General features: G+C 43.8%; 3 protein-coding genes across 3 annotated transcripts; 2 read left to right on the top strand and 1 right to left on the bottom strand.

The window, feature by feature from the left end:
• Positions 1-10,027: 10,027 nt before the first annotated feature.
• Positions 10,028-62,463, top strand: LOC130129007 (death-inducer obliterator 1-like). The gene is made up of 20 exons (XM_056298802.1): positions 10,028-10,082; positions 10,177-11,344; positions 11,475-11,739; positions 13,827-14,060; positions 14,365-14,539; positions 43,630-43,816; positions 43,901-44,173; positions 47,271-47,430; positions 47,642-47,758; positions 47,902-48,009; positions 48,306-48,459; positions 48,586-49,237; positions 49,409-49,562; positions 49,672-49,761; positions 49,863-50,058; positions 53,389-54,180; positions 54,328-54,565; positions 54,933-55,152; positions 55,650-55,767; positions 58,495-62,463. The coding sequence occupies exons 1-20, from the start codon at positions 10,037-10,039 to the stop codon at positions 61,872-61,874; spliced, it is 8,727 nt and encodes a 2,908-aa protein (XP_056154777.1). The 5' UTR covers positions 10,028-10,036; the 3' UTR covers positions 61,875-62,463.
• A 16,988-nt stretch (positions 62,464-79,451) lies between these two features.
• LOC130128997 (transcription factor-like 5 protein) lies at positions 79,452-83,004 on the top strand. The gene is made up of 6 exons (XM_056298792.1): positions 79,452-80,134; positions 80,237-80,399; positions 80,491-80,656; positions 80,783-80,945; positions 81,541-81,682; positions 82,882-83,004. The coding sequence occupies exons 1-6, from the start codon at positions 79,452-79,454 to the stop codon at positions 83,002-83,004; spliced, it is 1,440 nt and encodes a 479-aa protein (XP_056154767.1).
• A 1,472-nt stretch (positions 83,005-84,476) lies between these two features.
• col9a3 (collagen, type IX, alpha 3) lies at positions 84,477-109,046 on the bottom strand. Its single transcript, XM_056298780.1, has 33 exons — positions 108,920-109,046; positions 107,718-107,786; positions 106,262-106,297; positions 106,063-106,134; positions 105,742-105,795; positions 100,857-100,892; positions 100,499-100,506; positions 100,241-100,264; positions 100,020-100,073; positions 97,343-97,396; positions 97,071-97,112; positions 96,871-96,961; positions 95,537-95,590; positions 95,273-95,326; positions 94,998-95,051; positions 94,807-94,860; positions 94,632-94,685; positions 94,458-94,511; positions 94,314-94,367; positions 94,147-94,200; positions 93,922-93,966; positions 93,764-93,817; positions 93,571-93,624; positions 91,556-91,609; positions 91,393-91,464; positions 90,676-90,711; positions 90,431-90,475; positions 89,469-89,501; positions 88,252-88,398; positions 88,029-88,083; positions 87,735-87,917; positions 87,545-87,622; positions 84,477-85,333 (listed from the first exon to the last, which is right to left on the bottom strand). Exons 1-33 carry the CDS (start codon positions 108,983-108,985, stop codon positions 85,149-85,151), a joined length of 2,079 nt encoding a protein of 692 aa, XP_056154755.1. The 5' UTR covers positions 108,986-109,046; the 3' UTR covers positions 84,477-85,148.
• Positions 109,047-121,931: the final 12,885 nt, after the last annotated feature.

The following is a 121,931-nucleotide window of genomic DNA, read 5'->3' as shown; positions in this document are numbered from 1 at the left end:
AGGTCTGGATTCAGAATCATACTCAAAATCAAAGTGGAAAATGAGAACATAGGCTGATCCAACTTCTGTGGAAATTCTTCAAGACGATTCAGAATGAGGCTCAGTAGTGTGTGTGGCCTCCACGTGCCTGTATGCACTCCCTACAACGTCTGGGCATGCTCCTGATGAGACGACGGATGGTCTCCTGAGGGATCTCCTCCCAGACCTGGATCAGGGCATCGGTCAACTCCCGGACAGTCTGTGGTGCGACATCGCGTTGGCGGATGGTACGAGACATGATGTCCCAGAGGTGCTCGATTGGATTCAGGTCTGGGGAACGTGCAGGCCAGTCCATAGCATCAATGCCCTCGACATACAGGAACTGCTGACACACTCTGGCCACATGAGGACGAGCATTGTCATGCATGAGCATGAACCCAGGGCCCACTGCACCAGCATATGGTCTGACAATGGGTCTGAGGATCTCATCCCTGTACCTAATGGCAGTCATGGTACCTCTGGCTAGCACGTAGAGGTCTGTGCGGCCCTCCAAGGATATGCCTCCCCAGACCATCACTGACCCACCGCCAAACCGGTCATGCTGGAGGATGTTGCAGGCAGCAGAACGTTCTCCACAGCGTCTCCAGACTCTCTCACATTTGTCACATGTGTTCAGTGTGAACCTGCTCTCATCTGTGAAGAGCACAGGGCGCCAATGGCGAATCTGCCAACCAAGATGTTCTCTGGCAAAGGTCAATCGGGCTGCACGGTGTTGGGCTGTGAGCACAGGCCCCAATTGTGGACGTCGGGCCCTCATACCATCCTCATGCATTCTGTTTCTCACTGTTTGAGCAGAAACCTGCACATTAGTGGCCTGTTGAAGGTCGTTTCGTAGGGCTCCGGCAGTGCTCCTCCTGTTCCTCCTTGCACAAAGGACCAGATAGCGGTCCTGCTGCGGGGTTGTTGTCCTCCTGCGGCCCCATCCACGTCTCCTGGTGTACTGGCCTGTCTCCTGGTACCTCCTCCATGCTCTGGACACTGTGCTGGGAGACACATCAAATCTTCTTGCCACAGCACGCATTGATGTGCCATCCTGGATGAGCTGCACTACCTGAGCAACTTCTGTAGGTTGCAGATACCGCCTCATGCCACCTCTAGTGGTGAGGGCACTAGCAAAATGAAAAACTAACCAAAGATCGGCCAGAAAAGATGAGGACAGGCAAATGGTCTGTGGCCACCACCAACAAATCCATTCCTTTTATCGGGGTTGTCTTGCAAATTGTCTAATTTCCACCAGGTGGAAATTAGACAATTTACCAACAGGTGAAATTGATTCACAAATCAGTGTTGCTTCCTAACTGGACAGGTTGATATCTCAAAAGTGTGATTGACTTGGAGCTACATTGCATTGCTTATGTGTTCCCTTTATTTTTTTGAGCAGTGTATTAATTAGTTACATTGTACACCCAAAGTGACCCCATTCACAACATTGTCCTTTTTTTTTGACCCCCCCCCCCCATTTTCTCCCCAATTGTACCCGTCCAATTACCCCACTCTTCCGAGCCATCCCGGTTGCTGTTCCAACCCCTCTACCGATCTGGGGAGGGCTGCAGACTACCACATGCCTCCTCCGATACATGTGGAGTTGCCAGCCACTTCTTCTCACCTGACAGTGAGGAGTTTTGCCGGGGGGACGTAGCGCGTGGGAGGATCACGCTATTCCCCCCAGTTCCCCCTCGCCCCTGAACAGGCGGCCCGACCGACTAGAGGAGGTGCTAGTGCAGTGACCAGGACACATACCCACATCCAGTTTCCCACCCGCAGACATGGCCAATTGTGTCTGTAGGGACACCTGACCAAGCCAGAGGTAACATGGGAATTCGAACCAGGATGCCCGTGTTGGTAGGCAATGGAAGAGACCACTACGCTACCTGGACGCTCCGCATTGCTCATTCTTAACCCAGACCCAGTCTTGAGTTGATGCAAATCTTTCCTGCAGTGTAACATCTAGATCTTCTCCAGATATGTCAAAAACATTCAGATATCTTTCTGACTTCCCCTATATTTCAGCAGCGCAATTTATGACCATGGAAATGAATGCCAAAAATCTTTTTTCTTGTCCATGCAGTATTCTGGTCAGCTCTATTCCTTTTATGCTCCGGTTCTTTTTGTACTTCCACCATCTTATCATTTCTCTCCATTCTCTTTTCAGCTTCGGCGCATGACAGTCCCATTTCTGCTCTCATCTTATTCACTTTCTCTTCTATAATTATATTTGAACACTATGCTGACCCTGTGCAGGCACTTGTTTGCGCTTTCTCAACTTTACAGTCTTCCACATTGCAATTTTCCTCCCCACATCTTCTGACTCCCATTACATACTGCAGCAACATGTCTATATTCTTGACAACACATCTGAGAGGAGCTCTCATACGGCCTCACCCTGTAATTCACATAATAAAGTCAAAGAAGGTTGAATGAGTTTATCTGGATACAACGTTTTTACAACATTTCTGTCAATAGATGTTGTATCCAGATGAACTGATTCAACCTTCTTCGATTATCTTACCTGGATTATTGATCATGCATCAAGTCATATAATAAAGGTACACTGTTACTGGCAATTCCCCTTCAAAAGTCAAACACACAGACTTACTGTCCTCCTCTTCTAGGAAGCTAGTAATTTTTCTTGCCTCTCACACACACCTGCAACATCCCGACTTGACTCAGGCTCTACTGACAGTGGCACGCCATTTACCACTTCCTTCTTCTTTGCTTTTGATCTGAGTGGGAAGCAAGTCACATAGATAACTTCCAAATACCTTGATCTAAAGGGCTCTTATTTCTCTGATGCTTTTGAGATACAGTCAGTCGTAATCATCCCACTTCTAGTTATCCTGATCGATTGTACATCTCCAAGTTTTCTCCCTACAAACTTTACAGCCTCATGTGGGTCCTTGAAAATCCTGTCTTTTGTCATGGCTATCAAACCCAACAAGATGTGTCTCCTCTGTTCTCAATAACTGACTAGAATCACTTGAGTAAGTTAATGTATTTTTCTTCCTTTTATTTTCAAACCTCATGTACTCATCATTTCCAGTTTCCCTCTCCAACTCCGAAGCCATTTCCTTCTCCATACTGGATTATGTTGAAGCCATCATTTTTTTCCCCCCAAGAATGAGCTGTCGCAAATTCATGTTTCTGTCGCAAATTCTTATTGCTATCGGTTTGAACAGTTTTGATCCAAAATATTTGCAGGTGAGTAATTCGCATATTCATGTTGCTTGTTTGTCACGTCCCCGGTGTGTTAAGGACATGGTCCACACTTGCGGGTTGTTGTGATTGACAGGGTCAAACAAACCTAACCTCTTAATTTATTCCACTGCTTCTAGCAGTCATTAAGCTGCAGATATGCCTAAACCCCTGTAAAATCAACCCCACACACCTGCGTCATGTCAGCAAAGTTTGATTAAATTTCACAAGGGAGCAATTTAGTTACTGTATTTTGATGACAGTGGTGATTGTTTCTTCAGTTGTTACAAACTGTAAAATGAAATAATCTCTGCCAGTTGATCAGGAGTTAACAAGATACATTGTGATAAACTGAAATTAATATCAGATAGATTTCCTCTTACATTCACTGAACACATCAAGACATGTAGAGGACTGCATTTCAAAAATAATTTGGTAGGGAATTATTTGTCAAAGTTGTCATTCTAATATGGTCTGCAACAAGCCTTATTAAAAAGAATTTGCATATTTGCACTCTTTGGATGTTGTCAAATCCAGACCCCACTATCACATAACTCAATTACTGTTTAAAAAATCACAGTAAGAATCCCTGTAAGAATTTTCTTTTCACTGGCTCTCACTTGAGCACTACCAACAAATTTTGTCGTGATGTCATTGAGAGTGTGGGTTTTATTTCTGTTATTAGCTTTTGGAGAGGGTTGTGGCTTTAGTTGAATAAATGCTTGACCGTTAAGGAAAAATTAAGGTGACAGGCATGGGCACAGGTCCATGAATACTGGGATGGCATCCAGTATTAAGATATTCGTTTGTTGGGTTGATATTCGGTTCCAATTTTGGGATTCGGGTATTTGTGTGTGTGTGTGTGTGTGTGTGTGTGTGTGTGTGTGTGTGTGTGTGTGTGTGTGTGTGTGTGTTTTCCCCCTAAATGTAGCATATCAATAAAGGCGAACTGCAAAATACATTTATCAGCCTATTGTACTATATTTATAGTTCTTAATTGCCCTGATAAAATGTGGAAATATGTACTGTCTCAGCTGTGGCGCCTGTCATCCCTCTTACAGCAGTGACGTCATGCTTCAGTTCACCTTGGCCGTTAAAGGGAAGACAAAATACCAAAGACCTCAGCTGTGTGGTGACACTTTAAATTGAGCAATGACAAGGCAGCATGCCAAATATGCAATTTGAAACTAGCCTACCATGTTGGCACAACAAGCATCATAAATCATCTGAATGCTGTAAGTAGTAGGCTATTCTTATATGGTGTAAAAAAAAACCGAGACTATGCTAGCAAGCAAACTTAGCTCATGTCTGTTTTCCAGTCGCCATTATCAAGCTGCTTTTATCCGCCATTTAAATAGTAACATTACGCATTAATATGTGCACTTGGAAAATATTTGCAACTGATTCGAATAGTTAAACTGAAACGTAAGGAGTAATGTTTTGGGCTAATACAATTATTGGCATAAAAAATAATAATAATTATAATAATTTGTTCATAGGTAAATCCCCAGGCATTGCTGCCATCAACATCCTCAACCACAGCCAAAACTACACAGCAGACCCTACATTCCAAAAACTAATAATGGAGAAAAGAAATCGAGACATAACAGATGCCATAGTAGAGTTAAATCACTATGGATACGAGACCCATTAACGTAGTCGAAGGCGAAGGCTTCCGAAAATTAATGAAAAAGATGGGAGCCAGGCTACACTGAACCCAAATGCTCCAGTATTTCACACGCCCTGTCTCTGCTAAGGACAAGGGCAGACTGCAGCATATCATTTGCTCTGCTTTAAGGGTGATTAGCTACAACCCGCCAACCCACCAGGACCTGTATGCCTCAAGGACACGGAGGCGACAGGAGAGCTCATGGTCATCTACTTTTCCCACCCCGGCTATGGTCTCTTCAACACACTGCTCTGGCAAGATTTTAAGGCAGACACAAGACACAGTTGATATGCTAATATCCCTGTAATGTCAGTTTATCCTTAGTTTTAAGTATCATAAATGATAATAATAACACAACGAAAACATTACAGAGACAGGTCATTTTATCTTTTTAAGGCTGTTGTTGGCCATTGGCTAGCGGGGTTGAAGAGAAAATGGCTCTTTCAAGACAGATCTTTGTCAATGGAGGAACAACAGCATAAAAAATTCCTCGTCAGCCTCCCAAAGAAATGCCTGAGAAGGCCCTTCTTGCACTTGACCTTATGTCCTCCCTTGGCTTCTGTCTCCTCTTCATCAGGCAAGGATGTTTCAATAGGGCATTGTTTCTTCCATCTACCACTAGATACACAGTGATCATACCTGTCTCTGTTGTCTGCACTGCTGTCCATGGAGCTCTCCTCATTCTCCAGGAGGACACAAGACTTATGGTACTGATGGAAGTGTCTCTTTAATACCTTCTCTGCTTGGAGGAGGGCAGCTGCTATCTTCTGTTTTCTCGGCTTCCCACAGTAAAGCTCCTCAGAGAGGCATTTCACCAGGTCAAAGTTCCTATGAATCACCATATTAGCAGTTCAAAGTATTTCTGCAGGTCCTCCACCTGCTGCGGGAGCATGTCTTTGTGTAGTGGGATCTACTCCTGTCACTCCATGGCCTCCTTGTCAAAATGAGCAACCTGTAGCTCTTTGGATTTGAGGAGACACTCGCTCTGGAGGATCTCATTCAGACAGAGGAGTTCCTCTTGATAGATAAGGAGATTCTTCTCTTCCTGCCACTGCTGGAGGTGTCTATTTAACCCCTCTGCTGCCTGGAGGAGAGCAGCAGCCATCTTTTCTTTGCTCTGCTCCCAAAGCTCGACATCGTCAGTGAGGTGTTCCACCCATTCAACCAGAGCCTTTGTTTTTTCCATGGCAGCAGTTTCTGACTCCTCTGCCTTCAGGGTGGCAGCTCTCTGCAGGACAAGGTCTCTGCAGGACCTCCACCTGCTGCGGGAGCATGTCTTTGTTCAGGAGGATCGACTCCTTTTCTCACTCCATGGCCTCCTTGGCAGAACGAGCGGTCTGTGCCTTTTCGGGTTTTGAGGAGACACTCAGTCTAGAGGGACTCGTTCTGACAGAGGATATGGATCTCTTCTGGAGAGATCTCTGGAGGTGTGCAATCCTGTCCAGGATGGCTAGCAAGAAATCTTCCACCTCTGTCATCTACCTCCTCTCTTCTTGCAATACAGTCGACTTCTTTTCTTGCTCCATGGCCTCCTTGGCAGAAAGAGCGGCCTTTGCCTCATTGGATTTGAGGAGACAATTGCTCTTAAGGATCTTATTCTGACAGAAGAGTTCCTCTTCATAAATAGAGCTCTCCTGGAGACATCTCTGGAGGTATGCAGTTTCGCCCAGGCATGCTTGTGAGAGATCCACCTCTCTCGTCCTCTTTGTCTCCTCTTGCAATGCAGAGTGTGTGTATGTGGGGTGGGGTGGGGGGGGGGGTATTTCCTTACTCTGAAGCCCCTGCTCTCTCCATTTCCTCACTTCCTGTGTTACATGTCTGTGAATGTTCTCATTCATCCAGGTCATGGTTATCCAAAGGAGTTGAATCAAGTGCAACTGGACTTGGTATATATCAGTGAATATATATCACTGATATATACCAAGTCCAGTTGTACTTGATTCAACTCCTTTGGATTCCTGTGTTACAGTTGGGGCTCTCTCCATCCTGTTGTCACCCTCTTCTGTTATTGGACACTGTAATACAGAAAAGGATCAGTTAAATTACAACTTTTGTCAAAACTGATTTCCTTTTATTTTTGTTACATACTGAGGACAGTGATGTTCACTATATTTGCTATACAACAAATGGAAAATATCAATGAATATCTGCATAGGCGGCGCTAAGGCATCAGGCATGGGGAAGCTAAATTTCCTAGGATTTTCATGAAAAAAAAATAGCTTAATCCAACATTAGACTGGCACTTATAAATGAGAAAGTCCTCATCTTGTTCAAATATGATTCAGTGAACCTTATTCAACTGTGAGCATTTGACTCAAAATTTACAATCAAATTTCCTATTAGGCCTATACATTAATTAATAGGGGATAATACAATCCCCTAGCCTCTTAATGTTACAATGTTACAATTTCATTTAGCAGACATTTTTATCCAAAGCGATGTACATCTGAGAGTTAATACAACACAAGGATCTAGTCAGGAGGCTCAAGTCCGATAGGACATAGGGTGCATAGAAGCAAATGTATTATTATTGTTTGTTTTTTTTATATATATTAATACCATCAGCTGTGGAGGTGTTCGAGAAAGAGCTGGGTCTTAAGCTTCTTCTTAAAGATGGAGAGGTACTCAGCGGATCGAGTTTGTTAACTTGTTCCACCACTGGAGAACCACAGAAGAGAAGAGTCTGGCCTAGTTACTTAGGGCCCCGTTGTGGCGGAAGTGCCAGGCGCCTTTCATTGGCAGAGTGTAGTGAGCGGGACTGAGTGTAGACCTGAATGAGGTCTACAATGTTAAAATTTCATTTTGCAGACGCTTTTATCCGAAGCGATGTACTGGGTCTTAAGCTTCTTCTTAAAGATGGAGAGGTACTCAGCGGATCGAGTTTGGTAACTTGTTCCACCACTGGGGAACCACAGAAGAGAAGAGTCTGGCCTAGTTACTTAGGGCCTCGTTGTGGCGGAAGTGCCAGGCGCCTTTCATTGGCAGAGTGTAGTGAGTGGGACTGAGTGTAGACCTGAATGAGGTCTACAGTGTTACAATTTCATTTTGCAGACACTTTTATCCAAAGCGATGTACATCTGTTGCATGCGTACTAAAACATAATAATATAGTCAAGCTTCAGCAATATCTGTCTTGTAAATCCCAAGTCATTGCCTGCATTTTAGTTTCTGTTCCTGGCATTCACAAATGATCACTTCAAACTGGCTGATCAGTAGATGTTTCATAAGTATGACCTTTAGATGCGTTTTTAAAATGGAAGTGATGTGCATCACAGCCATTACCTAATGTCAGCCAGTATTGGTGGTTGACTTTATGAGCTCACTGTAAACCTTGTGTGCGAGAAAGTGGAATTAAGCTTTTTTTTTTAAGCTGGAGTGGCTTGCGGGCCAGCCATACACCATACAAACACGAATGTCCCTGACTGATGAGCCAGTCAGTCAGTCAGTCAGTCATATGCAAATGAGCCTCATTAGAAAAAAAAAATCCAATTCACAAACACCAGTGCTAATAGCCACATGCAGTAGAGTGAAAATTATTAGCATCTTCAGAGAGTTGGTGGTAACTGACGCCCAGACTTTCATGACAGGGCCATGACAGTGATCATGGCAGTGATCGTAGCCAGGGGAAGGCATGGTCATGTTAGGTGTGCTCTTAAGTGGATATTTTGAAGGAGAATATCACTTTTTGATTCAGTTAGATAGGGCTGGGCGATATGAACAAAATCAAATATGATATTTTTGACCAAATACCTCCGTTGATATTTTGATGATATTGTAGAGATGACTATTGGTGTGCTTACAAAATAATGTTGCGAGCCAGTGTGGAAGAATGAGTCGAGAGGCAGAGATCTCTTTTTAATTGCCACTCCCATGCCCCATACATCGCATGACCCCAGGAGTGCTCTTTTATTTAAACACCGGCCTGAACTGACAACAACACAACAACCCCCAAAAAAGCAGTGCTGCTGCGGCTGTCTGCCTTGCGAATTCTTGTGAGAGCCTAGGCCGCTGCACTGAATACGCTGCATGACAGACAGGAAATGAAATTTAGGTCAAGCTGAAATGAGCAAATAATTCAACAGCCATGTGGTAAAGATGTCAGAGAGTTCACAACCCAACTCGGCTGCAGAGAGTGATTTTCACTCCGAACAATCTAAAAAGCCCCGTTTGGAAATAGTTAGGATTTTGTTCAGAAAATGGAAAAATTGTGGAACCTCGAGATAAAGTCGTATGCAAGCTATGTGAGTTACAGTTAGCTTATCATCCCTCCACTGGTAACCTGATACCTGACTATCCCTCTTAACAAACTGGCCACAATTTTGAAAATTGACCATACACAGTCCAGCCATATCCTAGGTTTTGACCGAAGTTTTTTTTTTTACCCTCCATCATTGGACCCTGGTGCAGAAAGTAGAATTTTATTTGGTCAGAGGTGAGAACAAAGCTTTAGGAGACATTCATTTTACATCTGCAGAGGAACAGTTTATAAGATATGATATACTTTATTGTCCCCCGTGGGAAAATTTTTTTGGACTCAGTGTCACTGCATTTAACATATCCACTAAAAAATACATAGGCATACAACACAACCAACCACATTTTATACATACTTACTCTCAAAGTGCCGTATTAGAAACAACATATTGCAAAGCTTGTCCAAAAAATGTAAACACATAAAAAAAATATCACACATTCCCTTTCAGAGATGTACTGCACACTTAGACATGTTTTTTGACTTGTAAACTAAATGATATGGCTGTACTGTGATGAAACATAGTATCAATGCCGGTGTTGATATTGACATTTCTTACCAAATTTATAAAAATCAGCATTTCATGGGTTGAAAATGGCTCAATACGCCATTGTCTATTGTTTTAAATCAGCCCTGAACCTTGCAAGGCCAATGCTGACTTTGAGTCGACCAGTTAGGACTTATCTACGTCATGAAATTATATACGTCATGAAAATGTAAAAATGTAGAAACATTACCTAATCCTTCCCCTTGAAAACAACTACATATTGCAGAGTCCCTGTATTATGTGTTACCCTAAAATGCATGACTGAATATATAACACTGCTCTAAACTGTTATATTAAAATTTTTTTTTTTTTTTTGGACAGCTCCCACGGACATCAGTATGGACACAACACAAAACGATAGTATTACAGAGAACAGTAATCCAGGTAAAACTATTCACTTAACAAGTATGATTTATCATTGCTGTTGGTGATGAAATTAATTTCTATTTTGTTAATCCTGTCTGTTTTTTTGATGCAGAGGTGCAGCAAGGTGATCTGGAACAGCAGCAGATACTGTTGGAGGGAACAGATAAGAGCACTAGACCGACACTCTCAGAGTTCAAAAAGTCCTGGGGCTTCAGGCGGACAACCATTGCAAGGAGAGAGTTCATGGAAGAGATGACAGACATAGACACCAGTCCTTCACCTGTGCGCAGAAGCAGAGGTCGCCGAGCCAAGCAGACTCCCCAGACCGCCCCAGACACCCAGACCACCCAGAGAACTACTCGTTCAAGTAAGAGTGTTATAGATGACCTAGAATGGTCTGCGCCTTCGTCGCCTGTGTTAATGGACACCGAAACAACCCCAGAAACCAGCACAGGAGGTACCCTTGACCCCAGCCTATGGCAGGATTTCGGGTCTGCTTTCCATACTGCCTTTTCGCTGCTTGGTGCGAAGGAATGTGCGTCCACAGACATGCCTGATGCGCTGGCAGCCTCTGACAGTTTGGAGGCCAATGATGACACAGAGGCCCCTGCAAATGAAGACAAAACTGACGGAATGGAAGCTCCTGACCGTTTGGAAGCTCCTGCTGAAGTGGACATCGCAGAACCTATTGACATTCCCATTACTGATATCGACATAGAAGAAAGTGACAATATCCTGGTCATCTCTAGCAGAGATGAGGATACTGAGGAGTTGACAGTGATGGAGATTAAGGAGACACAGGCGTCCAAAAGAAGACAGACGGACACTAGAAGTCGTGGGGTCAAAGGGGGAAGAGGAAAGGCCAAGCGGAAGGGCAGAGGGAGAGGAAGGGCTAGGGGAAGAGGTAGAGGAAAGGGGCGTGGGAGGGGCAGGGCTACAGAGCCGGAGTCCAGCACTGCAGATGATGAAGAGGATGATGATGAGGTGGTGTTTGTTAGTCAGACAGCGCAGCCACAGTTGCCAGAGACAGAAAAGGAGAGTAGTCCAGAAAGGGGAGCAGCAATGGAGATGTCTCGGAGTCAATCTCCACTTCCAATAACCAAATGCATTATCCTAGATAATGACTTAGAACAGACTGCTGAAGGAGCACCAGGTCAGTATGATGACGCACCACAGGAAAAGGAGGAGGATAAGAATACAGCGTATTCAAGCATATCAGATAGTGAAGGCTATGACCCCGACGCTCTATACTGCATCTGTCGACAAAAACACAATAAAAGGTATGTGGCCATTCTTTGCAGCAAGTCAACTCAAGCTTAAACAGACACTTAAACAAGTTTATTGAGTTTTTACCTCATGCTTATATTTGCCCTTCTCTAATCGTTCCCCCATCACATTCATCACCTCCAGGTTCATGATCTCCTGTGACAGTTGCCAGGAGTGGTTCCATGGGGATTGTGTTGGCGTCACTGAGGTGCAGGGCCGTAAGATGGAGAAGATGGGGCAAGAGTACATCTGTCCCTGCTGTGTCACTAAGAAACACAACCAGCTCCAACCCAACCCTCAACCACAGCCAGAGCCTGATCTGAGAACGTCTGACACCATCCAAGAACGTCTGACACCATCCCCTCCTGGTAAAGAGGAGGAGGAAACCGAAAAGCAGCAGGCTAGCAAGGTGAGAGTCACAGGCTGGTCGAAGTCAGGCACCTTCTTCAGTAAGCTGATTATGCCATATAATAGTTTACACAGTTATAGTGTAGTATTGTGTAGTTACAGGGTAGAATACTCATAAATTAGGTGATAATCAAAAATTAATCAAATAATAAATCATAAATAATAAAATATATATCTTTATGCATGCTCAATAATCCAGGTAAGGAAATCACAGAAAGTTGAATCGGTTCATCTGGGCACAGCGTTTGAGAGAAATGTTTCATCACCGTCAAAGTGACCTCTTCAGTCTCAACTGACTGCAGTTCTACCCACGCTTATAAACAATACAGTGGCATAATGACCGAGAACAACAATTGGTTTCATATGTAAATTACCGTGGCCATTAACTAGAGTTACAATGGCAATATGTACTATGTGTACAATGTGTTTTGGGGTTGATGTTTACCATAAATCAACACATACTGGTCAGTACTTAAAGGTGTGACTCTCATCATCCACTGGAGCACAAATTAGGAGTCATCAGGACACTGTACCTCTGAGCTGACAACGTCCCCACTGATACAGTGGCCAGGGAAGGGGAGAAATCCCACATTAAACATGCCCTGGTTAAGTTTGGTTATCCTAACTGGGCGTTTGTCAAAGCCAGGAAGACGCCCAAACAGTGCATTAGCTGATCGAAAAGAGGAGAAGGACAACAGCTGCCTGAGCATAAACCAGTGGTGATTTTGTATGTGGCAGGAGTGTTGGAAAAGTTGAGACGCATATTTTCCAAACACCACATCTCAGTTGCTTTGAAACCCCAAAACACGCTGCACCAGAAATACACCCCAAGGTGTATGTAAGTCCACCCCAAGGATCAGGTCCCCTGGCACAAACAGAGCAATACAGTACGCTGTTAAGTGCCGGTAGGATTGCCATGGCTGTCGTCCTCTGGTGAAGAGGATGGCACCACACAGAAGAGCTAACGCATCAGGCCAGGACTCCACAGTCTACACCCATCTATCTACAGGCCAGTGGTCACTCTTTCAAGGATGAAGATGTGCACATCCTTGATAGGGAAGAATGCTGGTTTGGAGTCAAAAAGGCCATCTATGTGAAGAGGGAATGATCATCCCTGAACTGAGGGGGCGGGGCTAAGAGTACATCTGTCACCATTTTACAATGCTGTGATTGCAACTATTCCCCAATTTTCTGAATAGTACACATTACCATTCTAACTCTAGGTGACGGTCACGGTAATTTGCATATAAAGCAGATCGTTGTTTTCAGTCGTTAAGGCACGGTACTGTTTACAAGGTTGGTGATACCTCCAGTCAGTTTAGACTGAAGAGGTCACTTAGATGAGTGATGAAATGTTTTTCTCAATAAATGTGTCCAGATGAACTGATTCAGCTTCCTGTGGTCTACTACTACTTCTGCTACATTCGGCTGCTCCCGTTAGATAGATAGATAGATTGATAGATTGATTGTTTTATTAGCCACACGACCAAGGCCAGTGGAATTTGTTTTTGGTGTACTTTAAACTGCAGCACACTACATACAACAACAGACACTCCACATATTATCACGAACAGTACAATTAGGGGTCGCCACAGCGGATCATCCATTTCCATCTCTTCCTGTCCTCTGCATCTTCCTCTGTCACATCAGCCACCTGCATGTTGTCTCTCACCACATCCATAAACCTCCTCTTTGGCCTTCCTCTTTTCCTCTCCCCTGGCAGCTCCATATTCAGCATCCTTCTCCCAGATTCAACTTCCCCTGATCAAAGCATATAACTATAGGGTAGCATAGAATGATGTAGTTACAGTGTAGTGTCTTCACAGTGTGGTTTAGAATTGTATAGTTAAAGTAATATGCCTTGCCTTATATTGTCAGTCGTGTAGAATAGTGTCGTTGTTGTGTAGTATTCTTGTAGAGTATTCTGGAACTGTGTAGTTGTAGTGTAGCTCAGTCAGAGTAGTTTAGAAAAATTTAGTATAGTCATATAGTATAGTAGTTGTCTCGTAGTTCGACTAAGAGAATGTACCCTTTACGGAGTACCATGTAAGATGTCACATGTGGTCTGAGATATGAGTTTGGTTTCAGGAGGCTGTGGTGGAAGAAAAGGAGGCGGAATCCAAGATGCAGACAGACGGTTCCCTTCCCCTTTGTATTGGTCCTGGGTGCCCCAAACACGCATTACCAGACTCTGTTTACTGTGGCACTGACTGCATCCTCCAGCATGCAGCCCTCACAATGAAGTCACTTTCTACTCCCAAGGAGCCCAAGTCCAGAGGACGACAGCAGAGGAAAACTGCCACCTCCAAACTCACCACAAAGGTAATTAGGCCATATCAATAAGCCTCCTCACAGTAAATGTGAAAGATTGAATGGCAGATGTCTTTTTCACTGTGACCCCTCCACATGTTTTGCTATTGATTTAGCTGTTACGTAGTGTTTAAGTCTGCACTTGTCTGTGGTATGCACGTTGTCTGTTACTGCACTATACTGCATGTATTTTTATGTGGCAGTCTTTATGTCCAAGAGAAATTTCCCTATGGAAAATAAACTAATCTTGAATCTTGAAGAATGTAAGGTCCTGACTGGGCCTTGTTGAGGAACTGTGTGAATGTTTTGTCAATAGGTTCAGAGGTCGGTTAAGGTGTCTGAGAGGTCAGCGGACCAACCTGAGGAAGAGTGTGAAGAGCAGAGGAAAGGTTATGGAAGGGAGGAGGAGGCGACGTCTCCCTCAGCCTGCGACCCCTGTCTCACGGCAGCTCAGGCACCTTCCAAACCATCATCTAACTTAAGCACAGCGTGTATGTACAGGTCACTGCACATATACATCACAGTCACACAAACACTTCAGAATCATACACACATTCTCTCTGTCGGGATTAGTGGTTCTGTGTTCCTTTCATTATTACACTGCACGCACAAACACACATCACACATGGATACACACTCTGGGGAAGACTGATTTTTAGCAGGGGTCAGCAATGGGTAAGTATGTTCATTTTTTATAGTTGTTCATGGAATATAAATTCGAATAGAAAATGTTTTGACTGGCCAGGATTTGACTGTCTGAAAACACAGTCATTTCATTTGCTTTTCATACGACTAGAAAACATTGCAATTCATCCAAACACAGCAATTGTGTGTAGGGAAGTACTAGATAGGCAGGTTAGTTTACTGTGTTTGTTCCGAACGTACGGTGACACTGTGCCCATGTTTGAGGTCGTCTGAGTTTGTCTCACAACTCAAGGTTCTCACTAAAACATACTGCAGAACAACTAAATAGTTCATGAAACACTTGAATAATAGATGTGGGTCAAATCCTTTGGCTTGAAAAGGGAAAGGCTTTGTGTAATTAAGCTTTTCGCAACAGAATTAATTCTTGACGTATATTTTGTGCAAGCAATAATGTGAGTTTTGCTGAACTCCAAGAATGTGCTGAAGATTTCAGAGGTGCTGACCACAAAGTTTAGGGTTCTTATGTGGGTAACTCTTCCCCGCAAATCAAGTTATAGATACATTTTGTTGATGAAAACAACTTGCAGTGCAGAATTCTAAATGGCCAGCGGCAGCCTCAGAATCCCACATTTCCATTGCACTGCCCATCAGTTAAGTAGATTATAAATCTAGTGTAGATTTAATTAACCTCCATAGTTAGGCTTAAAACATGTTTAGCCATAAAATATTGAAATAAATTATATATCTGAAAACCCTTTCCGTTTTATTTCTCAGTCCTTTCCAAGGACTTTGGAAATAAAGCATTGCTTGTAAATGCTTGTATATTTGAGCTGTAGTCTACAGTGCTATTTTGGCAGTGTAATTCATCACAACAGATAAGAATTATGATTGTAGATTGATTTAAGATCTTTAAAAGTAATCCTACTGATTCTGTGACAAGAGATCATACATATGGCAGCATTTAGGGAACTAACACCAGAAGGCCTGCGGGTATAAACACACAGGAAATTATATTTAAAGGGCAATGGTTAGATGGTTAAATTCACACCAAAAATCCAACACCACTGATTAAGATGTAACTGCCCCTAACTGCCTCAGTGCCTTACATTGAAAAAGGAAAGATAAATAGCTAGGAAGAATACATTTTACCAGTTTGAACAAGTGGTGATGCTGGATTATTCAAGAAATGTGTGCTCAGGGTGATACAAAGTACAAGGCTGATATTGTCCATTGAACGTTTTCCAATTCTTCCTTGTTGACCAGTTAAAGGAAATGTTAGGCATCTACAAACAAGATATTGAAATAATAGGTAATTGTCATAACACCACGACCTTCATCACTATTTGGCATGTGTGACGCCAACATCAAGCCTTTCACAGTTGTTTGGCACTACCGAATATATTACAAAAGATGCTTGAAGATGTGGCAGTGCCACAGTGCTGATTGGACATGGATATCACCTCAACTCCTCAAAGAGGGTCAAATACCTTATGTTTAGGATGCAAGGGTTTTGAAAATAGCTGGTGTCCCCTGACAGGTTATTTCTACACACAACAGTATAATCGGTTATCTTATATAGTTATTCCTTTTTTATTATTTTTTTAATTTGTCAGTTTTCCTAACACTCACGTAAATCTGTATCATTGCAACACTTAGCCTAGTTATCATTGAATACACACTGATACATATGCATACCACATTGAGCTACGACATCTGCAATTTTTCCATCCGTCTATATTTGCATTTTTTCCCTATATTTTTCAAATATTTTTCAAATTTTCTTGCCCCTACTACTTTCCTTGAGACTCAGTTTACATTTCATCTCTGAAACCTCTGAATGCTACAACTTACAGCACCATGCCCACATGCAATTATACACACTCACACCCAAACACTCAGACATACACAGGCCTGGACCAGCCATTGCAAAGAGTAACGCCCAGATAATTTGGGGATAGGATCTGGAGGGGTCATAGATAGACTGGTGTAACTGGTACATGGGGCCAAAGTTGACCTCTTGGCACTGCACTGACGCCTGAAGGGAGTATGAGGATTCACCGGTGCGGACGCCAGAGAGAGGCCTCAACAGGTTCCCATCAAACAGTGAACTGGAGGTTCATTGTTGCATTTCCATGAAGATGACTGAAGTTTCAACTACCAGCCAGCTGAGACGATAACATGCTCTCCATTCCTCAACTCTTTTGGAAAACAGCCCATTTTAATGTGCATGAAGAGACTAATTACCCTAAAGCTGAGCTTACTCGTATGCATACACCCCCTCCACATTCAAGATTAAGTTTGTGGGACTCTGTGAACAGGGATACTCATTAGCAGTTAAGGTATCCAGACCTTGTTTTTCAGCACAAGCAACATGAGTACACCTGCATTACATAAGCTCCTGACCCGCTACTTGTCACATATTCCATGTACTGGCAAACAACATTTCTATGTTGTATCATCAACAAGTTCTGGGGGAAACCTTACCTTGAGCTTTGTTTCCCTTTTCCCCTAACGTTAACCATTAGTGTTGAAATTTCAGTGCCGTCAAAGTCCACTTTCACCCCACATCAACAAATACACTGAGGTGATGCAGAACACTGCAGTGCCAGCCGGTTTTCCGGGAGACAACCGGTGTTTATGTAATCGTAATTTAGTTCTAGTGTATTTATTCTCGGTGCAAACATAAGGGTTGGGTGTGGTGATATACTGCTAATGCTGAAGTATCCCCTGAAAGTGGAATTGGGATCATTCATTAGCATTTATTTTCCCATTTAACCTACCCTTGAAGCAGGTGCAGAATTTACTGCCATGACATGTTGAAGAGAAATTTCACCTTACACTAACATATCTATCTATCTATCTATCTATCTATCTATCTATCTATCTATCTATCTATCTATCTATCTATCTATCTATCTATCTATCTATATCATCTATCCATCTATATCTATCTATCTATCTATCTATCTATCTATCTATCTATCTATCTATCTATATACACACTCTGAACTTACAAAAGCTGTCATTTAGGGTTTCATACAACAAGGAGTGAAATTGTGTTTTCTTGCAATATAGAGTTAGGAGGATGTAGCAAGCTACTACATATTTAACGTACTAACCAACTGATATCATAAAGCATCAAAATAACTACTAGATGGCACTTCTCCCTCCCTATTGCTTCCTCTTCATAGTTATGTTTTATTTAAGAGCAGGGTGCATATGCCACCATTTTTGTTTTCAGTGTCTCCTGCAGTCATGGAAGATTTGGGAAGCAGGGTGGTGTAGTGAGTAGGGTGGCTGACCTAGAAATCCTGGGTTCCAGCCTCCGTGAAAAACATTAAGCAGATATCAAATATCTTCCCTGGCAAAGTGTCCATGAGCAAGGCACCAAATCCACATCTGCTCCCAGGGGTTCTGTTCAGTTGCTGACCTTGCACTCTGACCTCCCATTTAAGGGGGACAAGTGAGAGGAGAACCAAAACAAAATGGCAGTATAAAAAGTCCTCAACATAAATTCAGGAAAATAGATATATGTCCAGAATGGATTCATAAATATAAAAATTTGCTTGGAATCTTTTTTTGAATGTCCAGTGTCAAGTTTGACTGCAGGGAGATGAATTTTGAAGCAGTATTGCCCCAAATGACATTTTCCACTAATGACAGAGGTCCAACATTGAATGTCAGGGCTCGCCAAAACAAGGCCGCTGACATTCAAATCAGCAGTTCAACAAAAGTGTGATACTCAGAGCTTAGACAGACATATTGGTCCTGGACTTTGTGCATTTTGTGATGGTTCAGTCATGGAACAGTCATTGAATTTGTTGAGCATCAATCATAGCAATCTTGGTTGTCCAACAAAAAACAATGTCGGGGGTTAACTTTCCTTCAGATGCTGACCGGTGATGACCTTCCTGCCTCTCCCCCTAACTCTGGCCAGCCAGCTGCAAAACTGGCCACAGATCTGCTTAAAGAACAACTTCACCTTACACAAGAAAATACAGTAAACTTCTTTAGGTCTTTATACAATCGGAATACAACTGATCTTTCTCCTTATTGTATTTAAGTGGTGGAGTTTTAGGCAGGATATAGGAGATGTACCGCCTGTTTACTGCACAAAGTCACAGACATTACAATCTTTCAAAACAACTACATGTCATTGATACTTGTGGCCATCATTAAAAGCACAGGCAGAACACAAGTTTTTACTGTCGAGGATTCCTACAGTCGTGGAGAATCTTGACTGCCCAAGTTCAAGCATTTTCCTTGGCAGTGTGTCTTTGAGCAAGACACTAAATCCCTACCAGCTTCACAGGTGTTGTTTCTCTAGCTCACCTTGCGCTCTGGTCAGCCTGTTAAAGATGGCAAGTGAGCAGGCTATTCCCCATTTATTCAACAGAGTATCGCAGGGTTGTCAAGCTGTGCAAGTTGACATAGATTCAAAACTGTTTTATCTTTGGTTTTCAGGTTTGGCTACTAGTCGATCAGTTTTAAATGTATTATGCTAAATAGCTTGACTGGTTGCAGGAATCAGGAACACTTTATTTGTCATTTCCCCCAGCCCAAAGCAGTGCAACACAAAGACAAAAACACATATCCAAAAACTACAAGAACACACATCCAAACTAACACATATATCCAAACTAAACAAAAAAAGTAAAAAATTAAATCACTGTCCAGGAGAACAAACACCAGCCATGATGACTGTCGGAACTGCCAGTCTGCATGGGCTAGCAGTTAGCTTAGCCTGCCCTGCATCCGTTTCCTGTCAGACTGCCCACGGTGTTTCCTTTTCGGGCACAGTAAAGATTTTGTCCATTCAAAAAAAGACATGTTAGATAAATATTGGTAGTGAAAGTTGAGCCGCATGTGGCCTTGAATTCAGAAACGGGATCTATCTAATCCTATATTTTTCCTCAACTTGAACTATCAGAAAAGTAATTCCAAAACAGATTACAAAAAAACAGTTTCATCATGTCACAAAATACAAATATAAAGCCACAATCTGTAATCCAAATGTATTCAAAAAGATAACCCCAATACCAAAACTCAAAACGCGTGGTTGGAACCTGCTGTCATTTCCAAACTGACCGTCAGGACCGACAATACAGTCGCCAAATTTGAGTTTTTAATGTTTTCTGAAGCTATAAGATGTTTGCTGACATCAGTAATATGTGTAAACATTGGTGTAAAACAGGCTCATATTTTCAATTACAACTGGTTGAAAAAGGAACAAAATCTTTACTTTCTATCTGTAAGAAAAACCTTTCAGTTGTGCATGTGAATATACCTCACATATCTATGCCCCCCCCCCCCCCAAAATAACAGATTGGGAATTTTAAGAAATTAACCACTGCATTTCAAATCTCAAATAACAAATAGACTTTTTGTGAATTATTGCTTATTTTTGGACGATGTAGGGGGCTAGTAGGCCATTATTGTAAATAAGAGTTTGCTCTTAATTAACTTGCCAATTAAAATAAAGGTTGATGATGCTAGTGTCCATTCACTGCACCAACCCGTGCACACGCTACATCAAAACGGCCAGATGCCTTTATTAGCTGTAGCTTGCTGTTTGGAAGAATTGGCTTATAACAACATGGTGTTTATATCCATTCAAATGCTTTGGCAGTCTGATAAAATCTGCAAAAATTTGATGTACATTTAAGATGTTTCAGAAATGCCATGGATTTTGTTCATAGTTTTGATGTCATTCGTATAATGGAAAGGTTGGATTCTTTCAGATCTAGTTAACTTTGAAGAAATGGTATTGTACCTAAATTTCAGGTTGATATCTAAAATTACAAAGTAACAGTTACATCATGCATCATACATCATCAGAGTCCATTCTGAATGGCAATATTCTTAAAGATAACACTGGACAATGAAGATTTTGCTTCCTGAACACTTTTGGGTTTATTTTATGGATTTTGGGCTGCTGATCACAAAAATCACCTTAAAAATGTCCTAATTACATACCGTTTTGTAGATATAACCTATTTTTGTGATTTCCTGTCATATTTTAAGTCTACTAGTATATTGCCCACAAAGCATGCTGTTTTGGTCAGTCCAAGCATGCCTGGGCATGCACTCAGTGTAGGTGCTATGCAAATGTTGTCTTAGGCATGCCTGGGCATGGTCAGGTTAGATGCTGGCAGACAGGCTATAAAAGCTGCTCACATTTACAGATGCTGTTTGGACGCATGTTGATGCACATGTTCTTCAGGCAATTGCATGGTGAATATACGCTTCAGGAAGATTTAATGCAGCAGAAATGTCTCGTCAATGTTGCAACAGCTGCGATGCATTCTGTTACATATGTGGCGAGTATACGCTTAATGCTCAAAGACGCACCATGACTGCACTTATTAAGAAAACCTATGAGCTCTACTTCGGATGTAAAATTGGTGACCAAGAGAAACACTGGGCTCTTCACATTTGTTGTTCAGCATGTGCAGTCAACCTGAGTGCTTGGCTCATAGGTACTCGGAAGTCAATGCCATTTGCAGTCCCAATGATATGGCAAGAACAGAAGGAACATGTGATGGACTGTTACTTCTATCTGATCAATGTATCTGGCTTCTCTACGAAAAATAAGAAATCTATTGAATACCCCAATCTGACTTCAGTCATGAGACCAGTGCCACATGATGACAGTTTGCCAGTACTGAAGCCACCAGAAACATGGAGTCTGGATGAAGCAGATGAAGATGCCACAATGCATGAACCAGATGTGGAAAACGACATTGATCCAGATGTTGAACCCTGTATGCCTGGTTATCCTCATCTAATAACACAGCCAGAATTAAATGACCTGTTCAGGGACTTAGATTTGTCAAAAGCTAAAGCAGAATTATTTGTTTCAAGATTACAAGGATGGGGTTTGCTGTCACCAGGTACAAAAATTTCTATCTTTCGGAACCATCAAGAACATTTGACAAACTTCTTTACTCAGGTTGACAACCACTGTTTCTGCACTGACATTGATGGATTTTTCATGGCTTTGGGTTGTGTGCATGACCCACAACAATGGCGTCTTTTTATAAATTCATCAGTTAAGCCTGAAAGCTGCCTTGTCACAATGGCAGTGTCCACCCTTCAGTACCCATTGGCTTTGCAGTACACATGAAAGAAACCTACAATAACATGGAACTGTTGCTGAAACACATACAGTACAACAATTACCACTGGAACATCTGTGGTGACCTAAAAGTATTGGCACAGCTACTAAGAATGCAGCTCGGAGGGTGTCTGGGTAGCATAGCAGTTTATACCATTGCCTACCAACATGGGGATCGCCGGTGTGAATCCCCGTGTTACCTCCGGCTTGGTCGGGCATCCCTACAAATACAATTGGCCTTGTTTGCGGGTGGGAAGCTGGATGTGGGTATGTGTCTTGGTCGCTGCACTAGTGCCTCCTCTGGTCAGTCGGGGCACCTGTTCGGGGGGGAGGGGGAACCGGGGGGAATAGTGTGATCCTCCCACGCACTACGTTCCCCTGGCAAAACTCCTCACTGTCAGGTGAGAAGAAGTGGCTGGCAACTCCACATGTATCGGAGGAAGCATGTGGTAGTCTGCAGCCCTCCCAGGATCAGCAGAGGGGGTGGAGCAGCGACTGGGATGGCTCGGAAGAGTGGGGTAATTGGCCGGATACAATAGGGGCGAAAAAGGGGGAAGATTCCAACAACAACAACAAAAAGGAATGCAGTTCGGATATACAAAGTACTATTGTTCCCTTTGTGAATGGGACAGCCGTGCTAAAGAGTCACATTACATTAAAAAGAACTGGCCACTCCCTAAGCATTTCCTTCCAGGGCAGAAAAGTGTGGCGCATAAACCACTTGTCGACCCAGCAAAGATATTTCTGCCTCCTCTTCACATAAAACTCGGATTAATGAAACATTTTGTGAAAGCAGTGAACAAAGAAAGTGATGGATTTCGCTATTTGAGACCGATGTGTCCAAGAATAACTGATGTCAAGGTTAAGGAAGGCTTTTTTGTTGGTCCACAAATCAGACAGACAGGTCATCTATGACAGGAAGTTAGAAAATCTGCTAGTGGGGCCAGAGAAATTGTATGGAAGGATGCTGTTGAGAATTTTCTTGGCGACTACGGAGCACCAAATTACAATGAGCTGCTTGACAACATGCTTAAAGCATACAAAACCATGAAGTGCAACATGTCATTGAAAATTCATTTTCTGCATTCACACGTGGACTTCTTCCCTGCTGATCTTGGTGCAGTCAGTGACGAACATGGTGAAAGGTTTCACCAGCACATTGCGACCACAGAAAAGAGGTATCAGGGCAACTGGAATCCATCAGTGCTGGCCGATTATTGTTGGACACTGACACGAGAGGGACCAGATGCTGAGTACAAATGAAAACCAGCTGCAAAACATTTTAAGCTCAGTTGAACTAACAATGTGTCAGCATCATTATGCGATTAAACATGTTAAATTCAATAAAAAACTATTTTAATGTTTCTCCAAATTCCTACGTCCTACAGCAAATCTGAAATTATTTTTGTGTTCAGCTTGACATTGTCTATCATAATCTCAAATTTTTTTTCAGGAAGCAAAATGTTTGAAAAATGTTGTTGTCCAGTGTAATTGACTTGTTTGTGACTATGGTCATAAAGATTGTGGAGTTTTAGATGCAAAAAGCCTTCAGAAACTTGGCTGTCAAACACCAACAAACAAGCTGTGGGATGAAGTTTCCATTGACTGCCATCCTGGAATCTTGCTTTTTTTTCTGAACTTAAAACTTTTCAGTTACATCAAAATGACTCCAGATCAGCATCAAACAGCAGTTTCACCCTACACTAACAAAAGATTTTGGTTCAGTGCTAATTGCACCACGAAAAGCACAAACTAGTTGTATAATCTGTATATTTATCCAAAATCTATTACATGCCCCTTACTTTTACAAGAGTATTTAAGTGAGCCCATTATTTATACCCCCTCATATTATTTAATATATTACTTAGTCTTTAATATAAAGGCATATTGTTTTTTCAAACTTTTTTTATAACTTTGATGCTATGAACTAGTTCCTTGAAACTACATTACATCAACCACCCTTATAACTTTGTTCTGCTAAAACCTTCACATTTGGACACATGATATTGTAAGGCAAACATGACACAGTTCAGATTCAATACTCTGAGTTTTCATCCCAGAAGGAGAACTCATTTCTCCATGATAATATTAATAATCATAATGCACGGTGGTCCAGTGGTTAGCGCTGTTGCCTCACAGCAAGAAGGTCCTGGGTTCGATACCCAGGCCATCCCAGGTCCTTTGTGTGGAGTTTGCTTGTTCTCTCCGTGTCTCCGTGGGTTTCCTCCGGGTGCTCCGGTTTCCTCCCACCATCAAAAAGACATGCATGTTAGGGTTAATGCTCCTGCCTGTGCCCCTGACCAAGGCAATGGAAAGAAGAACTGGTGTTGGTCCCCGGGTGCTGCAGCTGCCCACTGCTCCTATACAATAGGATGAGTTAAATGCAGAGAACACATTTCATTGTAAGAATACAATGAAACATAAGGTGGCTTTCTTTCATTTTCTATTGTGTGTTTAAAACGCACAGACACACACAATAGTGAATGGTATGAAGGTATGAGGTACAGCTATGTTGAGATGCTCTGGAACAGTGCTGACATAGAGATCAAAACTGGGGGCCTGAGCACAACAAACGCAGCTGTCGTCTCAGACCGTGTTGTCAGTGTCCTTTTTGGTCAAAGTTTTTTCATGGGTTTTCCAAAGTAGACCTCTGCCATCTCAAATCTTGAGCACACTGCCGCAAGTGAGCTCCAGCAGAGTGTACTTCCCCAGTGTTTCAGATCTGGGGGGGAGGGGGCGCTTCACCTCTGGGTTCATTGCCACTTCAGTGACCTACAGCCATTAATGTCTTTGAAGTCTAGTTTTTTTTTTTCATAACGGCCTTTTTTTGGTATAGCACAAGCATCATCTAGTGGCCAAATGAGCAATGTACAAGTTATTGCACACGGCTGACATCCTCAGGATTCAACATGTAATTGGAAACTAGGTCCCCTAGGTCCCTTCGTTGCTTGTAATATTTATGGATTCAACCACCCACTAGATCCGAAAGTGCAGTTTTGAATAAGCTTGTAATTTTTTATTTTAGTTTTTTTCAACCAATTTGCCCTTTAATGTTATGCTACATTTTGGGGAAAATTGAAAAAACAAACTTGCTTTGGGTATGTTTGGCAATCCAACACACTGCAATGACTGATAAATGCAAGTAATTGCGAAATCTAAAAAACTAGAATAAAGCAATTTTATGCAGTTAAGTACGGCAGTTCCATTTAGTCAGAATGATATTTGAAGTCAGCATTTTTAATGTGTTCCAAATTCAGGAAAACATGGTATGAACTTAACACCGTCTTACAGGGGCCTTGATGGACAAACAGTTTTACCAACACCATCAAAACCCAATGCAATATGGCGTCCACATAACAGTTGTTTTAAAGATAAAATACCCTCCTGAAGAAAAGGCACATTATTATCTAGGACATAGTTCATCTAGATGTGTGAAAATGAAAGCAACAAACGTGATATTTTTCTTTTCAAGAGACTAGTTATAAAGCTGTCTTTTTAACCGTGAACAGGAGACTAGGGGGTTATGACGTGGTTCTTAACTTTCACCACTGCAATGAATGAAAGCTCATCAGAAAGGAAAAGCTCACATGCTTTAGGCACACAGCCAGTCTTTAATTCATTGTCAACAGAGGAGATGGAGATCTATCACATGACTTTACAGAGAAAAGCTTTGGTTTTGCCAAAGTTGTCTGTCTTCAATTATTGACCTGTTTAAGATAAAAGGAATATAAAGAATTGACTTTTGGGTAGGCGGCACGGTGGTGCAGTGATTAGCACGGTCGCCTCACAGCAAGAAGGTGCTGGGTTCAAACCCCATGGTAGTCCAACCTTGGGGGTTGTCCCAAGTCATCCTCTGTGGAGTTTGCATGTTCTCCCCGTATCTGCGTGGGTTTCCTCCCACGGTCCAAAGACATGTAGGTCAGGTGAATCGGCTGTACTAAATTGTCCCTAGGTGTTAATTGTGTGTGTGTGTGTGTGTGTGTGTGTGTGTGTGTGTGTGTGTGTGTGTGTGTGTGTGTGTGTGTGTGTGTGTGTGTGTGTGTGTGTCAGCCCTGTGATGGACTGGTGGCCTACCCAGGGTGTCTCCCGCCTGCCACCCAATGACTGCTGGGATAGGCTCCAGCATCCCTGAGAGCAGGATAAACGGCTTGGATAATGGATGGATGGATGGATGGATGGACGGACTTTTGTGTAAAGTACATGTGTGGAAGGAAGGTTAAACATTAGTAAAAGTAATAATAATTGAAACCTTAAAGTGACAGTCCTGAAGATGTTTGTGTAACTCTTAGGACTAAGTGATTTGTGATAAGAGTGATAGATTGTAATTGCTGTGGTGTTTTAGTCACACAAATCCCACAGATCCATTTGAAATAAAAGTCAGTAGTGCTGTGGTGTTTCTACAGAAGACAGGGTTGAATCTCCATGTTAGCTACTAACAGGGTCTACATGTCTGTGATGGCCTCTATGGAGCTTGGCTGCTATAACAGCCACAAGAAGTTCAGTTTTTTTCTTTTTTGGACCCCCCCCCCTTTTCTTTTTTTTCCCTCCATAATTTATCTGGCCGATTACCCCACTCTTCCCGAGCCATCCCGGTCGCTGCTCCACCCCCTCTGCCAATCCGGGGAGGGCTGCAGATTACCACATGCCTCCTCTGGTACATGTGGAGTTGCCAGCCACTTCTTTTCACCTGAGAGTGAGGAGTTTCACCCGGGGGACGTAGTGCGTGGGAGGATCACGCTATTCCCCCCGGTTCCCCCTCCCCCCTGAACAGGCGCCCTGACCGACCAGAGGATGCGCTAGTGCAGCAACCAGGACACATACCCACATCCAGCTTCCCTCCAGCAGACACAGCCAATTGTGTCTGTAGGGACGCCCGACCAAGCCGGTGGTCTCTCTCTTCTTTTTTTTTTAACTTGCTTCCTCCCATCCACTACAGTAAAGTTGTCCCATGTCATTTTTTGTAATAAATCCACATCCAACAACTGACGCTAAAATGATCAAGTACAAAAAAGTTAAAAAATTGGACATTTGGCGATCAGCTGTTCCCTTAAAACACTGCAGCAGTATTTATTAGCATGTCGATCTTCAGGACTGTAACTTCAAGGCTAGTGAAAATGGCAGCTTTAACAACAATGAATTTTTAACAAGATGTACACCACATGCTTCATCTAGGAAACCAACACCATCTGTCACTTCGTCAGAATGACATCCGAATCCAAGTTGAACACATGACTCTAGGTTCATTCATTATAAACCGAATGGCTTCGGATTAAAGATTCATGAGACCTCTCCTTTTTTTTAAATTTATGATGCATTTATTTATCTAGACACACCCTTAAGATTCACCCAGTTGTGTAGAATAACCAGCATGTTTGTTGAAAGCAAAGTAAAAAGTAAACATCATTTGAGAAGTTCATTAGTGACTAGATGTCTTTATGCATGCTCAATAATCCAGGTAAGAAAATCACGGAACGTTGAATCAGTTCATCTGGACACAACGTTTATTGATAGAAATATTTCATCACTCATCTAAGTGACCTCTTCAGTCTAAACTGACTGCAGGTATCCCCACCCTTTCAAACAATACAGTTGCATAATGTGCAAAACCAATGATCAGTTTCATATGCAAATTGGTGTGACCATTACTAGAGTCGTCATCTTACAGTGCTGTGGTGGCAACTATTTCCCAGTCCTCTGTGAATAGTACACATGGCCATTGTAACTCTAGTTAATGGTCACTGTAATTTGCATATGAAACTGATTGTTGTTTTTGGTTATTATGCCATTGTATTGCTTATAAGGGTGGGGATCCTGGCACTCAGTTTAGACCGAAGAGGTCACTTATGCCCCTTTTCCACTACATGGTACCGGCTCAACTCGACTCGACTTTTTTGTTTTCCATTACTGGAAAGCACTGGCATTTTGGTAACTGTTACCACTTTTCTGCCTTTGTCGAGGTTCCAAAAAAACTGGAGTGGGTACCAAAAATCAATGCAGACCAGCTACACCGAGGGCGTTACGGTAATGGAAAACGACACTCTGCGAGTCGAGTCGAGTTGAGCCGATACCATGTTGTGGAAAAGGGGCATTAGATGAGTAATGAAACATTTCTCTAAATAAACGTTGTGTCCAGATGAACTGATTCAACTTTCTGTGATTAGTGACTAGATGTTCACTTAATTTATTTTGCGCTACATGCATATACATATATGGCTGTATTGTGGCACGGTGGCACAGTGGTTAGAGTTGTCGCCTCACAGCAAGAAGGTCCTGGGTTCAAACCCCGGGGTTGTCCAACCTTAGGGGTCATCCCAGGTCGTGCTCTGTGTGGAGTTTGCATGTTCTCCTCGTGTCTGTAATGGGTTTCTCTGGGTGCTCTGGTTTCCCCCACCATCAAAAAGACATGCGTGTTAGGATTAATACTCCTGTCTGTACCCCTGACCAAGGCATGGCAAGACAAACTGGAGCTGGTCCCTGGGCGCTGTACGACGGCTGCCCACTGCTCCTAGTTACACAGCTAGGATGAGTTAAATGCAGAGAAGAATTTCCCACAGCGATTAATAAAGTATATCAAAATCAAAAAAAGGTGGGTCCTTATGTTGAGTAGATGTAAAGAACCATATCTGCAACAGCACTCAGGTCAGTTTATATTAGGGAAGTGTTTCACGAAACCTGCAGCACATACTCAAGGGGCAGCCTTATACAACAACCTGAAGTTTGTTTTTGAGTGGCGTTTTTGAGTGTGGCTCGTGAAATAATGGGTTTTAAATCAAGTTGAAACCACAAACCTAAAACAAGTGTAATATTCACTGATCACTTTTTCACCTCTTGGTTTTTGAGATCGTGTCAGCAAGAAGTTCTCTTACCATGCAGTGTGACATCATATAGTGTTGCAAACCATTCAGTCATTGTAGACATTCAGATATTTGTGTTTACCACTGGAAACGGAAAGGGGCTTGTTCTCTGAATTGTTCTCTCCATGCAACTTGGACGGCTGATAATCAAAACACACACACACACACACACACACACACACAATTCACAGGACCTAATCATTATATACAAATAGGATAATTTTCTGAGTCTTTTTTCTTTCTTCCTGCCTCACTGTGGAAGGAATATCAACAGTGTGATTTCTACACAGCTACACAGTATTTGTCTCGGTCCTTTTGGTGTGCTGTTAATTCCTCTTCCACCTTCCCTCTTCTTCACTGTCTTCTTATATTATTATTATTATTGTTATTATTATATAGTGTAACCCCAAACAGTTGGATCTGGTAAAACCTTCTTGTCAAGTCTTGGAAACATTGATGTGAGCACATCCATCCATCCATTATCCAAACCGCTTATCCTGCTCTCAGGGTTGCAGGATGTGGGAGCCTATCCCAGCAGTCATTGGGCGGCAGGCGGGGAGACACCCTGGACAGGCCGCCAGGCCATCACAGGGTCTGTGATGTGAGCACATACATGCAGAAACCTGGTTTGATGTAAAAAGGAAGGGGAGCTGGGTGAGAGGGAGTATGTCATTGGGTTAATTATGTGGGATACTTCATACAGATGTTTCATATATTTCATACCTGTAGCACCTCCTGAAATTAGTTCTGGCAAGAGATGTGCGCTTCTACATGCTGTCTTTGCACTTACTAGACTTATATTCACCCACTCTAAGGGTGTTTTCACATAGGGTCTGTTTTAAATTAACCAAATTCTGTCATCTTGAAGCGGACCAAAATGTTGACTGACTGAAAAGGAACTCAGTTCTCTGTGTTCACATTATCAGCTCACTTGGAGGAGGACTCGGTTCTCGTTCTAGTTCATTTCAGCTCTCGTGGGGCCTCAGTCCACTTTGTGTTCACACAATAGTTTCTTTACAAGTCAGACCTTGACGGATTGAAATGATGGGCAGTTCATCCCCACCAGCCTTGACTTTTGATCATCACTGAATCAACGCTGCACAAAGCGTAATGGCCCAGTATCTGTCCGCAGTGTCATACTCCTTTGTAATAACCCCAAGGCAGGAGGATAAAGGGAAAAATGGAGCTAAAATCAGAAAATGACAGACTGTCTGGGTCATCTATCAATCCGTTTCAGGTCATCAATTCCAGAAGTCTTTTGGCATTTCGTTTTGTATTGCCATTATGCAAACTGAGGAACGTTTGCGCAGCAGTGAATTTTTAAACTTGTGTGGTGTTCCTGTTATCAATGTTTTATCCTCGGACAAGAACCAAACACCTGAGTAGATTGTGTTGATTCTTTCCTGTTTATTTTCTTCAATACCATGAAGTACTGAGATCACTCTCTTAGATCTGAGACGCCACTTGTAAAGGAAAGACTAAGTTCCAGTATCAACAACAGAGTAATAAAAAATCATGCCCCCTGCTTTACGTAAGTGCACCAAGCATCACATTTCCCATAAAATGCCAGTTAAACTAAATACCAGTCAGACATCGCTGTGTTTTTACTCCTCCATGAATTCATGTGATATCTCTGGAGAGCCTTGAGGACCAAGACAAGTGTAGCAAAAGGTGAAAGGAACCGAGCCCACTTTGTGTTCACAATGCGCAAAAATGGTCAAACCACAAAATGCCACAAACAAACGGCTCTCAGACCACCTGAGGGTCTATGTTTGGTTCATTTTAGAGCGGTCTGAGTTCGTTTTGGCATGGTCACATGTGCCCAAAAAGTTGCGGTGTCATGGTCTGAATCCACTTGAGTGGCTGAAACGAATCAAGTGTGAAACAACCCTTAATTCATACTAAATTGACATTGTACGTAGACGTAGGAAAACTTTTACACTTTTTGCACAACATACCACCCAGTAATTTTTGACTTTACCATCAATCTTAAATCAATCTCAACCACAATATATTTATGGGCGGCGCGGTGGCCCAGTGGTTAGCGCTGTCGCCTCGCAGCAAGAAGGTCCTGGGTTTGAATCCCGGAGTTGTTCAACCTTTGGGTCATCCCAGGTCATCTTCTGTGTGGAGTTTGCATGTTCTCCCCATGTCTGTGGTGGGTTTTCTCCGGGTGCTCCGGTTTCCCCCAATGTCAAAAAGACATACATGTTAGGGTTAATACTCCTGTCTGTGTCCTTGACCGAGGCATGGCAAGAAGAACTGGAGTTGGTCCCCGGGTGCTGCACGGTAGCTGCCCACTGCTCCTAGCCACATAGCTAGGATGAGTTAAATGCATAGCGTAATTTCTCCACAGGGATCAATAAAGTATCTCAAAAATAAATAAATGAATAAGCTAACGCAATATCTACCACCAGCAGTGTGAAATGCCCACAAAGCAGTTCATGACACCCTTTTTGCTAATATTCACAACTATTAAATGATTGATCCTATTGCAAAATGACTTGACCAGGAGTCCAGAAACCATATCACACCAAGGGTCATAGGCTAAAGAGTTGTTCTATTCATGCTGCGCCAGGTATCCTCCCTCTGCAACCAGAGCCATATACTGCTCTTAGACATCTGATTTTAGTCCTGAGTATAAAAATCCATCACTCTTGCAGTGAAGTTTTTCATTTCGCTAAGCTGTTCTGCTATCTCCTCTCACATGCTTCATTTTGTAGAATACTTAGCTTTAGATCACAAAACCACATCATGTCAGAGGCTGCTGCTGCTGCTTTTCTCTGGTGGGGCTGCTGTTTACATTTTTGTTCTGCAAAAATGAAACATTCCAGCAAGTTATTCATCTACCTTATCTAGCCCTAAGTTAAAAGCTCTCTGTCTGTTGGTTGGATAATGCTATTTGTTACAAATCCAGTTTCACTTTTTACAGGACATGTTTGAAAACAGAACTGTGACCCTGTCGCTGTGTTAAAACAGCATTGAATTTGGTCCGTCAGTCTACTAATATCAAGAAAATTATACTGGATTAGGAAAAAATTCTTTAAACATGGTGTTTTGCATTGGAAATGGGTGAAATGATCTCTCCACTCTGGTATTTTGCAACTTTTTAATAAGAAACAGGAAAAATTGAAGAAAGACTTAATACACCTGATACTAAATCAAGTGATTTACTAAGTAGGAAACACACAAGTATGTTTAAAAGCTGACTTAGGACATGCAAGCAGTGCCTGGATGACGTATACTTACATTAGTAAGAATTCATGCAGCCAATCTTACCAAATAGACACAGATACCCCATAATGCATTGCAGCTGTTCATGTGAATATTCATGTGAAAATGTATGATCCTGTAATAGTCGTAGGATTAACCTTATATCACAATTGTTTTTATTCACCTTTTGTTTTAAACACTTAAGCTTTTATTTGCTACTTTTTTTAGGCCTTAACAATTTATTTATTTATTATTATTTAAGTATTCCAAAATTTCCTCCTAGATGTTAAATGTCCGGCTCACAGTATTATCTTTGACATGAATGAGCTGTTTAAAAATTTTGGGGGTCAATAATATGGGCAGTGCTTGTTGTGTGTTAGTAAGGTATAATACAGAAAACTGCACAAACACTACTAAACCCATAATGCTGTGGGTCATCCATCCAGTTTCTGTTATTTCTATTTCTATTATTGCTATTGGCAGCACAGTGGTGCAGTGGTCAGCGCTGTCACCGCACAGCAAGAGGGTCCTGGGTTCAAACCTCGGGGTTGTCCAACCTTGGAGGACATCCCAGGTTGTCCTCTGTGTGGAGCTTGCATGTTCTCCCCGGGTGCTCCGGTTTCCCCCACCATCAAAAAGACATGCATGTTGGGGGTAGTGCTCCTGTCTGTGCCCTTGACTGAGGCATGGCAAGAAGAACTGCAGTTGGTCCCCGGGTGCTGCACGGCAGCTGCCCACTGCTCCTACCTACACAGCTAGGATGGGTTAAATGCAGAGAGTGATTTCCTTACGGGATCAATAAAGTATATCAAAATCAAATAAAAAAAAATTATTACTCACTTAATCCAATATCCAGTGGGTGAGTCACAGTAAATCCAAATTTAAAAGGCAATAGATACTTATGCAAAATAAAGCAGCCCTGTGTGGTCTGATGAGAGTTCTAGTTTGGGGGTGAATGTGCTGGTGTGAAGAATAGTAGTGAGAGGGTCATTGTTGGACCTGGCCATTGTGTTGGTCAGTCATTTTTAAAAAATCAATGCTGAAAAAAAAGTACCACAAGCCAGGTTCCATTCCTTAAGCAACAATACAGTGAGACACAAGAGTCTGAAATAAGGGCTCCTCAGAGAAAGAAGGTATTAAAAGTCTGGTGATATCGATGGGTCTTAAACTATGCCAAATGATACATAAGGGGTATCTGACCACATATTTGAGATTACTTTGTTCATTTCATCTCAGTGCTAGCTACTGTTTAAATGAGGGTTAGGTAGAGCGGGGTAGCATGGCTCACAAGGCATAGTGGGTCATCTAGTAATCAGAAGGTTCCTGGTTCGATCCTCGGCCACTCCAGAGAGCACGCTGAAGTGTTCTTGAGCAAGACACTAAACCCATAACTGTTCCTGATGAGCAGGTTGACGCCTTGCATGGCAGCCTCCTGAGGCGTACATTGTAAAGCACTTTGAGTGGTCAGCAGACTAGAAATGTGCTATCTCAATATAGTCCATTTACCATTTATTTTATCACTGGGACAGCTATTTTCCAGCATTTTTACAGATTGGCAAAAAACACAAGAATTAGTCTCTAAAGCCCTCTCAAGACAGCAAATACATTGCCAGGGAAGGTCTTCATGCATGCTGAGTAATCCAGGTAAGGAAATCACAGAAAGTTGAATCAGTTCATCTGGACACAACGTTTATTGACAGAAACGTTTTATCACTCATCTAAGTGACCTCTTCAGTCTCAACTGACTGCAGGTATCCCCACCCTTATAAACAATACAGTGGCATAACGACCAAAACCATCGATCGCAATAACAGCATTGCAAGATGGCGACAAATGTACTCTTAGCCCCATCGGTTCAGGGATGGTTGCCTGGCACAAACAGAGCAATATAGTGTACACTGTTAGGTGCCAAGATTGCTGTGACTTGTACATCAGGGAAACCAAACAGACGCTGGCCAAAAGGATGGCACAACACAGAAGAGCTAACACGTCAGGCCAGGACTCCACAGTCTACACCCATCTATAGGTCAGTGTCCACTCTTTCAAGGATGAGGATGTGCACATTCATGATAGGGAGGAACGCTGGTTTGAATGGGGAGTCAAAGAGGCCATCTGTGTGAAGAGGGAAGGTCCACCCCTGAACCGAGAACTGAGGGGGGGCTAAGAGTACATGTCACCACCTTACACTGCTGTGATTGCAACCATTCCCCAATCTTCTGTGGATAGCACACATCACCCTTGTAACTCTAGTTAATGGTCACGGCAATTTGCATATGAAACTGATCGTTGTTTTCGGTTGTTATGCCACTGTAGTGTTTATAAGGGTGGGGGTACCTGCAGTCAGTTTAGACTGAAGAGGTCACTTAGATGAGTGATGAAACATACGTCTCTCAATAAAGGTTATGTCCAGATGAACTGATTCAACTTTTTGTGATTGCCAGGGAAAGTCGATGAATTCAATTTTGCCTGTAGATGTTAGTTATTTCAGGCAGCCTTACAGATAGCATAGTGAGAAAAAAAAGAAAAGATGGCTATGGACAGCAATCACATGCTTCAATATGTTAGAAAATGGTCAAAATTTAGTAGCTTTCTTCCCCCCAGTTGATATTTTAACTGGGGATGGCAGGGGAGATTTTCTGACATGTTTGTTCTGGACAGCATAACATTTCTATGGTCCTGCTCCCTAACTTTCCCTGGCGATGTATTCGCTGTCCGGAGAAGGTTAATGAGTGTGCTTTTGCTGTATTCATCTTTTGATCATAGATGAGAATGTCAGGGTAGAGAAGCCAGGTTTAGACCACTGTCCCAGTGCCCTAATGCCACTGTCATTTTATCACTGACTCCTGTTTTCCCTTAGGCCTGGGACAGCCAGTCAGCATTTGGTTGTTATGAATATATAAATTTCATTTTGATGTGAGATACTACAGAATCTTGCGGTCTATGACAATGATTCATTGCTGGTAGCTGCTCCAAACAATGAATTGTGTTCTGAAGTTGTGAATTTGTGGAATATTTGAATTTTGTGTGAGGCTTACATAGTGGCGGTACTTTTACAGTCAAGCCACCAGGTGGGTGGCTCGACTGTAAAAGGAGAGGTCCTGAAAGGTCCTGAACTATATCTTTACATTGGTGTGGTAAACATTAAATGATGCTGGCGTTATAGTGTCGTGATGTAGGAATATTGGCAGCATGGTGGCCCAGTGGTTAGCGCTGTTGCCTCACAGCAAGAAGATTCTGGGTTCAAACCCCGGGGTTGTCTAATTTTGGGGGTCATCCCAGGTCGTCCTCTGTGTGGAGTTTGCATCTTCTCCCCGTGTCTGCGGTGAGTTTTCTCCGGGTGCTCTGGTTTCCTCCCACCATCAAAAAGACATGCATGTTAGGGTTAATACTCCTGTCTGTGCCCCTGACCGAGGCATGGCAAGACGAACTGGAGTTGGTTCCCGGGTGCTGCACGGTGGCTGCCCAGCTAGGAGGGGTTAAATCCAGAGCATGAATTTCAAAATCAATATCTTAAACATTATTTACCAACTATGTTATAACAAGGGCCGACTGACATTTTATAACAACTATTATTGCAAACATACTGTAGCCTTCAAACACAAGCATTTAATAACTTGTTATACCGAGGGCCAGCTGAAATTACACAGCCCTTATTGCACATCTTTATCCTTGAAACACAAACTATCTCATGCTTAGGGCCAACTGATATAACATAATTTTTGTAACTTTTTTTTTTTAAACCCAATTGTACTTGGCCAATTACACCACTCTTCCGAGCCGTTCCGGTCTCTGCTCCACCCCCTCTGCCGATCTGGGGAGGGCTGCAGACTGCCACATGCCTTCTCCGATACATGTAGAGTCGCCAGCTGCTTGTTTTCACCTTACAGTGAGGAGTTTCGCCAGGGGGACGTAGCACGTGGGAGGATCATGCTATTTCCCCCCAGTTCCCCCTCCCCCTTGAACAGGCGCCCCGACCGGCCAGAGGAGGTGCTAGTGCAGCGACCAAGACACATACCCACATCTGGCTTCCCATCTGCAGACACGGCCAATTGTGTCTGTAGGGATGGCCGACCAAGCCAGAAGTAACACGAGGATTTGAACCGGTGATCCCCGTGTTGGTAGGCAACGGAATAGACCACCACACCACCCAGACGCTGAGATTACATAACTTTATTGCAAACTTCTACTGTAGCTTTCAAACACTGTCAACTCATTACAGCCATGTTACACAAATGACCAGATGCTTGGCATACTGTTTGTGAAAAATCACAACATAGCAGCGATCAGCTATGAACTAGCGTGGACTACCGAACTGTTTATGAGCAAATTCATGTGTTAAAATTTCAGCTGCACATTCATTTTGACAGAGGTCCACACATATGTGTTACATGGGTGTAGCCAAGAAGGGCTATACCCAGAAAAAGAGGGATAGTTCGTTCAACCTACCCCCCCCCAAAAAAAGAATACAAAAGTAAAAGTTGAGTAAAATGTATTCAGTGAAACCAAGCAGCATTTACCTTAGGAATAAAACAAGCACACAGTCACTAATGATGTTTAGAAGACTGAAACAGCCATTATTTTGCAATCCTCCCACTAAATTACAAATTTTACTATAATAGAAATTGTACTGTATTCGTAGCCATAGTAGGTCAAATGCCAGCTTGTATGAGGTGTCCCATGCTTTGAATAAAAGGTCCACTTTTTGAGAAAAAGATCCACCCCTTTGACTACAGCCCTGCTACGTAATTATGCTTTGGCCCCATGCTAACTATTGATAAGATACCAGTCTCATCGTACAGCCTCATAATGGGACATGCCAGTTACGGTGCACATGCACTGCACGTGTAGGTGGAGTGCGTCCTACTAAACGTCCCTCTCTGGTCGTCCATGAGTGAGTGAGCGAGTGACCATAATTTGCGACGCATAGCCCACAGTGGCAGTTGCGTGTGCGCTGCGGGAAAAACTGAGCATTTGGCTTTTTCCTGGAATATAACAGAATACCAAAATGAAGTGTTCTTGCCACAGCATGTGTTGGATATTAGCGAAAAGGTGCCAGAACGCAGATGGTTCAAAACAAATTAAGCAGTGGGTGGTAGTATGATGGATGAACTTTCAAATTACCCTTACCCTCAGAAGAAAAAACAATAATTTTTAGCACTCATTTCACATCATCTCATTCTTTTATACAGTGTACATCACACATTTTGAGACAAGATTCAGGTACTATTTAGCTGAATCAACCAAGGTTACTAGCAGTTTTTCTGTGCTCAGAGACGGGACACCAGATACATGTTTCACTATAGTTCCCAATTACTTGTTACGAGTGTCAGCAATAAATACACAGATCATTCAGGGAAGCCTTACTTGTAGACCACTAGAAGTACGCAAAGTCGCACATTTTTAAAATAAACAATACAAGCAGCTGAAATGAGTTTCCTCCATAGGGTGTCTGGGCTCAGCCTTAGAGATGGGGTGAGGTGCTCGGACATCCGGAGGGAGCTCAGAGTTGAGCCGCTGCTCCTTCGCATTGAAAGAGCCAGTTGAGGTGGTTCAGGCATCTAATTAGGATGCCTCCTGGGTGCCTTCCATTGGAGGTTTTCCGGGCGTGTCCAACTGGGAGGAGACCCCGGGGTAGACCCAGAACTCGCTGGAGGGACTACATGTCCAATCTGGCCTGGGAATGCCTTGGGATCCCCCAGGAGGAGCTGGAGGGTGTTGTTGGGGAGAGGGACATCTGGTGTGCCCCATTTAGCTTGCTGCCACCGCGACCCGACACCGGAGAAGTGGCTGATGATGAGACGAGAGATGAGATGATCAATACACAAAAAACAAATAGTGATTTTGGTTTATAGTGTCCAGGATCTGCAATGAAACTTGGAGGTTCTGGTCCGTTTTGCCCAAATCCCTTTTCTGGATGAACATAATAACAGAAATTTGAATTGGCCAGTGAGAGGAGTCGGTGATCAACCTTAGAGCTTTAACTGGCACATGGATGGAGAGTATAGAGGAGTCAGAGGAAGGGTTGCAGATGGCTCTGGAAATGTAGTTTCCTGACTGAAACTAAGTGTCTTCAGCTGTCAAAATGACATTTTACCTGCTTGTGCTACATTATTATTTTCTTCTCACTGAAGGGCACGGGAGATAAACCTTCCATCAAATGTGGCTAGGGACGAAATAAACAAACACTGACCAAACTTTCCACTGGTTTATGAATAGTGTGTTTGAATGCTAAAATTAGTGGTATTCCCCTTTAACTGAAATTTCACACATTGTGACTGAGGAAGACCTGAGTGGTGTCATCCTTTGGGCCTTTTTATGCTTTCTAAATACAAACCATTACAAACATATTATTGGAATTACCCTCTATATCACACTGTCTCTGTCTTTTTTTCTCTGTCTCAGCCTCTTGTCTGTCTTACAGATAATCTCTGATTTTGTTATCATTGTTACTGCCTTACAGAAGTAATACACATTCATTACGCACACGACATTTGCAAAGAAACGTCATTGTCATTTGACAGTGTTTCCATATGGTTATGGGCAGCACTAAAGCTGCAAGTCACACATTTATATGGTTACTAATTAAATTGATCTCACTTTCACTTTTACTTCCTATGTCTCTAAGCATGTCAACTTCTTTCAAGCAGTGTGCACTGATATAACTTCCAGTTTTAAGAGCAATGCTGCTGTCCAGTTAGAATCTCAGGGAATACAGAAAATATAATAATTTATAACATGCATGATTCTAGTGGGTTTTCTTTTCCGTTTCATGTTGAGCTTTTTAAAGGTGTCGAGACATGCTCTAAAAAGTGAACATTTTAAGCCATAGCATGATACGCCATGTGTTCATCTCTAATAAAGGGCACTGTAGTAAACTGTAGTGTGCCATATGAATGCAGAGTGATATTTTTATGCAATGTACCACATTTACCGTGGTTAAATTCCCAGTGGAATTCGCTTAGTAGATCTGCAGAGGAATATATTATGCTTAACTTTATGCTCATTAGAGATAGGGCCACAGATTTTGATCGCTGGACATGTGAAAAAGTTGGAATTATAATTAATCTTTATGTACCGCAGTACAGTGGGGTGGGAAATCTTAGAATATGCTCAAGGCTCAAATACTCAGTGGTAAATCAGGCTAATGAATTGCTCATTACTAATTACTAGTGACTCATTTTGGTTAGTCAATAAAGTGGCAGTGCATGCAACAGAAATTCTCTGAAATAACATAGAATCTCACCCCACACCATCAATGCTGTCTGGTTTGTAGAACATTTTCAAGTAAAGGAGATAAAGTTTTTGAATCAACATAATATTTTTACACTAGTAATATTAACAATATTCTGGTGAGAATTGTCAGTTAAACTAATAAAACTCTAAAGACCATACTATTTAAAATAATTCAAACAAGTAGTAAATTATCAAAAACAAATTGAAGGAGTGTCAATAATGATGACAAAAACTTTTTGAGCAGGGGCAGTGTGCACCTAAAGATTTGACGGAGTACACATTAATGTGAACGAATCAAAGTGGAATTGTCACCTTGGAGACATCATTGTCAACAATAACAATGAATAAGCAGTTGTATAAACTATGCAATTGTTCTGGCATCTTAATCCAGTGAGTTAGCAGTGTCTCCATTATGTAATGCTAATAGCCACCTCTGCAAAAAGCTAATTCATCAGGAAATGAGAATGAGCTCGATACCTAATGACGGCGTGCTGGTTACATCACCCATCAACCCACACACACTGACGAAAGTATAGAAAAAGAGATATGAAGGGAGAAAGAACTGGGGAGAGGTGGATAGGGAAAATAGCACAAGGGTTGAGGGTGTTCAAATAATGCTCACATTGTCTTTCTATGTCCAGAAGGCCTCTGCCACACTCTGTGGGTCTACCGACTGGCTCCTGTGTGTCTTAACCGCAATGACCATTAGTCACATGTTTTGGCTGAATACACTGATAAGCCAAAACATTAAAACCACCTGCCTAATATTATGTAGGTCCCCCTCATGCCGCCAAAACACCTCTGACCCGTCGAGATATGGGCTCCACAAAACCTCTGAAGGTGTCCTCTGGTATGTTGACACCAAGACGTTAGCAGCAGATCCTTAAGTCCAGTAAGTTGCGAGGTGGGGCCTCGATGGATCGGACTTTTTTTTCCACCACATCCCACAGATGCTAGATCAAGGCAACACCTTGAACTCTTTGTCATGTTCCTCAAACCATTCCTTTTTCCCCCTCCTTTTTCTCCCAATTGTACTTGACCAATTACCCAACTCTTCTGAGCCGTCCCAGTCACTGTTCCACCCTCTCAGCCAATCTGGGGAGGGCTCCTCTGATACATGTGGAGTCACCAGCTGCTTCTTTTCACCTGACAGTGAAGAATTTCACCAGGGAGATGTAGCGTGTGGAAAGATCACGCTATTCCCCCAGTTTCCCCTCCTCCCCGACCTGGCGCCCCGGCTGACCAGAGGAGGTGCTAGTGTAGTGACCAGGACACATACCCACATCCGGCTTCCCACCCACAGACATGGCCAATTGTGTCTGTAGGGACAGCTGACCAAGCTGGAGGTAACACGGGGATTTGAACCGGCGATCCCCGTGTTGGTAGGGAACGGAATAGATTGCCATGCCACCTGGACACCCCTCTCAAACCATTCTTGAGCAATTTTTTCAGTGTCACAGGGCGCATTATCCTGCTGAAAGAGGCCACTGCCATCAAGGAATATATGTCTTGATGCATGCTCAATAATCCAGGTAAGACAATAAAGAAGGTTAAATCAGTTCATCTGGACACAGCGTTTATTGTCTGATACATTTAATTACTCAACTAAGTGACATCTTGTCTAAACTGATTGCAGGTATCCCTGCCCTTATAAACAATACAGTACAATACAGTCGCATAGCAACCAAAACCATCGACCAGTTTCATATGCAAATATGGGGGTGACCATTAACTACAGTTTAAATGGCCATGTGTATGATTCACAGAGGATTTGGGAATGTTTACAATCACAACATTGTAAGATGGTGATAGATTGATAGATCTGCTCTTAGACCCCCCCCCCCAGTTCAGGGATGGTCATTCCCTCTTAACATAGATGGCCTCTTTGACTCCCCATTCAAACCAGCGTTCCTCCCTTCACATGTGTTCACAGTTCATATTCACATGAAACTGGTCATTGGTTTGGATCGTTATGCATCTGTTGCCATCTTACAGTGGTGTGATTACAACATTCCCTAATCCTCTGTGAATAGCACACATGGCCGTTGAAACTCTAGTTAATGGCCACACCCATATTTGCATTTGAAACTGGTCATTGTTTTCGGTCGTTATGCAACTGTATTGTTTATAAGGGGTGAGGACACCTGCAGTCAGTTAAGACTGAAGATGTCACTTAGTTGAGTGATGAAAAGTATCTGTCAATAAACATTGTATCCAGATGAACGGATTCAACCTTCTTTGATCAGGGAATACAGTTGCCTTGAAGCGGTGTATTTGGTCTGTAACGATTTTTAGGTAGGTGGTACGTGTCAAAGTAGCATCCACATGAATGCCAGGACCCAGGGTTTCCCAGCAGAACATTGCCAGGCGCATCACACTGCCTCTGCCGGCTTGCCTTCTTCCCATAGTGCATCCTGGTGCCATCTCTTCTTCAGGTAAATGATGCACACGCACTTGGCCGTCCACACGATGTAAAAGAAAACGTCATCAGACCAGGCCACCTTCTTCCACTGCTCCATGGTCCAGTTCTGATGCTCACTTACCAATTGTAGGTGCTTTTTTGGTGGTGGACAGGGGTCATCATGGGCACCCTGATTGGTCTGCAGCTACGCAGCCCCATACACAGCAAGCTGTGATGCACTGTGTGTTCTGACACCTGTCTATCATAGCCAGCATTAACTTTTTCAGCAATTTGAGCTACAGTAGCTCTTCTGTGGGATCGGACCAGATTGGCGAGCCTTCGCTCCCCAGGCGCATCAATGGGCCTTTGGCACCCATGACCCTGTCGCCTGTTCACCAGCTACATACCAGGAATACCCAACAAGACCTGCCATTTTGGAGATGTTCTGACCCAGTCGGCCCTTGTCAAAGACGCTCAGATGCTTACGCTTGCCCATTTTTTCTGCTTCCAACACATCAACACATCACTTGCTGCCTAATATATCCCACCCCTTGACAGGTGCCATTGTAATGAGATAATCAATGCTATTCACTTCACCTGTCAGTAGTTTTAATGTTTTGGCTGAACGGTATATCTAGCTAAGCCTACGTAATCTTGCCTCACTGCAGCCTTTCTCTTGCATTGCAATATCCAGTCTGTGATGTTTCATGCTGTGGTCAGTATGTCTTTTTTATTTTACTTAAGAAAAAACAAATCCTTCTCTGCATTGTGATCAATAAATGAAATTAAATATAGCCTTTTACCATCAGGAAGCAGGGATGTTGGTCAGTTAATATCAAATGCATTGCAATAAAAGCTTCATGCTATAATAGTCTAACCCAAGTGGCTCACTGGGGTATTTAGGTTGGTAAAACAGCATCTTTGAGGAGCAGTTGTCTCATGCTGTTAGCCTACCATCTACACAGAGATACACAAGGACCCTTCCCTTACCATATGCACAACTCAATTACGGACCACATTAACTTAATAATATTTACTAAATAAGCTATGATCAACTACAGTACTCACTTGTTCTAAGTAATTAGATTAAATAAAAATGGAGATTGTTTGTACATATGCAAAATGAAAATGATTGATTTATAAATTATGCCTAATGAGATGTAAATTGCCAATTTTACGGTTTATGGAGGAGGGTAAGTTTATCACTGAGTGTGCTCCCAGAGTAAACATGTAAAGCAAAAGTAGGTTGGTTTAAAGTTTAGGATGCAATTGTCATAATAATCTTCATGTGATATCATAGATAATAATGTATAATAAACAATAACAATAATAACTAATTTTGATATTTAGATAGAAAAATTAAGGGGTATACGGCTCCTCAGATTAATTTAGGGAAAGTCCAAAGTAGAATCAGATTAAATCATTATCATAGAATTAAAGAATCCATTACATCTCACTAAGGCTGTTTACACTTAACTCCAACCCAGTTGTCAGATCTGTTTAGAGCAGCGTGAACACAACAAACCATATCACATGACAGATTTTCAGATTGAATTTGGGCCATTTTCATACTATGTGGTCCTAAATCAGATACAAATCTGAAAGGCAACAGAATAATAGTAAAGTGCCAGTCTTTTTGTACTGATATCAGATAAGGGTCACTTTCAAAACTGAATTTGAACAGTGAAAACAAAAAATACTGGAGCAAAAAAGTTGGAATTGAGAATTGAGGCTTTAAAAGTGTGAATGTGTTGCACCGTAACGACTCTCCCTTAAACTGCTGTAAAGAGTTACCGACACGTTTGTTTATCACCCTTCCAGAATTCAGGTTGGGCATCAGCAATTGAAAATAACCAAGGGAATAAATACAGTACCCTTTAAACTTCAGTAAATTAATTTCATTGTACTGTTACACATCATCTTGCTCAAACACTTGCTTTTTCTTGTCTCCTCAAGTTCCATTCTTAATTTTACAGTAACTTATTTTTTACAATAATGCACCTTTTTGTTAATTTAAATAAATTTGTAGGAGTCTAAAGAAAAAAAAAATCTAATAAATATTTATTTATAAAAATACAAAATGCTTACAAAATGCCTTACTGTTCTGTTTTCTAACAGTGGATAAAGACAGTGAAGAGGTGAAGGATAAGCCCGAGCCTGTAGCTCCTCTAAACCAGTCTCCTGAGGAGCCTTCGACAGAAACTTCTCCCTCATCTGAGCCTGTCACTGAGCTGTCCCCACTTGTGGGAAGTACTCAAAACAAAGCAAAGAAGTCATCTAAAAGTGATGGTGCCTTAAAGAAACAGTCTGTGGACTCTGCACAAGAGCCTAGTCCATCTGCTGCTGCTGCTGCTGCTGCTGCTGCTGCTGCTGCTGCTGAGACCCCAAGCACCTCCCCCTCCTCTAAACATCATGAAACAGGGGCTCTTATGGTCACCAAAACCTCATTTGTCATACCCAAGAAACAGCTTGGACCTCCGCCCAACACCGCGTCAGCCTGTCCCTCAGGCTCTCAACCCTCTTCAACCCCTACGCTGCTGAATGAACCAAGGAACCTGCCTGTGTCTCCAGCACCCATTGCTCCTTCCTCACGACCCTCTCAGCCCAATAACCAGGTCAGGCAGAGCATCCAGCGCTCTCTCACCAGCATCCTGTACAAAAGGTGAGAATTGATTTACAGTCTTTCAGGAAATCCACATTTCAGATTTTTCTGACCATAGATGAATTTGTCATATTCATATACATTCTGGAAGAATTGACATGTAAATTAAAACCAACTACTTTTTTTTGTAACTGTATTAAACAAAGGGATGGGAACATTAATTGTGATTGGGAGCAAAAAAAAAGGGGTTATGTAAATTTGTGTAAAGAACTTAAAATGCGAGAAGTTAGCATGTGTATCACGCAGCAAGCCAGTCAAAGTGCAAATTAAACCTAAGTCAGGTGCAATAATAATAATAAACGGTTTATTTTAGTACCCTTCATATCTGAAATACAGCTCGAAGTGCTTTACACTAGAAATGAGCAAAGTAAAACAATCAAAAGTACAAAAAGACGATAAACTTAAAAGTACTCTATAATCAGCAGCAGAGAATGAAAAAAAGAATTATAAATAAATCATGTAAACCAAAAATCAATTATCTCCATGTCAACTCCGGTTGGTAAAGCAAATACTTGCAGGAATTTCGTGGACATCTCCTCAATCTCAAGGGGGAGGAAAGGGTTTAAGATAAATGCAACAACCTCCCCTATGTCATTTAACTCCTGAAAATGGCCATTGAATTCGGATGCCAGTTTCTCCGGGTGGGTACAGAATTTTTGCGGGAGAAAAGCATCTTTGTTTCTGATGTTTTGTGACATTTTCTCTAGGTTTGGGAAGTGCACCAGCCTTCCATCCCTCAGCTGAGAGGCCCACACACCCACCTTGGCCTTAAAGGCATTGACAGCACTGATAATTTGTGCCACGTCTTTGTCTTTTCCCTGCAGCTCATAGTTGAGCTCATTCAGTTTTGCTGTTATGTTGGTGAGGAAACCTAAGTCTAGCAGCCATGCGTCATCAGACAGTTCTGCATGCTCCTCATTTCGTGACTCCAGAAATGATTTGATCTCGGGCAGCAAGTCAGCAAATCGCTGCAGTACTTTCCTGCAACTCAACCACCTTACACCAGCATGGAGAATCAAGTCACCATATGCGGCATCAAGCTCATCTAATAAAGATTTACACAAGCGGTGCTGAAGTCCTTTTGCATGAATCAAATTAACAATCATAATGACAACTGTCGTGACATGAGACAAGTCCACTACTTAACTAGCCAGTGCTTACTGATGGCTCATACAGTGATAGTTCACAAACTTGGGGAAATTGGAATCATGACGGCACAGTGCAACAAAGCCTGAATGCACCCAAAGCGTTGCCGGGGTCCATCTGTAGTGATCGCTACCATTTTATGAATGGGAATGCTGTTATCATGACCATAACGTTTAAACTCGTTGTAAATTTCCTCACCTATTGTCCTCCCTTTTAATGGTAAAAGGGTGAGGAACGCCTCCTTAGTAGTTGAATCCTTAAAAGCCATGCAAACAAACACCAACAGTTGTTAGTGTCTGTCATATCCTGGGATTTGTCAAATTGCATCGAAAAGCATTGACAAAGTGATAAATCCTTGACCACTTGTTGATTCACATCCTCTGGTAACAACTCCACCCTTCTTGTCACAGTGGCTGGACCAAGTGGCACACTTCCGATAGCGTTTTTAATGTCCTCTTTGTTTTTGAATTCTTTGAATAACGTCTCGGCGGCAGTGGCCATTGCCTCCATGTATAGCTCTCCATCGGTGAGCAGTTTCTTATGTTTAGCCAAAAGTTGCTGATACGGAAGGATGCCTCCATTGCAGACTTGTAAAGGGCATTTACCAGTAGATATTACAGGATCAATAGTTAAAACCCAGGTTAAGCCATGTTTTTTTTTTGTATAGTGTTGGGGAAGTAGCTAATACAACCATGCCTGTGGCTCTGCTTCACTTTGAAATTGACCTGTGGGAGTTGGCCAGGTCTAACAACAACACAGTTATCAGTGTCATCATAGGTGTTAGTAAGTTAAACAACAATGACAATCTTCGGGTTTGTAACCATAGATTACAAATGGTATGGTTACGTATTTTGTGATAGCTGTAGCTTAATAGAAAACTAAAATTGTTTTAAGACTCATATTTTCCAACTACACATGAAAAACATGCATTTTTAAGACTCACTAGAATCTTAAAATAATGATTTGTTAAGCTGCTGGCACATATTATGAATCTAAGATGAGAAACAGATTAGGGGACTGGATCACAAGAGTTGCATATTCTAGAGATATCCTGTGGGCCTCAAGTTGTCACTTATCTGGTTAAACCGTCTTTGCCCCAAAATAGGAATTTATTTTTACACCAGTGTTTGCAAACTGTACAAACACAAGCTAACCTTGTACACGCTCCGCACATACAATACAAATGGTAAACACTTTGAAACGCATTACATGGAAGTCAACTCGCAGTGTTTGAAGTGCTGTGTTTATAATTCTTGGCCTTGGTCACACTTGTCATTTCAGTGTGCCTTCTGTCATCAAAATGCACTAATCAATACAGTTTGGTGTGGCCACACTTAAAAGTAAAATGTGATCTCTGGTCAGGTCAGAATTTGGATTTCCTATTCCTATATATTATTAGAATAAGTAACCTTTTAAATGGCACTGAGTATGTTGGAAATTATGTCACTTTTCCTCATACATAAAGTTAGTTGATGTTGCGGTAGAGCCCGCACAAGGCTTACATTAGGCCAACTGAGACCACAGCGGTGGCATGAAAGGTACCTGTGTTGCCTGTCATGCTCCTCCCTATAACTGCAGTGTCTGTGGAGACCAGGATGTGGGTCTGACAATGTAGCTAGCAATGGTGGGAGTATGTAGTCCCGCAAGATGTCACCAATGCAGACTGAGTACATAACTTTTGTGTGAATGTTTTGAATTTGGTTTGATGAGGTGTTTCCACTGTGTTCATTTTCAGTTTGCACCTTGACATGCAAGCTCGTCCACCTGAAATGGCTTGGCTGATTTGATCACAATATGACTTTTGAGCATGCAGACTTGCCAGTTAATGCAGTCTGGTGTGACTGGACGTCCGAGGTTGCATTAAATTGACAAGTGTAATCAAGGCCTTGTATACTACTGTACATTTCAACCAAAATGTGATAGGTCACTAACTCGGTTTTCATTTTTCAAGGGTGTGTGACTGTGACGATTTGGACGTGTCTGAAAGTGACGTTGGAAAGCTTGTCACAAGCATTGAGATGGAGATGTTTGACATATTTCGCAACACAGACAGCAAATACATGAACAAGTACAGAACTATTATGTTCAATTTGAAAGACCCCAGAAACAAGGTTTGTTCCCATGAGACAAATAACCCTTTCATTCTGTTGAGTTTCTCTTTTCTTTACTGCGTTTGGCTTTAAACATTTAAATCAGGCAAATGTTTATAAATACTATTTGGAGCTGTACAGTATCATTAGAATGTATTACAGTAAAAGTAAATGCTTCGCCCACTTTGTAATCCCTGATAAAATCTGTTTACTAATTATGGCTCTCCTGTAGGGCTTGTTGTATCGGGTCATGCGTGGAGAAATCAGTCCTTTCAGGCTGGCCCGGATGAGCCAAAAGGACATGCAGGCCACCAAAGTGCCTGAACCAAGTCCAAAGCAAACAGCTGAGGTACAGTATAGCAATCAAAGCACAAAACGGAAAAGTCAAAATCAGATATCATGCATCACCTCCCTATCTGTCCCCCACAAGTTTAAGTGGTAAACATGTCAGATATCGTGCTTTACTTTTTCTTTCATATGTATGTGATTTAGGCTAAAGACACAGCTGCCAAAGCTCCGTGTTTACTGCAGAAGCCTGAAGCAGTGAAGGTTGACCTGCCCAGTTTGAGCTTGAATCCCACTAGATCTGACAGAAACACGGTGTGTAACTCTATCTCCCACATGTGGTTTAAATAGTTGGAACTGTAATCATCTTTTGGTAAAGCAGTCTCCTCACCTCCAAGTGTGTCCTATTAACAGTGTGATAGAGAATATTGATTTAGAATATGCTAAATGGGAACAAGTCCTGTGTGTGAGCAGGTGTGTATGTGTTAGCATGTATGGTGTGTGCTTGCCGCCATTCATGCATGCAAGCGTGTGTGTGTTTGTGCATGCACGGATGAGCGGATATTCATGCTTGTGTGTATGTTCATGTATTCGTGCTGGTTATCTTTCAGGAACAGAAGAGAAATCTTCTTCCTGTTTTTAAGACCAGGCCACACCAGCCAAGCCAGAGCAGCTCCATGCCAGATATTCTCAGCTGTGTGCTGAAAGACACAACATCCGAGCACAAAGCTCATCTCTTTGACCTGAAATGCAAGATATGCACAGGTAAATAAAAAGGGATAACACTTCATGATAGTTACCTGGTTGTAACAGCATCTGGTGAACACTGTACAATCATTATTTCTTATTGGTGGGAGCTCTTGCAAATTATATGTACATTTTAACCTCAAGGTCAAATACCAGCTGCGGAGGAGGAGGAACCAGTACAGAAGAAAGCCAAGGTTTCTGAATCAAGAGATAAGCGTGACTATGGCCAGTCCTGTTATACTAATACTTCAGAATGCTCATGGAGAGGATCTGCTGGAGATGAATCCCCTCTGCGTGCACCCCCTGACTCGCCTGCCATGGATTCTTCTACTTCTTCCCTAATGGAGTCCTCATCCTGCCTCATCATTGATGCTCCAGCTTTGACCATAGTGGAATCTCCTGCGTCCCCAGTACAAGATTCTCCAGCCTCCCCTATTTTAGAGTCCCCTGCTTCTCCTGTGATGGAGTCTCCTGCATCCCCAACATCAGACTCCCTTACAGCTAAGACGCAAATAAGATCTTATACACCAGTAATGATTCCTGCAGTCTCCACAGTCACCATCACAAGGCGTGATCCCCGAACCGCAGCAAACAGATCCTCTGCACTGTCTACTGACACTTCTGGCCCCAGTAACACAATTCAGAACCAGCCAGCCAATTACATACCTGTCCAGGAGACTAGTTCATCGCTGCCACTGCCACAACCAACTTCACTACCACCGCCATCAGTGTTACCTAAATCTATCTTAATGAAGCCATCTTCGGTAGATCCCAGACTCTATGGTGCATCTTCAAGGTATTTAAAGAAATATAAATATAAATTGTAATAACTATTTTTTTCCATGTTGAAATTGTATAACGTTTTAAAATTGTTATTTGCATATTGTATATCAACAACACTTTGAAAATTACTGTGTGTGTAACTTACTTACTACTTAACCTGCTGTAACTGTTATGTTTTTTTTAGGACCATAAATTCCCATTCTCCAACTGATGGAGAGACTGTCCAGTTTCTGGCCAAGCAAGACATACTGTGGAAAGGCTTCTTAAACATGATGAGTGTAGCCAAGTTTGTCACCAAGGCATATCTTGTCTCAGGATCTCCAGAAAACCTCAAAGCGGTATTGCACATCACCGATTTTTCTTATAATATTGTCAAAAATGTGCCACTTGTTATGTTGTGGAACTGATTTAGTAAATGCTCAAATAATGTTTTTCACTTGTGCTTAGGACCTACCTGATACCATACAAATTGGTGGAAGAATCATGCCTCAAACAGTGTGGGACTATGTTGCAAGACTAAAGACCTCTGTTACAAAGGCAAGCAGCATATCTTGTCAGTTGGCTCTTCAGGGGACATTTAAAATAAGATAAACAGATTTTACATATATTTCAACTTATTTTATTTTATTTCTTCCTAGGAGCTGTGTGTGATACGGTTCCACCCTGCAACAGAGGAGGAGGAGGTGGCCTATGTCTCCCTGTTTTCCTACTTCAGCAGCCGAGGGCGTTTTGGTGTGGTAGCCAATAATAACCGCAGCATCAAGGACGTATACCTTGTTCCACTCAGTGCAAAGGAGGCTATTCCATCGAAATTGCTACCTCTAGACGGACCAGGTGTGGGAATGATTTGTGCCTGAGTTTATCAATACTAATTATATTTGATGTAGCAATCCATTTAGTTGTTTCAACTAGTAAGTACTTGTGTTTTAACACTATCTATCTATCTATCTATCTATCTATCTATCTATCTATCTATCTATCTATCTATCTATCTATCTATCTATCTATCTATCTATCTATCTATCTATCTATCTACAGTTAAGGTCAAAATTATTAGCCCCCTTTATGAAATCAAACAAAACCCTTAACTTTTCCATGGAAATGACCATAACCAAAAGTGTTTATAGTTTAATTGCTTCCAAAAAGAACAAAGACAAAATCTCCACTAAGCTTGATTAAGATATTTTACTGATGTGCTGAATTGAAACAAGAAAAAACAAAAATGACAAGGCCAACATTATTAGCCCTCTGACAATAAATAGTCAATAGAGTAACCTTTCTGACTCCCAACTGACAACAACCTCTTATGGTAGTTCCTAACTAGGTTGGCACATGTCTCTTGAGGGGTCTTAGCCCATTCTTCCATGGCAAATTGTTCCAGCTCATCCAAATTGTGTGGTTTTCAAGCATGGACATTAACCTTGAGCTCCCGCCACAGATTCTCAATAGGATTGAGATCTGGGCTCCGTGAGGGCCACTCCAGGACCTTGATTTTGGTGTCCTTCAAAACGTTTTGGACCAACTTGGATGTATGCTTCGGGTCACTGTCTTGCTGGAAGACCCAGCAGTGACCTAAAGCTAGACTGGCAGCAGATTTCTTTACATTATCCTTCAAAATGTCAACATAATCTTCTTTCTTCATGATCCGATGCACCCGAACAAGGTTCCCTGTGCCTGAAGCAGCAAAACAGCCCCACAGCATTATGCTCCCACCACCATGTTTAACTGTGGCAACTGTGTTTTTAGGGTTGAAGGCCTCTCCTTTCCTTTGCCAAACAAAAGCAACATCCATGTGCCCAAACAGCTCAAGTTTAGTCTCATCAGACCAAAGGACAGACTTCCAAAACTCATGCCCATGTTTCAAATGTTCATGGGCAAACTTCTGTCTGGCTGTGATGTGCCACTGTGTGAGCAATGGAGTTTTTCTTGGACAATGACGTCGAAGCCCACCACGATAAAGAGCCCTCACAACAGTCTTCCTTGAAACATCAAGTCCAGAAGAGGCCAGTTCAGCAACAGTCATCTTGGCAGAGATCCGGGGATTGTTGTTGACATCTCTGACTATTTTCTTCTCCAAAGTTATTGAAATCTTGCACTTTCGACCACGCCCGGATTTGTTTCCAACAGAATTTGTCTCCTTGTGCTTCGCAAAGATGCAACGTACAGCTGTTCTAGACACTGTGAAACGCTTGGAAATGGCAGTATAGCCTTCCCCCTTAAGATGAGCATCCACAATCTCCTTTCTGAGTTCCAGACTGATTTCTTTACTTTTTGGCATGATGAAATTACTTCTTACCAAGAATTTAAGAGTAGTCCCTCTCAATCAAGTGCCACTAGCCCTGTTCAAGTGCCACTAGCCCTGTTCATTGGAGTCCCTTAAAGTGATACTGACATCAAAATCTGAAAATTCCTATTGATAGGCTATGTTCCGAGTTGGAATGTGACCACAGAGAAATTCAGTGGCCAAAACAACGCATCTGCGGCCACTCGAGAGAGATTTGTGATTGACTGTAGATGGTGTCCAATGACTAATTGTGCCAGTGGATAGGTAGACACCAGTCAATTTGCATATAGGGTGTGTCCGTAGCTAGATGCTATAAAAACGCGGAGAAGCTGTTCGTTCACCCCCTCCTGCTAGCTACTTGGCTCAAGTTTGTGCTATTTTGCTGAGACTTTATTATCGATCTTGCTACAACATATTGCTATCTATCTATCTATCTATCTATCTATCTATCTATCTATCTATCTATCTATCTATCTATCTATCTATCTATCTATCTATCTATCTATCTATCTATCTATCTATCTATCTATCTATCTATCTATCTATCTATCTATCTATCTATCTATCTGTCTGTCTGTCTGTCTGTCTGTCTGTCTGTCTGTCTGTCTGTCTGTCTGTCTGTCTGTCTGTCTGTCTGTCTGTCTGTCTATCTATCTATCTATCTGTCTGTCTATCTATTTATCTAAATATCTATCATCTATCTATCTAACAGTTATTTGTATCACTGAATTCTCCTCCTCGAAACTGTAATCTTCCAGAGGATCTCCCTCTCGCTATCTGACATTTTTTGTAAATAACAAGTGATGAGCGGTACTGAGCCCCACCCACCCAGGAAGACAGTAGCCTATAGCTTTGAATTCATAAAACCACACCTATTTTCGGTTATGATTCAAACTCCCAATGTTAAAAAATTTGTCCAGAAAGGGCATGTCAGTCTCTCTTTAAGTAAAGTTCAATGCTGATTGATTGGTCAGGTGTGGTTTGAAAGCAAAAAATTACACGGGGGGCTAATAATTTTGACCACCTCAATTTTCACTACATTTGGTATAAAGGAAACCTGAAAATTTACTTAATATTCCATCCCATCCATTCCATTATCCGAACTGCTTATCCTGCTCTCAGGGTCGCGGGGATGCTGGAGCCTATCCCAGCAGTCATTGGGCGGCAGGCGGGGAGACACCCTGGACAGGCCGCGAGGCCTGTGATGACCTGGCGGCCTGTCCTGTGATGGCCTGGTGGCCTTTGATGGCCTTGCGGTCCTGTGATGGCCTGGCGGACATTTTGGAATGTATTTTGGAATGTATTTTACATTCCAAAATGTACCAAATAGGGGCCTTAACATTGATGAATGTTTTACTATGTAAAGTTTTAAGAATGATGCAAACATTGGGCAGAATTTTAGGGAACTGTCCCATAGTTCCTTGGGGGCTAATGAGTTTGACCTTAACTGTATCTATCTATCTATCTATCTATCTATCTATCTATCTATCTATCTATCTATCTATCTATCTATCTATCTATCTATCTATCTATCTATCTATCTATCTATCTATCTGTCTGTCTGTCTGTCTGTCTGTCTGTCTGTCTGTCTGTCTGTCTGTCTGTCTGTCTGTCTGTCTGTCTGTCTGTCTGTCTGTCTGTCTGTCTGTCTGTCTGTCTGTCTGTCTGTCTGTCTGTCTGTCTGTCCGTCCGTCCGTCCGTCCGTCCGTCCGTCCGTCCGTCCGTCCGTCCGTCCGTCCATCGCCTTGTCTGTGACCAAGCAAGCCAATTTAGAAAACACTTATGATGGAAGCAGAACAGCAGATGTTAGAACAAAGCAGAGCCTTTCTTGAGTATGCATTTTAGATACCATTTAATTTGTTGTACTTTGTCTTTATTAGGGCTTGAGAAAAACCGCCCAAATCTACTTTTGGGGCTGGCAATTACCCAGAAACCAAAACGTCCAGGAAACTTCCAACAAGAGGTTGAAGAGAAGAGACCCAAAGTTCACATGTCAAAAGATCCCATGTGGATACCGAAACCCCCAGTGCTCTATGGTTCTGATAAACTGGAGATTTTCCAACCTTATGACCCAGAGACCCCTATAAGTGCTACATGTCCTAGCTCTCCTCCTTCCGCTGGATCACCATCAGACTCATCTTCCTCTGGCTCAATAAATGCACCATCTGTTTTGGCTTCTACTAAAGCAACCCCTCCTATTTCTACCTCAGTCACTGTTCCTTCCACACTATCCACCTCAAAAGTCCCATTTGACAAGAATCCCCCCACTACATCTGGTGATAGCACTCCTCTTCAAACTATCTTGAAGACCCTGTTTGGCAGTAAGCCCTCTGACTCTGAGGTCACTGCTGCAAGCAGCTCCACAATAAATACAGTTGGTGCTGGGAAGCTCCAAGGGCCTTCTCAAGCACCTCACCCCATGGTGGATCCAATTGTCCAACAATATGGACAGAAATCCAAAGTCAAAGAGATAGAGGAAGAGGAAAATGAGTATGACCGACCCTATGATCCAGAGGAGGAATATAATCCAGCAATGGGATACGGAATGGTTGCATCACTGAGTGAGGAAAAAATTCAGACGGATAACCCTGCACCATCAACCTTTGAGGAAGATGACGTGGCCTATGATCCTGAAGATGATACTATCTTTGAGGATATACATACTAAAAGTGGTACTGCAGAAACCCCTGCTACGGCCCAAATTTCAGCCCCCACACCATGCCCTGTCTCAACACCCGTCCAGGTCCTTACACCAATTCCCACTCTAGCCCCAGCTCAAGCTCCCAGCCCAGCCCAGGTTCTGCAAACCCTTCCTTCAGGCACTGTTGTTGTCTCTGCTGCAACACTGACTGAACAGCAAAGGATGCTTGAGGAGCTTAATAAACAGATTGAAGAGCAAAAACGTCAGTTGAAGGAGCAGGAAGAGGCACTACGTCAACAGAGAGAGGCTGTTGGCATGTTCATGGCTCATTTTTCTGTTTCTGATTCATTGATGTCTCCTCCAGCAAAATCTCTCCCTCTACTCACATCTCAGCAGACTGATGTAGAGCAGTCAAGGTCAAAACCTTCAGAGTCAGCAGACAACAAGAATGACCTTACTCAAGCCACGAGCAGTCAAAATGTGGATTCAAAAACTGTCAAGACAGTTTTTAATAACCTGCACAAGGACTCAAGCACTAACCCTGAAATTAAAAATGACATATCCAACACTAAGAAACTAGATAAAACCCTGGAAAATGTTAAGGAAACTGAAATGTATTTCTCAGCTGGAGAAATCGAAGACTCTGATGTGGCTTATGACCCAGAGGATGAATCTCTCTTTAATGAAATGCAAGATGATGTATTTCAAGGGGGCAGTGCAAAGACTCTTGATTCCTCTTTGTCTAGTGCCTCCCATACAAATACTCCTTCAACTTCACATCAGGGCAGAAGACACAGGCAGTCACCAAAGACACGAAGTCGTCGAGACCGGGACCGACGTGGAAGCTCTCCAAAAAGGTCACAGCAGCGTTCCCCTTCTCATTCCCGGAGGCGAAAGGAAAAGGACAGACACAGGCGGAGTGAAAGAGACAGGTCAAAGCATAGAGCTCGAGATCAAGGGCACCATCATAGAGAGCGTAGCTCACGACGGCACTCTCGTGGACGTAGAAGATCTCCCTCGCCACCCAGAAAAAGAGAATTTGTCTCTTTCTTACCCAGACAGCAAAAAAGACCTTCCCCTCATCTCATGGAGGAATCAAAACTTTCAAGTGTTCCGAGTAATAAACCAGCAACTTCTGCTGTTGAATCTCTTGTAGCGAATAACACCTCATCACATGCTCTTACTAAAAAGAATGATTCTGATGGACCACAATTAGAAAGTATTGACAGCAAATTTCCAGATCCTCACAAAAATAACCTGGACAAGGACTCAAGCACTCCATTGACATGCAATCTTGTACCCGCTGTGAAGCTTGGAATGAATGAACAGGAACAGTCCTTGGAGCCCCAAAAACACTCAGTTGGTGACCATCAGGACACTGGAGGTGGCCCTCTTCAGCTGGAGGTCAGGCCCTCTGAAGAAGAACCAATATTGAACAGCAAAATTGAAAGTACAGTTCCTCTAAGAGAAATTGATCCACCCATTCGAGATTCTCCTCAGAGCCCAGATCCAGAGCCACAGTTTGTAAAGCCCAGCAGCATAGGAAAGAGTGACTTACATAATGTAGAGGAAGACAAAGATCCTGCACCAAATATCAGCAGCTCAGTACCAAATGCGAGTAGTGAATATAATTGTCCGTCTGATGACAGTCTTAAAGCAAGGGTCAATATAGAGTTGCCTGGCACTGATGATCCAAATCCCAGAATGAAATGTCTAGATTTAAAAAGCCATGTTTTCAGAGGCCAAGGTATAAATGAGACAGACAAACTGATGGAAAGGAAAAGCCCAGGCCCAAGACATTTGGAAATTATAGACCAAGCTGTACAAAATTCAAGTCCTTGTCCAGGATCAGCTAATACAAGTTCAGGACTAGATTCAGGAATTCAAGGCCCCGGCATGAGATTACTAGGGATAAAGAGTCTAGGGCTGGATATTAATGTCCTAGGGATACAAATTTATGGTGCAAATAAGAGTGATCTAGAGCAAAACCTAAGTGGTCAAGGGATGGGTGTCCCAAGTCCATATGTATATGGCCCAGGGATTATGGGACCAAGACCTGATGTGACAGGGATCAGGGGTCTAATGCCAGCTGTAACAGGGATTAGGGGTCCAAGACCTGATTTGACAGGGATCAGGGGTCCAATTTCAGCTTTAACAGGGATGAGGTGTCCAAGACCTGATATGACAGGCCTGGGGATCAACTTTCCAAGACTTCACATGACAAGCCAGATCATAAGGGGTCCAGGAGAAGCTATTAGAGGTCCAGGTCTAGATATTACAGGTTTTGGAATTAGATGTCCACGACCAGATATTAGAGGGCCAGGTATGAGGGGTTTGGAGCTAGAAGTGGGAGGACCTGTCAGACAATTAATAAATCTTGAAGGAGGTGGTCCAGGCACTGCAATCAGATACAAAGAGCAAGAGATGAGAGGGCAAAGGCAGTCACTGGCTATTATGAATACTCATATAGTAAGATCAAACCTGCAAAGTGAGAGGAATGATCCAGGCATAAACAACACAGAGGTACAAGGTGCCACCAGAGATTCTAGTATAGCCATGCAGAACCCTCTGTTAGATATTACAGGCTCTGATATAAGAGGCCCAGGGCAAGATATGCGGCATCAAAGTCCAGGCACAGGGGGACAGGGTCCAAATATGAGTAAGTCAGATTTGACAGTCAGTAACAGAGATGTAGATATAAATTACCTACAGCTTCAAGGCTCAGGGGCTGATGTAAGGGGACCAGGGACTGAAATGCCATATCAAGGTCAAGTTATTATGGATGAAAGCAAAGGTTCTTCTTTTAAAGGTCCACAGACAGATGGTGGGGTTATAAATCCCCTCAGGGCAGAGATGGCCTGTAGATCAGATGTGGTGGATGAAAGAAAATTTGGCTTGAGTGACCCGGCTACAGAAATTAAAGATCTAGGATCAGATACAATAAGTCAAGGAAGAGGTCGAGGTCGGGGTCAAAGTCGGGACATGAGAGCTCACAACCCTGAAAGAGGTTTTGGGCCACATATGACACATCAAAGTCCTTGTATTAGAGGTGAAAGGCATGTTATTGAGGGTCCAGGGTTACCTAATAGAGGTAGAAGTTCAGACGGGAGAACTCAAAGTCCAGATTTCAAATGTTCAGATCCAGACAGGAAGAGACAAAGTATTAGCAGTCTAGGTCAGGACCGAAGAGAGGAAGGCCCAGGAGGTCCAAGGCAAAGGTTAAGTCTTTCAGCACTGGATTTGAGAGGTCACAGTCCAGATAGAGGTTCAGACAGAGGGGCTTTAGGTCCAGAGGTTAGAGGTCCAGAATCAGGTTTAATGGGTCCAGGGCTAGCCATGAGGGGCAAAGACGTGAGAGGTCAGAATCCAGATTTTAGAAGTCCAGGGTCAGAATTGACCGCTACGGGGTATGATACAAGATGTCGGGGTCGAGGTGTCAGAGAAACAAGTCCAGATGCAAGAGGTCAGGCTAGGAGGGGCCCAGGACAGGACTGGAGGGAGAAAAGGCATGGTAGGGATCCAGGATCAGATGAAAGAAGTCCACGGCATGGTAGACGAGGTTTAGGGTCCAATATAGGAGATGTAGATTCAGGCAGCGGAGAAGCTTTTCAAGATAGGGGTCCAGGTTTCAATAAGTGGATAGAGGGTAGGGCAAATAGGCCGTCCTCAGGTGTTATTAGTGAAAAGCAAGGGCCACAAAGAGGTCCAAGTCCAGGTATGAGAGCGTCTGGGCCAGACAGAAGGGATGAAAGGGGTGGCCCAAGCATAGGGTCTGCAGGTCATGATATTAGAGGTGCTGGTCTAGATCTAAGAGTGCCAGGTTCAGATAATGCAACAGAAATGACTATGCAAGGGCCAAATGTCAGAGGACCCGAAATTAGGCATGAAGTAACAGAGCTAAGTATGAGGGGGACACAAAATAGGGGGTCCAGCCAAGATTTGGAATATGGAAGTAACCTAGATAGCAGGGATGAAAGGAGAGTGTCTAATCCAAGATGGCAAAATACTGGAGATCAAATAGGTCAGGCAGTCCGAGGTCCCATTCCAGACACGAGGAATCCAGACTGGCAAGGTCTAGGACCAAATGCAGGGGGTCCTGATAGGGAAAATATTTGGAAAGGACCAGATTATATGGGTCCAGGTATGAGTGAGAGGGATCAAAATATTGTACAGCCTGGTCCAAACATGAGCGATCCAAACTGGAGTGGTCCACATTCAGAATTGAGAGATGAAAGGAGAGGGCCTGAAAGGAGAGGATCAAGTCCAGCTATGAGAGAACCAGCCATACCGGATGACTGGAGAGTCCATGGCACTGATAAAAGATCCTTAAACATGGAGGTTCTAGGATCTGATAGGAGAGGACCGGGAGGTCCAGACTTTAGGGGACCAGGGCCAGACAGGAGGGTTCTAGGCATGAAAGGTCCAGGGCCTGATAGGAGAGGACCAGGGGGTCTAGATATGGAAGGTTCAGTGCCAGATAGAAAAGGACCAAGAGGTCCAGACTTCAGGGGACCTGTTCCTGAGAGACAAGGTCAGCATACTGAATGCCAAGGACCAAATAGAGCAGGAGGTCCAGACTTCACAGGACCAGGGCCAGACAGGAGAGGACCAGGAGGGCCAGATCTCATGGGACCATCACCAGCCGAGAGAGGATCAGGAGGCCCAGATTTCATGGGACTCAGGCCAGACAGGAGAGGACCAGGAGGCCCAGATTTCATAGGACCAGGGCCAGAGAGGAGAGGACCAGGATGTCCAGATTTTATGGGACCAGGGCCAGACAGGAGAGGACCAGGAGTTCTAGACTACACAGGACCTGGTCTTGAGAGACAAGGTCAACATACTGAAGGCCCTGGACTTCACAGAAAAGGAGGTCCAGATTTCATGAGACCACAGCCAGACACGAGAGGACCAAAAGGCCCAGATTTTGTGGGACCAGGGCAAGACAGGAGAGGACCTGGAGGTCCAGATTTCATGGGGCCAGGGACAGACAGGAGAGGACCAGGAGTTTCAGATTACACAGGACCTGGTCCTGAGAGACAATGTCAACTTACTGAAGGCCCTGGACCTCATAGAACAGGAGGTCCGAATTTCATGGGCCCGTGGCCAGACAGGAGAGGGCCAGGAGGTCCAGACATCAGAGGGCCAGGACCTGGAAGGAGGGGTCCAGATACTGAAGGGCCAGGGCCAACTGGGAGAGATCCACTAGGTCCAAACCCCATGGGATCAGATCCAGATAGAGGAGAATCAGATATGGAGTGCCCTGGACCAAATAGGCAAGGTCCAGACTTTGTGGGACCAGGGCCAGGTAGGAGGGGATCAGGAGGTCCTGATTTCATGGGACCTGGGCCAAATAGGAGAAGACCAGGAGATCCAGACTTAAGGGGTCCCAGACCAGATAGGGGAGGACATGGAGTTCCAAACTTCAGTGGGCTAGGACCTGAGAGAAGTGGACCTGGAGGTCCAGACTTTAGGGCAACAGGGCCAGATAGGAGAGAACTAGAAGGTCCCGCTGGCAGGGGTCCAGGACCAGAGAGGATAATTCCAGATATTGAAGGCCCTCGACCTTATAGAAGAGGATCAAGAGGTCCAGACTTCAAAGACCCAGGCATTAAAAGAGGTACAAACTTAGAAGGCCCTGTGAATAATAGAAGAGGCCCACAAGAGGAATGGGGAATAGAAGAATTTGATGGGCTGGGGCCTATCTGGGATCAGGGTCAGAGGCCGCATAGTGCAGGGCCTGGTAATGAATGGAGAGGGCCAGACTTCAGAACTATTGGGCTAGAGAGAAGAGGTCCAGAATTTAGGGGGTCGGGGCTGAATATAAGAGAAGGCCGAAAAATGAGAGGACCAGGACCAGAGATAAGCAGTCCAAATACTGGAGATGAATGGGCAGAGCAAGGTTTCAGGGGCCCAGAGCCTGATAGAAGAGGTCCAGTTATGGAGGGACAGTGGTCTGATAGAGGACGGGCAAATATGGAAGGTCCAGAATCTGAAAGACAAGGCCCAGGAGATGAATACAGAAGGCCTGGCTTCATGGGCCCAGGACCTATCTTTAGAGGCCCAGATATGGAGGGCCCTGGGCACTGCAGGAGAGGCCCAGGAGATGAATGGAGAGGACCTGATAGAGGTTGTCCTGAGCCAGATAGGTGGGGACCAGGGCCAAATTTCAGGAGGGAAAGACATCCAAACATGGGGGAACCAGGACTTGATAGGACAGGTCTGGATATGAGAGGACCAGGGCCGGGTGAAGGTCAAAGACAACTAGACTGTAGGGGTCCAGGACCCAATAGACGAGTTCAAAACATGGAAGCCCAAAGATCAGATGAAAAAGATCATCGCATGGGGGGTGATTGGAAAGGGTTTGACAGGGAATGCCAAGACCCAGATAGATTGGGGCCAGACTTCAGGCACAATACAAGAGGGCCAAACATTGAAGGTCCCAGGCCTGATAGTAGAGGATCAGATTTTAGGAACCCCCAGTCCAACAGAAGAAGTTCAGATATGGAAGCCCCAGGCCTTGAAAGAAAATGTTTTGGAGGTTCAGACTACAGGGGCCCAGGGTCTGATAGGAGAGGTCCAGGTGTAAGAAATGAATGGAGTGGGCCAGATAGTAGAGGACCTGGGCCTGATAGAAGAGGACCAGACTTTAGAGGACTTGGATCTGAAAGGTCTGGTCCAGAAATAGAATGCCCAGGACCAGGTAGGAGAGGACTTGAGCCAGATTTTAGAGAGGAAGGGAGAGACCCAGAAGTTAGAGGACCCAGACCAGAACAAGATGACTGGAGAGGGTTAGATTTAAGGGGGTTAGGACCTGAATGGAGACATTTAAGCAGGGATGGTCCTAGGCCTGAGAGGCGGGACCCATACATGGAGGCTGCTAGGTCTGACAGTAAAGGTCAAGATATGATGGGCCCTAAGATGGACACAAGGGGGCATGAACCAGACTTCATAAAAGACATGCAAGAGTCAGATTTTAGGGGTCCAGGTTCAGTCACAAGAGGCAAGGAACCAAGATTGAGGGGTCGAATGATAGGTAATGAAAGGAAGGGCCCAGATAATAGGGAACCAGATTCAAAGCATTCTGATGTATTAACATCACCCCATTTCAATAATCCAAGGATGCCCTCACACAATCAAAGCAGTTCAGAGTTTCAAACAGGTCAGCAAGCCACCAGATTTCAAGGCCCTGGTGGTCCTCATTCCTCACCATTCAGCAGACCCATGGGCCCAACTTCAGACATGGGAGGTCAACCTCGCCTTCATTTTGACAGCCCGAATATACCCCCAACAGTAAGACCATTAAAACATAAAGCACCTCTACTCCCTACTCCCACAGAAGGACTAATTCGCTTGCCAAATCGTATAATCAACTCCCATGACGTCCCCAACAAAAAACAACAAAAAAGTAACTCACCAGATAGTCATGGAAGAGAGTGGAATAGAGTGACAAGTAGGCCAGCAAGTAGGGAAAGAGACTTGGATAAAGAAGTGGGAAGACAGGAGCAGGGTCAAACAAGTGGAGGACATGGAAGCACACCTGTAGGTGTAAGTGCAGGACTTGTAGAGGTAAACAAGAAAGAGGACAATGAAGTTGATAAACATAAAGGACATTCACCCTGTGAGATTTCTAAAACTAGTCAAACGACGATAAATATTGGACAACCCGAGAGGGAGCCAAAGGAGAAACAGGCTAAGAATGACAATTCAGACATCCCTCAGGACTGAGAATATCATCAAGAAGATATGCTATTGCTTTTTTTTTTTTTTTGGCAAGACATGCCTGCAAGACAGTACTACAAACACTGAATGTATTTTGTGGAAATTTGGTTAGTGAATGTCCTTGATTGAAAAGTCATTTGGAACTACAGGCAAAGCCATGCAAAAGATCATACTTTCTGCCTTGATATGCAAATGATGAAGGTATTTGAGGTTATTAGGAATACCTTAGTTGTTTCATTCTACATACATCCTTTTTTCATTTGTCCATTTGTGTTTGTTATTCAGCATTGATGGTTAACCTTGTAAATCTGTTTGAGCGTTTGTACAGAGCAATAAATAGATTTTCTATTTTCTAAACATAGCCATAGTGTCAGTACAGCAGCCCAGAGCTGGCTCACATATTTAAATAATCCACAGAGGATAGAATGTGAGCAGTCAATAGATTGATTAGTAGGACTGAAATCCCTGAAATTTCTGCACTGCAATTGACTAGAGTGGGGCTGTTCTTGGAGATGACCACTAGATGTTGCTATGAAATTACAACACATTTTAAGTTGTGTACCTCGAACATAGTTGAATTAAGTTGGAAATAAACGTTCTTTTTAATTTTGTTGCATCCTATTTTATATTTAACGACAGGTGATGATTGCTTATGGCATGAAAGTCTTGTACTGTCTCATAAAGAATTTACTTGACTCACTGGATTTTATATATATATATATATATATATATATATATATATATATATATATATATATATATATATAATGTAGCAAATGTAGCACTCAGTGTACACATGAAAAATTCACAAGTCATGCACAGACCCAGGCCACTTTGCTTCCACGTTGCTGATGATGCGGGCTGCATCACGTGATCTTCACAGTGCAGAACAGTAATTAGCTGCAGTAGCTGTATTGTGAAATATCTTTCATTTGGAACCTGAAAGGCTACTATTTCGGCCTACCTGCACATTAATGCTGTGGACTTCCTAATTCACATGTCTACTTAGTCTAGGAGCTGTGATAGGAATATGAGCAGTGACGTGCGGTGCGGTCAGTGGATGGGTAGGCAGTGGGCGTTCACAAATCCAAATTACTTCCTTTTGTGCTCTCTTGATGTTTTATAACAATCTGATCCTTCTTCATTCTTCCAGCTGCCACAGAATTCTAGAATATTGTGCCGCCCTGGCTGAACTACATCCCAAATGAAAACCTAAACAAAAATACTGTCAAAGTATATATGAAGTACTTTTTTCTTGTTTTATATGGTTTTTGATCGCTGTGAAACGACTAAGTAACACGACTGCCTTTCCTTAGAGCTCCCAAACCATTGTGGATTTCATTGCAATCACTACAAACAGCAGTTATGAGATGCTATTTGTAAACACTGTTGAAACATTACCTGAAAAGAACACAAACACAACACAAAGAAACATTTGTGGTAAAAAAAAATATGTAATTTCATATATGTAAAATATACAAATACATATTTAAATTATGTACCATTTCATTCATACATTTCCAGTATTGTGATGTATAATAAAATGCCTGATAGCAGAACAGAGTGAATTCATGCAAATAAACTGGGTGCTGAGGTGACAGAACGTTGAGATCATATGTATTGAGGTCACCTATACTAGATCAATATTTAAAACACTAATTTTTGGGCAATACACGTGAAAATAGCAGTTAGTCACTTAGGGTATGTTTTTACCCAAAAACGATTTAGAAGCAAACTAATAAGATAGAAAGTGACATCAGCATATTCGGTGACAAATGGTGGGAAGGTAAACATAGCATGTATCCCATCATTAATGCTTCTCCTGTGCAATTACATCTAGGGTTGGGCGTCGAGAACCGGTTTCAACAAAATTCCGACTCCAAAGGAATCCTTAAGAAATTCAAATTTCGATTCTGCCAATTTGTTCCTAAATACATTTCACTCGCGCTAAAGTTCGTGTCAGTTTCCGTGGGGCGGCATGCAGCTTCCGTAGTTCCCCCCCTCCACAACTTAAATGTGCGCCATCATGGACCAGAGCAAGCGGCACTTGGAAGTGTGGCTTCATGTTGCCTTGAAAAATGAAGGGTTGGTACAATGCAACGCCTGTGGCAAAATTGTTTCGTGCAAGGGAGGATGCACAACAATATGGCCAAACACCTTCGCCTACACGGTGTACAAATTAACCAGTGTACCGTGTTTGACACGTTGCGCCGGTCTCCACCTCCTGCCTCGGCGTCCTCTTCAGCCAATCCTGAGCAAACAGCAAGCAGCACCTCGTGGGGTCAGTGAAAATTAATAACGTTTGTCTTATTCGCAACAGCGAGACAGCAAATAATTTACACATGAGCGAATTGCTATAAACTATGTAAATACTGAAATGTGACATTTCATCGGCCAGTCGGCAATAAAACGCTGGGGATCCTCGTCGCCAATTTGTGGTATCGTAGTGTAGAGCCGAAGTAACGGCGAAGACCGTAGGTTCACACTTTAGCCGTGTAGGCAACTTTCTTTAATCCACGGTAAATCAGCGAGACAAACAAAACCCACAGCTCGACTGAGCGGAGGTGGCAAGAATAACCAGAAAACTGGCTGGACAACCATAACTTAACCCTGCGTTAACCTGCCAGGGCAACCATGACTTAACCCTTAGTTCCTGGGTTGAATTCTGTCCCCAATACGTGTCCACCACATGAGCCCCCCCAGAATTCGCCCTTGTAATCGAAGTCAGGCAGGCGCGGGTGGACGACAGGCCGTCCGCGGCGGCTCCGGATAACAGGGGCCGGAGTGTCTCTGGGAGGCATTGACGCGGGCCTGTGGAGGTCGGCCTGAGGAGCAGACGAGGCAGCTCGGGCCTCCACGGGGGGAGGAGGCGGAGCCGGGGGACGACCGCGACGAGGAGGTTGGGCTAACTCCAAGGGCTGCGTCAAGTCCAGGTGTGCGGGTTTAACTCGGTCCACTGAAACATGCTCGGCCGTGCCCCCAAAATCCACCACCAGGTGCTTAGTTCCCCGTTCCAGGACGCGGAAGGGGCCGTCATAAGGGGGTTGCAGAGGGGGGCGGTGTGCGTCGTGACGGATGAACACGTAGTCCGCTGACTGCAGACCTGGGGGCACCTGGGACACCGGAGCGCCGTGTTGGGCGGTAGGGACGGGTGTGAAAGCTCTGACCCCGTCCAGCAAGGAGGCTCGTTGGTCCACAGCTGACCAGGGACGCGTTGCATTGGGCATGAAATCGCCTGGGACTCGCAGCGGCGTGCCGTACACCAGCTCCGCAGAGGAGGCTTGTAGGTCTTCCTTCGGGGCGGTCCGCAGGCCCAGCATGACCCATGGGAGCTTGTCAACCCAGTTGCAGTCCTTGAGAGTAGCCCGAAGCGCAGCCTTCATGGACCGGTGGAAGCGCTCACATAGGCCGTTCGCCTGAGGGTGGTAGGCGGTAGTGCGATGAAGCTTGACGCCCAGAGCCTCACCCACAGCATTCCATAGCTCTGAGGTAAACTGTGGCCCACGGTCAGATGAAAGGTCGGAAGGCGTACCGAAACGTGAGACCCACGACCCAATAAAAGCCCGGGCCACATCAGCAGACGTCGTGGATGCCAGGGGAACAGCTTCAGGCCAGCGCGTAGTCCTGTCCACCACAGTGAAGAGGTAGGTGAACCCATGGGAGGGGGGTAGGGGACCAACCAGGTCGACGTGGACATGGTCAAATCGTCTCTCCGGCACTGCGAAGCGTTCCAGGGGCGCCTTAATGTGGCGGTGTATCTTAGCCCGCTGACAGGCAACACACGAGTCGGCCCACGCTTTCACGTCTCTCTTAAGTCCCTCCCACACAAACTTAGCAGAGGTCAGGCGCACGGATGGCTTACCGCCTGGATGAGAGAGGCCGTGCACAGCTTCAAATACGGGGCGTCTCCAGCTGTGCGGGACGATGGGCCTGGGCTGTCCTGTGGAGACGTCACACAGGAGGTTGACAGCTGTGTCGCTGAAAGGAACGTCCTGCAGGCGGAGCCCCGTGTCGGAGGCCCGGAGACGGAGGATGCTCGGGTCCGTGGCCTGGTCAGCAGCCATCTGTGCATAGTCAAGGCCTAGGTGGACCGCTCCAATCACTGCCCTAGACAGGCAGTCAGCTACCTGGTTAGACTTACCAGCGACGTGCTGGATGTCGGTAGTGAATTCCGAAATGTAGGAGAGTTGTCGCTGCTGGCGAGCGGACCATGGCTCGGCCGTCTTGGACATGGCAAACGTGAGGGGCTTGTGGTCCACGTACGCAGTAAACTCGCGGCCCTCTAGCAGGAAACGGAAATGCCGGACGGCGAGCCAGAGACCGAGGAGTTCCCTGTCAAAAGTACTATACTTGCGCTCTCGGGGTGTAAGCTGGCGACTGAAAAAGGCCAAAGGCTGCCAAGCCCCCCCCCACCCACTGTTCGTGAACCGCACCAACAGCATAGTCCGATGCATCCGTGGTTATGGAAATAGGCGCTGTAGGTGAAGGATGCGCTAGCAGGGTAGCCTGGGAGAGCGCAGCTTTAGTCTCGGTGAACGCACGGTCCCGCTCTGCTGTCCAGTCGACCGCCTGGTTGGGGGACATGCCTTTCAGCGCCTCGTACAGTGGCCGGATGATAAAGGCGGCTCGAGGAATGAAGCGGTGGTAGAATGTCACCATCCCGATGAACTCCCTGAGCGCACGAGCTGTTTGGGGGCGCGGAAAGGCCGCCACCGCTTCCACCTTTGAGGGCAGGGGGACTGCCCCGTCCCCAGTGATGCGGTGCCCGAGGAAATCCATGGCTGTCAGCCCGAACCGGCACTTCGCCGGGTTGACGATCAGCCCATGCTGGCTGAGGCGTGTGAAGAGGGCATGAAGATGGGACAGGTGTTCTTCCTCGGAGGCGCTGGCGATGAGTATGTCGTCCAAATAGACGAAGATGAAAGGAAGGCCACGGAGCACTGAATCCATCAGCCGCTGAAAGGACTGGGCCGCGTTTTTGAGTCCAAATGGCATTCGTAGGAATTCAAATAGGCCGAATGGGGTTGTCACCGCTGTCTTGGGGATGTCTGAGGGGTGCACGGGAACTTGATGATAACCACGGACCAGGTCGACTTTTGAGAAGACGCATTTGCCAGACAGGTTTGCAGAAAAGTCCTGGATATGCGGGACAGGATAGCGGTCAGGCGTGGTGGCGTCATTTAGTCGGCGGTAGTCCCCGCATGGGCGCCAACCTCCATCAGGCTTAGCGACGATGTGGAGTGGGGACGCCCACGGGCTGTCAGAGCGGCGGATGATCCCCATGCGTTCCAGGTGCTCGAACTCAGACTTGGCAATGGCGAGTTTGGCGGGGTCGAGACGCCTGGCTCTGGCGTAGACCGGGGGCCCCTTCGTAGCAATGTGATGCTCCACCCCATGCTTAGCGGTGGGTGCAGAGAAGGTAGGCTGGGTGAGGTCAGGGAACTCAGCGAGGAGGCGGGTGAACTTGTCTGCCTCTGAGAGAGAGTTGGCTAGACCTGCATAGGCCGCTTCCCTCCGCGTACATGCGAAGGAGGAGAAGGTTAAGGCATCGACCAGACGGCTGTTCTGAATGTCCACTAGTAAACCGTAAGCGCACAAAAAATCAGCTGCGAGGAGGGGAAGCGTTACATTGGCCATGACGAACTCCCACGTGAAACGTTGTCCACCAAAACACAGTTCTACAGACCGCACGCCGTAGGTGTGGATAGGGCTGCCGTCAGCCGTCGCCAACTGGGGGCCCCGCTCCCCGCCCATGATGTCGACGTCAGTAGCAGGGAGCACGCTTCTCTGTGCGCCCGTGTCACAAAGAAATCGCCGACCGGAGATGGTGTCGAGGATGAAGAGTAGCCTGCTCGTATCGCCAACACTCATGGCCACTACTGAGTGTTGGCCCTCTCGTTTCCCGTCGGCCTGTAGTTGCAGGGGGAACGGCACCGTTTAGCTTTCGCACCAAATCGAGCGTGGTACATACAGAGTCCAGAGGGCTTGTAGCGGTCTGATGCTGTGGCGCCACCGTCGGGCCACGCCCGCGATGTCGGCGGGGGGCCAGTGAAGGTAGGAGCCAGCACCCCGGCATGGGAGGAACGTTGTGTAGCGACGAAGAATCGGTCAGCCTCCTTTGCCAGCTCACGGGGATCAGTGATGGTGGAGTTAGCGAGCGCAGTCTGGACGTGGGGCGGCATGTTGCGCAGAAACAGCTCCATAAACAGGAAACATGGCTTTTCTTGACCCAGTAGGTTTAACATCCTGCTCATTAGCTCCGATGGTTTGCCATCTCCCAAGCCCTGAATTGCGAAGAGGCGACGTGCTCTCTCCGTTGCAGACAGTTCAAAAGTTTCAAGGAGGAGATGTTTAAGTGCGGCGTATTTACCATCGGCCGGTGGGTTGGTTATGAAACCGCTAATCCTGGAAGCTGTAGCGCACCCCAGCGCTGCCAATACGTAGTAGTACCTGATCTCGTCTGCTGTTATGTCTCTGAGCGCGAACTGTGCCTCAGCCTGCGCGAACCATGTAGCCGCGGAAGACTCCCAAAACTCCGGCAGTTTAATTGCAACGGCGTTCGTAGCCATAATGTGTGTGGTTTCAGAAAACTTATCCGAAAACCGACGTCGGGGTCACCAGTGTAGAGCCGAAGTAACGGAGAAGACCGTAGGTTCACACTTTAGCCGTGTAGGCAACTTTCTTTAATCCACGGTAAATCAGCGAGACAAACAAAACCCACAGCTCGACTGAGCGGAGGTGGCAAGAATAACCAGAAAACTGGCTGGACAACCATAACTTAACCCTGCGTTAACCTGCCAGGGCAACCATGACTTAACCCTTAGTTCCTGGGTTGAATTCTGTCCCCAATACGTGTCCACCACAGTAGTAGATTTCAATAACGACAGCAGGTAATGTTAAGAAAAGGTTTACTGAGATCGTAGCCACCAGCTTCTATTCTCTTCTTCTTACTGTATTAACGGAGAACACACATTTCATTACCAGCAGGGCCTCCTAGCGGCGTTACAAGATAAACATTACAGGGCACAACACTGAAGGCTCGCGTATGCTCAATTTTCTAAACAAGAACTGTTTCTAATTTAAGGAAATAATACCTGGTAGTCCGGACCAGGGTGTGACTGTGTCTTTATTTCTTCATATATGAAGACAGTTGTTGTTAATGCAAATATAAGAATGAGACACTCACATGAATGATCCGTTCTTAAAACAGAATGGCTTGTGTAAAGTTTTTTTTAAATAAAACTTTCTTCTGTGAAATAAGAACGTGACCTGTTCTGACCCTGCCTCTCAAAAAACCGGAATCGAGAATCGTTAAGAATCGGGACCGAAAAGCAGAATCAGAATCAGAATCGTTAAAATCCAAATGATGCCCAACCCTAGTTACATCCCAGTCCAGTTCAACTACATAATATAACAACTTGCAAACATTTTAAAAAGTGAATCAACATAATCACAAAAATTGTATAGTGAAAGTGAACAGTAAATATTATTGGAGTAATTGCACTGATTTATAGAAATGGAAGACAAAGTGAGATATTCAGATAAATTGCACAAATCTCTAAACTTCAAAATGGCTGACAACTTTCAGGGCTCTTTTTGATGTATTAGTGGGAGATGAATTGTCAATCAATGAAAAGAAAATGTGGCATGATGCCTTGAGCCAGCCTGGAAAAAAAAACACACAGCAAAACTACAAGTAAAAAAAAAAAGAAGAGTGTGACTTGGGGAGCCATATATGACCCATGTACTCATGTCATTCACAGTACTCAATTTCACATTTAGCCAGTATCTTAGAAAAAACAGGTGACAAAGCATAAAGCAGGTCCTGGGCTGTTCAGGTGGCATCTGGACACTGCTTGACATCCTCCTCATCATATTCTTCACAAATTTTATAATTCCATTATAATTCTGTTATCCTCTTTCAATGTTGTATTCTGTAAATTGTGTAAACCCAACATCCATTGCATGTTGTCCGTCTTGGGAGAGAGATCCCGCCTCTGTTACTCTCCCTGAGGTTTCTTCCTATTTTTTCTCTGTTAAATGTTTTTTTTTAGGGAGTTGTTCCTTATTTGATGCAAGGGTCTTAGGACAGGATGTTATGTTGCTGTAAAGCCCCTTGAGGCAAATTTGTAATTTGTGATACTGGGCTATACAAATAAAATTGACTTGACTTAATAAATGATACTGGCTGCAAAGCAAGCATACAAGCATCCACTGCAGCTAAACACTTCAGTCCAGCTACACAACTGCAAAAGCGCATGAATGTAAGACTCTACATTTGAATAAAAAAAGAACAATAAATATCAATGCAAACTAGAGGTCTAAAAATGAACCATAAATATCAATTCAAATGTTGTATAGCTTTGGAAAATTACTTTTTTGACTCTAGTTCAGCTACACAAACAGTTGCATACCCTTGTGGACTCTACATTTGTATAGGTTTGTAAAAATGAATATCATCTCATCTCATCATCAGCCGCTTCTCTGGGGTTGGGTCGCGGTGGCAGCAAGCAAAGTAGGGCACTCCAGACATCCCCTCCCCAGCAACACCCTCCAGCTCCTCCTGGGGGATCCCAGGCCAGATTGGACATGTAGTCCCTCCAGCGAGTTCTGGGTCTACTCCGGGGTCTCCTCCCAGTTGGACGTACCAGGAAAACATCCAAAGGAATGTGCCCAGGAGGCATCCTAATCAGATGCCCGAACCACCTCAATTGGCTCCTTTCGATGTGAAGGAGCAGCGGCTCTGTTCCGAGCTCCCTCTTCATGTCTGAGCTCCTCAACTTATCTCTAAGGCTGAGCCCAGACACCCTATGGCGGAAACTCATTTCAGCCGCTTGTATCCACGATCTCACCCTTTCGGTCACTACCCAAAGCTCATGAAAGAAAAGTGTAGTAGTATTTCTTTACTCATTTGGAATTAAGGGTTATTGTTCCATTTCATATTGCTGTGTGATATCAAGAAGATTTGGGTGGCATAGTCAATTGTGGATTTTAAGTTGATTGGTGCAAAGCAATTTCACTCCCCCTTTTTTTCTTCTTCCAATTGTACTTGGTCAATTACCCCACCCTTACGAGCTGTCGTGGTCACTGCAACCCCCTTGCCGATCCGGGAAGGGCCTGCAACCTCCTTGCCAATCCGGGGAGGGCTGCAGACTACCCCATGCCTCTTCCGATACATATGGACTCGCCAGCTGCTTCTTTTCACCTGAGTGAGGAGGTTCGCCAGGGGGACGTAGCGCGTGGGAGGATCACGCTATTCCCCCCAGTTCCCCCTCCACCCCGAACAGGCGCCCTGACCGACCAGAGGAGGTGCTAGTGCAGCGACCAGGACACACCCACATCCGGCTTCCCACCTGCAGACACGGTTAATTGTGTCTGTAGGGACGCCCAGACAAGCCAGAGGTAACACGGGGATTCGAACCAGTGATCCCCATGTTGGTAGGCAACGGAATAGACCACTATGCTACCCGGATGCCCCGGCGCAAAGCAACTTCTATTACATGAAAAATAATTTACAGTAATGGACAATATTTTGTGAGTTGCGTTGTATTAGCTACGCATCCTCATTATTCCTAAACTCTCTCAAGGTGTGTGGAATACACTTCCAGGATTGTAAACCAATGAAAGAATGCCCATACCCTGTAGTGCATATTGGATATGAACATGATGTAAGTTTGATTCCATTTTTCTTGGAGTTACCATAGGTTTAATTCATTGCCACCATGACATCTATAATTTAGCAAGAGAAATGCTGTCCAAATTGTCAGTTTCATATGATTTTTTTTGGTTTAAATATGTTTTGCTATCCTTTTGAAATGTAACTGCATTTTTTTCTCTGTTTTTCTCTTTCCTCAGGTATCATCCGGTATATTATATATTAATAATGTAAATATGCCAAACCTTACACCATAATATTGAGTATAGTAGGCCTAATGTTACATGAGCAAAGTGTGGTATTAACCAGCTATGAAGTGCCCTCACAATATGTAAAATGAATACGCCAGCTTTGATTTGGAGTAAAATAAAATTAGACAACTTACCTTATTAGGCTACTTGAATATAAAGTCCATCCGTCAGTCCTTCTTTGTGAAGTGGGCAATGGCAGCATCATGCAGTTTGTCCTTGGATTTAAGTTCCATCAGAAGGCCTTTTTTCTATGGACATCAGTGCCAAAGCTCCCAGTCGATCCTGTCCTGTTCTGTTTCTACTGTACGTCTTGATGCGCTTCAGGGCCGAGAAAGACCGCTCAGCTGAAGAGGTGGATACGTGGATGGTCAACACCAGACAGGTGAGGTGATGAAACATAGGCGAGACAAGAGCGGGAGTTGGCCTTCCATTTCCAACCACTTGTTGCTTTTCCCCGAAAGCACGTCTTAAGAAGGGTAACGCTAACAAGCTAGCTACAATGTCGCTGTCGTCTCTTCCTCTAGCCATGTTCTGTAAACTTTGACGCACTCGTCTGATACACAAACCGTTAGTGATATGCGATTCTATTAGTTTAAGTGAACCAGTAGATTTGGATCACCAATGGGAAAGAGTCAGTCAGTCACAAGTAATGACTCCCTAGCAATCGCACATCATTCTTTTATATCAGTGAGCCCGTGTCTGGATAGGTCTGGACTTCTAGAAGTCCTAGGGTGATATTATTTTGTCCTACCCACTACAACAGCAAAATATGATTGGTTGATTCACCTGTCACTTTTTAAATAAACACACAAGCACAGGACTTCTAGCAGTCCTAACCAATGAGGGAGCCAGCCAGCTATCCCTTTCTCTGCCAAGCGACAAGAACAACGAAATCTGATTGGATAATTTGATTTTCATGGTTTCAGGACAGTAACCCTTACATTACTGAAGCAAACTTGATAGAAACTAGGGCTAAGCCTAGAATAAGAAGAGAGAATTATTATGAAATGAAAGATTTTAAATATAGCATTTAAAATGCTGATATGTTGGACCTTCTCTGAAGTCCTAGAAGTCCCTAAGGGTTCCCCTCTGGTGTACATATCGCCACATGTCTGCATAAACCAGAGTTGTCTAATAATTGTGAAATAGCTTAAACATTTAGCATCAGGCTGATAAGGGCAGCATTTTTGGTTCATAAAAGTTTAACGAAGGTATGCTGATGCCTATACGATCGTATGTTAGCGTGATACTAAGTCATTCTGTTGATCTTAAAGGAGTAGGTCTAAAGTTTGTTAAATTGCCTGCTAATATATTGAGATTATTCATGTGTTTTGCAGTAATAGGGTCAAGGCTAAACATGTGCAGTTATTCTCTTTAAGTATGTTTTGCATTGACTGCTTACATTGTGTCCAAAGAAACGGTACGTGAAGTTAAATATGATTATACCATTCTGGTAGAAATTGTCAAAGGTAAAAAGTTAAATTGGGTGTAAATTGATGATATTAATATAAAAACTGTAAAATTATAAAAACTGTAAAAAACATGTAAGGTTAAAAAGACAAATCTATTTTTGACGATAATGAATACTGTAAGGCTACATTTTTCTAAGGTTTTGATAATGTAAAATATGGTAAGGATTTTCTTTATTTCTTTATAGCTCTTATGGTGTGTTCACTGAGCAAAAAAGGACAAGGAAAGAAAAAGACATTGTTTAATGCAAACAAACTTCTGTGAACCATCAGTGAAAGAGTCAAGACCATCATTCAGCCAGGAGTGCTACATATATGAAGAATATGATGAGAAGAATGCCAAGCAGTGTCAAGATGCTACTGGAATAGCCCAGGCAGGACAGAGTGCACGTGCACACAAGGGAGACTCGCATCACACACATACACATACACGGGAGAAGAGAAAGGAGAAGACATCATTCAAAGAGAGAGAAAAGACATGTCAGAGAAAAGAGAACAGTTGCAATAGTCAATAATCTATATAATCTTGTCGGCAGAACAGTGCTTGGTAAATTCACTGAGACGGAAACCGACCCGCCATGCAGTACAGGTTAAGTACTCAATTTAAAGGCAACTAATTGTAAAGGATAATTATGTGTCGGTTAAAGGACTCAGCAGACTCAGGCGGGTTATTCCACAAGAACAGAGCCTGATAGGAAAAGGCCCTGCCACCAGCTGACTTCTTTTTAAAGCCTTGGCAGAGGTGTTCTCCTCAAGGCCTTTTGTCATAGTTGCTCATGAGAGACTGCTCCATTCTCAGTGGGAAAGGAATAATGTGGCGAGCTGGCATGGAAGAAGGAGTCGAGAGGCAGAGATATCTTTTTAATGGCAGCTCCCGTGTCCCATACACCGCACGACCCCGGGAGTGATCCTTTTTTTTTTATTTCACACCGACCAGAACTACAACGTAATGATTTTCCCCTGAGGTCCCAGTTGGTGACAGTCACAGTCCTAAGGTCAGTCAGTCTTTAAACAGCCCTCTACCCAGTCCGAGTCGAACCCCCAAACAACACTTCCCAACATGAACCAAACGTTTGAACACATAAATTATAAAAATGTCAACCCGAACATTAACAATCCCATGAGCCCCTGCGTTCCCCCAGCGCAGAGCCACTGACAGTCAGAGCCGTAGATACTATTTTAGTACGGCTGTTACGGCCCTAGTGCCATGTGTCTGTAGTTTTCCCTCTCCAGGTGATGCCCCGCCTCCTGTGGAGCTGCTGATTGAGCCCAGGTGACCCCAATTCCTCATCAGCTGGGTATATAACTTGGAGAGAGACACCCAACAGTTCCAGTGGGCCATTGTTGGTAGCAGTGTGTGGAGAGAGACGGCTAGTGGGACATTGGTGCCAACCAGAGAGCAAGCTCTTGTGTCTATACTCCTTGAGAAGGAGGGTGAAGCTTATTAGTGTCCTTGTTTCAGTTTGGTTTGATCGGAGTTTTTGTTAAAGCCTGGTTAGTTAAGAGCCAGCATCTTTAGTTGCCTGTTTATTTTATAGTTTGACTAAAGGGTCTTTTTGTCAATAAATCTGTTTTTACACCTGGTTCCGCCTCCCACCTTTCTTATTCCCCCGGGATACTTCTCTTTGTTACCTCCCCTGGACCTTTTAACGGGGAACGTAACAATTGGGGGCTCGTCCGGGATCATTTTCTTTGAATAAGACAGTAAGGAGGTGGATTCCTGTTGTGTGTTAATTGTTGCTGTGTGCAGCTTGTCTCCAGTGGCGGGTACGGTAAATATTGTAAATTCGTTTGGTGTTTCAGACAGCTTCCCTGGTTAGAATAGGGGAGTGTCCAGCTGGGCTGTGACCAGTCCTTCCATCGGACACTCTCGTTGTTTTAGGAGTAATCCTGGGTGGGGACAACGCTCCCTCGCGGGGGTAGGCTTTTCGGGGCTCAGGCCGCCGAAGTTCAGCCTTTAAAGCCGGCACGCTCTGAGAAGACAGGCGAAGCTTCAACCAGGTAGGAACGGGGGAAGTTTGTTGGGCTAGCCATACGTCTAATTTCAGCTTGCTGTAATTTGCCACTAGTGGATGTGACCTTTTTGAAGGTGTGAGGTTGAGTGGTGGTAGCTGAGGCCCGTACGTGGTGTTCTCAACTATGGCTACGTTTGAGTTGTGTGAATTTACAGCTAATCCTACACTGGCTCAGCTGGATGATTGTAGGAAAAAAGAGCTATGTGATATTGCGGTGCATTATGGCACTTCCAGCTCAGGTTCTCTTTCTAAAAGGGACCTGAAAGCTGCGCTTATAGATGCGCTAATTGTTGGAGGGGTTCTTAGCTTACCGGCGCCTCGTAGTGAAGCCGCATTGTTCTCCGCTGACAGCCGCTCTGATTCTCCGTCAGAGGAGCCGGCTGAGCAAATACCGATTAGCTTTACTCCGGGTTCCCGTGGTGTGACAGAAGAAACGGGCTACCCTACCCCCCCCCTTTTGAACCTTTCTCCGTAGAGTCCACACCTGGTTCTAAACTGGATGTGCGGTTAAAAGTCTGTCTTGATCGTCTCCAGTTGGAAAAAGAGGAGAGGGAACTTCAGCTTCGTAGGGAGTTGTAGTTGGAAGCAGAGACGACTATTAAAATGCGACAGCTAGAGGTGCAGTACGAGCATCAAGTGTCCACGCAGCAGGCTGCGGTGTTGGCGGACGAATTCGCGCTCCCACATAAAAACATCTTTGTGCCGCGTAATATTTCCTTCCCCTGCAGCGACGACTCACGAAATGCTAACTTGCAAGTTACTCAAACTTCACCTGTTGGTACCCCTCCAAAACCTAAAGTGGAGAAACGGTGTTTTTTCTGCCATAGGCCTGGGCATTTGGTTGCCCATTGTGAGGCCTTAAAAAGTAAGCGGCAGAACCACAGTCGGCGGACGGCCGTGTCCCAGGTGAGAGGGAATGGGGAGGACCTAAACCAGCCCCGGAAGCAGGAGGTGAGAATTGCACACCTCGAGTCTGCCGTCGCTGACCTCGCACGCTAGTGCCATGCAATGCGGGCTGAGGCGGAAGAGCTTCGTTTGGAGCTGGCGAGTCAAAGGAGGAAAGATATGGAGCAGCTGAGGTTTGTTCGTGTAGAACTCGAAGAAGTCTCAGCAGGAGATGAAGCTGCTGCTTGATATGTACCGCTCAGCACCCAAGGAGCAGAGGGACAAAGTGCGGCTGAGAAGACCGAGGCAGAGGAGCTGAGGCTGGGGGACCTGGAAGAGAGGGAGCGAAGAGAAGGCAAGAAGATGGCTGACGAAGAGGCCCTGAGGAAGATTCGCTCTGTAAAGGAGCAGGTCGACGGTCTCAACAAGAAGCTTTCAATAGCGAAACAGGAGGATGTCTTGCTCAGGGAGATGAATGTGACAGGCCAAGCATTTGAGGACATGCAGGAGCAAAACACCTGCCTGATGCAGCAGCTCAGGGAGAAGGATTAAGCCAACTTCCAAGGGAGTGAAGAGGATTACCCTCTTGAATGCCAACCTAGGGTTTGTATTTATGGGAGGGGGTGTTACGGCCCCAGTGTTGTGTATGTGATTACCCTCTCTATACAAACCTAGGGTTTGTACTTCTGGGAGGGGGTGTTACGGCCTTAGTGCCGTGTGTCTGTAGTTTTCCCCCTCCAGGTGATGCCCCGCCTCCTGTGGAGCTGCTGATTGAGCCCAGGTGACCCCAATTCCTCATCAGCTGGGTATATAACTTGGAGAGAGACACCCAACAGGGCCATGGTTGGTAGCAGTGTGTGGAGAGAGAGAGAGACAGCCAGTGGGCCATTGTTGCCAACCAGAGAGCAAGCTCTTGTGTCTATACTCCTTGAGAAGGAGGGTGAAGCTTATTAGTGTCCTTGTTTGGTTTGATCTGAGTTTTTGTTAAAGCCTGGTTAAGAGCCAGCTTCTTTAGTTGCCTGTTTATTTTATAGTTTGACTAAAGGGTCTTTTTATTAATAAATCTGTTTTTACACCTGGTTCTGCCTCCCACCTTTCTTATTCCCCCGGGACACTTTTATTTTCTTTACTTCCCCTGGACCTTTAACGGGGAACGTAACAACGGCCTATATATTTAAAAATTGTATATAAAATTGTCCCTAGGTGTGAATGTGTGTGGCAGCTTGCCAAGGGTGTCTCCCCAACTGCTGCTCAATGACTGTCGGATGGGCTGCAGCAACCCTGAGAGCAGGATAAGCGGTTTGGATTATGGAGATGCATATCACAATGGTTAGCACGGTTGCCTCACAGCAAGAAGGTCCTGGGTTTGAGCCCCGGGGTAGTCCAACCTTGGGGGTCGTCCTCTGTGTGGAGTTTGCATGTTCTCCCCGTGTCTGCGTGGGTTTCCTCCCACAGTCCAAAGACATGTAGGTCAGGTGAATTGGCCACATTAAATTGTCCTTAGGTATGAATGTGTGTGTGTATGTCGGCCCTGCGTGATGGTCTGGCGGCCTGTCTAGGGTGTCTCCCCTCCTGCCATCCAATGACTGCTGGGATAGGCTCCAGCGACCCTGAGAGCAGGGTAAGCGGATAATTGTGTGTGTGTATATGTAGTGTTTTTTTCTTCCCCGAAACGGTCAATGGTATAAGTGCTCAACTAATGAGTGGAATATCAATACAGGAAAAAAAAACCTTTATTAAAACCTTTTCCCCTGTATCTGTGTATATATCTAGATTTGTCTGTCTATATAGATATATAAATAAAAGGAAGGCATCCGACGTAACATTTCTACAAGACCATACCAGATTGGTCGAGGCCTCGGGTTAACAATGGCCACCATTGGCGCTGTGCACTCACAGGGTACTGATGGAAACCGGGAAATCCGCGGTGGTGACCCATGAGAAACAGGGATTAAGCCCAGAGAAGAAGCGGTGGTCATCAGGTTTCCACCGAGTTCGTGCCTGAGTCCCCCACTGCAGGTCAGTCGAACGGCTTTTCGCGAGGCTAGCAACGTCGGTTGCTACCCAAATCAACCTGACTAGTTAAGAGTTGGGGTCCAGCTGTGAGGTCACGACGACGGAGCGCTGGTAAAAAAAAAAAGCAAACAAAACACTAATGTATCGGATAATCTAAATGGAAAATATGAATTTCAAGAGCTGACAGTATCATACGGGCTTTTCCACAATTCTAATATTTGTGCCTGACTGATCACCAGCTAAATTACCGTCAGTAGTTTGATGTGGAAACGCTTTTGCTACCGTTAGTTGATTGCTTCGATTAAGCTAACCTAGCTCATCTTAACCCGGCTTGCACGGTGTTTTAGTGAATAACCAAACTGTGAACCAGCTTTTACTCTTTAGGTAGATTGATGCGAGCTGACCCCTAACAACGTGAATAATTACTTCGTGTTGTTGATGATCGATTATTAATGTAATTTCACGGGGGGTCGCGTGATAGTTAGCGGTTAGATACGAGAGGATTTCTCAGTTTGAAGCTAAAAGCGAAACACTTCTGAGTGGCTAGCAGTTGCAATTTGAACGCACGCGCACGAGACTGCTCGTCGGAGCGGGAAAAGATTAGGCACTTTTATGTTTATATTGGAGTCTACTGACCTCCATCCATCCATTATCCAAGCCGCTTATCTTTAGTAGGGTCGCGGGATGCTGGAGCCTATCCCAGCAGTCATTGGGCGGCAGGCGGGGAAACACCCTGGACAGGCCGCCAGAAGAAGAGATGAGAAAATGTTGGAAGATCGTTTTTTATTTAAATTATTTAACATAAATAAATGCGAGGATTCATGCAGCCATTATGTAACTGTAGTCCTTTGGCATGTTCTTTTCCAAATAAGTCCTTTTGTAGAGGAGCTCAAGTCGTGACAACTTTCTCTTTCGGCTACACAACGCGCACCATTTATTCCTTCACTATAACAACAACGACAAAAACCCGCGCAGCGGAAGTGTATCCCTGTAAACCCGAACCGAGAAAACAGCAGCTGTAAACCAACGTTCCTACTATCTCAATAAGGGGAATTATGTACCCCTATAACCACTACACTTTGATAAATGTCCGTTGAGCCGAACTCCTGAAAACCTGCTATTAATTTAACCTGTTACTTTGTTCCATCAGGGACATCACTGAAGTATTTTATTGGTGATTAAACAGGACCTAAGACGCCACAGCTGATGACTCTGTGCTCTACTTGTTCATATTTTAGTATTTTCACCATGTAGTTATTTTCTGACCCTCCCGCCTATCTCTAGACTCAAGGATGTCATCATTTTCGGCAGTTCTTCAAACCATCCACGATGGACCCCCTAAAGAATATAGCTGTGACTCCACCAGGGTGATTGCGAGCCCAAGTGGATGTGTAACACAAGACCAAGGGCATAATTTGGGTGCTGAAGTTAGTTTAATGGAGATGACAGAGCTTGAATACACCCGCCTTCAACATATCAGTCAGACACACATGGACGCACAAGCTGCAGACTCATATGAGTCAGATGCCAAATTTCATCCCACTTTATTTGGCTTTGGCAGCCTTTACACCCAGCCAGCAACATCTATATGTGATGATGCTGAATCTGTGGTGATTTCGTCCTCGCCAATAATCCAGGTTATTGACCTCTCAACTTCAAATGATGAGCAGGCTGCCACATCAAATGCAAGCCAGCAGGAAACAGTGGACATCCAAGAGCTAAAAAGGATTCTTGTCGGAAACGAGGGTACCGCAGGAGAAAAAACTCCAACAATTTGTGGAGAGGTCCCCACATCTGTACTGGCCAGAGTCAAAAGTGAAGCCATTGTGAGCCATGCAGAAGTGCCTGCCAGTGGAAGTGCATCTTCGCTAACCCGATCGCACCCCTCTGCTAGGGTTTGTCTGGAGAAGAGGTTTAACTGCATGCCCTGCAACATCCCCAAAGAACAAGATACTCAGTCAACAGTTCTTAGCAAGTATGCTGGACTGATGCATTCTTGAGCTCTTTGTTTACAACATGTAATGCTGAGATTTTCATTGTGATGGAATGAACAAAAACAGGTTCTGTTGTGTTTCAGTTTTTTGACAATGCTTCAGCAGTCCACAGAGGCTCAAGAAGCAGCCATACCTCCACAAATGCAAAAGTTGATGAGATTGGATCGTACTGATCCAGTTGAGCTTTCAAACCCATTTGGAGGGGGCATGTTCAATCCAATTACTGCCATGTGTGGACAACTAAAGGTAAAAAAAAAAAAGAATAGAAAAGAAATCTCTGTTCCAAAGATACTAGCTGAAGGCACCATTCGATTGATCTGTTTGTCTGTTATCCAAGGCACTTGGGCATATTCCTCATGCAGTGGAACCCAACGAGCATCAAAGGTTGATCATTCCAAGGAACTTTTCATTCAGTTGTCACAATCCTGAGAGTTTTGCCACAAAAGCCCAGTGCATCAGTTGTACCGACCCAGTGGGGGAGCAACAGCGGGTGAAAGGGGAAAGTAACGATCAGAACTCATCTCTTCGTCATATTTAAAGAGTTTAATTTTTTTGTTGGCTGCCATATGACACTAGAGATATGAGTTTGTCTTCATTTGAATCTCAAACACTCTTAATGTTTTAAACAGATGTTCCTCCTCTTAAGCATGTGAGGGCCCAGGGCTCTCAGAACTTCCTTGAGTCAAAGGGAACAGTTGGAGAAGCAGGGATTACCACCAGGAAGAAAGCAGGACACCCCATGGAAAATAGCCAGCGCAGGGAGAGACACAACAATAAGGAGCGGGATCGCAGGTAAACAGTCATGACACATTTGATGAGGACTTACAAAGTCATTTAGGCATGGTTACCACAGCCCGCCATTCCAAGCTGTAGCTTCCTAATGCATGTACAGTTTCATGCTATGACCTTGGCTTTTACCAACGACTGATTATCATGTTTAATAGGTTGTTTCATCTCTAGACTTAAAAACTATGATGGAAGTAAAATGAGTTAAGTATTGAAAATGTGTCATTGAGCCCTATAGTGGACAGTGTATTATTTTAAATGGTTATTTTCATGTCCATGTGCCACTTTAATCATTGTGACAAACATACTGCTTTGCCACAACCATTATACCATTAAAGGCTATTTTTCCTTCCTTCATGGTATTGAATGTTGTGTGAAATGTAACAAACAACAATGTAAGAGCTCAGCCCTTTTACCCAATTGTGTCAAACCCTTATACTCATTATTTACTTTTTTCTTTTCACATTTACTTCTGAAATCTAAAAATGTACACAAGAGAATTAATTTCATACCTCTTTGCTTTATGTTTCAACACCTAAGTTTACCTGGACAGTGCACCTGTAATGTTTAGCACATCTGTGTTGTCTGTACCGCTGTACAGGAGGAGGATTCGTCAGTGCTGTGATGAGCTGAACATGCTCGTGCCATTCTGTAATAAAGACACAGACAAAGCCACCACCCTGCAGTGGACAACTGCCTTCGTCAAGTATGTCAAAGAAGACTATGGCGATTCGATCAAACGGGTGAACAATTATATTTATCTTGGTGTTTATCTGTATGAGTTTTCCCGCTGATTTTTTCAATTCTTATTTAATTTTGATGCCTCTATGTGTCCGACATAAGCAAATGAAACCATCTGCGAGGGGGTTAGATATTGTTTCATAATGATTTTAAATGCTTGTCTCCGGGTCGGATTCCCCATAAAATGTGACAAAATGATCTACAGCACGGACAGTAAACATAGCCGTATTTAGAGATACATTACCTCAGCTCTGACTATCTTGCAAACACTCATTCTTCCAAACCACCACTACATCTCTCACTCTTCTCTTCAAAACAAATGCACGAGCTATCAAAGGGTGAGAGTAGATCTTTGTAACAAGATGCAATGCTTATTCCAAATAGTAATTTTTCTGTAAAACACTGATGCTTTTGGAGCGTGCAGAGTCATCAAAAATCCAAAACTCCTCGTTGCAGCTTTAAGATCTGAAAAATTTTGCTTGACCATATTTTTACTGCATTATTTAAGACGAAGATTTGTATTTTTGGAGCAAGAACTCTAAATTATGTCTCCTTATGTTGCTGAGAAATTAATATCATCATACTTATCAAGAAGGGCGGCACGGTGGCCCAGTGGTTAGTGCTATTGCCTCACAGCAACAAGGTCCTGGGTTCAAACCCCAGACCGTCCCAGGTCCTTACTGTGTGGAGTTTGCATGTTCTCCCCGTGTCTGCGTGGGTTTCCTCCGGGTGCTTCAGTTTCCTCCCAGCATCAAAAAGACATGCATGTTAGGGTTAATACTCCTGTCTGTGCCCCTGAGCAAGGCAATGGAAAGAAGAACTGGAGCTGGTCCCCGGGCACTGCAGCTGCCCACTGCTCCTATACAATAGGATGGGTTAAATGCAGAGAACAAATTTCGTTGTAACGTGTACAATGACAAAAAGAAAGTGGCTTTCTTTCTTTCTTTCTTGGGAATACGAAGCTGAATGCACAGAGGATGTTTATTTTTTTCTAGGTTCTTTTTTGTTGCCTATATGAATTCTGTTGCTAGATTGTTGCCATGCAGTTGTTAGTAAGTGCCACTCAAAATGGTAGTCTAGATACTTTCATTCATTTTAGCTTTTGCAGCTGTGCTATGAATTTCTCAATCTATTGTACAATGTGATGGTGATTTGCTGCTCCCTTAATACTGACAGCAAGCCGCTGCTGTCTTTGATGCAGGAGTTCGAGAGCACATTCTGTGTTAGGACAGGCCTCCGGCTGAAGCCCCATGCCACCCTAGGTGAGGCCCCAGCCGACCAGGAGATGGCAGAGACAGAGGCTCCCCTTGCTGTGGAGCAATAAGCCCCGCCCCCAACCCCTTTCTCATCCTCCTCCTCATATTTAACCTATTTAATGAAACAAATATTTGTTAACATATTTATCCTCTTGTGGCCAATGCTTTGTCATCAGGTCAAGCGGCGGAAAACAAACTGTTTCACAAAAGTATCAGATACTGAAATATTTTAAAGCCTGTTTTTGAGGTAGCTCTATAAAAGTGTCTTGTTCTCATATATCGCTATCATAACATTCTACCTAATATATGGGGTTGTGATTATATTCCCTTATCTCCCTCATAAACGTCGCCCTCTTTCGCCAAAGTCATACAGTTAAATCTTATTTGTATTCAGGTGTTATTAATTTGACACGAGTTGCACCTCCGACTGAATGGCAGTAATGTACAACATGGAAAGTGTTTTCATTTCCACACCATGGAAATGACACTCAGATGATGTTGGCTTTCTTTAAATTCATTTTGGGGCTAGACGGTAGATCAGGTTACTTCAGGTAATTTGAAGTGACCTTTTTCTCACCTTATTCTAAACCCCCCCCCCCAACGTCAATAAAACCATTTTTACAAGATTGCTTTTACAGGAAATCATCTACAGGTGGCACTGTTTCTCTTTAAAAGACAGGTTAGATAGTGTTCCAGAGACTAGGTTCTGTTTCTGTTTTTCTCACCACCGGGTTAGTTATTTCTAATCAAATGAGATTCTTTCAAACGTACGATTTTATTTAGTTTACTTGGACATGTAATAGCTGTGCTCAGTAACTGTGGCATAGTTGAAACACTACAATACAATGCATGTAAAAATATGCTCTATTGTTCAAAGTTTGAGCCAACATTGAGGATCTATTTATTATTATTTAAGATATTTATATGGCTTTTATTCTATTTATATTTTATGTGTTCTTCCAATTTGTAAATTTATGAAATACATTTCCTGTTTGTTTTTAATACTTTAAAATAAATGGTAGGTACTGCTTGACTTGCATGGGGTTCATTTCAAGGTCATTATTATTATAGGGAAATGCATTGTTAATCTGATGTGTAGAGAAGAGTAATGTTTTACTGAAAAGTGGCTTTATTTGTTCTTTCTTACAACATGACGCTGTAGCATCTTACTGTACATACAACAGTCATCCACAAATAATAAATAGTATTTAGAGTCATGTATATTTAATAGTTACAGCACCGGTTGTACATAGTGGATGTGGTCATTCCAGAATTGAAAAAAATTACAGATTGCGCCTTAAATTTGTGTTGTTACAATTTCTGATTTCTCCACCCACAACTTTTCATTTAGTTTTTATTTCTCAAAACGCATTTGCAAGGGAGACTTGCATCCTCAATGCAATAGAAATATTGAAAAAAAAAATCTGAAGAAAAAAAGTAATTTTACAAACAGTGAAAAAAAAGACTAGCAAGAGCTAAAAAAAAGTTTGGTTTTTTTTTTTTTGCATTAATGTACACAATTTCTGGGCACTTGGGTATCTGTTTTTTAATGCTTGTTCCAGTTCATACACAGCTCCATGACAGAGGCCTAATCTCTGCCTCCGGTACCCATCTGCATATTTTACATTGTGTAAGCTTGTCTCATGAGGTAACACCTGTGATCTGCATCGAAGCACCGTGACGCACACACGTTCACTTAAAAAGAACAATCCCAGTTGTGCTGAGAGGATCATCTGCCACAGCAATGTTAACCAAGATGATGGGGGGCATGGAAACAACATCTATACAAGTTTCTGGGTTTTTTTGTTTTGTTTTTTGTTTTTTTACACACAGAGGATTCAGAAAAAAGAATGGTCTATAAGCACTTTTCCAGTTAAGTTGTTTTAAGTCAAGTGTTTTCTGTGATGGTATTTAGAGAAGTTGTCTCTCCCTTCCTCTCTCGTCTCTGCTTCTGTCCACTTCATTTATGGATTTGAACTAGATTTTTAGTCTCTTGGTGGTTGTTTTTATATTATTTCTCTTTTTCTTCTATTCCTCTCAACAATCACATCGTTTTGATGTTACTTCTCCCGTCCTGCTATGGATGTATTATGTGTATAAAAGAGGAACTTTATGCGATTTGTGTCTCTTCTTTTCCTCCTCTCATCCTTCCTTCCATCTCCCGTCACCCCGCCGAGGGTCGGATGGCGTCAGGCAGCGGGAAGTCAATTGTTTAATTGTTTTTGGGGTTCGAGGATTTCCCGGCGGCCGCTGCCCCCTGGCAGGCTGACGTGTCACAGATTCCAGGGGGTCCCTGGTGTCCAGTCCTACCCGCCCTGCCTGACTCTCCAGGCTCGCCCGGATCACCCGGAGATCCGTCACGCCCGTCTTTGGCGATTCCGAGTACTCCTGGAAGACCTGTGGGCAAAGCATGGAGTGAGGGAGGCTGAAGGTGGATATTAAAGTCTGAAACCAATTTTCACTTCGCCCAAGTTAAGTCAAATTTGTTTGTATAGCCCTAAATCAAAATTTAGTACCAGGGGGCTTTACATTCACAATTACATTCTTTGCAATGTATGACGCCCCCTATCATTAGACCTTTGAATTGCATGAGGAAAAACCCCACTTGAAAAAGCTTGTTGGGGGGGGGGGCGCTTCAGGAATAGCAATGGAGGCGGGATCCCTCTTCCAGGATGGATGGGTATGCAATAAGTGCCAAGTGGATAGAATAGTCAAGCAGTAACAGGTTTATAATAGCCACTCAAAGAGGCACTAAATGATTAGCAAAATAATGCAGTATATATACACAATAATTACACAAGTTTCAACAAAACTTCATGGTTATAGGGAAACAATACAAGATTTCCTGCAGTCTCTGAGGAGCGTCGCTAGTTTAGGATCATGTTGCTTCTTTTTTGTTTGTTGTTTGGTGTATATTGATAGTAGTTATAGCATATGGACACGGTCATCGCAGGACGGGTGCAAGGTCCTGCTCACTGTCATGCATATGCATGAATCACAATCACATGCACATAGCTATTCTATTGCACATGTAATCTCGGAGCAATACATTTTTGACAAGTAGAATAAAACAGCATCATCATGCACAGTCTCAGCTATGACTTTTTGCCATTATGGTCTTTCAAAGGGGAAAACTGTAAAACTATTGGCTTTATATCCCATACTTAACACTTTAAAAAGCAAGTTAAAACCTTATTTTTCCCAACAGCCTATGGCAAAGCCCTTGTGTATGTGTGTGTGTATGTGTGTGTGTGTTTTGTATATTTTGACATTTTTACATTCTACTCCGATTCCTGTAAAACTGCACTTGTTGATGTGCATATTTATTTTCTACATTTGCAATTTTATGTGTATGAAATGTGCTGTATAAATAAAGTTTGACATGACTTATATCATCAAATCAGCTCAGCTGGCATGCTGAGGTATGACAGTATATTACAAGTCAATATTTCAGGTCTAAAGCCCAGATTTAATTCAGATTTTAGATCATTTTTCAGACCAGTCATTAAACATAGCCTACGGCCACAGTCACCTTCACCCACTAGCCTTGGATACCCGCTCATCCACCACATCTCTGCAAGTGTTGACAAATTTATCCAGCGATGCTCGCAGTGACTTATGAAATTCTTCCTTCTTTTTGTTTTTTTTTGTGTGGCTTTCCCCCCCCCTTTTTCTCCCCAGTTGTATCCGGTCAATCACCCCACTCTTCTGAGCCATCCCGCTCACTGCTCCATCCCCTCTGCTGATCCGGGGAGGGCTGCAGACTACCACATACCTCCTCCAATACATGTGGACTCGCCAGCTGCTTCTTTTCACCTGACAGTGAGGAGTTTCACCAGGGGGACGTAGCACGTGGGAGGATCAGGCTATTCCCCCCAGTTCCCCCCTGAACAGGTGCCCCGACCAACCAGAGGAGGTGCTAGTGCAGCGACCAGGACACATACCCACATCCGGCTTTCCTCCCACAGACACGGCCAATTGTGTCTGTAGGGACGCCCGACCAAGCCGGAGGTAACACGGGGATTGGAACCGGAGATACCTGTGTTGGTAGGTGACGGAATAGACCGCTACGCTACCGGACGCCCCATCCTTCCTTCTTTTTTCCTTTTCTCAGCACCCTACTCATGTTTACGAAATCGGTCACGCTCTCGTGCAGCCGACATTGTTTCCCCTTCTCCTTCTTTCTCGCAGTGAGCAGCGAGATGGAGCACGCACTATGTAATGACGTAATATGGAAGATGAAAAAAACCCTGAATAATTTGTTGGATTTCTTCCATGTGACCTTGACTATGCATAATGGAACTGACACACAGGAATTTAATTCTAGAAGCATGTTGGGTCAAGAACAGTTTAAAAAAAAAACAAAAACAAACTGCAGGATTGCAGGTCAAGCGCGAGGCCCTAGAGGCGCGAGGCCCTGTGCGGTCGGTCGCACACCTTGCACAGCCCATGCGATGGTTCTGCATATGGATGTACTAAAATATCTTGGCTGAATTTTGAAAATATGGCCTTGTTTTCCAACACAAGTAGTTTGTTCAACTTAAAAACTGCATTTCTAGCTCAAAAACAAAACAAAAAACTCTGGATAAGAGTAAACAGGTGAAATACCTTGGTATCCTTGGTCTCCAAGGGGACCATCAATGGCTTTGCCAATGTGTCCCTTGTCACCCTGCTCACCAACATCGCCTGTTGTGGAAACACAAACCAGAATGTTTTAAACAACAACAAAAAACGCTCCTTTAGAGCTCCAGCAAAGGTAATATCACAATATTACCGTTATTACTATTTCTTGTCTCACCTCTAGGACCGGGGTCTCCTAGGTCCCCTGGCAGGCCTCTGTACCCTGGTGGTCCGCGGGCGCCGGGGTGCCCGATAGATCCGGAAACGCCTGACTTTCCTGAAGGCCCAGCAGGACCCGGGCGGCCAACCATACCAGGTGCCAGAGGCCTTCTGAGATTAGCAGCCAGCTGTGCAATCTGATCTGCGAGGTAGAAAATGACAAGAGGACAATACCTCAGTCAGCTTGCTCAACTTCTGGGACATTAAGACGACGTTCTGACAATGAATTGACAAGCAATGTCAAGAGCTTCACCATCGATCATTGAGCCGCACAGCTCTCTGATGTGCTGTTCACTTGCCAGTTTGCCCTGAAACAGAAGTGTAGGGGACAGTTTCAAAATGTATGCTGTTAAATGAGATTCATTTGACCACCGAATAGCTTCCGAAATCCTGTCACAGTTTGTAAATAAGACACAGGTTTCTACAGATTTAACTTGTGCTACAGTGAGAAGAGTTAGAAGGAGTGTTGTACTTACAGGTACGCCATTCTTTCCTGCAATTCCAGGCAGACCCTGTTCACCCTGGAAGCCCATCAGTCCTGGTTTTCCAGGGACTCCTCTTGGTCCAAGCTCTCCTTGTGGCCCCGTCACACCTTTGGGTCCTAGCTCGCCATGTTTCCCTGACTATGACCAGAAGCAACAGCAATTTATGCAGTACATAGAGCCATCCTGCTAAAATGGGTTTCTAGCAAACCTCCAACTATTTCTGAGTGGCACATGGCGATATTTGATTATTTTTTTTAAAATCTGGGGAACATCTAACAAACCATTCTAATCAGCCATAATCTGTCATGTTTTACAGTTCTTGGTCGCCATTCTATTGGTCTTAGGATCTCAGAAATATCCTTGAAGAACAAGCCAACGAGGCCTGACACTTAATGTAGTAGCTGTAGTACTGTAACTGGTGATCTGTAGCACATTTACATACTGTTATATCATGTATCATTTGTGGCCACCATGTTAATGCCCTTTTTTATTTGCCTCATTGGGGGGGGGGGGGGGTGATTGATTTATGTATACTCATGTTGAATATCTGATGTGTGGCCTAGAAAATAGTTAATATAGCAAAAGCAATTTTCTTTAAAAACTGGATCATGAAATTGATATTAACTAACTTGGCCTTTCTGCTTAGATAAAACAGTCCCCCTTTTCTAAACTGAAAAAAAAAATCATAAATCCTTTGATTTCATCCTATAGAAGAGACTAAACAAGTAACGTCCCTCAAGACCGTGGGAGTGGGAGGATTCATATGTGGTTTTGTTGTCTCGGAATTGTTCTGATGAAAACACCGGCAATTAATGAGAGTGAGCGAGCGTTAGCAAGGCCCATCAGAGCCTTCTCTAAAATTATAATAATTGTGCTCCAGCTTAATGTAGCTTGTCTCTGCCTTTTGGGGGCTGCGGTGAACAGGCTAATAAAGCAGCAAAAACTCTTCCTAATTAATCCTCTTAGACTTGGAATGTGAGGCAGAATCACGAGCAATGAGTTTTGGAAGGGTGGACCATTTTAAAGCTCGGTGCCAGCTCTTAATGCTTGGCAAGGGATTAGACATGCAGGGGGAATTCGAACACAATTTACATCGCTGATAATTAGACTTCAATGGGATAAAACACGACATAATTGGTACACAGGAGCCACAAGTGAGAAGGCTTGACGACAAAGTTTGAATAAAGACAAATGTCATTATGACTCACCTCTCCTTTTTGGCCAACCGGTCCAAATGGACCCTGAAAAATAAAAAAATAGCCGTGAATTAAATGAACCGATAGCATATGGCATTCAAAGATATGGTTTGCTGTTGATCAATTTCCATTTTATGATTGAGGGGTATACATAATTAACAGTCAGCTTGTAAGGTAGTGTTCATTATGTTCCGCTTATCTCTGGGAAAAGAGTGGTCGCTTTGAGATGCCTATCAAAATCACTTCACTTTAGTATTTGTGAGTCACTTTGCCATTTTTGTATTCATAAAGAAAGACAAAAGACACTTTGTTATTGTAAGCAAGTATACAATGAAGTACATCCTCTGCATTTAACCCATCCTACTGTATTGTGGGATTGTATTGTGGGCATCCTATTGTATAAGAGCCAGTGGGCAGCTGCAGCGCTCGGGGACCAACTCCAGTTCTTCTTTCCATTGCCTTGCTCAGGGGCACAGACAGGAGTATGAACCCTAACATGCATGTCTTTTTGATGGTGGGAGGAAACCGGAGCACCCAGAGGAAACCCACGCAGACACGGGGAGAACATGCAAACCCCACACAGAAAGGACCTGGGACGGCCTGGGATTCGAACCCAGGACCTTGTTGCTGTGAGGCAACAGTGCTAACCACTGGGCCACCGTGCCACCCATTCATATTTTATATACTGTATATACTGCTGACAGTTTAATTGCACAATAGTTAACTGCATGGTTTACTTCACTTCAATACTTCCTGTCATACTTATTTTCAATCTGCTATACTTATTTCTAAATCATGATCATGATAAATTGAAATTTTTTTTCCATAAATTCTTTTTTTTTTTTTTACCTAGGTCTTCATCTGCTCAAAATCCGGGCATTTTATTGTCAATAACAACTGGTACTTGCTGTGCATATGGCAGATAATGATAAACCCTGAAAACTCTAGTCATGATAAATAAGGAACATACTTACAGGTTCTCCATTCTCTCCAGGCAAACCATCACTTCCTGCCACGCCCTGAACAGGAAACACAAGAGTTTCTCTTCTCAAAACTAACATTTTGACTCATGTAACAGTATAATCACTCAATATCCATTCTCTCGTGTAACACTGAAATCAGTTTAAGACTCAGTGATGGTAATAAAGGTGTAGTATATGATTTATATTACAGCAGTTTGAACGCTGACAGAAAAAAATTGTTGGCACAAAATTCTCACCATGTCTCCTTTAGAGCCAGAAGCTCCGACTGGACCCTGCGGAGGTGAAGAAGAAGAAGGAGGAGGAGGAGGAGAGTTTGATGTGAAAACTGCTGAATCGGAGCCAGTAATCATGGATAGCAAATGTCCATAGCTTCATGGAAGGTGAGGCGGTGGGAGATGGAGGAGGGGGCGTTTGTGAAGGGAAGTGAGGTGGGCTGGGCGAGAGGAACTGGGAGCGGTATAAAAGACGGGCTTTGTTCTGTCCTCAGCTCCTGAACAGGAGGCCACTTTGTTAGTCGGCTCTTTCCTGGTTACAGTTTAAGAATGCACCACTGATATTGAGGTGGAATGCCCGTGTTTTTTTTTTCTTCTTCTCTTTAAACAGCCTCCTATGACTGGACCTGCACAAGCTTAACATACCTGAAATTGCATGTGTGTATTTTTCATTGCAATTGGTGGTGTTTGTATGTGTATACAGATGTGTGTCACAGTTCTAGGTTATTTTATGGAGAGGACTTTGAAGGGATTGTGATGAGATGTGATAAAGACAATGTAGGGGTCATGTTTGGTCCAGTATTACCACAGATTTTTATTTTGTATTTTTTGGTGTGGTTGTTGGATGTGCTTTGAACTAGTTGTCAAGATGCTTAAAAAACAGTGTGACAGAACACACATGAAGCCAACAGACCGTGCTTCTGTGAATCAGTCTCTCCAGTGGAATGACATCAAACTCACCCTTTCGCCGAATCCTCCACGGATTCCTGTTGGACCAGGAAGACCTGCGTCCCCGATAGCCCCCTTTACTCCCTGTTGGACATGGCACAGACGTCACATAATAAGCCAATATATAGTTATTGGTATTTGAATTACAGTGACATAATGATATCATGTAACTGACCTGGAAACCTTTCACTCCTTGAGGTCCAACGTTACCCACTAGTCCAATGCCACCCTATTCAAAACAAACATCATGATGCCAGATCAACACAGCCACACAATAGTAATGCACAACAACACTAACAATTAGATATTTACCACATGCCTCCTTATCTTATCTGGGTGTTTTTGGTGTCCTAACAAACATTTCAGAATAATTTAATCACATGAATCGGTTTGAAATGGACACGGTGGCTGTGCAACGCAGGATGCATCAGATGGTGTGTGTGCCTGTGTGATAGTGCTGTGTTATTTGAGGAATCCTTTGAACGTAAATCTGCAGGGCGTAGGGGAGGATGGTCCACCTGGCTTCAGCACAGCCGGGGTACTCTTCCCTCCGAGCTGCAGGGTTCTGATGGTAGAAACAAAGACCCCTCTGTCCTCATTGGTCCTCCCTCATGAATACGGACTCTCACTACCAGCCTGCCATTACTACTGGCAGCACCCTGGTAAGCCACTGGTTCAGAAGTCTTAGTTTATAGGATGCTATTTGTAACTTGTCTCAGGCTCTCACCAAAATGCATTGCTTTGTGTGGAGAAGCGAAACTGGATTTTTTCATTAGGTGCATGTCTATGGAGGGATGGATGGTCATATTCCATTTTCCATGCTGCCACAAAATGGTCTTCATTAATCAATAGCTACTTCACCATTGTGAGAAAGGTGCTTTCCCTGCGTATAATTTTCCAGTAAGCACACATTCAGATATTCTCAAGCACACAGCTCATCAGCTGCTAATGGCCACATAAATTCAAAATTAACATCCCCTTACTTGTAATTTGTCTCCAAGTAGAGAGAAGCGTGTGCAGTAATTACGGGAAAATTTTGAAAAATGAGTGGACTAAATTGTGTTGGCAGCTGAGACTGTCATGTCTATTGCTTTAGGCTTGTTTTCTTTACTTGTTTACTGGAAACAAAACTGGCAAATCTAAAAATAGTGGATCCTCAACATGGCATTCACTCTTGGGAATGCCATCAGGTTACTGCAATCTGTGTCATCTTTGACATCTCTTCTTAGGACATAATACTGTATTAGTGGTGTTATTAGTGCTGAGTGATATGGAAAATATTAACACCATAATAATCATTGGCAATTTTACAAGATTATATACATTACAATATCTGCTTACATAAAGAAACATACCATGTTTAAGACTCCAACTGAGGTTCATCACATTGAACTGTTTGGTAATGTAAATTATGATACCAAACCAAAACTAGTTATCAAATAAATATTTCAGGCCTCATTTTGTGAAACATTTTAGGCAAGAGATTCTTGTTATTAATTAAGACAACAATATGAATTTCACCCCGATACAATGCAATTGAAAGATTATAAACAATAATATTGAATAATTGCTCATCCCTAGCTTAAATGTAAAAGATGATTTTTGTTTCACTTTTTTGGTTTGTTTATATAACCTTACCCTTCTTCTCCACCTCTTTTCCTAACCTGAGTTTGTACTTCGACTTCCATCCTATCGGCCATTACTCTTACCGGGGTCCATATTCTTCCTCAACACTCATGGCTTTGATTTTTCTGCTTTTCTTCCCTTTCTTTTCTTGTTTAGCCTTGTTTATATTCGCAACATGGCGGCATGACTGACGTTTGCAGCGGTCTCACCTAGCATGGACTATCTTTATGCGTATTTTGTTTGTGAAAGCAAAATGTAAACTCTGTTTTGGGAAGGAACTTTGCAAATCTAATGAAGTTTAAATTATTTCAAATGGTTTTGCATCCGTTTTACAGATGGTACTCTGTGTCCCAGAAAGGTGCACATTTTTGATTATAAAGTTTGCTCAGCTCAGTTCTGTAATGACTATGGTGCACTTTTAGCTTCATGATTGTATTGCAATAATTATTTTTGCTTCTCACCAAGAGAATGGCCCTTTATGGACACAACCCTGTTACACGTTGTATATATATATATATATATATATATATATATATATATATATATCAAACAATGACAACTTACTGCTACTCCTCTGGGTCCTGCAATTCCCCTCTCTCCTGGGATACCAATCTCACCCTGTGGAAGAAGTCAAAAGATGGAGTAGTCAGTCATCAGTCGAGCAAACATAGTGGACAGCAAACTTGTAAACCTGACTCAATTAGCACATAGAGAGACTGCGTCCCAGTAATTATCCAGGAGCCCGTCAGATACATACAGGAATACCTGGCTCTCCAGATGGTCCCGTCTCACCCATCTTTCCTGGATCACCCTAGTGTTTAAAGAAGGGAAAACAGAAGGGTTACCTCCCATGGAGCTTTATCTCATCTCTATGGTTCAACTTTGTTTGGCAATCCACGACTTTGTGATACTTACAACTACTCCCTTTGATCCCTTTCCACCAGCTTTTCCTTGTAGACCCTGGATAATGAATACATTACAATGGGTACCACTCATTTATATATAGAATGGCGCTTATGATACATAGTCAGCGTAATATGAGTGGGCCAAAAGGAGATGATCCCTGACATTTAAAATGGTTATAATGACTTAAAACGTACAGGACAAGAAACACACTCAAGCCCATGTTGGACTACTTACAGGAAGGCCATTGGGTCCTTTTTCTCCGGGTACCCCAGATCGACCTGCATCGCCCTAAGATTACAAAGAGCACCCACAATGCAAAATCAGTCACTCGCTCTGGATTTGTGAGACACCCAAGTGATGAGCATGCTGGGTAAAAAAAAAGAAAAAGAACTGTCCCTCACCTTCTCACCATCTAACCCCTGTGTACCATCTTTGCCATCTCTCCCAGGAATACCCTGTGGAAGACATCAAGTATGATAGTCATTTATTTAAGAATGAGCCAATTAGTTTTAGAGAAAGCCTTACATTTCCCACTGGGCACTTACAGGTTCCCCTTTGGGTCCTGATCCACCAGGTGCTCCTTTGGGACCAATTTTACCCTGTTGAAAAGGGACAGAAATGTGTCTCTTTTAATGGCGGCAGAAAAGTTGTCATGCAACATAATTTTTTTTTTTAATTGAAATGACAATGCTTGACTGTGTGGGCTTTCAGTCACTCACAATTTCTCCTTTGGGTCCTTTAAATCCCTGTGGTCCTCGTTCCCCTGCATCACCCTGGAAGCATCAGATGAAACACACACAGCTATTCATTGTTGGGATCAGCAACCTATTCTTCCTGAATATTACCTCGCACACAATTGTTATCAAAGTGTGCTGCAAACAAGGAAAGACTCACTGTTTTCCCGATGATACCAGCAATTCCTGGTTTGCCCCTGAAGCCAGGCAGGCCCTAGAGAGCAGCAGAGTTTATAGTTAGAGCAGTTCAGAGAGGAGACGTCTCTGAATAGATAATACATCTAGATGCTTATTGATTGGCAATTGAGTGACGGGAAATTATTGCCCAAAGGTACGACAGGTGTTGCTTACTCTGTCTCCTACGGATCCCATTGGGCCCTGGAGTCCCCTTAGACCACGTGGGCCCTGAGAAAGAGTGTCAGGGAATAGTTAAAAATACACTTTTAAAACATCTGAGCCACTAGCATCACTTTAAAAATCTCCACAGGTACCCTGGACATGGTACATTGAATAGGGCAGCAGAAAAACACTGTTATGCAACAGACATGAAATAATAATAATAGTGGTACTCTGTGTCAGACGCTGAGAGTGGTGAAATGTCTTTCAATTCTGTTTTTGTGACTCACCTGCAGACCCACGGTGCCTGGAATACCTGGTGGGCCAGGAGGGCCAGAGTCACCCTGAAAGAAAGGACAGGATGCATTGCTTTGTATGCCAATAGTGAAAGTTTGAAGCGTAAACATTCGCATTGAATAAAACCAAACACCGCTTTGCATTGTTTGGTTTGCAACTGTAGTTCATTGTATGAATGATCTCAAACCATATCTCACTAAAATAACATTTTTCTGACAAACTAGGTGTCTTTGCAGTGTGATCTACAGCGAGCTTACCTTCTCACCATCTTTACCAAATTCTCCCTTGTCTCCCTTATGGCCTGTATGACCCTATATACACAAAAACACACACATAAGAAAATATGGACACAGGAGTGGAGAGAGATGTATTAAAATGGATAATATTGTGTTTTTTATGTGGCGAGTTGAGTAGTGATGTGTTATAGATATTCCTATATTAGTACTTTTTCAAGTAACACGTAGTGTTTCAGTTGTATATTTTTGTCACAAAATATTGTAGTCAATAATTTTTTATCACTCACACTGATTATTAATTGAAGTATAGTTATTCAAGGCTATAATAATGCTCATTCCCCTGTTCATTTTTTTTTGGGGGGGGGGGGCTTCGCCCCCTTTTCTCCCCCAATTGTATGTGGCCAATTACCCCACTCTTCTGAGCCATCCCAGTCGCTGCTCCACCCCCTCTGCCGATCTGGGGAGGGCTGCAGACTACCACATGCCTCCTCCGATACATGTGGAGTCGCCAGCCACTTCTTTTCACCTGACAGTGAGGAGTTTCACCAGAGGGGTGTAGCGTGTGGGAGGATCACGCTATTCCCCCCAGTTCCCCCTCCCCCCCTGAACAGGTGCCCAGACCAGAAGAGGCGCTAGTACAGCGACCAGGACACATACCCACATCCGGCTTCCCACCCACAGACACGGCCAATTGTATCTGTAGGGATGCCCGACCAAGCCGTAGGCAACACAGGGGATTCGAACTGGAGATCCCCGTGTTGGTAGGCAACGGACTAGACTGCTATGCTACCCGAACGCCGCCGCTGCCCGCCCGCCCACCTGCCCCCCCCCCCCCCCGTTCATTCATTTTTGATGCAGCTATTTCTGTCTTGCAGTTGAAGCCGGCCTCCCCTCAGCTAACCCAACTACTATTAGTTAGCCTGAGTGAAAAGCAGCAGCTCGGCCTACTTTCCCCAGACAGAAGCAACCCCTCTCTGATATCATCAAGCATGAGGCTGACAGGCACAGTGCATTTCAATGCCATTTGATCATCCTGATCATTTGCACAGAAGTGCACAGGTATGCAACTACATTATGTGGATTTTCGATTTACCACTTTTGGGATTATAATGGTATTGTCATGAGAGCAGTGTGACAAATTACCGCCCCCAAGGAGTTTTGAATGAGTAACAAGAAATGAGTCATATGTAGTAACACACTTTTTTTGAGTAACAAACCCGAGAAGACATGCACACAGTGGTGAGGAGGTAGACTTTAGTGTCATATGTTAACAAAGACATAAAAAAGCATATATTTCAAAACAATTCATAAGCAAATAATGCACAGGATGGTCTCTAAACAGATACTATACACACCTTGAATCCCGGCATTCCCGGAGGACCAGATGGACCAGGGGGGCAGATGGCTGGACACTGTAAGGGACAAGAGACATGATGATGAGGACCACTGCATGGCGGATGCTGGGACAGCTTTAGAGTTTAGGGCCACACTGGAGTCACACCGTTACAGCAGGTACGTAACGTAACATCAGTTAGAACAATTAAGAAAAACTTACCAGAAGATCTCCACTGCCATCAGGGAGAGCACCAGGAAGACCCTTAGAGAAGGAAAAAAGAGAGCAAGAGATAAATAAATTTGTAACATGATGTTAATGATCACTGATTTAGTGCAGGCTCTTTGTATGTAGGGAGAAGACACTTCTATGAAGCTTGTGATCCACATGATGGCAGTGGAAAAGTGTATGACAGCAGTCCATCATCATCACAAATGATGAACTATCACCTTGATATGGACAAGACAAATAAAATGATGACCGCAAGCACTTACTGGGAGTCCATCAGGACCAGGAGGCCCAGGAAGTCCTGGAAGGCCTTCAGCTCCCTGATAATGGGGCAGAGAACAACCATTAGTGTCATCTTCACCATCTCATCAGTTATTTCCAACATGGTAAGTAGGAGACAAATCCCATCCGTTCTTGAATAAGAAAAATCAATAAGTAGCAGCATTCAAACACAATTAAGAAGATAAATCAAATGCAATCATAGAATCCCTTGCCTGACTCATATCCTCCCTTCATTCATAACATCCTAACTCCAAGATATTCACATCCATCTGTTTCTCCATAAAGCTTCTCATCGGTGCCAGCAGCAGGAGGCCCAACTGATATCAAACTCGGGTCATAACAGGGGAGTCAATCCCAGCTTTTCCCCCCGGAGGATGAGAACTCATAATTTCAATAAGTGCGGATATTACCCCCTCCCCTACTGACTCATATACCTCCTCTATTTACTCTAATTGTCTTAAAAAAAAAACACACAAACCTCCATCTGTCTCCTTAGGTATTATTCTGTTTATTTTGCTAACACTTGGCTCCTACAATAGCCACTGGCATCCATGTGTGATGGAACGCTGAAAGCACCCCGTTTCTCCCTCCGACCAGCTACTACACCAGGTGACCGCACTGTTTCGTCTGTCCTCTTTGGTTAAAGGGGGAATAATCAGTGAAACCACCTGTTGCTAAGGGTGTGTGTGTGTGTGTGGGGGGGGTCAATACAGCATAGTACTGTGATATTATGTGTGGCAATATTGTATCGATACATGGATGTCAAGAATTGATCTTTTATCATGTAAATAATATGACAGGTTTTTATGACAGTGTTGGTCAGTCTCTCTGCTTGACAGTCCCATGTTGCTGCAGTAAAAATGATTAAGGTGAGAGGAATAGACTCAAAACTGTCTTATTTTTTTCTTTTGGATTTCCCCCTTGTTTTTCTCCCCAATTGTACTTGGCCAATTACCCAACTCTTCCGAGCCATCCCTGTCGCTGCGCCACCCCCTCTGCCGATCCGGGGAGGGCTGCAGACTACCATATGCCTCCTCCGATACATGTGGAGTCGCCAACCACTTCTTTTCACCTGACAGTGAGGAGTTTCAACAGGAGGACGTAGCGCATGGGAGTATCACGCTATTCCCCCCAGTTCCCCCTCCCCTCTGAACAGGCGCCCCAACTGACCAGAGGAGGTGCTAGTGCAGCGACCAGGACACATACCCACATCCGGCTTCCCACCCGCAGACATGGGCAATTGCATCTGTAGGGCGCCTGACCAAGCCGGAGGCAACGTGGGGATTCGAACCAGAGCGCCCCGTGTTGGTAGGCAATGGAATAGACCACCACACTACCCGGATGCCCCAAAATTTTATCTTATTGGATGAAAGAGATGTTGACAAAGTTTTGCTTTGGGGACACTGCAGTTGAAAATAGGTAATAAATCGCAATATATATGTATCGCAATAACTCCGCATATTGTAAAATGTTTAAAATCACAATACTATTGTATCGTGACTTAAGTATCATGATAATATTGTATCTTGGGGCCTCTGGTGATTCCCACCCCTAGTTGTGATTGGTTGGAATGGAAATTTGCATATTCTAGGCACTCCATGGCACATGGTTGCCTATGTCTGTCCTACAATATTGCTCTTATGATAGTTGTTGAACTTAAGGCACGTTCAGACATGAAGCAAGTCAGGTAACTCATTGCCAGACTCGTTCATTTTCTAAGACAGCGAGCGACGCAGGAGACGGGGGGGGGGGGTTCAGCATCATGGGTGGGCGGCAACTGGTTAGAAACTTAGAATTGCTGAACTGTTGAGCCGATACAGGAAACATGTCACCTGGCGACAGCCACTTCAATTCAAGTGTTTACCGTCTTACCATGCTGAAACAAAAAATAGTAACTTGGCTCCTGGTTCCCAGAAAAATGGATGCGAAGCTTAGTATTTTTCTCCTCATTAAATAAAACATAGAATACCAAGAAAGCAGTGACTCAAACAATAAATGCATCGATAGGACATGTGAATTGATGAATAACATATTAAGCTATTAGCTAAAACGTACTAATCACATCGGCGCTACTTGGAGGAAGCTGAAAAAAATGCTCACATGTTGTCAATACCAGCAACTTCAGCAATACATCGCTTTGTGTATGAACACAATTTTTTTCTGCTGTTGCATTAATTATACATTGCTCGCCATGAGCGTATTGGCTGGAGGCCTAAAACCTGTGACTGTAGCTGCTGAAATCAGCTGCTCAGAGCCACTGCCATGAGAATGGACCCTGCCCATGTGAGACTCTCCACATGTTACCCTCCTAACCTAGAGGGACTACGTCAGGTCAGTCACCTTCCCATAACCCCACTTTACAACACCATATGGCAATTCAGGACAAAGATATACCGGCAGGCCCTGTCAAAGTTAAGGGTACAAATGACCTCACAGTTATATTGTCACTGCTGCAGAACCTTCTTTATGGATTTTCCTGCAAAGAGTCAATTAAGAATTAATTGACTCTTAAGTTTGTACAGTTCAGATGGGGTTGAGTGCCATCATTAACCTGAACATTAACGTTGAGAATGCGATTACTTATTCGATTTAGTACAGACATATTTATCTCTTTTATTGGGATAACAGGAAATCTAACTAAGTAGGTCAACAGATACTCACCACTGGGCCCTGTGGCCCGACTCCGCCTGGCAAACCATTGGTTCCGGGTAGCCCCTAAAATCCAAACAAACTGCATGTGAATCAGTGAGTCAGAACGCATACACAACAAGCACAAAATAAAGAAAATGACATGCATATTTATGCAAACATATTGCATCCAAAACCCCCCCAGACACAACACTGATTATGTAAAAACAGCACAGAAAATGCTCTGTACTCACTGGAGCACCGGGTCTCCCTCTGCCCTACGGAAGACAGGGGAAGGCAAATTAAGTCACAAACACAAGGGATTACAAGACATGTTTATGATGTATAGATGCTTTTATCTCTGAACATCATACCCCTTTCGGAGTGTACTTAGCCTCGGGTTAATTTTAACTTGTGTATTTTGAGGGCAACTGGGTTTGCAGCCCTGGGTTAAACCAAACATCACAGGCGCTTACTAAAGGGGGCTGATCCTCCTTTGAGGGCTAGCTAACCCTGCAGTCTACAGATATAGCATTAAAGAATGTAAACTTATTGGTTTACCTACTGGAGTGTGAAAAGTGTTCTAGAACAAAAACACGTGGAACGCCCTATTGCAGTTCTAAAGGTGACCATATTGTTTAGACCGGATATGGTGTTTGATAGTAAGAATAAAGTGGTTGCATGTTGGAGGACAGATTCATAGGACATGCAGGTGACTGGTGTGACCGAGGAAGATGCAGAGGACAGGAAGAAATGGAAACGGATGATCCGCTGTGGCAACCCCTAATGGGAGCAGCCGAAAGTAGTAGTAGTAGTATTCACATAAAGTAATTGTATTGTGACTGTTTGGCAACATGTGGTGATGCTTACGGGAGGTCCAGGTGGCCCAGGAGGTCCAGCTTCACCCTTGAGACAAAAAGGTAAGAAAGGGACAAAAAGAAAACTTCTCAGACATCATTCCATCAAAACAAAATGGAAACAGAATCCCAGGTGCCGAGTGCTACCGTTACTGAGCCCAAGCGCTTCTGTATTTTTTCCAGTTTTTTTTTTCTCCAGTGGAAAGCCTGCATTATGAATGCTTTCAACCCATGCAGGGGTCTGACCTCTTTTTAGAGGCCTACTGCTGGAGGCGCTCCACCTCTTTCCAAAACTGGGACAATTTCAACTTTCAGTAAAGTGCACAGCTTGTCACTTCTAGTTTCACCAACCAATAAGGACGAAAGAGTGGCGGGACCAGAGAGAAAGTGAAGGTTAGATTTCCTTTGCCAGGGCAAAGAAGAGAAACAAAAGCAAATCAATAAATAGTGTAGGAAACCCCTGTTTGTCATTTTATGTGCATATTATCACTTTATGAATAAACATAAAGCAGGGTGAGTACGTTGCTGTGAAAGCTAGCGCCTGCCGAGCATCTCCTCCCAGCGCTCAGCACCTGTGGATACAAATTCGAGTCTCAAATGATACATAGTAATAATAATGATAATAATAATACTACTAATAATAATAATAAATTGAGTTTGTATAGCACTTCTCATCTGAAGAGACAGATCTCGATGCGCTTCACAAAGAAAAGACTATCGTATAAGAAAAAAAAAGAAAATATATATTGTGAATGATATGTTTTATGTAGCGAATTATCCAGACTGAACTGTATAAACTGAATGCACTGGCTTGACTTGCACCACATATGATGATACTACAACCCTCGAATGGATCAGATGGTACGTACTGAATGATTGGTATGAAATGGTATGTATCGAATTAGCCTCATCATACTGCTGCATGCAACGATATTGCAAAGCTCAAAAGCATAACGCACCAGTAAACAGGTCATGTCTTTACGTGGCATTGAATCGAATTAGATAACTGAACTTGCATTAAACAGTACATGAAGCAGCAGTCAGTTCAGAAGACAGTACGTTTATGTCCAACGGCAAATGCCCTACTACCTTCTGTTATCAAAAATTTAAATGTCACATTCAGTCGTCACATCTGCAACTCGAAATACCCGAAAACATCAAAAAAGTCTATTCACTGAGACGTCCTCACTCAAATCTGCCAATTTAAACAAAAATAACTGAACCGCCCATCACTTCTCAGTATCCACCTTCCAAACACCCAACTCAAGTGACAGCACATCGTTTGGTTTGATCCATCTGACGGGGATTTGCAGGAGTCAGAAAACCGAGTTGTTCATTTATTTCTAAGGTTGTACTTGACATTGACCAATGTTTTTTTTTTCTTTTGCCATCTTTTGTTTTTATTTTCGACTCTCTTGAGTCTTTCTTAGCACATTTTAACTAGAGCTCCACCATCAATTTATGTTTCTTTGTGTAACGACCACGGTTGACTAGACTCGCTAGACCTTGGCTAATAGGTCGGACCCTTTAGTTGACTGGTTACACAGTTGCCCATGGTCCGGGCTATCCGGGTTCGATTCCCGGCTGCGGCGGATTCCCGGCTGCCCCCTGAATTCACTACATTGGTGTCAGAAGTGGGATGGTGAGACCATGAGGCTATTGGAAGCATGTGTGCCCAGAGGTGTGAGGGAACCCGGGTCACCCGCATGGGTGACTGGGCTAACCAGTCAGTTAAAGGGTCCGACCCCTTAGCCAAGGGCTAGCGAGTCCAGTCATATGTGGTTATTACATTTGTCCCCCCTCCGCCTCTACAAATGGACTAGCTAACAGTGAGCATATGAATGAGATGCCCTCTCCAGGTCCATGAGTTACTTTGTAGCTAAAAAAAAATAATTATAGAATGAGACCTGGAAGGCAGATAAAGTCACATATCGTATTAAACGTAAGTGCTGGTATCCATATATGACTGAGATGTGAATTCATTCTTTCCATTTGCACATTTATATTCATACATTGCTACAAAGCGAGGCTTTCTCAACTGCTATTAATAGTTAACCACGAGAAGCAACGGCTCCCCAACATTTTATCATCTGCATGTAAATTGAAAGAATCTAAAATGAAATCAAGCTATCTAACTGAAAGTATTACCTTAATAGTGCTATTTATGACAATGAGTAAAGAAAAAAATGTGCCTTCTCATGGCTCCAGAAAACGAGCAAGGCAGGAAAACTTAAGATAAAAATTTTTTTCAAAAAATCTGTGTTCGTATTATACATGCAAGCCCAAGAGATATGTGGTATTTAGCATTCCTGTAAGAAGTACTTATCATAAGTATGGATGTCTAATGCACGAGCCACTCTCTCCTAACTAAGACTCGTTAGAGACAGTGCTAATATCCTAGTAAACTGGAAGAGGAAGTTATTATCATTAACACCCTATTAGTAAACTACAGACGAGAGAGGAGCATTCAGACCACAGCTCAGGCCAACTCAACATGCATTCATAACCCAAATAAACAAAATCATCATCATCATCATCAAGCTTGTGTGACAGTTTGTGTTTGGGTTGTTTGAGTTTAGGCTAGACCCACTGCACAGTGTGTGTGTGTGTGTGTGTGTGTGTGTGTGCGTGTGTGTGTGTGCGTGTGTGTGTATGTGCGTGTGTGTGTGTGTGTGTGTGTGTGTGTGTGTGTGTGTGTGTGTGTGTGTGTGTGTGGGCTACTGCACAAAAACCTTTTTCGCTTTTGAGATAGAGATAGTGATTGCAAAGACAGAAACGAGTCATTTTTTAATACCGATTAATCTTAATAGTGCAGAGTCGTGTGTGATGGCGTCGTACCTATGGGATTCTGACTTCTGACCAGTGAAAACAACGTTCTCTGATGCAAAACAAATCAATGCAAATTTCTCGCAAAAGTAATTTGGTGGATGAAAGGCTTTTGCTGTCATAAATTATAAAACGACAAATCAGAGACAAATAACTACCATGAAATGAGAGGACAAAACAGCTCGGTTTTGGAAACTGCGAGGATATTTGCATTATAAAGGTCATTTTTGTGTTTCTTTTTTAAATCGGTGACTTTCATCGTAGGTATGCTTTGTGTGTCTGCAGAAACACATGATTTCATCTGTTGCCAATGCTACATATTAAGCATTAAACAGGCATGTTTGCTCTAAGACACTTCTGTTTGTCCTAGTTATCTCTCCCTCCTCTAAATGAAATTGGCTTGGAATGTTTTTTTGAACATTGTATTTTTTTTTTTATATGTTGGATATATGTGTTTTTGTAGTTTTTTGTAGTTTGGATATATGTGTTCTTGTAGTTAGGATATGTGTTTTTGTCTTTGTGTTGCAGTGCTAAGGGCTGGGGGAAATGATATTTCATTTCATTTCATGTGCGCAGGTGCATGGAATGAAATGACAAATCGATGTTTCTGATTCTGATTCTGAAAAACTTAAATCATTGTAAATAAAACAGCATTTATCTCTGACACAGGATCATTACTTTCATGAAATTTGTCCCAACATCGACTTGCTAAAAGATATCGTCAAAGCCGTTTCCATTCCACTTCCTCTTGTTGTCATCATCAGCCCTCTCCTCTCTGACCTTTGACCTTCCTCAAATCTACAGCGCCCCCCCCCCTTCTCCCTCCTGCTGTATTTGGAGTATCCGTGTGGTGAGAGGATGGAAGAACCCAACAGTTGGTCTTAACAGGCTGGTGTCACTCTTCTTTTGCATTCTCCACTATGCAAACAAGACAAGAAGATAGACTGATGCACAAAATACTCCCATTTAGGTCGCATTTAATCGGTTTACCCTCTGCTTGTTCACACAACATGCATGCAAAGGAACACATATACACACACAAAGTAAGAGGTTGCTTGTTTCTGCTTTTCTGTTTCTCCCTCAAAATGATTTGCTTTGAATAACATTGTGCCTAAAATATTATTAAAAAAAATCCCCTAAAGTAGTGAGAAAAGATGCTAATCAACACCAAGAGGTCCATACATTGCAGAGACAGAGCTGGTTATCTTCGGTTTAGTATACCAACAGCAACTGCCTTGGGAGATCTAGCTGCCTCTTACATTTCTGTACTCCATCAGTTTAACTCTGCTTGCCTATGTATGGCTATTAACAAGGAATCTCAGAGCAGCTTGCCAGCCAGTCATAACAGCACTAATCCTGGTAATGAGGGACATTGGTTGACACAGACTTCCTCGTTCACTTGTCTAATTGGTTGAGTTGCTGGCGATAGCTAATATTTAATGCATGATTTATAACTTAATTCCTAACGCCGAGGAACTGCCTGTTATGTTCTGAGATGCAGCAGAGGAGCTCTCATGCCACCTGTGGTGTCATTTTCTCTCTCTCGCTTGTCTTTCTCATGAGGATATTACCGAAACAACAGATCATCAATTCCTACAAGTCTCATAGATTGGTGGGAAACAGTGTGCATTCCGTGCCGGATTAAGGAAGCAAGCAGCCAAGAGTAGATGAATCTGATTCAGTGTCACCCGATTCCTCATTAAAAGCATTCCCACCAAGAGGCCGAGCTGCCTTGACAAATCCATGCCGACAGGGGAAACATGGGCCTTAACTAAACCCCCCCCCCTTCCTCTACCAAGATTTCTCTACCACAGCATCCCACAGTCTTTCCGGCTATGGTGTCACACAGAGATGACAAACATTGAACTGCGACTGTGTCTCAAATCAGATATCTGTGCACACTTGAATGCGCTCTCCCTCTGTTATTTCTCTGTAGTCGTCTCCAGCCGGTTAATTAAAGAGTCATTAAGTGACAGTCTTAAGTGGAGGTCATGCAAAAACTCAATGGGGTTGATCTGGGGTCACGCTCTTGGCGTCCCAGAGGAACCATCACAAGACTAAGGGACACTTACCATCTCTCCAGGAGGTCCATCCTTTCCAGCTGGGCCATCAGGACCAGTCAATCCCTGATGAGGATTTACGACAGTTATACATATTTACTACGCATTATGCCAGTCATTTGTTTATCACTACATGAGGTCTGCACTAAAACTGTCAGTTTATCTTGACAAGGCCCCATTTTCAGCAGTGCTATACGGGCATTTAAATGTCAAGGGAAAAGCTATGTTTAGTTTGGGCACAGTGGGAGGAAGCATCTCTGACATTGTTTTGAAAAGACAAAGATGGTGTTTTAAAAAAGGTGTTTTATGTTTGCTTGAGACTTGGTCACTTACATCCACCCCTGGAAGTCCCGGCAGGCCTGGTTTTCCTGATCCGCCTGGTATTCCTGCTTTCCCTTTGGGACCCTACAAAAATAAAGACTTATAAGCCACCTAGTAAGGCACAAGTCATACAACTGACTGAGCAATAGTTTTCATCCACCTATTTGCAAATCATAAAGTGAAAGTTTAAAAAAAGTGTTAGAATACTTACAGCTTTTCCAGAAAGTCCAGGAGGTCCCGGTTTGCCCTGTTAATCAGACAATGATGCATTACCAAAAAAACAAAAAAACAAAAACATGCATTTTTCCACTTTCACAGTACATTTTTTTCTGTAACTTTTGATGATTATTACATAAATTGTTAAGTCGCTCAAGTAAAGTTTCTCTAAGAATGGATTGGCAATAGACACATTAAATGTTTATTAATATAAGCAAAAAATTTTCTAACACCTGAATCGCATCACTACATCAAGTTGAATGCCTCTACTTGGAATAAAGACGGGGGGGGGGGTGGGCGCAGTGAGACCGGGGCCTGCTGAGGACTAGCCTGTGGACTGACTGCAGAAAAATAAATAGTACTAAAAACAACACAGTGCCAGTTGGTCACATGATGGAAGTTGGTTTGAAAAAGGGGGCTGAGGGAGACGAGGAGGAGGTGTGAGGTGAAATTCTAGATGCTCTCATAGAGCTGGGGAATGTATGAATGGGCCCTCTGTGTGATACCGAACAGCTATATATAAAATGGATCATACTATGAATGGAAAAATATAAATTGCACAACTGACCAGGAATAGATTTTTTGAGAATTTTACAAGGCAACATCACAAAAAAGATTTGAAAGGTAGAATTAAAATGACAAACTGCCTTTTCTTTATTTTCCATTACTTTTAAGTAATACCAAATTCCCCTCCTTTTTAAAAAAAAAAATCCATGTATCTTTGCAATATTATTCTTAGTTTCACTGGTTATCCGCTGCTGTGTTTGCACACCATGCACATAATGTCATCTCATCTACTCCAGTAGTGTTTAAATCAAAATATATCTTGTGTCCAAGGTGGTTGCGTTATGTTTAAAATTCCCCTTTTGCTGTTGTTATTTACATTTCTATTTACTGTATACTCTTTCCCCCTAGTGGAGCACTAATAATTATCTCTGCATTTATTCAAATTGCACATAGGGGTTTATTTAAATTCCCCCAATCTATCATAATCCTGCTTTAACTAATTTGCTAGCTAAAACGTTGCCTACCTGACAGCTAGATGGCAGCAAATCACATCAGCACATTTAATCAAACTGGCTGTAGGGAGGGGTTCCGGTTTGCAAAGGGAGGAGCCACTTAAAGAAATCTACACAACTATAAAGCTTTTTACCCTGACTTATTGGTTAAGAAATCAGTAGAGCAACTGGACGACTTAGTACGTTGTTAAAACACAATTTAAATTGTGGTCAGTTCGGTATGCAAAATCAAAAAGGCACAAAAGGAATCCAGTAATCTATTTAATTAATTGAAACCCTCCGGCAGGAATAATCTAATTCAAGAAAATAATCCTTAATTGTTTTGTTTTTTTGGTCAAGGAATTTGCCAAATCAGGCACATGAAAGTTCAAAATCTCCACTCAGAAGCAGACTAGTGTAAAATATTGAAATCCTGGAGCGTGACCAACTCACATCAGTGCCATCTTTTCCCGGAGGCCCTGGGGGTCCTTGTGGGCCAGGAGAGCCTCTTGGGCCAGGTCTCTGCAATGCAAAGCTCCATTAAAATCATTCACTTCACACTGAGGAATATTCATTGCATGACATTCATCACATTGATCAATGCATGTCTGCACTGATGAATGTAGGATAAGCAGGAATATGCAGGTAACTGACAAGGATGAAATAAAAGTCAATGACAACACTATAATTATGCATTGCATAGAATCAAACCTAACAAAAGCTCAGTTTTCTGTTTAATGACTTTGCATAGGTCTATCACTTTACATATTGTCCTTCTTACTATTCTTATGAATTAAACTTGTGAAACTGAACACATGACGATATCTAGCAGGATGTCTCACAAAGATGAGTACGTGAAGATGCAAAAACACTGCGTTGCACAAAAAACAAGCAACCAAAAAAACACAAACAAACAAGAGATATAGCTTTCTTACAAAAAAATTTTTTGGATCAATAGTTTACGGATCCCTTCAACAAAATAAATTGGTTTCAACTGGACTTTACTAATAAGAGCTGACACTTAAACCAACCAAGGAGGACTCCTGTGAATGAACAAAGGTGGCATTGTGCACAAGCGACTGATCTCCAAAGCCCACATTCCACAGGTTCAGGAAAAACATAACCCCAAACTTTATAAACTACACAGCGACCTGGTTGGTAGATTATGCTGATCTAGTTATGACTGTGGTTCCAACAAATAACATAAAAAGAGAAACCAGAGACATGTCCATATTTGCCATTTTATCATAATCCAACAACCTATTCAAACTTTATAAGCTTGATGAAAATTGATATAACTTTGGGTGTACTAGAGTCTACAGCAACTATTCGTCATCTAGCCCACGAAAGAAAAAGAAACAAGTGAAAAGGGTATTGGGTAAAAATTAGGCAGGATAGGGCCTCACAGCTATACAGGGGCCAGGAGTCATCTTCACCATCATTATCATCATCATCATCTTCATCATCATCATACTGATACAAATTAATTCGTTATGTCAGTTGCGCTATGCTTAAGACACACACTCCCACTACAAAAACATTTGGATAAACATCCCATAATGATCTTGCAGATTGCACATTAAGGCGCACAGTATGATATTAAGAAAGGATGCGTGCTGCTCGAACGGCTGGACGAAGCGCACGCAAAGCTTTACCTGGGCTGAGGAGGACGTCAGAAGCTGGCACAGCAAGAGCACTCCAAGAGCAGAGAACATGACCATGGTTACCGCTTGTCCTCAATAAAATCCGAATTGAAGCGGAAAAAACAAGAGTCAAGCCCCCGTTCCCGGTCCTTCACCTTGCAGCGCACGGCTCCTGAATGGCTTCACTTCGGTTCCAGATCAACCCGAGCCTCCAGCCGAGGGGGCTGAGCTCAATCTGGCGCACCGCAGAGAGGGGAGAGGGGTGAGGAGCGCACTGGCGAGGAGGAGAGACAATAAACTGAACCATTTCGTGGCCTAAAAAAAGAGGGCCGAGTCTAAGCGTTGAAAATACGATGCAGGGTGGCAATTTTTAACCAATTGCAAATTGACCCACTGAATGTCACTTTTCCTTGCAGTGGGATTGATCTCTGAAGTCATTTTTATTTCAACTCTAGACTGTATTATAACTTTAGAACCGTATGAGACAATGACGTAAAATCATAGCCATATGAGTTAGACCGAAGTCAAAATCATGTTACAGAGCTTATTTTGTGGGATTGTCACGTCAATTGGTCACGTCACAAAGTTTAGTATCACGGCTTTATGTGTAATGGTACGCTTGATTGCGACAGTGTGAGCGACGTAAAGCAGAGCGGGATAGCCGTAAAAGGGTTTGGACGTGGGCAGAACGACAAATGTGAACGCGAATGTAGTTACGCTAAGTAGTTAACAAAACGAACATCCTAAACATGGACATTGGATTATTTCAACAATACACACCAAAAGGGTTTATTACATGGTGTCCGAAGTAGCGGAAAGAAGATGGCAAAGTTTAATCCACCGGAGAATTTCTGCTTCGAATAACCAGCGGAGTTGGCGGACTGGAGGAAACGCTTCACTCACTATCGGACAAAGCTAGATAAAGAGGATGGAAGCGTGCAAGTAAGCACTCTTATCGATGCGTTAGGTAGCGAGGCAGGAAATATATTTAGTTTGTTCACTTTTGAGGAAGGTGAGGACACGGACTATGGGGGTTATGGTGAAGCTTGACGCCTACTTCATACCGAAGCGTAACGTCATTCACGAGAGGGCCTGTTTTTACCAGCGGGTGCGGCGTGAAGGGGCGAGAGTGGAGACATTTCTTCGCGCTCTTTATGAGCTTTCGGAGCTAAACGTGAGGAACACATTAGGGACCGAATCGTGGCAGGAATCCAGGATAAGGAACTGTCTCTCAAGCTACAACTCATCCCGAACCTCACCCTGGAGATGACTGTGCAGGAAGCGCGTCAGCTGGAGGAGGTGAAAGCACAGGTTAGCCAGCAAAGTGTGGGGGCATTCGCCATACAGGAGGTGGTGCAGGGGTACGCAAAGCACACAAAATGGCAAAAAAAAAACGACGGGGAGAGGGGCTTTAAAGACAATGACCGCGGCAAAAAGTGCGGTAGATGTGGTAAAGCAAGAAGCAAGATAAATGCCCCGCAGCCAAGTCCACATGCCACAGGAGCACGAAAACAGGACATTGGATGTGCAAAAGCAAACTGGTGAGTGAAGTCACAGAGGGTGGAGGGGATGCATCTTACTTTCTGGGCTCAGTTAATAGCACACTTTCGAGCAACAAACTGGACTGTACAGCTGGACATAGGTAGCACACCTGTCATGTTCAAAATAGGCATTGGGGCCGATGTGTTTGTCATGAGCGAAGGGACCTTCAAAACACTAAAACCAGAGACAAAGTTGCGTCAGGTGTGACTCAGGCAGCTGGTTGAATTGTGTAGGCCAATTCACAGTACACATGGTGCACAAGGACAACTATACATCTGAGGTTGATGTTGTCAGAGGAGAGAGCGCGAGCAATTTACTCAGCCGACCAGTAACACAGGAAATGGGCCTAGTGAACAGAGTTTATGCGGTTCACAGCACTGGAGAGTTTGGCCTGCTCAAGGCACAGCCAGTAAAAATAGTGGTAAGGGAGGACACACAATCCTATGCAGTCCACACCGCATGCAGGTTCCCCATCCCTCTCATGAAGCCAGTCAAGGAGGAGCTGGAAAGGATGGAGGCCAACGGCATCATTGAGAAAGTGAGCAAGCCCACAGAGTGGTGCACCCCCATGGTGCCAGCCCCAAGAAGTCAGGCAAGGTGCGTATCTGCGTTGACCTTAAAAGACTAAACAAAGCCATTAAGAGGGAGAGAGGCATCCTGCCAACAACAGAGTAGATCACAGCTGAACTGAGTGGGTCAACTGTATTCTCGTCATTGGATGCAGCAGCAGGGTTCTGGCAAATACCGCTCGATGAAGACAGTTGGAGACTAACAACTTTTATCACCCCTTTTGCCAGATATTGCTTTAAACGGCTCCCTTTCGGCATTAGTAGTGCCTTAGAAATATTCCAGGAGAAAATGGTAGAAACACTGGAAGGCCTGCAGGGGTAGGGCTGTGTGTGTACATGGATGACATCATCGTTCACGGGAGGGACATGGCAAAGCACGACCAGCGCCTACAGAGGGTCATGAAGCAACTGGAGTCTGCTGGGCTAAAACTGAATGCCGGAAAGTGTGCACTGAGACAGAGAAAGCTACACTTTCTGGGCCATGAGATTGACACAGACTGTGTGTGGCCTGACCCAGCCAAAGTGTCAGCCATCAATGAGTGATCCCCACCTGAGAATGTTCAGGAGCTTAAGAGGGTGCTAGGTATGGTGAACTACTTGGGGAAATACATCCCCAACCTGGCCACTGTGGGCTAACCACTGTATGAACTGCTGAAGTCCAAGTCAGCATGGACGTGGGGTCCAGCGCAACAGTCAGCATTCCAACAGATCAAGTACTCCTCACAACCTCACCTAGTCTGACTCATTACGATGTCCACAAGCCCATGGCAGTCTCTGCAGATGCGAGCAGCTATTGGGTTGGTGGTGTGCTGATGCAGCTCCACGGGAGGACTGGAAGCCTGTGGCATACTGCTGCCGACGTCTGAGCGATGCAGAAACGAGGTATGCTCAGATTGAGAAAGAGTGTCTGGTGAGTGTGTGGGCCTTTGAAAGGTTTGGAAAATATCTGAATGGCCTAGAGGGATTCAAGTTGATCACAGATCACAAACCCCTAGTCCCGCTGGTGAACTCCAAGGATCTGGATAACGTATCCATCCATTGTCAGAGGTTGCTAATGCGGCTGATGAGGTTTACCCCCACAGCAGAGTACGCACCCGGGAAGACCCTGGTCATGGCGGACACCTTGTCCAGGAGCCCCTTGAGAGACAACAGCCAAGACACACACACAGATGTAGGGTGCTATGTCGCATCCATCATCGACGGCATGCCAGCTACAGAGCAGAAGATGGACAGCATCAGAGCAGCCACAGCAGCAGATGACAAGCTACAAGCCCTAATCAGGTACATACAGTGTGGATGGCCAGAACACATATGTAAAACACACCTGACTGTTAGAGAGTTTTTCCCCATAAAAAATTAACTGTCAATACACAACGGGTTGGTGACGAGGGGTAACAGAATAGTCATTCTGGAAACGTTGAGGACAGACATATTAGACTGAATACATGATGGCCATCAGGGCTTAACTAAATGCAGGGATCGAGCAAACACCTCGGTATGGTGGCCCAGGATACCGTCCCAAATCAAAAACAAGGTCTTGTCTTGCCTGTCATGCCAGGAACTGAGAAGAGGGCAGTCCAGAGAACCGCTAATCTCTACACCCCTTCCAGACAGAACTTGGAAAAGAATAGGAATAGACTTGTGTGAACACAATAAGCAGAGTTACCTGGTCATCTCAGAATACTATTCATGGTATATAGACAAGTTAACGTGGCACTTCCGGTCCATTTCCACATTTGGGCCACCCTATGCTTTTCTTTTCCGGTGTAACGAGTAGCTACCTAGTTACTAGTTAGCTATCAAAAGTTGTTGCTAGCCCCGTGTTTTTATTTCTGTATTACTGTTTTTACCGGAATGCGAGTGAAATGGGAACATTCATCGACTTCTCTATCAAGGGAAGGTGTTGTGACTATCCCACACCCGTATACAGTACACACCTGGGAGGATAATATGACAAAATGGCCCAGCATCACATACAGCAAGATTTGTTCTTACTTCGTGGACTCAATGGCGATAAACGGTAACACAATGGAAAATCTAAAAAGCTCAGAAGCCTACCAATATCTCCACAGCAACAAAGTTGGTTGTGTGCTTACATACAAACATGACAGCTTTGTGTATCAGAAGGCAAATGTCGAACCCAGCCAGTGTCTCAACGATTCCTGGCACAGTGCATGGGTGGTAGTAATGGAGGCAGGAGACGTGGAGACTGCGGGATGCAGTTGTGTAGCTGGACCAGGACGATCATGTAGCCATGCAGCTGCGATGCTGTGGAAGGTAGGTAGCTATGTCTTAACTGTATTTTTTTATACCTTCTTTAGCTAAGGGCCCATTCATACTCTAAGCAAGCTACGCTAGCGCGAGCTACGTAAAACTACGCAAAGTTGATTAGTATGAGCGAACTAATGTTTTGGCTGAGGGAATTAACGTCTCTCATCCCAAACAAACACTTGGCTAAACAACGTTAGCCATGTTTAGCCATGTTTTTCATACCTTATAACTGTGGTGTCCAGCCCAATAACATTAGTGATAAGGTATGGAGCTAATTAGCAGAGACAACAAACAAGCTGGTCAGAATCAGACAGACAATGACAGTCCAAAATACGACAGGACAGTGCGATGACAGTACCAAATATATACCCACAATAATACAAAATATACAATACAAAACTGGAGTGCAATGTGTATTTATGCAGTCTGTGTGTGTGTGTGTGTTAGTGTGATGGTGTGTGTCCAACGTTTTGTATATGTATGCCATTATGAAGTGTGTGCAGTGAGAGCATGTAGTGCAGTGAGCATTTGTCAATAAAATATCAGTGCACTGATGTTTTTTCTATTTCTCTAGGTAGAAAATGCTTTGAGACACGGAAAAACACGGCTTGCCTGCACACATGGACAGAATCAGTGGAACACTGGGGCCAAAAGAAATGCTGGTCAGCACAAAATGAAGGACGTGTGCTTCAAACGACACAACAGACAGCAATTCTACCAGCCATCAACATCACAGTCATCCTCTGCCATTCCAAAACCTACTCATAACGACAGCAGCCTGCAATCTCTTCTAACACATGTTAATGTTATTGTCTAGGTAACCAGCTTTAAACCAGGCAATGTTACAAAGCAAAACCCACAAAACTAACACGACAAAAATAACAGGTATTATCAGCTGTATTGTAGCTAACACGATAACCAGCCAGCTAGCTAAACTTACCCTGCGATTCAAGCTCAATCTGGCAGCTGGTGGTTCGCTCAAGGTTGCGTCTCTTTCTCTGGGGAGGGCGCTCGTATCCCAACCACAGTTCAGGGAAAGGGTTTTCTTTGGTTGGCTTTTTGGCAATGAAGTGATGGGAACAAACAAAGACGTTTTTCAGTGGTTTCTTCAAATTCAAAGCCTTCAACCACATCCGTGATTCGAAATCTGCTGTTGGTTTTTTGTGGAAGGAAAACAATGGCATGCAGGGACATTGCCGTTTTGTGGCAGGTCGATGGGCAACACACTCTTTATCCAACCACTCATTCAGGCGTTTCTGTGTATTAGTACACCCACGCACCGCACAATGTGTCCCTGAACCATTTTTTGGTTTTCTAACGTCCATTTTTAATGTTTAATGTTGTTGAAGATATCGCAGCTCTAGGCTTGCATGTTTACATCCGCTATGGATGTTTAGACCGGAAGAACAATGCACCCACCCCGGAATTTTTAAAAAAAAATCACGTCTCCCTAGGTAAGGGCGGGAAAACTCGTCTATAGCAATACTACACATACCCACAACCACCAGTGCTCTAGTGGCCACAAAGTTAAAGGCTACGTTTGCCCGGTATGGAATAGTAGAGTAGGTAGTTGGTGACAATGGGCCACAGTTGACGAGTGCGGAATTCAAAGAATTAGCGTGTGAGCTTGACTTCCAACACAACCTCCAGCCCACACCATCCCCAAGGAAATGGGCACACTGAAAGGGCAGTTCAAAAAGGCAAAAATGATCTTAAAACAAAAAGACCCTCTTCTAGCACTCGTGTGCTATAGAGCCACTCCATGCAACGGCACAGGTGCTAGCCCTGCAGAACTCTTAATGGGCTGGAAGATCCGAACAACCCTGCCTACCCTCGACAGTAACCTGCTACCCAAGTGGCTGAGTAGGCAATGCATCAAGGCCAAGGATGCTGTGGAAAAAGGAAAATAAGCTCATTACTACAACCAACATTATGGGGTGAGATGCCTACCTTCCTTGCAGCCAGGGGACCATGTCCTCACCAAGCTGGACAACCAAAAGTCCTGGCTTACACCCGCAGTAGTGACCAACGAGAGAGTCACACCGAGGTCCTGCCTCATTGAGATTGAGCAGGGAGCTACACTCCGCCATAACAGGCACCACCTCCAGGCGGTGCCCACTGCAGGATGACCGTTGCCAGACACCACACCCATACTTACCCCAGACCAGCCGCCGGACACCCCGGTAAGGCCAAAGAATGGTCCTCCTGTCCTGAGCAGGAGTAAATCCAAAGACACTGATGGACTGATACGGACCAGGTCCAGCAGAGTCGGTAAACCAGTCAAGAGACTGGACTTGTGAAAAAAAAATGAGAAAAGGGAGGGGGGGTATGGGAGGGCAAGAACTGGACCGTTGAAATACTGAAAGTTCCTGATTATGTGATGTGAAGAAAAAGAGTTCCAGCGAAAACTAAACTAATGAGTGGTTACTTATGGTTTCTGTAAAGTGCAAAGAGTTCCAAAAAGAGTTCTAGAAAAGTAAGAAAAGTAAAAGTAGCCAATTGGAACAGTTAAACCCAGTAACAGAAATGTAATGTCCTTTTCTTAATATTCTGTGACGGGGGCTCTATCAAATTAAGATTATCTTTGGTCCCTTCACGCAAGGAAACGCAGATCTCAGGTTTTGTGACAGCGACTCCATGAGATTGTTTTGGAGTCAGCTGATTTTCTACCTCGGAAACTTGCAATGAAACTGCAAGGGACGAATCTATCCCCATTTCCTCCACTCAGGTTCAGGTTACTTAATTTTTGTAGTGAGTCAGAATATGCCTCACTGTTACTTAAATGTTGAGCAGTTGCACTATGGTGAGAGGGGAAATAGTTTAATGGGGGAGATGTAATGGTATGCTTGATTGCAGCAGTGTGAGTGACGTAAAGCAGAGCGGGATAGCCGTAAAGGGGGTTGGACGTGGGCAGAACTACTGTGATACGTGAATGTAAGTGCTTGAGTAATGCTAAGTAAAGGTTAACGAAACGAACATCCTAAGACTGGACATTGGATTATTTTAACAATAAACACCGAAAGGGTTGATTACATTATGGACTTTAAAATCTATGTAACTAATGACGTCAAACAATCAGGCCTGATACTAGCAGACAGTGCAACGCGTCATACTCTGAAAACCACGCCCACCGGATGGGAAAATCTGCACCATGCAACCAAGGGCAGAGATGCTAACAAAATGCCTGTAGCTAGCCAAGAACATTAGATTTCAGCATGTCAAATGATTATTTTAACACCCTATGTCTACCAGAAGAAAGGGCCTACTTGACATACTCAATATTGTCGGTCTGTCTCAGTGACCCTTCTCTTTACCTTCCTTTTCTTGGAGAAGTGATCCCGCTGAACGGCCAGAAGTGAAATACTTTGATATTTACAAGTATTTGATCAAATTGCTGTTGGTAGTGCATCCCACCACACAGCAGATTTTCGGCATTTTCTGTTTTAGTTCGCAGACGGAACTGACGAGGCACCTTCACGCTGGCTCGGACTGGCAGTCTGGCAAATGCCAGTTGGGCTGCAAGGCCAGCAATATAGGAAAAATTGTTGGGGAAAAATCGACCTGCCGGCTGCGGCCCGCTTCATGTTGGAACAGCCCATCTGATTGGGGTTCACATGGTCCCAGTTGTCAATAGGCTTCTTATACTGTAAGACAGGTGCATGAAGACCCCCCCCCACCACCAACACCACCCTTTCAAGTAGATGCGTTTATCCATGTAATGTCAGAGGTCAAGCGGAAAATAAAAAATCAAGAGAGGAGTTTGATTAGAAAATAAAGCTTGTCTGAATTCGATAAAGGTCCCAAAAAACGAAAAGGCCAGAGAGCAAATAAAAACAAAACCTTGAGGCTCGATGCCACTGGCATGCAAAATCCTGTTATCAAGAATAGATTACATTGCACTACATCACAAGAGCACCTCGAAGTGTTTATGGCTACAGAAAAAGACATTCTTATGGCTTTGGACACTGATGCAGAGAAGAGTGCACTGGTGAGATGTCTTCTCACCGCCTAAGGTAAGACATGCTATTCTATTCTATTCGCTGCTTAAGGCCGCTGTGCTATGCTGTTTTTTAAATTATGTCAAGGCGAGAATGTTATTATGGCTCAGCTGATTAGTCACTCTGGGTCCCCTCCAATTGGGTGCAGGCATGCGGAGACGGTTTCTCTTGAACGCTAAACCTGGCCTCCCCATGAATATATTATAATAAAGAAACAAAAGTCATTGTTCCCACAGCTGTGTCTTTATTAAGTTTTGCCACTTCCCTGGTTTTTCTTATTTAGCTGGTATAGCAAGCGAAACAGCGCCTCCCTGCGCGAATTACAAAGTGTAGTCGATGTACTCTGGGCTGTCTAGCGGTCAGTGAAACGCTATCATCGCTTACTGGCTTCGCATTGAGGAAAAAAAGTAAAAGTTTTAGCCAATCAGATTGAGGTCAGGCTTGCTCGAGCTCAACACTGAATGCTCAATTCATCGTTAATAAAAAAATAAAAAAAACAATGGTCAGGTTGAACCTGGCTTCTCACAGATCAAATCACTTGTCATCATACATTTTAAAAAAAAAAAATGGCTACACTGAGTGTCCAACCAGCTAGCCTACTCAACGCAACCAGCTGGCAGAATGGCTGGAGACCAGGACCTTCTCATCAAAAATGACTTTACTAAGCTTGCATTGAGTTGCAACTGAAGATCAAACAGAACGGCAGTTCTACCCATATTAGCAGTCTGAGCATTACAGCAACATCCCGCAGTAGCACTGCATTATATTTATACGCAATTGAGTGTGTCTGAAAACCTTCTGCTATGTGTTTAGATGATGAGAGGAAACTCGAGGCAGAGTCATGTTTTAGCCTGTATAGATCTAGTGTGTGATTGTGCGTGCATCTTTTAGACCCAACGGCGTTGTTGTTCTTGCTGATTGTAGTTGTATTGTTGATGTCCCCTCATAGGGGTATGCACATAATTCATCAGTTGCTAATAACTGGTGCTTATGGCTGTGACAAGTTTGCACGTGTTGTACAGTATTTAGAGAGAACAAATAAATCGCACCTCGTGTTGTTTTGTAGTCCATAAAAACCTTGTGAATGCAATGGTTCCAGAGGAATGGGACGCTAATGGGGAGCGTTACTGTAATGTCCGTAGACGCCTTGTCTTACTGACATAAGAATAATTCAAGAACGAGCCGACTTCATAGGTTCTTAACTGTGTAGCTTTTACTAGCGTTCATCCGACATACAACCTTCATAACATGCGCTTCTAACTTCCTGTATACGTCACACGCACTGCACGTACAGCCGTGAGTAGGTCAAGTTAAACACGTGACCTTTCATTCATTACATCTCCCCCTCTAAGATTATTTTCTAAACATTTCTCTGAACATTTACTGCCAACAATTTTAACCTGTATATCACCCCCCTTTTCACAAAAAATAAAAAATCCCCCGCAATACACAAGTCCATACGCCTCACAAATCCAGCCGGATTGCAGGCTTGCTCACCCTGCCAGAGCGAGTAACATATGGTGTGGAAGTTGGCATTTCTGCTGCTCGGGACTCATCCGTGTTTCCACTCTCCCCTGGAGTGACATGGTCAGGATCCCTGCTGACAAAGGTGAGTGTTTTGGGTGTGGCCAACAGGTGGCGCCTGTTCCTTCTGTAATGTTCACCTTGAGCTGTCTCCACTATGTAGGATCTGGGAGTGGAGCTCTGACTGTGAACAACTGCTGGCATTGTCCATGTTTTCTGTCCATCAAGTTTGGTGAGTACTGCGTCACCCGAGTTCAGTGGGCGCAGTGTCCGCACGCCGTTCCTGCGGTTGTAGTAGAAAGCCTGCCTCGATTTGGCTGCGGCGTCAGCGGTTTTGATCAGTTCCTCTTTAGGCCAGGCCGGTTTCAGGTTATGCTGCAATGTGGGTAAGGTGGTTCTGATTCTCCTACCCATGAGCAATTCCGCTGGACTGGCTCCAGTGGAAGAAGAGGGTGTAGCTCTGTATGTCAACAGGGCGAGGAGAGGGTCTTCCTGCCTTAATATGCTTTTGGCTATCTGAACAGCCCTCTCTGCCTGTCCATTACTCTGGGGGTAGTGTGGGCTTGAAGTCACAAGGATGAAATCATAATCCTCACTGAACCTCCTCATCTCTTCTGAAACTAGCTGTGGCCCATTATCGCTAACTACAATTTCAGGGATACCAAAACGTGCAAATGTAGCCTTCAGCCTAGCTACAACCTGACTGCTAGTAGTTGTTGGTAGATTTAGGATCTCCAAAAACCTGGAATAATAGTCAGACACTATCAAGTAGTTTTGCTTTTTGTACTCACACAGGTCTATGCCAACTTTCTGCCATGGTCTGGATGGGAGCTCACTTGACATTAAAGGCTCTTTTCTCTGTGTGTTATTGTGTTCTCTGCAGAATTGACATTGCTGTATCTTTGTTGTAATGTGCTCTGTCATTTTGGGCCACCACACTGATTGGCTAGCTCTCTCTCTGCACTTAACTATCCCCTGGTGCCCGTCGTGTATTCTGTCTAAGATCACCTCCCTCATCTCTGTGGGAATGACGATACGACTGCCTCTGATGACTAAACCATCTACCTCAGATAACTCCCCTCTCACCTGATAAAAGTCTCTGACTGTCTCCGGCACTTTATCGACATACTCAGGCCAGCCGTGTCTGATGAAGCCCAACACTGTCTGGAGCTGCAGATCCCCATCCGTTCTCTGTTTTATCTCCCGCATCCTTTGAGGTGTGGCAGACACCTGGCACACGATGGCATCAATGTGCGCTGCAACATCATCATGAGAAGCACCATCTCCGTAGCGCTGCTCTGGGCCTCTGGAGAGTGCATCAGCCACAGCTAAAGTTTTGCCTGGTGCGTATTCAGCCACTGCATTGAAACGCATCAGCCTCATTAACAGTCTCTGGCACCTAATGGGCACATTATCCAAGTCTTTGCTGTTCATGAGAGGCACTAGTGGTTTATGATCGGTGACAAGTCTGAAATTGTCAAGCCCAAACAAGTACTTCTCGAACCTTTCACATGCCCAGACGCTGGCTAAGCACTCTTTCTCGATCTGTGCGTACCTTGTCTCTGCGTCACTCAGCCGTCGGGAGCAGTAGGCCACGGGCTTCCAGTGTTCCCCGTGCTGCTGGAGCAGAACGCCTCCCAGCCCGTAGCTGCTGGCATCTGCTGACACCACCGTAGCCTTAGTGACGTCATAAAAGGTGAGTACCGGGGCGGTGGCGAGTGCTGCTTTAAGGTCTTGGAATGCTGTGTTCTGTGCAGGTCCCCACAGCCACTCTGTCGTTGCTTTAAGCAGTCCATAAAGCGGCTGACCTACAGTGGACAGCTCTGGGATGTATTTTGCCAAATAGTTCACCATCCCGAGGAACCTCTTGAGTTCCGTCACGTTCTGGGGCTGAGGAAAGTTCTCTATTCCAGCCACTTTGTCCGGGTCAGGTCTGATGCCTGCCTCGTTGATGATATGACCAAGGAAGCGGACTTGTTTCTGTTTGAACTTGCATTTCGCTTGGTTCAGTTTGAGACCTGCTGTTTCAATGACCCCCAGCGCCTCTGCTAGGCGCCGGTCATGGATTTCCTCAGTCTCTCCATGTATAAGGATGTCGTCCATGTACACCTCTGTGCCCTCTAGCCCGGTCAGAGTTTCCGCCATCTTTCTCTGGAAAATCTCTGGAGCACTCGTTATACCAAATGGAAGGCGGCAGAAAGCCTACCTCCCAAATGGGGTGATGAAAGTGGTGAGCCCCCTGCTGTCTTCATGCAAGGGGATCTGCTGCATCCAACGTTGTGAAGAACTTTGACCCTGCGAGCCTTGGCATTATTTCCTCCATAGTGGGCAGCACGTATTTCTCACGTTTCACCGCTCGATTCAGCCTCCTGAGGTCAGCGCAGCAGCGAACCTCTTTCTTGTTCGGTTTCAGCACCGGCACCATAGCGGCGCACCATTCTGTGGGCTGAGTCACTTTTTCAATAATGCCCTCATTTTCCATGCGCTGCAGTTCTTTCTTAACCAGTGGTACAAGTGGCAGCGGTATCCGTCTGGCTGTATGCACCGCGTATGGCTGGGCACCCTCCACCAGAGCTATTTTCACTGGGTCTGTTTTCAGCAGTCCACTTGAACCGAAAACTCCACTGACCTCATTCATCCGCTTCACTAGACCCATCTCCACTGCCTCTGGACGACTCAGCAGACAGCTGCCTCTCCCCTTGATCACATACACTGGAAAGGAGTATTGTTTCTCCTTGTAGTTGGTTGTGGCTTGAAACTGTCCTATGCAGCTGATGTTTCCACCTGGGCTTATGAAGCATGTGTCAGGAGGTCCCAGTTTTATGTTTGGCTTCAGCTTTTTAAATGTCCCTTGGTTGATAACAGTAGCGTCAGCCCCCGTGTCAATTTTAAAGGTTATTGGTACATCACTTATTGTTAAACTAACAGACCAATCTTCCTGACTGCTCTCTTTGCCAACTTCTCCCAGAAAGTACAGCTGTTTAACCTCTTCAGTGACTTCTCTCACCGCTTTAGAGTGACATACACGCTCCCAATGTCCCTTTTTATGACACTTGTTGCACTTACTGTTCGTTGCAGGACACTTCCGCTCATCGGTGTGCTGCGTCTTGCCGCACCTCC

This window comes from Lampris incognitus, chromosome 2 (genome assembly GCF_029633865.1).
Source record: "Lampris incognitus isolate fLamInc1 chromosome 2, fLamInc1.hap2, whole genome shotgun sequence".
NCBI lineage: Eukaryota > Metazoa > Chordata > Actinopteri > Lampriformes > Lampridae > Lampris > Lampris incognitus.
This window is presented reverse-complemented; position numbering and strand designations above follow the sequence as displayed.

What these genes read in the sequence shown, in the direction of transcription:
- LOC130128997 (XM_056298792.1), top strand. Translation starts at nt 79,452, where the DNA reads ATGTCATCATTTTCGGCAGTTCTTCAAACCATCCACGATGGACCCCCT. An exon ending in ACAGCGGGTGAAAGGGGAAA is followed by an intron (nt 80,657 to 80,782) that starts GTAACGATCAGA and finishes TGTTTTAAACAG; the next exon opens with ATGTTCCTCCTCTTAAGCAT. An exon ending in AATAAGGAGCGGGATCGCAG is followed by an intron (nt 80,946 to 81,540) that starts GTAAACAGTCAT and finishes ACCGCTGTACAG; the next exon opens with GAGGAGGATTCGTCAGTGCT.
- col9a3 (XM_056298780.1), bottom strand. Translation starts at nt 108,985, where the DNA reads ATGGTCATGTTCTCTGCTCTTGGAGTGCTCTTGCTGTGCCAGCTTCTG. An exon ending in CGGGACTTCCAGGGGTGGAT is followed by an intron (nt 105,796 to 106,062) that starts GTAAGTGACCAA and finishes AATCCTCATCAG; the next exon opens with GGATTGACTGGTCCTGATGG. An exon ending in AGGGATCAAAGGGAGTAGTT is followed by an intron (nt 93,818 to 93,921) that starts GTAAGTATCACA and finishes TTTAAACACTAG; the next exon opens with GGTGATCCAGGAAAGATGGG.
- LOC130129007 (XM_056298802.1), top strand. Translation starts at nt 10,037, where the DNA reads ATGGACACAACACAAAACGATAGTATTACAGAGAACAGTAATCCAG. An exon ending in AAAAGCAGCAGGCTAGCAAG is followed by an intron (nt 11,740 to 13,826) that starts GTGAGAGTCACA and finishes GTTTGGTTTCAG; the next exon opens with GAGGCTGTGGTGGAAGAAAA. An exon ending in CTCCAGAAAACCTCAAAGCG is followed by an intron (nt 49,563 to 49,671) that starts GTATTGCACATC and finishes ACTTGTGCTTAG; the next exon opens with GACCTACCTGATACCATACA.